This window comes from Rana temporaria, chromosome 4, assembly GCF_905171775.1.
Source record: "Rana temporaria chromosome 4, aRanTem1.1, whole genome shotgun sequence".
In the NCBI taxonomy this organism is placed as follows: domain Eukaryota; kingdom Metazoa; phylum Chordata; class Amphibia; order Anura; family Ranidae; genus Rana; species Rana temporaria.
In genome coordinates, this window is record NC_053492.1 from 138,623,909 (window position 1) to 138,768,087 (window position 144,179).

Genomic DNA, 144,179 nt, shown 5'->3' on the forward strand with positions numbered 1-144,179 from the left:
AAACTTACCTTCATATACTCCTCGTGCATAACTTTAATGATGGCAGCACACGTGTCCGGTATGATGACCCCAAGCGCCTGCGGAGAGATGCCTGTCGAGAACTTGAGGTCCTGCAGGCTCCTCCCAGTCGCCAGGTACCGCAACGTGGCAATAAGCCTCTGCTCGGCCGTGATGGCTTGGCGCATCACAGTGTCCTGCCTCATGATATAGGGGGACAGAAGATCCAGCAGACTGTTGAATACGGGGTCCGTCATGCGGAGAAAATTCCTATAATCATTAGGATTATTCTCCTGGATTTCCCTAAGCAGAGGCATATGTGAGAACTGGTCACGCTGGCGCAACCAATTCTTGGTCCAGAAACGCCTCCGCCCCCTGTTTCTGGCCAAAGTACTGGAATAATGAACATATCCAGCAGCCATCCCATAAACAGCACCAACTCGCGAAAATTGACGCTGCTGCTCCATCATGGCTTCAAACCGGCCGGCTGGTCAGTCAAGAACACACTCCAACAGAAAGCACAATCAAATCCAGCGGTACCTGCAAAGAACGCACGACACACAGATACGAACGCACAGTACGAATCTGCTAAGCAGAACGAACTGCACGCCTGTACCCGAATGCCAACTACGTACCCACAAGCACACGCACTGAACGAGAAAATACTACCTGCTAAAGCCTGGAGACCGAGAAGCGCGAATCAGCTCTAACCAAACCTTCACTAACACGAGCAAAGCCGTAACTAGCAAAAGCGGAACAGAGGGCGTCGCCATTGACTTTGGCCTTTCCCTTTATAGTGACGTCAAACGTGGATTACGTGCACGCGTTCAGGTCCGCAGGGAAATATCGTCCGCTGGTGTGTACAAGCCAGCGGGCCAAATGAAAAAACAGCCTTGTACGCCGGAAACAGCCCGTCGGACATTTCGAACGGACATGTTTGCTCGTGAGTACTCGGCCTAAGTCAAAAACAAAATACCACCAAATTTTTGGGGCCACAAAGGATTAAAGGTACAGGTTCCCATTTAAAAAAAAATAATAAAATAACAGACATGTTATACTGTGCAGCTCATTATACTGTGCAACTTACCTCCACTGTGCAGCTCATTTTGCACACAGTGGCCCCAATCCTGGTCTTCTGGGGTCCCTCGTGGCTGTTTCGGCTCCTTCCGCATCAGCTAACCCCTTTCAATTACTTCCTGTACAGATGTTATGCATTCCAAAACCTAAAAGTAAGGCCCCGTACACACGACCAGTTTCCTCGGCAGAATTCAGCTTCCGACCGAGTTTCTGGCTAAATTCTGCCGAGAAACCCGGCCGTGTGTGCAATTTCGCCGAGGAAGCCGACGAGGAGCTCGACGAGGAAATAGAGAACATGTTCTCTATTTCCTCGTTGTTCTATGGGAGCTCTCAGCCCGCCGAGCTCCTCGGCGGCTTCAGGGCTGAACTGGCCGAGGAACTCGATGTGTTTGGCACTTCGAGTTCCTCGGCCGTGTGTACGGGGCCTGATACTCATCTTGGATTCCAAAGAATGGAAGTGGCTCAAAGGCTCCTCAGATAATCAATCCTAGCTCCCTATAACAAAAATAGGGAGAACAAACGGGAAGGAACACAGTTAGGGCCTCAGACACACATGACATTTTACCATCTCTCCCAGATGCCTTTTCTCCTGGCAGCAGCGTTTTGGCAGAAAAAATTATTGATGCTTGTAAATGCTTGAGTTTAGGTGCATCAAGCAATTAGGCTTTAATTAATCTCATTGGCCAGAATAATAATTTATTCTGACCATTGAAATGAATTAACTCTGAAGTGCTTAACATGCCTAGCTTTATTACACATTTAGGTGTGTTGACACATGTTAAGTGTTTTTTTCTGCCAAAACGCTGAAGCTCCTGGATGCGCTGATAGTGTTTTTCTTTCCTTTTTTTTTTAATGCCTCTAAACACCCCTGCCTCTAAGCTCCTCTAAACACCTATGTGTGCATGAACACATGGGGGTTATTTACGAAAGGCAAATCCACTTTGCACTATAAGTGCAAACTACAAGTGCAAATTTCACTTGAAATTGCACTGAAAATGCACTTGGAAGTGCAGTCGCTGTAAATTGAGGGGTAGATCTGAAATGAGGGGAAGCTCTGCTGATTTTATTATCCAATAATGTGCAAGCTAAAATGCTGTTTTTTATTTTCCTCACATGTGCCCCTCGGATCTACAGCGACTGCACTTCCAAGTGCTCCGGCTCCATCCGTACGTCAATATTCAAATTTACGGAATAAATCGGTCTTTAACCCCCAGAATACTGATACCAAGCATCTCGAGGTCTTTAGCAATATGGTTGCAAGGGATCTTGAGTTACTGAAGGTTCGTAAGGTTAATGATCCGATTTATATTAAAAAAATGGCATTCAATCACTTTCCGAAAGGAAAGACCTGGTGATACGACCGGCGGATAAGGGGGGAGGATTGGTGGTACTTAGCAAAACTTACTATAAGAGCGAAATGGTCAATTTGCTTTGTGACACCTGTACTTATAGTACTCTGTCCAGGGATCCTATGCTTGAATTTAAGAGTGAATTACATTATTTGGTAGCGAGAGGTAAACATATAGGGGTTCTTGGCCCCAAGGAGGCATTATATCTAGACCCCCTGTTTTGCCGTACTCCGATTATTTATTTTCTCCCTAAAATTCATAAGGATAGCACCAACCCACCCGGCAGACCAATAGTAAACGGGATCGATTCGGTCTCTTCACGTTTAGGTCAATATATTGACTCTTTTTTACAGCCGCTGGTCGTTAATACTAAAGCGTTCCTTAAGGATACCAAACATATAATTCAAATATTAGAGACTCTGACGATTTCCTCTACTTGCCTATTGATTACTGCAGATGTCAGTTCATTATATACAATCATCAGTCATGAGGATGCTCTGACATCTGTAAAATGGGCATTTGAGTCCTCTGAACTATCAAAGAGACACCAGAACTTTTTGATTGATTGTTTGATTTTTTGTTTATCGAAAAATTATTTTTGGTATGATAAACAGTTCTATCTCCAAACCAGAGGAGTTGCAATGGGGGCACGTTTCGCGCCCAGCGTAGCCAATCTATTCATGGCACACTGGGAGGAACAGGCGATTTACAAACATAAACCCCCGCAACTTATCTGTTACCAGCGATATATAGATGATTTGATCATGATCTGGGATGGAGATAGAACTAGTTTTGATGAATTTGCATCTTCATTGAATGCTAATGACAAAAATATTATACTTACGTGGAACATCAGCCAGGATCATTTGGTCTTTTTGGATCTAGACCTTAGTAAGGATGGCAACCAGGTGATTCTGAAGACATATTTTAAGGCGACGGACCGTAATTCCTATATCTCTACAGAGAGCTGTCACCATAATAAATGGTTATTGAACATACCCAAGGGGCAATTTGTGCGCCTCAGACGCAATTGCACCCAAGAAAGTGACTTTGTCTCACAATCACAGGCTCTGTCTAAACGGTTCCTTGAGAAAGGTTATGATAGGGATTTGTTGGATAGAGAAATGGAAGCAGTCCGTAACCTTGACAGAAAAACCCTGGTTGCAGATAGACCAAAAAAGGACCTAAAGGATTCTTCAGGCATCCGTATGGTCTTAGACTTTAATATCCAATACCGTAAATTTGAAAATATTGTCAAAAAACACTGGCCAATTCTTAAACATGATAGGTTACTGGGCCCGTTATTGCCTGACCGCCCACAATTTGTTTACAAGAGAGCGCCTTCACTCAGGGACAAACTGGCCCCAGGAGTAATAGATCCACCTGTGTATACTGAAAATAGGATCTTCAATTTTCTTACTGGCTTCCATGCATGTGGCAGGTGCCGACCCTGCAGGAAGGCCAAGAAGAATATCAAGAAGCGTAAAGAGTTTACATCCTCAGTTACTGGAAAAAATTACAAAATTAAGGACCTCATCACTTGTGACACTATAGGGGTAGTCTATGCACTACAATGTGATTGTGGCCTCCAGTATGTGGGAAGAACTTCCAGACCTCTACATGTGAGGATTGGTGAACATGTAACTAATATTAAAAAGGGATTTGTCAACCACAGTGTGTCCAAACATTTTAGACTGCACCATAACCGCAATCCGGCTGGATTGCAGTTCTGGGCTATAGAAAAGGTGGCAAATCACTGGCGAGGTGGTAACTTCATCAGGCATCTCAGCCAGCGAGAGTCGTTTTGGGTTTATGAATTGAAAGTAGGTGTACCGTTGGGGTTAAATGTAGAATTTGACCTGAATTGTTTTATTTCAGATCGTTAGTCTTTTTATTCAGTTTTTTATTCTGTGCTTGCTTGTGTTGATTGTGAGCTAATATTTTTGTATTTGTATATTGCATTTTATTATGTTATGTGCCTGGTAGGTGGCTGTGCTGATGTCTCTTTTTTATTTTATTTCATTTTAAATTTGTTTTTTCATCTCGCATTATCTCCACCTATCATAGAGTGAAGCCCGTGTCTTTTTGGCTCCCTATGTTTGGAGATTAATTCTATACGGTATAAAACACTCATTGTACTTTTTATCCTTGGTTTTTATGTGATGTGTCCTTGTATTCACGCTGACCACGGTTATTTAGTTATGAATTTTTTGTATCTCTGTTCTTGTCTATGACAAGTGGTCAGTTCGGGGACAATTGTAATTTTGTCTTTTGCCCTCCCCCTCATTTTTGATATTCTGCATTATAGACATTTGCCTTGTTTAGGTTTTGTGAGCCTTTTTTCTGTACCATTTGGTTGGTTAAGGATATTTTATGGCATGGTTTTTTATCATTGCTGCATATGCTTGGCTTTGCTAGCCCGTTCTAATTAGCACTAGACTGCTGCTTATATGGGCGTCCTTTTAGTTATCTAGCCAGCCCCTATGAGCCTTGTGTCTGCTCGTCACCGCCCACGTTGTCCTGTCATGACGCTTGGGTACCGCCCATGTTGGGTGGCTGGTCTAGCCCTGTTCTCAGCCAATAGGCACTTCCTGCCTTTGGTGTGTCATGTGACTGGTTGCGGTCATGTGACCTATGGTGGACACTGTTTGTTTATGGACACATCCTTTGGTTTGTCTGTCTACCTGAGCCACACAATATGTCATCGCTATGCAAGTAGGTACTGGTCATCTGTGTATGTATGCCTATCTTAGCTGCACGGCGTGATCTTGTGATGCAAGTAGGTACTGGTTATCTATTTTATTTTATTTCATTTAAGTACTGCTTATGTATATTAGATCCGTGTTATCTGAGCCACACAATATGTCATCGCTATGCAAGTAGGTACTGGTCATCTGTGTATGTATGCCTATCTTAGCTGCACAGCGTGATCTTGTGATTCTAGTAGGTACTGGTTATTTATTTTATTTCATTTAAGTATTGCTTATGTACATTAGATCCGTGTTGTCTGTTTACAGCCATATGATGGGTTATGGTGGCTAATTTGTTTGCCTGCACATCCCGGTAGCATAAGTTTTTCTGCTTATCTGTTGTTCTTTATTTTGTCTGTTGTTGTCTTTTAAATGCATGTCCATGGGTGTTTCCTTACCTTGAGGGGCGGGGTTTTGTCCAATTGGCCAAATTAGGTCCTGGTGGTATATATTGAATCCTGACACCATAGCCCCTTATCCGCTGAAGAAGTCCTGTACCTTGGGACGATACGCGTGCGGGGGGCTTCCAATTTTGATGTCAGGACAGCCACCTACTTGGTATTTTATCGATATATGCTCATATTCTACGCACTAGGATATAGTGCCTCTTTTGTGAGTACTTTTATTTTAAATAAACTTATTGTATTTTGGTTACTATACGGAGAGCACTATGTGTCTACTTTATACTTTTTCATGCCATTCAACTACATGAGAGTATACCAGATGACCATCCGCCACTGAAAGTCGGTTTGGAGAAAAGGATCGACCGAGGAGGCACCGTTATCATCTTATAATACCCCCTTATTAAGAGGGACAGCGCATTCGACCTGCTGCTCACCCACAGGTCCATCTGCTAAGGTGAGCGGCTTGTACTTTTATCTAAGGATACTTGACTGTTTTATAAGGAGTCTTCATCCGATCACCTATTGAGGTTCCAGAAGTCACCCTTATCCTCTCTTCATTTTGATTAATTTTTTTTTTTTTTTTTTTTTTTTTTTTTTTTTTGGACTTTCATCATTTTGTTAGTAGCGCTGCACTGCTTTTTTTACATACTTCCAAGTGCACCTTCAGTGCAATTTCAAGTGCACTTTGCACTTGTAGTGCAAAGTGGTTTTGCCTTTAGTAAATAAGCCCCATAGGCTAATATGCAGGGGCATTTAGAGAAAGAAAAAAACTGTGGGCCTACCACATGACCAAGGTATGGGAATTCAGAACACAGTGTACTGATACCATGATGTAAGTGAACATTTTTAACTATACTGTGCTATACTGTATTAAAAAAAAAAAGAGAAAGTGGGATTGCCAAATAAACATATCATACATCACAGTTAATACTCATGCATGAGGGCTTTTGTTTGTTGTTTAACTATTTTATATATCTTACAAATTAAATGTTAATGCAGAAGTAGCACAAAGCAGCTCCAACACAACTAGTCCATGCAACTTAGAAACAAGCAGCTCAATGCAACTCAGGAACAGCTTGAAGCAACTCCTGGAGGAGTTAAATGGTAACTCCAAGCAACTCAAATTCAAATATCAAAGTATTTCAAAAGCACCTGCAAGCATGTTGCATTTCACTTACCTTTTAAGTTTGAAGCCCATCTACACAAGTAGTCCCAAAAATGAGAGGGTCTGCTAAGAGTGGATTCTGTTAAATCTATATTCCACATTCTTGTTTTGGAAACATTTATATCTTCCTGCTGTCCCAGGAGTAAGATATAATATGCAGGGATTGAGAAAAACCCTCAAAACAACTGTAATAAGTAGGTGCAGCTGTGATCTCAGGATCTCACTGCTGGAATCCTCAAGACATTTTGACAAACCATTGGGGGTTTCAATCTGCTAACATGCTCCCGGGCCTATATTTCAGTTTTGCAGGACTACCCCAAGTACAGACTTAAAATAGTGATGAGTATTTTAGCAGCTGAAAAAAAGCCAATGTGATAAAGGGGGAAGGTTAATCTGCAAGTGGACATAACATTTTCCTCGGCTTTGTATGGCAGCTGAAGGTTTCCTCTGTCATGGCTGTCAAATTAAAAACAAATTTGCAGGATCAATACATAATATAGGCAGGGACAATAGGAATTATTCCAGTCATTTGTGCCTTATGGTGGTGATTTGCTTGATGGGAAGAGAAGCAGAAGCTATTAAACTAAAAAGGAAAAATAAAACTCGCTCATAAAATATGACAGGTAATGTGAAAACCTGTGTTGTCCATGAGCTCTCTAATCTAGATTAGCACAATATTTCCGTTCATTTTCTCCTTCAAAATGAAAAAGTAAATCGGCGTGTTCCAACCCATTAAACCGCTCTGATAGGAAAAGTAAATGTTAGAAAATCATTTTGACAGGCAGTACTTCTGCAGGAATGAGCAAGCCAACCAACAGAAAAGTACACAGCGAGAAAATGCATTTTATCCACCGGGCAGTCCAACTTTATTGTATAATAAGAATATCCTCAATACAACAGATGGTATAGTATCTTCTCTGTGAAAATATTTACTTACCTGCAGTGATATGAGTATTTTGCATGTTGTGCACTGCTCATGAAAAATCATACACACAGAATAACAAGCACATTTCAAGGCACGCTTTTTTTTTATGAGTCTTTAACATCCAGAAGAATGTTTGTGTTTCATTGTCTTCTTGTATAATTTGTATTTAATAACATGGCCTTTATTAAACATTCTGCAAACTTTACAAAAAGTTTCAAGAGAAAATGCCAAATGGTGTCACAGACATGATGTGAGCAAAAAACTAGGCTGCTAAGTCAAAGCTTCATAGAATGGGAATGTCCAAATACAGTCTTGATTGCCTGTTAAACCCCAATCCAGCTTCTTATCTGCTTCCAATATCCTGCCCCCTTCAAAACTCAAAAAAGAAAATATGGACGGCCGGACACCAAAAAAACCTTTGAAAGGTAACCTTTAATGGTAAAACAGGAAAAAGCACTACAAAGCACAGCAAACAGTAGGGTATATAGCTGACACGTTTCACACTGGGGTTCAGTGCTTAGTCATGACTAAGCACTGAACCCCAGTGTGAAATGCGTCAGCTATATACCCCACTGGTGAAAAAAATAGGTACAGCGCAAAAACTGATAGTGATTTGATAGTGATACCTACACTCTGAACATAGGTATATATATATATATATATATATATATATATATATATATATATATATATATATATATATATATATATATATATATATATATATACTGTATATAAAAAAAACACAAACAATATATATATAGATTATATGTGATTATGCAAAGATTCCAAATATCCAGGAAATCAAAAGTTCATAATAGATGAAAAACAAGTGAAGTGAGTGAAGTCCAAACACATATAGTAGTAAATAATTAGAAAATCCAAAGGGTGAAAAATCCAATGTGAATCGCCGATACAATATTCAAGATCTGACATCAGAAATAATCCAAAAGATCTATCCACCAGAAAACACCCAAGTGGTACAGTGTTGTAGTCTGCTTACCGAAGCTAATGACCACTACAGCAGTCAGTATGGGCACAGGATATTTGTATTATATACCCCACTGCTTGCTGTGCTTTGTAGTGCTTTTTCCTGTTTTACCATTAAAGGCTACCTTTCAAAGTTGTTTTGGTGTGCGGCTGTCCATATTTTCTTTTTTTTTTTAGTTTTGCTTTGTGCATTGCCAGAACCCACGGCTTCTGAGTGGACATTGATTGCATAGTGCACTCACCTAGAGAGGCAGTTTCTCCTTTCTCATCCTGCCCCCTTCCCAGAGCCCCCATACACTTTTTATCTTTCAATACATTTTAATTATTGATAACAAGCATACAAACATCATATGACTATAGCATAATATAAGGCACCAGGGGAGCGGCCCCCAGAGAAACAAAGGATAATACAATACATTAGAGTATGCAAAAATGAAACTACTACCACAGGAATAAGAGGTGTGTGGGCTGTTTTAAAGTCCCACCGGAGCTTGGCCACATAGCAGCACTCCCTGGGCCAGTCCTCCGGAGCAGCAAGGTTCCCTCCACCCCTGGCACCCCTGAAGAGATCATGCTGTGCCTGAGGTGTGGTCCCCCCGCCACCCCCGAAGACCCGCCACAATCGTGACATGCTAGCAGGGATTAAAGGAAGAGTTATGTGAATCAGCTCAACTACCGAAAGGTAATCCTAGCCCATCTGAATACTTAAAAGAATCCTAATAAAAACCTGTGTGAACGAAGGAGGCATCGAAAGAAAATGTAGAAAGAGAAGGGGAGAATGAAAGAGTAGGAGAGGGTGGGGAAAGTGTGTGAGAAAGATGAGTACCTAATATCAGGCTTAGGAGTGGTGAGCAACTTTGGGGGAACCGGGAATAAGGGAGATTTGCATATACTGGGCCCATGGCTCCCATATCTTTTGGAATTTAGTGGAGGAGTCCGTCAATATGCTGAAGAGCTTTTCTTGTGTCATAATCCACGATTTTTTCCGTTTGACAGCTTGGATGGATGGTTTGGGTCATTTCCAAGCTTAAGCGATCGTCGTTTTCATTCCAAGCAAAATAAAGTAGATCATTGATTGTGTAGCTTTAGGAAGGTATGGGATACATGCATTAAGTATGGCTACCTCGGCAATCCTAGGGACCTGGCAACCTGTCACATTGTAGATCATGGTAAAGATCAATCTCCAAAATGTGCAAATCTTGGGGCATTCCCACTAGATGTGGGCCATAGAGCCTTGCAGTTGGCAGCCTCTGACGCATAAAGGGTCAGAGGAAGGGTAAATGGCCGCTAACCTGGTAGGGGTAGGGTACCACCTGGTTAGAATTTTTATGCTTGCCTCCATAAGGGAGACATTTTGGATCCCCTTGAAGGATTTTGTGAATGCCGTTTGCCAGGTCTCCAAATCAAAGCTGCGTTGGAAGTCTGCCTCCCACGCTATCATGTAAGAGGTCTTTTCCTTCAAATGAGTGAGTGCAGAGTAAACCACCGAGATACCACCCCTCTGCTCCATGGCTCGTCCACACCACATCTCATATGCTGTGGGGAGGTAGGGGTTTGTCCGTCCATATTTTGTGTAGGAAGTGGGGAATTTGTCTAAAGCGGAACTTTTCTGATTCTGGGAGTTTCAGATTGTTGACGCAGAAACTGAGGGAAATGGGACCGCTGGTGGTGAAGTAGTGACCTATCCGGTATAGCCCCTTATCCAACCACCACCTGAATTCTGTAATGTTTAAGCCTGGCAGGAAATCAGGGTTGTGAAAGAGGTGTGTGAGAGGGCGTCCTGCGGAGACCAAGGATGGATTGTTATTGAGGGTGTCCCACAGGGTGAATGAGTGAGATAAAACCGGAGAAAGTACAGGAGGTCGGGACTTTGGAGGGCACCAGAGGAGGTAGTCTAAAGTGAAGGTGGGAGTTGCCTGTCTTTCGATTGTCACCCAATCTGGTTTCTCAAACTTGGAGTAAAGTATGGAGAGTTGGGCCAATCTGGCTGCAATAAAATATTTGTATAGGTTAGGAAGGCCCAGTCCTCCCCTACGTCTATGTATAAAAAGGAATGCAACAAATATCGATCGCCAGGGTTTCTATCGCTATTGCGAATATTAATGGGGATAGTGGGCACCCTTGTCTAGTACCTCTAGCGACATCTATCGATTTGGAGTAGTGTTCCTGTAGTCTTATTAGAGTCTTCGGACAGGAATAAAGAGCCTGTAAAAGTCCCATAAAGCGGTCCCCGAAGCCCCATCACCCTAAAAGAGAAAATATGTAGGGCCAGGATATGGTGTCAAAGGCCTTCTGCAGGTCCAGTGACAGAATGAAGCCCTGTTGTCTAGACACCCTGCCCAATTTGTTTGTAAGATCGAGATCAGGTCTATAGCCCGTCGGACCTGGTCAGGGCCTTGTCTACTGGGTATGAAACCGACTTGGTCTTTATGTATGTATTGGCTGATGAAGGATGACAATCTATTCGCTAATATTTTGGTAAGAATTTTTAGATCATTGTTAATGAGGGATATCGGGCGATAATTAATGACCTCTTTCTGGATGTTTGTCCTAGACCTATTATAAAGGTCATCGGTGCGGGACATAGCCAGATCAAGTTATTCCTGTATAGTGTGTATGTGCTTGGCATTCTGGTTCATCACAGCTATTGTGTCCCCCATTTTGTTTTCGATCGCATCGATCCTATTGCACGGGTTGTGGAAATCTGCCTTTAAGTCTCTGGTTATTTTTGCGGTCGTCTGAGCCAGGTCTCTGTCTAGGAGTGCTGATTTTGTGGTATAGATCCTCCATTAGGAAAACAGGGTCCTGTGTTTGGAGGTTATGGCGATGATAGCCTGGCTGCAACACTGTATTAGGCCCCAGTGGAGAGAAGGAGAAATTTTCCATGGAGCGTTCGAGCAGGGATTCTGTGGAAGCTGGGGAAGGTGTAGTGGCTGGCAGGATCTCCAGCTGCTTCACTGGGGTAAGGTGAGGTGGGATGTGGGGTTGCTCTGACCTGTAGTCCGCGTGTCCCGCCACACTGAGTTCCTGCATCTGAGGCGATGCTGTAGCGGCCGTATTAGATGCTCCCTCCGCTCCTATCTTCTCCATCTGCGGCCGTAGATCCCATTTTACCGCAGATCGGCTCATACAGGGATGTGCCTGGGAGTGTGGGGGGTTAACCCGCTGTGATATGCAGTCTCCTGGGTAGCCGTGCTGGGTGCTGTGGGCGCCGCTGTCACAGGCTGTAGCGGAGTTCTTTGCTTAGACGGCCATCTCCAGAGCCCCAAGCATGCGCTCCCCACCCCCATACACTTTTTTTAATAAGTATACATGTGTAGCAAACCCCCGAAGGAGTTGCTTTTGTTTGTTCAGTCCGTTACCCCCCTGGCACACCTAGCAATGTTATTAATGCAATACACAACACAGTTGTGTTTGTAGTTTACTTAAAGAAAAGCAAAGTTCAGGTTAACATTTGTCAGCCAAGACCTGTATAAGTACCCAGGACTTGGCTGAAACAGTTTAAAGAAACAATCAGGAACACTATGCAACCAATGAAAGCAATAAGTAACAATATGCACAGATTAAACAGACTCCACAACAACTTGTGGTGTGTGTGGGATGCTGTGGCTAAAGGGGAGCCCCAGGCCGGCCTACGATACCTCTAGTACATACCCAGTGAAATAATCTCAATACCTATGGTGTGTCCCCTTTAAGAGCAACCGTGGCAATGTCCTGGAAGCAAAGCTTTGCATTTTATTATCTTCACCGGCAATGTAGGAGCTTTGTTGACAATATTTGGATGTGATATTCTATGAAAAGCATTAAAGGTTCCTGGGCAAAGCCCCCTCACCAAATCCTGTACACGGTCAGCAGTCCTCCCCTGAGCGATCAATTGATCTTAGATGCAGGTGTGTCGCAGTGGCATTCAATCCTTGAGATTTTGCAGGGTGTCCTTCTTTAGCATGGACAGTCTGTTCCTCTGGGCTGGAGTTACAGGCTGTGTGCCCCTTGGTAGGCCATGATTCCACACACACATAGAGTGCAGAAGATGCTCTCCTGATGGTGTGCAGGCACAAAGAGGCTCTGGCCTAGTTCCTCTGGCTTTTTATCTCCTCCCCCACAGTCCTTTGCTGCTGCCTGATGATTGGCTCAGTATCTTTTAATAGGGAGTTTACAGACAACTTCCAATAGGGCATTTACTAACAAGCAGTTCTGAGCATCTGTGTGAAGAGAGAAAGGAGGGTGGGGGTGAAAACCTCCACACTGCTGCAGCAGACAGCTGTCCCCTTATAGATTAGATTAGTCTGGAGAAGTACCTGCTATACATGCTTTTTTTTTCTTGAAATCTTCAGTCCAGGCGTATGATGGCATAGGTTAGCTCTGCACTTTGGTGGTGAGTGGGTCCTGAATGATGCAGAAAACATCATAATTTAATGAAGATCACTTCATTAAATTATGATGTTTTCTGCATCATTCAGGACCCACTCACCACCAAAGTGCAGAGCTAACCTATGCCATCATGTGCCTGGACTGCAGATTTCAAGGAAAAAAAAGCATGTATAGCAGGTACTTCTCCAGACTAATCTAATCTATGATGGACCCAGAGATGACCCAGAGACCTTGGACCCAGAGATGATTGACCCAGAGACCTTGGACCCAGAGATGATTGCTGCAGAGAGCATCAGCTCTCTGCAGCAATCATCTCTGGGTCCAAGGTGGCCTAATGGTGTACTCCCAGCAGATGGGTACATGATGTCCTGTGCTCAGAGGAAGTGTGTTGATTGACCTTTAGCAGTGTTGAAACAACAAAATACACTGGCGCTAAACAATGGTAGAATAATTAAGAAATAAGAACCATTAGAACTTCAGGCGGTAACCAATCTCTCCTTACAAGGTGTATATGGGAGAGTCCAGAGCTGCAAGAAAAATAGTACCCGGAAGTACTAATGAGACATAAAAAACACTAAAAATCAGCGCTCATGGCTCTCAGAACATTCACTATGTACCAAAAGTTTAAAATGAAGTCCATTTATTGATGGATCTAGTCCAAACATAAAATATATTGTATACATAGTCCATGTGTATACGTGAAGTACATATAAAGTAAAGGGGTAGTCACTTGCTGATTGTACATTGTATGTTACTTTATATGTACTTCACGTATACACATGGACTATATAAGCTATATATTTTATGTTTGGACTGGATCCATCAATAAATGGACTTAATTTTAAACTTTTGGTACAGAATGTTCTGAGAGCCATGTGCGCTGATTTTTAGTGTTCTTTAGCAGTGTTGGACACAGTACCAGGAGCTTTAAAGCCAAATTCAAGCCAATGTCAATATTTTTATAGAATAGGGAATTAAAAAATATATCTGTTTTTAATGGAGTCTCTGACCCAGTTGAGATTTCTCCTCACTTTCTGCTCTACTGTGTGTGGGAAATATCTCCAATGAAGATGGGTAGAGCAACAAAAACATATCTAGTTTGATTGAAAAATGTAGAGTCTGTATAAGGTTTTTATTGATGCCTGTCCTAATGATCCCTGGTGCCTCATTTCTTGTACTGGTGTTACAAGGCTGCCACTGGGACCCAAAATGTCGGTGATTATTCTCAATTGGAGTTGCCGACTCTATTCAAAATAAGAACATAGAGCCAGATTCACAAATTAGATATGACGGCGTTTCTCCTGATACGCCGTCGTATCTCTGTTTCTATCTATGCGACTGATTTATAGAATCAGTTACGCATAGATATCCCTAAGATCCGACAGGTGTAATAGTTTTACACTGTCGGATCTTAGGATGCAGTACCGCGGCCGCCGCTGGGGGGAGTTTGCGTCGTAAACCAGCGTCGGGTATGCAAATTAGGAGTTACGGCCGATCCACGACGGTTTTTCGCGTTCGCTACGTCGTCCATAGTCAAGTTTCCTGTCGCAAAGTTAGTCGTTTTTTTTGGTGCCCTAACTTTAGTCAGCAAGTGTGATGCCGTCTAAAGTATGGCTGTCGTTCCCACGTCGAAATTCAAAATTTAACGATGTTTGCGTAAGCCGTCTGGGAATACGGAAGTACGCTACGCGCATCGCCGTTCAAAAAAATGACGTCACGGCGCGCAAAGCATGGCGGGAGTTAGGAAACGGAGCATGCGCAGTAGTTCCGGCGCAGGAGCGCGCCTTATTTAAATGGCACACGCCCATTTGAATTGGCCCGCCTTGCGCAGGAGGCCGCGGGCGTAGTTTTCATCGCAAGTGCTTGGTGAATCAGGCACTTGCGATGAAAAATTGTGGCGGTGTAACTTATCTAGGATACGTTACGCCGCCGCGATTCTACGTGAATCTGGCCCATAGTTTTGGCTGGATCTGGACTTCAAAAGTCTGATCATTCATCTCTTCCTATTATCGTCTGGACTTTTCTTAATGCCTCTGTGCTTTTCAAATGTGTTTTCAGGGTTGATCTGTTTCCAGACTTGGTCTATGTGGACCACTTTATTCATCTATAACAGTGGTTCTCAACCTTTGTAGTGCCGTGACCCCTTGATAACATTTCCCAAGTTGTGAGGACCCCTAACAGTAAAATTATTTTTGTAGCATGGGTTGTCGGCATCCAAGGCAAGACAAGTATTTTGTGCCCCTAACCTATGGACATTTAGCACTCCCTGAGTCTCTTCCACTCGTACAGTATTAAAAAACCCTTTATGGTACATTTAAGGATGTACCACTCTTTCTCTTTGTTCTCCTTTCTTTCCATTTTATCTCTCTCTATGCTATTTTTTTATATTTTTTTCCCCAATCCCTCTCTCTACCCGTTCTTCTTGTTCTTTCTCTTCCCTTTTCTTTGTTCCTCCCCCTCTTTTCCTCTCCCTTCCATGTATTCTCTATTTCCCAGCTGGATAGGCGCGAAAAGGCTGAGAGAGCAGCGCAGGCTTTAGGAACAGTCCAGGATTTGGTGACCCCTGACAAATCGTCATTCGATCCCTGAGGGGGTCCTGACCCCCAAGTTGATAACCACTGATCTATAAGATATAGTGCCTCAGGTCCCCTGTAAGTGACAGAGATACATACAGATCACAGCAACATGCAGAGGTAAACCATCATGAGGCATCTCTAGTTATATTCTATGCAATGCACCTTCAGGTCATCAGGCAATTCTTTTTTCTGTACAGGATCAGTGCAAACAAAATGCAAGATTAATTTATTGTCCATCTAGACAGTATATGAAAAATAGGATTGTGGTTTATGTTGCACTGTGTTTACTTCTTGTTTATCTTGTAGTAACAAATTACATCTGTAGCATAGTGTTTAATGGTTAACACAATGCAATTCTGCTAGTCACACTTGCTGTCACCTTAAATTTTCCATACATTGTGGTTATAATTATTGAAAAAAATACTCACTATTGCTATGCACAGGCAAAGTATGCTCTTTTCTTTTTAGCTCTGCATCATCTAGTATTATTTCATGATGCAGAGCTGAGAGCTTACAGGATGCAGAACTAATGCAGTCATCATATTAACAGGCAGGTCTACCTGCTTAATCTAAACATGTGAGGCTAGGTGTTCGGCATGCCACAGATGGAGGAATGACATCAGGGGGCAGATCCACATACCTTTACACCTGCGCCGCGTATCAGAGATACGCTACGCCGCCGTAACTTTTCTGGCTTTGGTTCGAATCCTGAAAGCTTGCGCGACGAAAGTTACGGCGGCGTAGTGTATCTCTCGGCGCGTAATTCAAATCGGCGGGTAGAGGACGTGATTCATTTAAATGAATCGCATCCCCGCGCTGAATGAACTGCGCATGCGTCGTTTCAAAATTTCCCGCCGTGCTTTGCGCGAAATGACGTCGCAACGACATCATTTTTTTAACTTAGACGTGACTTACGTCCATCCCTATTCACGGACGACTTACGCAAAAAAAAAAATTCTAATTTTGGCGCGGGAACGACTGCCATACTTTAACATGGCAAGTCTAAATATACGCCGCAAAATAGCAGCTTTAACTATACGTCGGAAAAAGCCGACTAGAGATGACGTAAGAGAATGCGACGGACGCGCGTACGTTCGTGGATCGTCGGAAAAAGCTCATTTGCATACCCGACACGGAAAACGCAAACTCCACCCATCAGACGCAGAAGTATTGCATCTGCGATCCGAAGGCGTACGAAGCCGTACGCCTGTCGGATCGAACCCAGATGCTGTCGTATCTTGGTTTGAGGATTCAAACTAAAGATACGACGCGGGAAATTTGAAAGTATGCCGGCGTATCAGTAGATACGCCGGCGTACTTGCTCTGTGGATCTGCCCCCATATGCCTAAACATTGATAGTACAGGTACCAAAGAAAATGTATGTGGTACATTATCTTATTATTACTATTTTATAATTGTAATTATTATTTGATTATCTTGTCACTTTTGTAAAAGTATGATTGCATGTATACATACTGTATATGGATATTTGCTGCTGTAAAATGTTGGGCTAAGTGCATTTACAGCACTAGAGGTAATTTAAAAATATATATACATTACATTTGAAAGCTGTTCCCTTTTCCTAAGTTCTGCATGAATGACTGTGTAACACATAAAGCAGTGACATGCGCCTGTGCCACAGAGATTAAGGTATAGAAAGTAGACTAACTACAATGCATATGCTCATAAGTTTAGGCAAATGTCTTCATCATGTCTAACCAACCAGTGTAAACAAACAAAAAACAGTCAGGGCCCCTACCTATGACTGGTCTTCACAGCAAGGAGCACTGGAACTGGCAACTAAACCTCTGTTTTTAACGCACTGTTAGACAGGTGAATTTGGTTGGTTGTTGATTGGTTGCTAAGTTGAGCTTGGAAAATCTGTGTGTGCTTTAACCAACCAACTAATCACACAGGGGCAAATCCACAAAGCAGATGCGCCGACTTAACTCGAGATTTCTAATTTTACTCCGTGCGTATCTTTGCGCCCGATCCTCAAAACGAAAAATCCGGTTTTTACGTCCTACTTAAAATAATTACTCTGGCGCATCCTCTGACGCAAATTACGCTAGTCACGCCGCTTTATTTGATAGGCAAAGATGCAAATGAGGGAGATAGGGCGATCCTCAAAATTAAGTGTGTGCGCCGTAGATTACGCCGAGTGCGCCGTAGATAACGCCCTGTGCGCACCTGTTAGTTTTCTGGAGCAAAATTAGACTTTATAAAAGCAGCCCTAATTTTACACCAGCCCTGTAAAGGTCTGTTGAAGCAACACGATTTCTGAAGAGCTGCCAACACTTCATTGAGACTGCCAAAATGCCTGGGCCATCAATGATAATAACGGCACTCGCCACTTTACAGGCGCAGAGAAGGAGGAGGGCACAGAGGAGGAGGAGGAGGGCACAGGAGAGGATCTACCGGCCACGCCAAGATCTCTTTGGCATGACTGCGTCTGAGGTCATTGGCCACTTCAGATTAAACCAGGAAGCCATCCTGGACTTAACCAGGATCCTGCAGGATGATCTGAACACCCCAACCCAACGATCCCATGCCCTGCCAGCTCATATTAAAGTTATGGCCACCCTGCATTTTCTGGCCACTGGGTCTTTTCAGAGAACATGTGGAGGTCTGGCTGGGATGGTACAGTCCTCGATGAGCAGGTGTGTGCACCAGGTTGTCCCTGCAATACTGAGACGCATGGGCAGTCAATTTGAAAAGCCCACCCAGGAGGACCAGCGAATGAAGAGCATGGCTGATTTCTATCAGATTGCTGGATTCCCACGGACCATCGGGGCCATTGACTGTACCCATGTGGCACTACAGCCCCCCCATGAAACAGAGCACCTGTTCAGGAATCGAAAAAACTGGCATTCAATCAATGTCCAGGTAATCGTGGATGCCCATGGCCTCATCTGGCATGTCTGTGCCAAATTTCCAGGTTCGTGCCATGACAGCTACATCTTTAGGCAGACCAACATAGCACGTGAATTGGAGCAGAACGTGTATGGAGACAGCTGGCTGGTTGGTGAGTGACATGTGTGTCAGGTATGACTGTCCCCCCCCATGATGCAGACATCACATGGGGCACATGCATGACTAATATCCTCCTGTCTTTTGCCTTCCAGGTGACTCTGGATATGCCCTGGGCCCTCACATGATGACCCCATTCCGGAACCCCCAAACCCCAGGAGAGCAACGCTACAACGAGGCTCATATTCGCACCCGGGCAGTAGTGGAGCGTACTTTTGGCCAGCTGAAGTCCCGCTTCAGATGCCTGGACAAGACTGGGGGTACACTGCTGTATTCCCCAGACTTTGTGTGCCAAATAATAGGGGCTTGTTGCATTCTTCATAACTTTGCAACGAGAAGGGGACTGGAGATTAACTTACGTGCTGACCTGACCCCCCACCCAGGCAATCCCCCCCTAGCCCACTCTACCCGGTCTACTGAGGGCACAGTAGCCAGGAGACGCCTGGCAGAAGGCATATTTTCTCAGTAAATGGGCAGAAAAAATGTCACAATGTTTTTTTTTTTTCCGATGCAAACGCACATGAATTATGTGACAATGTTATTATTTGTTTTCACTGCAAACGCACATGAATTATGTGACAATGAGAATGTTGCTTTGCACAGTAAACGCACATGTTTAATGACACATTGAGAATGTTTTTGTCTCTGGAAACGCACATGATTTATGTCACAATGAGAATGCATGAATGCACACCACTGTGGTCCCTAGCACAAACACATCACATGCACATCGAATTGGATTAGATCCAAGTACCCCCCCCCCCCCCCCTTTGGTACTTGGGAGCAGTAACGCCCCGCCACGGCTCCAATTATGTCACTGTGCATTCATACACCATTCAGGAACCTAGGATGACTTTTCCCTGGTCCTGGGGATCCCTTCTCCACCAAAACTGAGGGGGACACCCTTATTTTGTCAGGAATGCCACCCCCCCACATTCACACATCATTCACACACATAAAGCAAATCATAAGTACAGTATAATAACCAAAAGTTTTAAATCAAAAAATCAAAAAAAAAAAGTACCCCTGGTATTTAAGTCCGGCGGCGAGTGCTCCGTCTAGGCTGCCCACGGGCAGGGGCACGGGCACGGGCACGGCCACGGGCACGGCCACCTGGAGGATCTTCACGGGGGGGGGGAGCAGGGGAGGGAGTATCTTCATTGGGGGGGGGAGCAGGGGAGGGAGTATCTTCATTGGGGGGGGGAGCAGGGGAGGGAGTATCTTCATTGGGGGGGGGAACAGGGGAGGGAGTATCTTCATTGGGGGGGGGGGACAGGGGAGGGAGGAGCCTCCCCTGGTGTCTGACCTCCGGCTGGCCTGCCCTCCAAGGCCACTGCTATCCTGGTCAGGCAGGCAGTGATGGCAGCCGTATTGGCCTGGCCAGCCCGGGTGTTCTTCTGCACAGCCCGGGTGTTGTCCTGCACAGCCCGGGTGAGGGCAGTCACCTCCTGGCCCACGCCTGTTGTGGCGGTATGCAGGGACCACAAACAGGTGATGACACCCAATGAATTGGTGGCCACATCACTGAGTGACTCCCTCATTACATCCAGGCTGTGCTCCATCTTGGCCATAGTTTTTTTGATGTCACCCAGACTGCGGGTCTGCTTGGCATTGTCCCTCAGCAGACTGGCCGGCATATGCTCAGACCCCACCCTGGTGTCCTGGGTCGCCATCCTGCCTGCCCCTGAGGCTTGTGGCCAGGTAGGAGGGGATAGAGTGACCCTTGTGGGTTGCGGCATGTTGTGGGAGGAGTGGGAGGGGCTACCCCTGATGGTGGCCTGACTGGTGCCAGCCTCTGGGGGATCCTCTGGGGTAGCCTCAAGGGGAGCCTCTGGGGTAGCCTCAAGGGGAGCCTCTGGGGTAGCCTCAAGGGGAGCCTCAAGGGGAGCCTCTGGGGTAGCCTCAAGGGGAGCCTCAAGGCTAGCCTCAAGGGTATCATCAAAGGTCATCAGATCAGTGGCAATAATGATTTCCCGGCCAATCTGGAGATCTTCTTCCTCCTCCCCCTCATCCTCCTCCCCCTCATCCTCCTCCCCCTCAGCCTCCTCATGAGGGGAGGTTTGGCCACTCCCCTCCCCTGGGGACTCCTCAGCAGCCTCCTGTCTTTGGGGTGGTGCAGCAGCCTGGCCTGATGGCCCAGCAATCTCCTGGTCATCTGTGGAAGACACCAAACAATCACAGGTTTGAGGATCCACACACTTGCCACATGTTCCCTTCCCCCACCCACACATGCTAATCACCAAAAAAACCAAAAAAAAACCTTACCTGGCCTCACAGGAACATCAGACTGATAACCAGGCAGGCCCACCACCTGCTCTGGCTCGAAACACCGGGCCACTGCCCATTCCTCCTCAGTCAGCCGGATGGGGCATGGTCCCCCTCCTCCAGTGCCCCTCCTATGCGCAGTGAGCTTGGCCACCTTATTGCGGACCACGCTCCTCAGATCATTGATCTTTTTCTTAATGCCAGCGGGGGTCCTCGTCTCCCCTCCCCCCGCCGCATTTATGTGATCTGTGATTTTGGCATATATCCTCTTCCTTTGGGCCGGGGAGGTGTTCCGGCTATCAGGCCCATGTAGATATCTTCCATATTGTATGACATACCTGGCTAGGATTTGCTTTTCAACATGTGAAAAATTCAGCTTCCTGCGTTTGGGGGCCATCACAGACACCACCCAGCAACAAGAAGCCAAACAGGACAAACACACAAAAATACACACACAAGCAGACAGCTACTACAAAGTCAAATACAAACACACAAAAACCAAACACAAAATCCAAGCAGAACAAAAAAAAAACACCTAAAACAATCAAACAAAAATTACACTTATCACAAACAAACAACAACTACTATCTACTACTCCTCCAACACTTCTCTATCAAACACAACTTACCAACAAACACTGACAAACTAAGAGCAGAAGCAAATTGCTCATGGAAGGGAACACAGGGAAATACTTTTGCAAATGAAGTGTGTTTGACTGGAGCTAGTTAAGCACAGTGCGATCCTCAAACTAAGTACACTTGGCCTTTTACCTATCTCACTGATTGCGCCAAGCAAAGTTCTGCACATGCGCAGTGAGCAGCAGATTCGTGCGCGCATGCGCAGTACGGCCGGACCTTCATTTGCATGGGGTCACGGCTCATTACAATGAAGCACGCCCACTTCCTTCCCACTTGCCATAACCCCGCCTTACGCCTCTGTATTTACGTTACGGCAGGCGCACTTTTGGGCGCAAATGCGCTGTGGATACGGCAATTACGACACCAACTTAGGGCGCCGTAACTTAAATGACATAAGTTAGTAAAAACTTATTTTGCGCCGCTGGCTGTGGATTTGGCCCACAGTGCCAGCCTTTTTTATTAATATTCCACTAGGGACATATGTCAAACATAAGGCCCGTGGGCAGAATCTGGTCCGCCAGGACTTGTAATGTAGACCTCACACCCAGTTTTGCAGCCGGTTCTCACCATCCTCTCTCGCTCCCCATTGTTACTTGTAAACACAGAAACCTTCTGTGTTTACAAGGGACAGCTTTGCTCTCAGTGGCTTTTTCCAGGACTAACAGATTCCTTCACGCACTCAGAGAAAGGACAGACCTCTAGAATCTGCAAGAGAGAGAGAAAGTGATCTCCCTGCAAGGCAAGGCAGGGCCGCCTACACAGGGAGGTACTAGAACCAATCCAGGTAGAAGAGAGAGATACGAGGAAGCTTTGGGTGGTTGAGGTTGGGGTTGCACACTTTGCATATCACACCCCTAAGCACTGCACTCTGTACACAGCACACCCCTAAACCTTACACTCTGTACATAGCACACCCCTGAAATCTGCACACTGTGCATAGGGCACCCCTGGAACGGCAATCTGTACATAATGTACTCCTGAACTCTGCACTCTGTACGTAATGTACTCCTAAACCTAGCACTCTGTATGCAGCGCACCCCAGATACAACCAGCCCTTTGAGGACAGCCATACTTCTTAAACAGCCCCTGATAAAATTGACTTTGACACCCATGCACTAACTAGGGGAATCAAGTCTATTATAACCATTTACAAATAGCAAAACCCCTGATGGAAGCAAAGGTACTGTATTTATTCTTAAAATGGGCCCAAGTCACAAACAGACATTTTGGGATGATCTGATTCTTAACTCTTCGATTGTTACAAATAGGTTGGCCTTACTGTTTAACAATGACTAATTTTGTTTTTTTACTTGTATTCCCTCCCTGTTAGAGCAGAATTGCCAGGCTGTACCTCCATGCTATTTTCCCTTTGAGCTCAATGCTGATGAACGCGGTGACGTAAAACACAACGACGTGCTGAAAAAAAACGAAGTTCAATGCTTCCAAGCATGAGTCGACTTGATTCTGAGCATGCATGGATTTTTAACCGATGGACGTGCCTACAAACAGTCGTTTTTTTTCTATCGGTTAGGTATCTATCGGTTAAATCTAAAACAAGATTGCTTTTTTTTAACCTATGGATAAATAACCGATGGGGCCCACACACGATCGGTTTGGTCGGATGAAAACGGTCCATCAGACCATTCTCATCGATTTGACCGATCGTGTGTACGTGGCATAAGAGGACATATTCATACTCAATTATAGCACCCAGAGTGGTGATTCAAATTATTCCAAATGCCCTTCCTAACTAGTTTTGTTTAAGGAAAATGTATGTAGCAGCAGCGAGAAGGCAACACCCGCATTATAACACAGATTTCCACATATTTTGAAAAATATACATTATATTAAAGTACGATAAACAGTGCAGGTTTATGATGTATTTAAACATTTTGGAAAAAGCTTAAGCATAACCTATGCAACCCTTTCCCAGTGAATTGACTTTCTGCATTATTCAGGCTATTTGCATTACCAAACTACTCATATAATCATTTGTGCACATGCAGAGCAGGCAACTAGCAGTGTAGATCTACAGAAATGAGCTGCATGAGTTCATGCCTCTTTCACATTTTATTTTACTTATTGTGCTGATTTCAAATTTAAATATTTAACTTTGTGCAGAGTTCAGGGATTCTCGAGTGCATCATTTTAAATAGTTACATTAGATATTAGCATTATATATTCTGAGGCATGGGGAATTGTCCTGAACCCATACTGCAAGACACAAAATAGCAGTCACCTAATAGCAGCCAATCTGAGTCAAGTGTGAACTGAATGACCATCGCAACAAAATGATGCTGCAAAATGTCATGCCATTCAACCATTATTACGATATTGTGGACATACAAGGTGAAGTTCTCTCAGTTGGAAATAGGAGATTTAAGGGCTATGGGTACCTGTGAATCCTCGTACACACGACCGAGGAACTCGACGGGTGAAACACATCGTTTTCCTCGTAGAGGTCCTTGTTAGGCTGTCGAGGAACTCGACAAGGCAAGTTTCTCCATTCCCGTTGAGGAAATAGAGAACTTGCTCTCTTTTTGGCTCGTCGAGTTTCTCGACAGTTTCCTCAACGAAAATGTACACACAGTGAAAAAATATGCAGCGCTAATAAAACACTTATAAAGGTATAAAAGTGAAAAACATGCGTCAATGTGATAAGATCACAGTAGCCTGTGAATGAGTGTCCATTTAAAATGAAAAACAAAACACAAAACAAAAAGTCCATCAATAGGGGGTGTATGGCCACATCCTCATCATAGGAAAGACTTTCTGCACGGTAAAAACAGGAGTAGATGGAATACTCTTACCGGATAGCGTGGATCTGCTTGTCAGCGACAACAGATCATAAACGCATGGAAGGACTCCACTTGAATCTGCTCGGCTGGACGATGGCCCGATAGTAGACTCACCACAGGATATCCCGATGGATGGCTGTAAGCCTGGACTGGAACCTCACCGTGGGTGTACTTGCTCCAACTCAGATTCGTAGACAGGAACAGAAGGTCAGCTTGTTTCAAGCGACAAACGATGATGTAAACAGTGGTGTCCACTGATGGAAGGTGCGCTCAAACATGGAGTATGAAAAACTTTGTATCCAAGCAGGTCATGCAGGAGAAAGAAAAAAACAATGCTCCGGATGGTGCAGATAAAAGAGGATAGGTTTTATTGTAATAAAACCAAATTACATAAAAGTGATCACTTCAGTATAAAAATGGATAAAAGCAATATGGGGTGCAGGTATAGCAAGCCCGACGCGTTTCGTCCAAGTGGACTTCAACTGGGGCATCTGTAAGTCCAAATGTGCGCCGTCGTATCTATACGCGTATTCAGGAACTGAGATACGCCTGAAATTTGCCAAGATATGACCGACATAAGTCTCCTACGCCGTCGTATCTTGGGTGCAGATTTAAGCTGGCCGCAAGGGGTGCTTCCGTAGATTTACGCGTCGAATATGCAAATGACCTAGATACGCCGATTCACGAACGTACTTGCACCCATCGGATTTAGCTACGCCATTTACGTAAGGCTTACGTCCGGCGTAAAGTTACCCCTGCTATTTGAGGCACAGCCAATGCTAAGGTATGGAGGACGGAACAGCCATCGGATTTTACGTTGTTTACGTAAGTGGTACGTGAATGGGGCTGGGTGTAGGTTACGTTCACGTCGTTGCCATTGAGCTGTCGTATCTTAGGGTGTAAATTCGACGTGATTCTGAGCAGGCGCGCGCATGCGCCGTTCGTACGGCGCTTCATTTACATGGGGTCACGATTCATTATAATACAACACGTCCACTACGTTACGCCGCCGTAACTTAGGGAGCAAGTGCTTTGTGAATACTGTACTTGCCTCTCTATGTTACGTCGGCGTAGCGCATATGAGATGCGCTACGCCCGCTCAAAGATACGTCAATGTATCTGAATCCCGGCCATAATGTTCTATTTCTAAACTTCGACAGAAAAAAGTCCGATGGGGCCCACGCACAGTAGGAAAATCCGATGAAAAAATTCCATCTGGCTTTTTTCATCGGAAATTCTGATCGTGTGTACAAGGTATTAGTACTGTCCTAGTAGACGTGTCCTCTATAAGTATAGATAACACCTCAAACATTGGTTAAAATTGACACTTACCACTTAGACTTATTTTAGATACGTAATTTGCCTGTACAGCAAGATGTTTTCACTAGTGCAAATTATTTTGCTACCATGACATACATAAGGGGCACGTGTAGAAACAGTTGTTTCTACCTTCAGTAGGTGGAATTAATTTAAACATCTTATTTTGAAGGCTGTACAAGTTAAGAATAGTGATATATGGTAAATATAGCTATGTGAGGTTCTCCTTTAAGTAGATATGGGATTTTGATTTAACTCACGGTCCAGAAATGTCTATTTTATGGTCTTTTTGTGTGGGAAATCTTTAATGAACAATGGCACTCTTGGAGGAAGAAACACGTCTTGTGATAGGAATCAAGACAATTCATTCTAGTTACCCACTGGGTAGGAGAATTAACTGTGAGTTTCTGGGAAATATTGTATAGTGGCAGCTATTACAGATAGATCAGTGCTGAGTGGAGCAGGTGGTGGTACAGCTAGTAACTCTAGTTGGACACTACAATAATTGTACTAGCATAATCACGTTGACAACTTTTTCCTTTTCAGAAGTAAACATTCTCCAGAAAAAAATAAAATAAAATCCAGGGATCATTCGGGAAATGTGACGTAAGTGATTAAAGTATGTATTTGGTGTTCATACTGAAAGAAAGACTGGTCTGTTTTCCATAATAGTAGTTATATTCAGCAAGGAGAGCCAATGAGAGTTGAAAAGGCTAATGGCTGATGGTCATTACAGAAAATAGCATATGTTTTATAGTTGAATGAATTGAACCATACTAAGAAGGCATTAAAGTATATTTATTCAAAGATGTACAAATATCTTGTGTTACGAGTGGAAGTAGTTGCCATAATACAAGCTGGATGGATTGTGTTGTTATATGTTGGCCGATTATATGTTGGCATCTCCCTGGAAAAACTGGGTTGCTGCTGGAATAACTATAATTATATTAATTAATAATCCTCATCCCACTACTATATCACTGCAGATGGAAGGAAAGATTTAGAAATAATTAGATAGACTGGCAGTCAAGGAAATCTCTGGCCATAGAAATCTGGTTTTAGACTTCAGAGGTTTCAGTATAGAACAAGAAGAATGTTTATGTAATTCCTATTCCTACCCCCATGAAACTCTTGTATTATGGATGAGTGAATAATTGAGTCCAGAAGATCATATACAAAACAGCATGTTTGCATCATTTAGTAAAATATCATTTTTCTGCACTCTAATTTATATTCCTGTGTATACAGGGTGTTGTGCCTTCTACACTATACTTCCAGGGAATATTCCCTTTAATTGACTCATGTTCTGTGAGCTGTAGTCACAATATACGTGAGTTTGCAACATGAGATGGGAAAGTCGTTCCCTACCTGTTCCTGTGGAACATAACACCAGGTAGGAAGCCTGTGAAGTTGCTATACCTGCTGAGATCTGCCTTCCTTAAAGCACAGAGAAGAAGCTATTTCTTTTAACCTAGCTGTCTTTGAAGAGGTGGCATAGACACTTCCATGGCCTCCCGAGGTAAGTCAATAAACGATGATTCTCAACTTTTAGCTGCTGTTTATTAGGCAGTCATACCGTAAATCTAGATGATGTAATAAACAACAGACAAAAGCGGCTTTGTTTTATGAACACCACAAAAACATACCCATTTTTTTTTGTTTTTTAATGTGTATCATTGTTATCAAAAAATAATGTGTTGGTTGTTGACCGCCTTTAAAACAGTAAATTAACTTTTATTTTGTAGTAGTTAAATAGAACTATCACAACAAATGTATTACCCGTATTTATCGGCGTATAACACGCACAGGCGTATAACATGCACCCTAACTTTAAAAGGAAAGTTTCAGAAAAAAACTTTCCACACCCCCCTGCGTATAACACACAGGCACAGTTTACCCTCTATTTTCAGGGTAAAAAAGTGATACAGTAATTAAAAATATATTATATATACAGTACAAGGTAAAACCAATGTACTAAGTGCATTAGCAACTGAAATAAGTAATCTTTCTATGTTTTATTGATATGAGATTTGTGATTAGTGTCATCATTCTCCTTCACATGTTGCTTAAAAAAACAAAAACAAAAAAAAAAACTTGCATTTCATTATTGTATACATATTTATGTGACAATGAATACACTGAAATAGTAAAAAAAATATGTGCACATGTATTGTATTGGATTTACTAAAACTGGGGCACACTGAATCTGGTGCAGCTGTGCATAGTAACCAATCAGCTTCTAGGTTTTTTGTTAAGGCTGGGTTCACACTTGTCCGACAAATGCTCCTACATTGGGAGCCCATGTCGCATGACGTGTGGAAATCAATGTTTCCCTATGAGAGCCGTCTTAACTGGTCCGACACAAGTCGGTCCGACTTTGAAAATGCTCCCTGTACTACTTTGGTCCGACATTGATCCTACTTCAGCCCATTGAATATCATTGAAGTCGTACCAAAGTAGGAGCCTTGTCCTTACCATCCGACTTTTGACATCCGACATGTGATTACAGCAGCAGTAAAAGGAATTTATCTCACTCTAGGATTGTTTTGATTGGTCAAAGAACAAGTCAGACTATCACAAAGTCGGATTAAAGTAGTATCCTGTTCATGAAAGTCGGATGGATGTAGGATCAATGTAGGACCGATGTCGCAGAGCAAAGTAGGATGAAAGTCGTGTAGTATAGTGTGAACCCAGCCTAAAGCTTTATTGAACAAGCTGAAGTTAGAATCGGATTGGTTACTATGTGCAGCTGCAGCAGACTATATGTGCTCCAGTTTTAGTAAATCTCTCCCAATGTGATCATCTTTAAAGTGTTTGAATGCTAAAATAGGTACAGGTAGCTTCCACCATTCAGCCATAACTATATGACCACTGACAGGTTAACAGAATAACATTTATTATCTAATTTCAATGGCACCTGAAAGTGGGTGGAATATATTAGGCAGCAAGTGAACATGTTGTACATGAAGTTGGTCTGTAGAAACCATGGGCAATCGTAAGAATTTGCACAAGTTTGACTAGGGCCAAATTGTAATGGCTAGACAACTGAGACAGAGCAACTTCAAAACTGCAGCTCTTATACGATGTTCCAGGTCTGCAGATGTCTGTACCTTCCAAAAGTGATCCAAAGAAGGACAAAACTGTTAAAGAAACACAGGGTCATGGGCAGCCAAGGCCCATTGATGCATAAGGGGAGGGTAGGCTGGACTGTGTAGTCTGATCCAATAGAAGAGATACTGTAATTCATATTGCTGAAAAAGTTAATGATGGTTCCAATAGAAATGTGTCAGAATACACAGTGCATTTTGGTTTGTTGTGTATGGGGCTGAGTAGCTGCAGAGAGGTCAGGGTACCCATGCTGACCCGTGTCCGCAGCCAAAAGTGCTTACAATGAGCACATGAGCATCAAAACTGGACCAGGGAGCAATGGAAGAAAATGGCCTGGTCTGCTTAATCTTTTTTTCTTTTACATCATGTGGATGGTCAAGGGATGGCACCAGGATACGCTATGGAAGAAAAGCAAGCTTGCAGAGTCAGTGATGTGCTACTGATGGCTTGGTGTTAGATACCACAGCATTCCATCAAAGATCTACCAGAGTTCATGTCTTGAGGGGTCAGATTTGATTTTGTGGCTAGAGGGATACTTACTCAATATTAGATGGGTGGTCATGTTGCGGGGTGTGGTGATAACGCTATGGCTGATCTATGTGTAGTAGTATGAGATAATATATACTCAAGCTCAGTTACAATGGCCACTGTTTGACCATTGGGCTGCATACTGATTTTGGGGCATGCAAACCATTTTCAAAGATCTGAGAAGAGTTTGGAACAAGGAACATAGAAAGCCCTTCCAGTGGAGGTTTTTGGCCTTGTTTTAGATAGGTGGATGGGATAAAACAATATATATTTTATTAAAGCGGTTGTAAGCCATTGAACGTTTTTTTTTATCTTACTTGCAGTTGCAAGGCAAAGGCATAATGTGCTGGTATGCATTGCATACCAGCACATTATGTGAAACGTACCTGAAAATTAAGTCTTGCGATGCAATGTCATTGCTGGAGACAGCTTCCATCTTCACCCGTCTTGCTTCTGGGTTTGTGAACTCCAGCTCTGTGTATCTGCAGGAGCTGCCGATCATGACACAGGGCTCTGAAGGAATGGCATGGGTGGTTGTTCCTTCAGAGTGCATGCACCAGTCACTGGCTGCATGTACAGTATATATCTCCTAAACGGTGCACGTTTAGGAGATATTTACACTACTTATAGGTAAACCTTATTATAGGCTTACACCACAGGTAAAGTTCAAAGATGGAAGTTTATTTCCTCTTTATAGTGAAACTGTAGGTTTAATGAGAATCAAAATTACTATCTAGCAAGTAAACTATATCAGTTCCAAATATTTTAGCACAATGTGTTATAAATTTATACCTCATTTCACTCTAAAGAAACCGATGTTAGACTGACCATGTCTTCTCTCAAACTGACAGGGGAATAAGAGAGTTCGACTTCATTATCAGTACCTGAGCAATCTTAGTGTTGTAATATAAAAAACGTAGGGCCAGATTCAGGTAGAATCGCGTAAATCCGCGGCGGCGTAACGTATCACATTTACGTTACACCGCCGCAAGTTTTACGGGCAAGTGCTTGATTCACAAAGCACTTGCCTGTAAACTTGCGGCGGCGTAACGTAAATCCGTCCGGCGCAACCCCGCCTAATTCAAATGGGGCGTGTATCATTTAAATTAGGCGCGTTCCCGCGCCGAACGTACTGCGCATGCTCCGTTTTGAAATTTCCCGCCATGCTTTGCGCGAAATGACATCTCACCGACGTAACTTTTTGAACAGTGACGTGCGTTACGTCCTTTCCTATTCACGGACGACTTACGCAAAAAAAAAAAATTGAAATTCGATGCGGGAACGACGGCCATACTTTAACATGGCTAGTCTAAATATAAGCCATTGAAATAGCATCCGTAACTTTGCGCCGGGAAAAGCCGACTAGCGACGACGTAAGAGAATGCGATGACCGCATGTACGTTCGTGGATCGCCGTAAACAGCTAATTAGCATACCAGACGCGGAAAACAACGCAAACTCCACCCAGCGGGCGCCGAAGTATTGCATCCTAAGATCCGAAAGTGTACGAAGCCGTACGCCTGTCGGATCTTACCCAAATGCCGTTGTATCTTGGTTTGAGGATTCAAACTAAAGATACGACGCAGGAAATTTGAAAATACGCCGGCGTATCAGTAGATACGCCGGCGTATTTCATCTGTGAATCTGGCCTGTAATCAGCACTGCTTTAGTCAGACTTGACTTTTAGTCCCATAGAAAAGCACTAACCCAATCACACAAGCGTGAAATAAGATATCCTAATATCACTAACTGTAGAGGATAACTCAGTTTGCATATTGCGACTTAAGACTTTTTTTGATAGTCTTAGCTGCAGAATAAAATGAAATGGTATTTTTTAATAATATTAAATGGCAGTATGGCATGAGTAGCAATTAATGTAAGCTACAGTATATCAAATTATGGTGAAAGTGGAGTTGGTCTTTGGAGGGACATTTTGTTATCAGTTTTAAACTGAAAAATGGAAAGTAACATAAATATCACAAAAGGACCTATCTGTAAACCCTGCTCAGCCTAAAATCTCACGCTATATACTTTGGCTTTCAGCGTGCTTCAGTTCTTGCTATGTGTCGCAAGTGTAAAAACACAACAAAAGCCCCAAAAAACAAGACAGCAGAATCTGATGGTATATTGGAATTGGAGAGGCCTTCCACCTATGCATATGAGCAATCAAAATGTGTATATCTCATTACAGTTATTAACGTGGGCTAAAGCGATGAAAAAACTGTACCTAAAAACAACAACAAACACTGTACAGGGTAAAAGGTTATTTAATATACTTACCTTTCCCCCCTGCTTCCCCTAGTGGCTCCTATGCAAGAGTGACATCACCATCCTTCTAGCGAGATGCTGAGGAATACCGTATAGCCCAAATCTCACTTGAAGATGATCCTGTACTGTGCTGGTGGAGCTTCATCTAGAGCGATTTGGGCTTCCTGGCCTTTCCCAGGATGTCCTTAGAAAATTAGTAATGTCACCCATGCAGCACGGAAATCATGGTAAAGGTGAGTAAGGGCCCTTTCAGACGTGCGAACCATATGTCCATTTTTCATCCATCCGTTTTCGGATGAAATACGGACATACATGTATCCCTATGGGATAGCGGATCAACATCCGCTGACATCCGATATCATCATTTCTGAAGATCCAGAAATGGTCCATTTCTGAAGACGGAGGAAAATCCTATTTTTTCATCCGTCTGCGGATCAGATGAACATGGACAGATGGTCCTTGTTCATCCGATCCTCCCCATAGAGGAGAGCGGACATCTGACAGAGTGGTCCCTGCACAGTGTGCAGGGACCGGCCTGTCATCTGCCGGGTCAGCAGGGATCAACAAAGCGATCCCCGCTGAGCAAGCAGATGGTTAAAATCGGAACTTCACGGGATCCGCATGTCTGAAAGGGCCCTAAGAAAATGTACTTTTTGTATCCCACAAGTTTACTTTTTCAGTTTGCTGCAACAATTCAGGGGGAAGGGTCCATCACTAAACAAGCGGTATGCTTTAACATGGCCCTTTAAATACCAACTGACAAGGTCAGTTTAGAAGGTCAGCACAGAAATTAATTTTTTTTTAAATAAATGCTTCTGTTTCCACTGTAATGGCTGTGCCTGTGATATCAGTCTACATATTAAAGTGCTCCAGTCAACTAATGCCAGTGATAAAAATGTAAGGTGCTGTGCTAATCATAACGCTCTAGTCAGCAGAACGTTGCATCAGAGCTGCATCAGGGAAAGCTATGAGGAGAAGCTCTGCTGACTTCCACCGTCTAATCATGCACAAGCAAAAATTCAGTATGAAAAAAAATTGGCATGTGATTGGGTGTTCTTTGCAAAGTGAAGCTTCACCTCATTTACTAAGCTCTGAAGCAGCTGCATTTGCAAATGCACAGTCCATTTGCCTTTAGTAAATCAACCTCTATGTGGCTATATGTTATTAAACAATAAAGGCATCAAATGTTATAAATTGTTATTATTCAACCTGTACAATGGAGCTTTGCTACATAGCTAGGTCAGCATGGGCAGCTTTGATAGGAGAATGAAGCAGGCACGTAGTAGTTAAAGTGGTTCTAAAAGTTTAAAGTCTTTTTTACCTTCATACATTCTATACATGAAGGTAAAAAGTATTCAGTATGCAGCTCCCTCCGCAACCCCCCCCCCAGTACTTACTGAAGCCTGATCACGATTCAGCCATGTGCATGAGAGCGCCTGCTCTCAAGGGTCTCTGCCTCCTTATTGGCTGAGAGACAGCAGTAGGAGCCTTTGGCTTCCACTGCTGTAAATTATAGCCAGTGAGGAGGGAGTAGGGGTGGGACCTAGCCCTATTATGTGTGTCTTATGGATGCACAAGGCTTGCTACAGGGGCACTCGGAAAAGAGGAGGAGCCAAGAGCGCCGGCAGGGGACTTGAGAAAAGGGGGATTGGGGTTGCTTTGTGAAAAAACATTGCAGAGCAGGTAAGTATATAATGTTTGTTTTTTTATTTAACCTGTAAAGTGGTAGTAAACTCTCTCTGGTTATTTGTGCCGACAGGTAAGCTTATATTAAAGCTTACCTGTAGGTAAAATTAATATCAGTATTACATTGTATATCCCTGTATGTTGTTCAGGTGCTTATCTAATAGTTTTTTTTTAAACTATTGATGCTTCCCATTGAAACCACCTCCTGTAGAAGGAAATTCCACTTCTGTGCCACTCTTAAGCCCCATACACACTGGGCCAGATTCAGATAGAATTGCCTATCTTTAGGCGGGCGTAGCGTATCTCAGATACACTACGCCGCCGTAACTCAGAGAGGCAAGTCCAGTATTCACAAAGCACTTGTGCCTAACTTTGCATCGGCCTAACTTAATTTCCTCGGCGTAAGTGAAAGTGGGTGTGACCTTATGCAAATGATGTTCTGAACATTGAGCAGTGATTTACGCCCGGCGTATCATGAACGGAGCATGCTCAGTACGTTCGTTCCCTTCTGAGCATGCTCACAACTATGCCGGCCCAACTTACAGAGATACGCCGGCCCAACTTACGCCCAGCCGATGCAAAATTACATCCAGTTTTATTCCCCCCCCAGGGAAGGTACTTTTGCTGTGAGATGGCTGCTCCCTTTCCCCACAGGCAGAGGAGGAAAAAAAACTTTAACACCCAGGAGATGTCAGCCCTCATAACAGCAATGGAGACTTATGACCAGGGCCGCCATCAGGGGGGTACAGGCAGTACACCTGTAAGGGGCCCGGGGGTCCCCAGGGGCCCGGATGGGAACCTCCCCTTTTTTTTTTTATAAAAAAAATATATTTTTTTAATATATTATTATTTATATTTTTTTGATGGACAAGAAGGCCTGGCTTGCAGTCTCTGCTCTAATTCATTTCAAAGTTGTTCTATCGAGTTGAGGTCAGGACTCTGTGCATGCCAGTCAAGTTCCTCCACCCCAAACTTGCTCATCCATGTCTTTATGGACCTTGCTTTGTGCACTGGTGAGCAGTCATGTTGGAACAGGAAGGGGCCCTCCCCAAACTGTTTCTACAAAGTTGGGAGCATGAAATTGTCCAAAATGTCTTGGTATGCTGACGCCTTAAGAGTTCCCTTCAATGGAACTAAGGGGCCAAGTCCAACCCCTGAAAACAACCCCACCCCTTTCATCAAATGATTTGGACCAGTCCACAAAGCAAGGACCATAAAGACATAAATGATTGAGTTTGGGGTGGAGGAACTGGACTGGCCTGCACAGAGTCCTGACTTCAACACCTTTGGGATGAATTATAGCGGAGATTGTGAGCCAGGCCTTCTTGTCCAACATCAGTGCCTGACCTCACAAATACACTTCTGGAAGAATGGTCAAACATTCCCATAGACACACTCCTAAACCTTGTGGACGGCCTTCCCAGAAGAGTTGAAGCTTTTATAGCTGCAAAGGGTGAGCCAACCCAATATTGAACCCTACAGGCTAAAGGATCGCACACACGATCGAATATTCCGATGGACGTGTTTTGTCGTATAATCAAACCGTCTGTACGCTCCATCGGACAAAAGAGCAGAAAAACTACGTAGTTTCGTGAATGTTGGCTGAAAAAGTTCTGCCGTCTGTATGCAGAACAAGTTCACGGTCAGTGCCTTTCGGACAAAAATATATATATAATTATTATTATCATTCTTATTATTATTATTATTATTATTAAAGGGCCCAGAGGTCCCGGATGGAAAGCCCCCTTTATTTGGTAATTTATTTTTATAAAAAAAGGGGGGTTGCCATCTGGGGCCCTGGTGGCCTCCGGACCCCTAAAAAAAAAAAAAAAATGTTTTTTTTTTTTTTAAGGGGCTTCCCATCCGGACCATCCGGGCCCTCTCCAGCTGACTTGAGCAAGTCTGGTGCAAAGTTACCCCTGCTTTATGAGGGGTAACTTTAGGCCGGCCAAACAGCTTAGGCACACCACGCCTAGCCTGTGCCGAACGGGTCTATGTTCGGGAATCGGCGTTTCTCCCTCATTTGCATATTTGCATAGGAAATCAATGGGTTCACCAGATGCATCCGGCATACATATGCACCTAAGATGTGCAGGCGTAGGCAAGTTACGCCGGTCGGGAATAGCCTATTTTGGTGCGTATCTAGTTCTGTGGGTACGGTGCATAGATATTCCGGCACAAATTTAGACTTAGGCGGCACATCTTGAGATAGACCAGCTTAAGTCCTACCTGAATCTGGCCCTCTATCAGTTTTCCTGCAGGTTTTTCTCTTCAGATTTACCAAAACCATGTAGTGGAAGGGCCTGCCTGATTGCATACAAATTGAAACTCTTGAGGTTTGACCTTATATTAGATGGTTTTGGTAAACCTGAAGAGAAAAACCTGCAGGAAAACCGATAGTGACAGAGAGGGTTCACAGTAAAGAACCCTCTAAGCAGTTTAATGTTAAACCTCTTTTCTTCTAACTTTAATGAGTGGCCCCGTGTCTTATTAAACTCCCTTCCGCGGAAAACTTTAATCCCTATTGTGGGGTCACCAGTATGGTATTTCTAAATTGAAATCATATCTCCTTTCAAGCGTCTCTTCTTCAGAGAGAATAAGTTCAGTGCTCGCAACCTTTCTTCATAACTAATATCCTCCATACTCTTTATTAGCTTTGTTGCCCATCTTTGTACTCACTCCATTTCCAGTACATCCTTCCTGAGGAATGGTGCCCAGAACTGGACAGCATACTCCAGGTGCAGCCGGACCATAGTTTTGTAGAGTGGGAGAAGTATTGCTTTATCTCTTGAGTTAATCCCCTTTTTAATGCATGCCAATATTCTGTATGCTTTGTTAGCAGCAGCTTGGATGCCATTGCTGAGCCCCCCCAGTGAGTAGATTGCATTTATATTTTTGCCACACAAATGCATTATTTTACATAGATTAATCTATACATGTTGCATAGTGTGGATAGAGGAATCAGGGTGATTACAAGATATCTTTAAGTGTACGGGCAGCTTAACTATTTTAGGAAATGTAAAAGAGGTCTGCAGTACAATAGTTTACAATACAGCTCAGCACAACAGGTTTAAAATACTCTTTTCCTGCTACATATGCAATAGCACACTGCAGAGACATGGACCTATTATAAAAACTTCCAAGAGTTTAAAGATCATAAATAAAGTTAAACTCCACATCTTATTTTAAAACACTCTGGAGCAGTTCATTTCATTTAATTTAATTAACTCTCATATATAGCACAAAGAATAGAGCCATGAGACAATGCTGACTGTAAAACGGACTGGAGATCAGTATATAAATTATTTACACCATACTTATACATATTTAAATAGATGCTCAAAGAGGTTCTGGAAACTTTTTCATGGTGGTCTGGCAGTAAACAATAGAAAGAAACAGTGGCAGCAGTGGCAGGAGGAAGTGATATGTAGCAGCTAGACTCCTAGTGATGTCAGACACTGAAGTGTTTGCTGTTCCATTATGTCTAATTAACACATAAGAGCCAATGTGCAGTAGAAAGCATTTACCGAACTCACTTATTTTTCAGAACAGCTAAGGCTGGAAAAAAAGAACTTCACAAAAGACATTTCATTCACTCACATTAAGCATGTCAGTACAGCAATTATCTATACTGATTAGTAGAAAGTAGCAGTTGTTGGCTAAGTAATGGAAGCAAATGATAACAGAATTGACACTCTACATCTAAAATAAGGAGGAAAAAACAACAACAGCATAATCTTATAGAAAATAATATTGTTGTCAGCTATATTTTTTTGTATGCACAAAGCATTTCAACATCAGCAAAGTTAGCAAAAAGCCGTGTTTGTTTTTATATATATATTAAAAAAACACCCATGCATTTGGTGAACCACAAGTAAGGTTCATGCATTTTGTGATTTGGTCAGTAGGACAAGGTTTGTGTTTCTTTGCATTTGTATTTCTCATTTGCATTGGGACATTTTTTTGTGGGGTGGGGTTTGAACCAACAATTTGAAATATTGCATTGGCACAGTATTTCTGCATATGGTAAATCTCTTAAAGTGGATGTAAACCCTCCATACACCCAGTGAAGTGAACAGCCTCAGATGATACACAGGGATGTAAAAAATCTCCCTACATAGGTTTTACATGTATATCTGCTGTCTTCACATTTATATACTGTTTAGAAAGTTCAGATTGTGTTAGGAAAGGTTCTCTTCCTGTTTAACACAGAGTGTGATGTCTGGGCATACAGCCAAGATAGCTAAAATTGCTGATTGGAGGAAAGCCACACACCCCCTCTCATCATAGGCAGAGCCTCTCAGAGGTGTTTTGTAACAGGGCCAGCTTCCTGCTAATCTATTTATAGCAACCTCCCTGGACAAAAATTTCAGGCTGCTTTTATCTGATGTGTCCGAGAATTTGTCAGGAGTTATCAAGCTGATAACAGAGGAACGGGTCAGAAGAAAGCTACAGGACTTAGCTCTTTGAAGAGAGATAACAAAATACTGCAGATATATGTGCCCAGCTCAAATTTCATTAATTGGGTTTACATCCACTTTAAGATTAAAAAAAAAAATAACCCGTTGCCCCTGCACACACCTCATAAAAATGCACTGCATAGGGCAACTATGTAACACCATTGTGCCACACACGAAAGGTATTTTTGAGAACTTCGGAATAAGAATAATTCTAGTCCCATAGTTCGCAGTTAACTAGAAAGTGTGACTCTTAAGGCGTCACATATGGAAAATTTTGAGTACCATCGTTTTTTGCAATTCTACAGGCTGAGTTTTGAGACTTAACATGTTTGGTATCTGGATTCTCCATGTAACCCCAATCTTTTCGATTTTACCCCCCAAAAAACGGTATAATATTGTGTTTGTTTTCACAAAAATATATTTTAGAGTATTTTTTTCTGAAAATATGCATTTGATAAATAACTGTGCAAATATCGTACAACATTAAAAATATCAACTACCACTACTTTCTTCTCCAGGGTTTCTGCCATCACAAAATATATACTTTGAGAGGTTTAGAGTAATTTCTAACATCTGTGCAAAAGATGACATAAAATACTCTGGTAGACATGTGATTACTAAATGTGTTTACTCAGTAAGAGACATTGGTGCCAAAAATATGTATGCCAGAATTTTTTCACCCAATCTGATGCTTTATATGACATTTAAGTGAGAATCAGGCCAATCATCTTGGGTGTGAAATAAGTTTGATGTTATGAAATCAAGAATGGGGAGATGTCTCCCTGCCCTTTGTCCTTGGGGAGACATCTGCCCCATCTATGACCAGTGTGCCAATAGTGAAGAACACGTAAGCGACCGACAAATTGTATTGATTGTAGCCAGCCTAAGCTGTTTACATTATTTACATCACCTGGGTTTCCCTAAGCCCAAGGGCATTGTTTGTTTATGCCTGCTACTGTTTCATCGTACTATTAGTGCTACTGTTCATTGCAAGAAGATACAATTTATTGGGTTACAAATTGGGAAAGGATTAAATGTTTGGGAAGGCCCTATAGAAATGTCCTTGCTATAATATGTAGTGGTGGAAGGTGTCTTGCCTCCCAAGTCTGCTGTCTGGGGAAGGTACAGTATATCTGCTGGGAGGTCCAGTTCATATCCAGAGGTTGTCTTTGGAAAATAGATGTATAAGTGCTGCCAGCATTGCTGCAGAGGTTGAGGGAGTGGAGGATCAGCCTGTCAGTGCTCAGACCATACGCTGCACACTGCATCAAATTGGTCTGCATGGCTGTCATCCCAGAAGGAAGCCTAATTCTAAAGATGATGCACAAGAAAGCCTGCAAACAGTGTGCTGAAGACATGGATTACTGGAACCATGTGTTGTGGTCTGATGAGACCAAGATAAACCTATTTGGTTGAGATGGTGTCAAGCGTGTGTGGTGGCAACCAGGTGAGGAGTACAAAGACAAGTGTGTCTTGCCTACAGTCAAGCATGGTGGTGGGAGTGTCATGGTCTGGGGCTGCATTAGGGCTTCCGGCACTGGGGAGCTACAGTTCATTGAGGGAATCATGAATGCCAACATGTACTGTGACATATTGAAGCAGAGTATGATCCCCTCACTTCGGAGACTGGGCTGCAAAGTGTATTATTCCAATATGATAATGACCCCATACACACATCCAAGACAACCACTGCCTAGATAAAGAAACTGAGGATAAAAGCGATGGACTGGCCAAACATGTCTCCAGACCTAAACCCTATTGAGCATCTGTGGGGCATCCACCAGCTCCATGATGTCGTCATGGAGGAGTGGAAGAGGACTCCAGTGACAACCTGTGAATATTGACACTTTGGGCCCAGTTTGGACATTTTCACTTAGGGGTGTACTCATTTTTGCTGCCAGTGGTTTAGACATTAATTACTGTGTGTTGTTATTTTGAGGGGACAGCACATTTACACTGTTTCATGTTATCACATGAAAAAAATATAATAAAATATTTACAACAATTTGAGGGGTGTACTCACTTTTGTGAGATATGATGAATTTTAGGGTTCTTGTCTCATTAGGAGGGAGCTCATTCAGAGTGAAAATAAAAAAAATAAAATAAAAGTAAAAACCTTCTGGCTCGCGAGCAGCGAACCAAGATCTCCAAGTGGTGATCTCGTTCCTCGCCGCCCGATGGGCCACCTTACACCAGCAAAGTGGGCATTCTTGGCTTCCTCCATGCCTCCTCGAGTCTCCAAAACTCTGCACACCACATGAAGAGGAGAACCATGGCTACACGAGCTTCCAGCGCTAAATCAGCGGAGCGGAACCTGCCAGCGCTCTCCCTGTCAGATGTCATCTTAGACATTCCAGGCTGCAATATTCCAGGTTGCACTTGGGAAACCGTGAAGGATCACAAGCGCTTTCAGCCACATGCTCTGTCTGCAATTGTAAAAGAAGAAAGGTAACAGCTCTCTCTGCAGGGACAACCCAATTCATACACCGGGTCAATTCACAGGTGCCGAGGCTACGACTAATGCCCTGTACACACGGTCGGTTCATCCGATGAAAACGGTCTAAAGGATTTTTTTATCAGATATCCAATGAAGCTGACTTTCATCAGTCTTGCCTACACACTATCAGTTAAAAAAACGATCATGCCAGAACGCGGTGACGTAAAACACAATGGCGTGCTGAGAAAAATGAAGTTCAATGCTTCCGAGCATGCGTCGACTTGATTCTGAGCATGCGTGGATTTTTAACTGATGGACGTGCCCACAGACGATTGTTTTTTTCTATTTTTTTCTTAACCATCAGATAATTTTAAAACAAGTTCCTAGTTTTTTCACCGATGGATAAAAAAACGATGGGGCCCACACACGATCGGTTTGTCTGATGAAAATGGTCCAACAGACCGTTTTCATCAGACGAACCGATCGTGTGGACGCGGCATGAGGCTATTGCCGAAACGTGCCAGCATTATTGTTTTATTGTCACTTTGATGTACCAATAAATGACACTTTAAGGACTGCAGTTTTTCCGGCTCTTCTACTACTCTGTCTGCAATTGACTCCCCATGCTCTGACCCTGGATGAGCTCTGACACTTTAAGTTGTGTCTCATCTTGTTTTACCTTGTCGAATTCTCTGGATTTACTAGCTCACCTTTTACTACCATCCACGGTAGGCGATGGTAGGGACTGCCTCTTTCCCCTTCCATGACTATGGCTGATGTTTGGCCTTTTTGCCCTTCTCTTCACTTACAATAGACTTTTTGTTGTTGTTTTGATGTTATTTTTGTTTATTACCAGCACTGCATACCACTTGTTGCATAGCCCACACCCAGGCAGCGTGCTATTATTCTGCACTAATCTGCAAGTCACTTAGTCATTGTTCACCATTCTACACTATATAGCCTGCTTCGATTACCATTGGCACTTGCGCTTTGATTTGAGCATGAATGCAGCTTCCTCCTGACAGCACAAGTGACATCACATACGCTAATCATATTTGGACCGTCAGCTCTAAAACTTTCACTTTGGATTTTCAGTTTATAATTTTATTGCCTCCTGTTTGAGTGCCCCCGGTGGATTAAGTGGCTTGTGGACTATGGTTTTTTTTTGTTTTTGCAATGTTTCATTAGGCCTCCCACACAATTTCCAGTACCCTTTTACATGCCCCCCACACTGTGGGTTAGCTCAGGAAGTTTTGACACATACAGGGGATTTGATAAATCCCCGCCCCCACTACATCCAGGTTTCTGAATTTCCCTTTCCCCCCTGGTTGTGGCGAGTGCTGGAAAATTGATCACATGGGAGCTTGCTCATATCTCCTGCATGGGATTATTACAGCTATATATCTTTTTCGTCTCTTTCAATAAAAAATTTATACTGAGCCTGATCCAGCAATGTACACAAGAGCAGGGGTTCTGTCCCTCCTCAAAATAAGGTTTTGTCACTTGCTGTACCTCCCCCAAACACTTATCTGAGCCCGATATCGATCCAGGGCTGTGCCTGTCTGCAGTTTTTCTGCAACCTCAACACAGTGCAGAACATGACCTTCACTGAGTAATGATGTCAAGATCAGTTGCAGGGAGCTTACAAGCGAGACTGGTGGCTCCAGTAGGGATGAGCCCAACACCCTCCCGTTCGGTTCGCACCAGAACCTTCGAACGGACCGAACGTTTGACGTCAATGGGACTCGAACATTCAAATTCAAAAGTGCTCATTTTAAAGCCCAATATGCAAGTTATTGTCCGAAAACGTCTTTGAGAACCCTGGTCTTGCCCCAGGGAACATGTATCAATGGAAAAAAAAGTTTTAAAAACAGTAATTTTTTTCTGGAGCAGCGATTTTAATGATGCTTAAAGTAAAAAAAAAAATGAAAAATTCCTTTAAATATCGTACCTGCTGGGTGTCTATAGTAGTGGCACGTGTTTAGAACTGTCCCTGCACAAAATGAGATTACTATAAGAAAAAAGTCATTTAAGACTGCTTGCGGCTTTAATGTAATGTCTGGTCTCTGCAATATGGATGAAAATCACTGAGAAAAATAGCATGGGTTTCTTTAGGTGCAAACTACAGAGCACAAGTGCAGTACACACCAAGTAACTTTAGGTGCAAACTACAGAGCACAAGTGCAGTACTGGTACACACAAAGTAACTTTAGGTGCAAACTACAGAGCACAAGTGCAGTACTGGTACACACAAAGTAACTTTAGGTGCAAACTACAGAGCACAAGTGCAGTACACACCAAGTAGCTTTAGGTGCAAATTACAGAGTACACGGGCAATACACCACGTGAGAATACTGCAGCTAGCACAATCAACTGATAGACAGTAAATTAGGATAGGAAGAACTGATCTAGCTAAACTATACAGTGTATAAATATATGTACAACACCTGGGATGTATATATATATATCCTCTACACACTGTAACTTTAACTAAACTGACTAGCCTGCCTGCCTGCCTGCTCTATCTATCTATCTAGAAAAAAAGACACTGGGGTAGATTCAGAAAGATGCACGTTACGCCGATGTAACTTTGGGCGCAAGTTCTGTATTCAGAAAGAACTTGAGCCCTTAGTTACGGTGGCGCAACGTATGTGTGGCGGCGTAAGCCCGCCTAATTCAAATGGGGATGTTGGGGGCGTGTTTTATTTAAATTTTACTTGACCCCGCATTTTTCACGTTTTTTTTTAACGGCGCATGCGCCGTCCGTAAAATATCCCAGTGTGCATTGCTCCAAATTACGCCGCAAGGACGCATTGGATTCGACGTGAACGTAAATGACGTACAGCCATATTCACGAATGACTTACGCAAACAACGTAAAAATTTCAAAACTCGGCGCGGGAACGACGGCCATACTTAACATTAGCTACGCCTCATATAGCAGGGGTAACTATACGCCAAAAAAAGCCTAACGTAAACGACGTAAAAAAATGCGCCGGCTGGACGTACGTTTCTGAATTGGCGTATCTAGCTCATTTGCATATTCCTTGCGTAAATCTATGGAAGCGCCACCTAGCGGCCAGCGTAAATATGCACTTACGCCGGTCGGATCTTAGGGAAATCTATGCGTAACTGATTCTATGAATCAGGCGCATAGAAACGACCGGCCGGACTCAGAGATACGACGGCGTATCTGGAGATACGCCGTCGTATCTTTTATCTGAATCTACCCCACTGTATCTCTCACTCTCTCTCTAGAGGACTGATCTATTCACTAACACCGCTGCAACGCACTACACGAGGCCGCCCTGCAGGCAGCGTTTTATAGTGTGGGGCGTGTACTAAAGCCCTGAGCCATAATTGGCCAAAGCCACCCTGGCTTTGGCCAATTATGGATCTCTGTTTTTTGCGCACTGTGATTGGCCAAGCATGCGGGTCATAGTGCATGCTTGGCCAATCATCAGCGCGCAATGCCGCAGTGAATTATGGGCCGTGACGCACCACTCAAATTTGGCGCAAACGGCCCATAACGTTCTTATTTCGACAAACGGTCGAACAGACGAAGTTCGGGTCGAACATACGTTTGAGTCGAACGCGGAGCTCATCCCTAGGCTCTAGTAGTCTTTTGCCTTCTGCTTGCCTTTTTCAGCACAACCTTCTCAGTTTATTTCCTTTTTAATCACCATCAAATTAGCTAAGATTAGCAGTCACATTCAACCGGACTTGATCTGAAATGGTAAAGATGTTTTTTTCTGCATGTCCAAGAAGCTTCTTTGTTTCAAAGAAGCTGCTTAGATAGGCAGTGAAAAACCTTCAACATTACACAACTCCAGTTGAATGTCACTAACCACTAGCTATACCATGATCTGGATAAATTAAAACCTTCACAGACCTTTAACCTAATATTTCAAGTATGTCGATATTTTAGTAAAGTAGTAGCACTTGATTTTTTTTTCAGATGTTTGGTCTCATCAAGATAAAGATCTTCCAAATTATCTGCCTGGCACACCTCATCATGTAGATCAAAATGAGCAACTGGACTCTCCACCACCATGGAAAGCAACACCTGATACAAATATTCCAGAACCTAGGTTCCTGGTACCACCTGGTTTAGAGCACCTAAGCAAGGTGAATTTTAGAATATTATCTTAGTTTCAGAGCTCCATGCAAATGAAAAAAAAATAATAACGTATTTTAGTTATTTATTCATTAAAAATCCAGGATTTTTTTTAAAATAGTGCTTATATTATTACCCAAAACTATTTTCATATCAGAAATTATGAGTCTGAAATTAGAGGATGGAAATGCCAGCATTGTGAACCAATTAGCTTCTACTGTATTGTTCAGTGCTGTTATCCTAAAAAAATTCAGGTACTATGTACTAGAAGGGTAGGTACTTAGGCAGTTTTCAAGAGGGGGAGACCCAGCAGGTTGGTGATGGCGGACGCTCTAGGTTATACATTGTGTAATGTTATAGTCAAAGGATATATTGTGGCAGTGATTTGTAAATTACAAGAGTTACTGGACATATTAGCAAACTATTTAGCAAGTAAAGTTCAAAAAATATCTTATGATTGTTTTTTTTTTTTTTTGCCCAGATATGTTGTCACAGAATAATGAGTTATTCAAAGAAAGAGAAGCATCTTTTAAGCTTTTTATATATGACTTACTGACTGCTGTATATATAGATAAGCCAAGTCTCTTATGATATATGTTGAACAATATGTACTATGTCAGATTACTATCAATTATGAGATCTAAAGTTTATATATTAATTGCTTTTCTAGGTACAACAGATCATTGTTCATCAACAAGTGGAGTTGCTGGGAGGTAAGTAGGTATCATTAGTGAGTATCATTACATTTCTCCTGACATACCAGGTCAGCAGATTTTGAAAGAAAAGTACAAACCAATCAGCTGCGGGCTTGTGATTAATAAATAGGACCCTTAAGCCTCGTACACACGCACGGTTTAATCTGCAAGAACCAGCAAGAAAACTGCTGGCAGAGCTTTCTTGCCGAGGAAACCGTGCGTGTGTAAGAGGCTTTCAGGTTTCTCGTCAAGAAAACTGCCCAAAATCTCGACGAGAAAAAAAAGAGAACCTACTCTTTATTTTCTCCTTGTGATTCTCGGCACTGTTTTCCTGCCGAGAAACCCGAGAGTGTGTATACTTACCTTATGAACATATTCACCAGCACACCACGGATCGTATAAAACATCCAAAAGTTTTAATGCAATGAAAACATCACAAGGATTGCAACGTTTCGAGGCCACGCAGGACCTCTTCCTCAGGCAAGTGATAAAAAAGTGGTTTATTGTTCCAGTTCCCAGCTGGTGATCGCTTCAGCACCCATTTTTGTATTTATGAGCCATTTTTCCAGGAAGGTGTGCAATTGGAATATTAACTAAAGCCTCGTACACGCGATCAGTCCATCCGATGAGAACGGTCTGATGGACCGTTTTCATTGGTTAACCGATGAAGCTGACTGATGGTCCGTCGCGCCTACACACCATTGGTTAAAAAAACAATCGTGTCAGAAAGCGGTGATGTAAAACACAACGACGTGCTGAAAAAAATGAAGTTCAATGCTTCCAAGCATGCGTCGACTTAAAATTTTGAGCATGCGTGGATTTTTAACCGATGGTTGTGCCTACTAACGATCGGTTTTGACCTGTCGGTTAGGAATCCATCGGTTAAATTTAAAGCAAGTTGGCTTTTTTTTAACCGATGTTTAAATAACCTAAGGGGCCCACACACGATCGGTTTTGACCAATGAAAACGGTCCATCAGACCATTGTCCATTGGTTAACCGATCGTGTGTACGAGGCCTAAGACTGTGTATACTTACCTATCGCTGTGGAAACCCACACATGCTCGAAATGACTTTGACACATGCGCGGTAGCTTCCTAGGCATAGGTAGGGTGCAGCAAGATGGTGGCGACGGCATGGAATGTGACGAGCGCATTCTCGTCGTACGCAATGACGTCACCGCATTCTTGCCATTCAAAAGAACGGCAGTTCTTTTGAATGGAGTGTCTGTACACTCAGGCAGCAAGAGATTCTTGACAAAAATCTTGTCAGGAAAAACAACGTTTTTTTTCCTGACGAGATTCTGGCCCGTGTGTACAGGGCTTTAAAGTCTAATTCCAGGCAAAACCTAACCTAAATTTGGACATACATAGGTCTTAGTACTTCTCACACAAAAAAAAAAATCTGTATATAGACCCCCAATAACGATAAAGCTGTTAGCACACAGGATGATCATTCACAATTTTATTGTACTTAAAATATAAAAAAATTAAGTGTGCCCCCCTCTGCTGTACCAGCTTGGCAAAACAGGGATGTAGACTGCTATTGCTACAGCAGGTGTTGTCAGAACCCGGGTCTGAATCTGCAACCTTCAGAGTCTGGTGGTGTCTCCTTTTGCTGATCCACCTGGAATGCTGGACAGCAGCCTGGACAATTCCTTGAACAATGTTGCCTTGAACGTTTCTCTTGAATCTTGAACACTTCGCTCCTCCTATGAATTTCCTATTTTAGCCATGTTTTTTCCCTTCCTGTTTGCCAAACTATTGTGTTTTCTCCATCCAATTTCTCACTCTTGTCAATTCTGCTGCCGTTCATATCTTTGCTACCACTCATTACCAACCTTTGGTTTGTTCTTCAGGTACACTTGTGCTTGAACCCAACCTGCAACCACATGTTATCTACCTTTTGGCTTGTTTACTGACTACGCTTCTGCTTGATCCCTACCTTCTATATCTACTACTAGACCCCAGCTTGCACACCTCCTGGTGGGGGTGATCCTGAGGACAAAGATCTGGTACTAACATACTGAAAAACCCATCTCCTTCATCAGAAGCTCTGGTGAACACCGGTTAGTGCTTAAACTCTGCTCCTCCAATGAGACCATGTCATCCGCCAGGGTGACCTGCTTCTTTCCAGCTGGTCAGTGGGAACCTCTCTACTGCTATAGATACTGGTCTCTGAGCTTGACCCCTGACCATGACAGGTGTGCAGAAAGCATTCAGCTCTCTTCCATGCTGATATCATCCCACATTCCCCTTAGCATTGGGGGTGCCTTGAAAAGGGTCCATTTCAACCCACAAAAGAAGGGTACTATCTAACAAAATGTATTGTGTTAAACATTCATCTTTTGTCAACAAATATGTAGCGAATCTAACACAACATGTACCGTATTTATCGCGGTATAACGCGCTCCCGCGTTTACCGCGCACCCCTAAAGTGACCCCGAATCCTGTGGAAAAAAAGTTTTTTTTGTACTTACAGTTTTGGTGTCTTGCGCGGCGTCCATCGGCGGCCTCGTCGGGTCTGGCGTCCTTCTGCGGCTTCGGGTGTCCTCTTCGGCGGGTCCGGCGTCCTTCTGCGGCTTCGGGTGTCCTTCTGCGGCGGGTCCGGTGTCCTCTTCGGCGGGTCCGGTGTCCTTCTGCGGCGTCCTCGTGGCGTCCTCGCTCGTTTCCCGCGCACAGTTTTGAATAATGCGCCGACTTATACCGAGCGCAGTACACTCGGGTATAGTCGGGCAGTCTCGGCAACTTCCGTGTTCACGTCCTGGACGTACAGGACGTCAGCGCGGGTAGCCGAGCATTGCCGACAATACACGAATGTACTGCGCTCTGACACTCGTGTATTGTCGGCAATGCTCGGCTACCCGCGCTGACGTCCTGTACGTCCAGGACGTGAGCGCGGAAATTGCCGAGACTGCCCGACTATACCCGAGTGTACTGCGCTCGGTATATGTCGGCGCAGTATTCAAAACTCGGCGCGGGAAATCGGGTATCGGCGTATACCGCGCACCCACGATTTTGCCCTGATTTTCAGGGCAAAAAAGTGCGCGGTATACGCCGATAAATACGGTATATGGATTTTTTTACAATCTGTATAAATCTTTTCCTAGGATCTTTCCCCTTATCTTTATATTAGTTTAAAAAAAAGTAATGTATAGAATTGTATATTCTTATATTTCAGCTTCAAATAATAAGACAACCATAATATGTCACAATAATATATTTCAGGAACAAAATAACACCTACATTTTGAAGCTAAATGTATGGATCAATGAAGAAATAACATTTACTTCTGAAATGCTTTCCACCCCCCACCTTCATTTCACACATGCTACTTCCTACTATTTAAAATATAGTCTATCTTTTTACCTCTCCATGAATCTCAAATTGGATTCAAATTAAAGCTTTTTGGATCACTGTACATCTTTCAGCATATAAAAGGAACTGTGACACTTAGTGATGCTTTTCATGATTTTCACTCCTGCCTCAGTACAAGTTGTATTTACAGGAAAACTGCCACCAATTAGCTACAAGAGGTCTAAAAAGAATTGGAAAAAGATCATGTATGTGAATGATGACAGTGAGATTTAACAAAAGGGCATTTTGTCTTGAATTCAATTAAGGCTTGAGTCTTAGTAGGAGACAAGTATTAAACAACATAGCTAAAGGACCCCACAGGAGAACAAGCCCAGCTTGTAACTGACTCCACGTGGATAATCTTGCCTATGGCTATACAAACTTCCATTCCTTTAGTGCTTTCTTTTTTTTTCTGCAATGACTGCAATATTTAATGGCTTGCACAGAAATTTAAAGCACAAAATCAGGTATCGAGTGGATTGGTTAGAGAAAAAACTAAATATGTTCAAGCTTGATCGATCACTGTAGGATACTTAAAATTATTTAAAATTATATTCACTGAGAAATGCCCTTTAGGCTTAATTTTAATGCTCCATTCATCACTCCCATTATTGTTTCAGTTCAGCTCCATACTGTATAAAGAATTTAAATATTGTTTGAGTAATTTACCCAATAGCTTGATCTTAAATTACACAGTGATTGGAGGAACAGCATGTACTAAACTGTAGGTTAAAGCAATTGCTATAAGTAAGGGGCACATGTAAAGTTATCAAGTGCAATTATAATGTATTTTTTAACAGTAAACTCACCTAGCAACTGTTGTATAGTTTTTAAAAAAATAACTAACTAACTAACTAACTAACTAACTAACTAACCAACCACCTAAATAACCACCTACCTAACTAACTGACTAACCTATTGACAGTTTCTTTATCAAAATCTAATTTAAAGCTGGCTCATAAAGAACAAACCATGTTGGTATATGTGACGGGAGTCACTTTGGGGCGGGGAACTTGTGGAGCCCAGCTTGCCTTGGAGAACACTGGAGGCTCCTGGTCCGGCTCCCCTGTCCCCTTCTATGTTAAATATCACCCTGTGTCCATTAGGGGCACAGGGTAACAGAGAACCCCAGTCTGATCTGTGCTAGTCAGACTCGCTGTACAGCCACACTGGAATATTGTATATATATATATATATATATATATATATATATATATATATTGTATGTTGTCTCATGCTGTTGTGGACACGTTGCTGGGATCGTTTGGGTGTGGCTGTGTCCCATTGTTCTGTTGTGACTGTCTGCCTTAGGAGAAGGGCATTATGGGATGGATGTTTGTATTTTTGTTCCTGGCATGTAAACCGGGGACAGGGCAGTGAAGGGAGGGGGGAATTCCTCCAACAGCCCTCCCAGCTGATAAGGTGGTCTATTGTTCAAATGTTTGAATACCTATGTGTTCCTTATTTCTGATTGGACGGTTTATCCCATCCTGAATTAAAGGGAGGGGCTTGTCACCTGAGTGTATCTTTATGTGCCTTTGTTCAACAAACAGTTGATGTTCCAGCTTTGTGATGGAGCTAGTCTCGTCTGGTTCTTGGTTACAATATTCGGCTGTAAAATCTGATATCTGAAGATCCAGACGGGTATAGTTCACGGTCAATATAAGAAAACATCCAAGGTCGCCTTTTCTATAATTTTATTGCAAACTCTGATGAAGCATAAGAGGCAAGAGCGCCTGGAATTGCATTCAAATATGCTCTACAAACACACATTAATGTACAACTATGGCCAGCCTATTTACATATTCTTAACACGCACTGCAAAAGCTGTAAAACAAGCTCTCAATGACATCTGAAATTTTACAGTAGAAGGAGTGTCAGGTTGAAATAATTTGTGGGTGATTTACTAAAACTGGAGAGTGCAAATTCTGGTGCAGCTCTGCATGGTAGTCAATCAGCTTCTAACTTCAGCTTGTTCAATTAAGCTTTGAAAACAAATGGAAGCTGATTGGTTTCTATGCACAGTTGCACCAGATTTTGCACTCTCCAGATTTAGTAAATTAACCCCTTTGGTTTCTACTCCCTTCCTGTGCACCTGCTCTGTGTTTACCTTAGAGATTAGGATGCCAACTCACTGACGGCGGAGGAGAGCTGAGAGAAGGTAATGCACAAAGAGGTAATACACAGAAAAAGTTAAAAGCGAGGAGTTTCTGCTATAATTTTTCAGGATGAACTACACTGCAGTGGCTATAGTTTCAGAAGTCCATAAAGGCTTGTTAAGTATATGTTAAGATTGGAATGCCCATAGCCCGGCAACAGTTCTGCTTCAAAGTGATTGCAAAATCAAACCTTCAGTACTTACGAAGGAACACACATGTAGGCCCGGATTCACGTAGCACTTACGCCGACGTATCTCGAGATACGCCGCGTAAGTGTAAATGTGCGCCATCGTATCTATGCGCCGTGCCCACAGAACTAGATACGCCTGAAAATAGGCTTTATCCAACCGACGTAACTTTCCTACGCCGGCGTATTGTGGGCGCATATTTATGCTGGCAGCCTCATTGCAAATATGCAAATGAGGGAGATACGTCGATTCACGAACATAGTTGCGCTCGGCGCATAATATACGCGGTTTGTGTAAGGCTTACGTCCGGCGTATAGTTATCCCCCATCTATGAGGCGCAACTCATGCAAAGGTATGGACCAGGGAACAACCGTATATTTTACATTGTTTACATAGTAGTACGTGAATAGGGCTGGGCTTAGGTTACGTTCACGTCGTAGGCAGTGATTCGACGTATCTTAGGGAGTAGTTTCGACGTGATTCTGAGCATGCGCACTGGCATACGTCCATGGGACGGCGCATGCGCCGTACGTTATTCGTATCTTGATGGCACTCTGCCCATCATTAACATGGGGTCACGCCTCATTAGCATGGCTCACGCCCACTTCCACCAACGCTGGCTTACGCCGAGGAAGCGCAGCGTATATTTAACAACGAGGGGGAGCAAGTGCTTTGTGAATATTGTGCTCGCCGCTCTGCGCTACGTTGGCGTAACGTATATTCGATACGCTACGCCGGCATAATTATGCGCCAAGGTATGTGAATCCGGCCAGTACTGTATATTAACAAAACATTTAGCATGAATCGTGTGTATGCATACGTATTCCTTTACATTTTTTCTTGTTTTAGATAGAGTGGGGAAGGATTAGAACCTCTGTCCCTTTTTTAATTCTGTCTGGGTACATGTTGGGGGGATTTACCTTCTCTGTCTGTCCAGGTGACCATTCTCACCAAGACAGAAGCTGAGGAAATCCAACGTTAACCGGTATAAAGTTTGTTCTAGAACAGGAGGCATTGAGTAATTTCTTAATGGGTACACCTGTTACCAGGTTACCTTTAACCTTAAAACAGAAAGTGAGGTCCCAATGAGAACACAACACAAATAAGCACTAGAAGACTAGTAGCAGGAAAGAGTTTCTAACCCTTCATTACTAGAACTGGAAAACTGTGTGTGTCTCTGTGCGTGAATGTCTGTGCGTGTGTGTGTGTCTGTCTGTCTCTGTGCGTGTGTGTGTCTGTCTGTGTATGCATGTGTCTGTATCTGTGTGTGTGATTCTGATTGTGTGTGTGTGTGTGTCTGTGTGAGTCTGTGCAGACATGGTACATGTTGGGGAGATTTACCTTCTCTGTCTGTCCAGGTGACAATTGTCACCAAGACAGAAGCTGAGGAAATCTAACGTTAACAGGTCTAAAGTTTGTTCTAGGAGGCATTAAGTAACTTCCTAATGGGAACACCTGTTACCAGGTTACCTTTAACCTTAAAACAGGAAGTGAGGTCCCAATGAGAACACAACACAAAAAAGCACTAGAAGACTAGTAGCAGGAAAGAGTTTCTAACCCTTCATTACTAGAACCAGAAAACTGTGTGTGCATGTGTGTGCCTGTGTCTGTGTGTCTGTATGTGCGTGTTTCTGTGTGCATATCTGTCTGCGTATCTGTGTGTGCATGTGTCTGTGTGCATTATCTGTGTGTGTGCCTATGTGTGTCTGTGTCTCTCTGTGTGTGTGTCTGTGTGCCTGTGTGTGTGTGCTCGTCTATGTGTCTACATGTCTGCCTGTGTGTGTGTGTGTGTGTGTGTGTGTGTTTGTGCATACAGTATATGTGTCTGTCTGTTTGTCTATGTGCATGTGTCTGTGCGTGTGTGCCTGTCTGTCTGTGTGTGTGTGTGTGTGTGTGCCTGTGTCTGTGTGTGTCTGTGCATGTCTGTGTGTTTCTGTGCATGTGTGTGTGTCTGTCTGTGTGTGTGTGCCTGTGTCTGTGTGTGTCTGTGCATGTCTGTGTGTTTCTGTGCATGTGTGTGTGTCTGTCTGTCTGTGTGTGTGCCTGTATGTGTGTGTGTCTGTGCATGTGTGTGCCTGTATGTAATTCCGGCTGCAAATAGTCCTCAATCTCTACTACAAATGTAATTAATCTAGGATCCTAGATTAGATTCAGTGGATACTATTCAATTCTGTGGTTTTGCTCTACATTTGGGCTGTTGGGAGAGCTCATATGTTTGCTAGTTTACTATTTACTTCCTAGGAAAATAAGGAATGTATGATAGGACCCTTTAGGCAAAAGAGTATAATAATTCATCACTACTGTTAAGGAGGTCTTTGTGTAATAAAAATTGCTTCAAGGAACCCTTTATCACAATAAAAAAAAAAAAAAATGTATTCATAGGAGGGGAATTTATGAAGAGCATTGCTTTACTAAAATCACTCTTTCTTGAAGTAGTGGAGCAATGTAGAGGCTAGAAGAGGGAATGACCATATTATTTTGCATTCACTTAAAAAGGGCCCTCGTCTGGAGAAAACGTATGTGCGTGCTGCCACAGCAGCTTGTTTTATATTATTATCATTAGGCCTTTGGTATGCTCCCCTGTCCCCTCTCTTATTTTTCCTCTAATTAGTTCATTCCTCAGTTAGATACTCCCAGTCTCTGTATGTTTCTAGTTACTTTAGTGTTTACCTGTGTCGAGTTCTTTTTAAAGAGTGAGGCCTCGTACACACGACAGAGATTCTCGGCAGAATTCGCCGAGAAACTCGGTCAAAACCCGGATTCTGCCGAGAATCTCTGTCGTCTGTACAGTTTTGGCTCGATGGAGCCGCCGAGGAACTCGACGAGAAAATAGAGAACATGTTCTCTATTTTCTCGTTGTCCTCGCTCTTCTATGGGAGAAGCCGGCCCGCCGAGCTCCTCGGCGGCTTCATCCCAAAACTCGACGAGGAACTCGACGTGCCAAGCACGTCAAGTTCCTCTGTCGTGTGTACGGGGCCTCAGAAGACTTCAGTCCCAAATGCTTTTCACCTGCAAGACATGCTTAGAAAACATCTTTGTAACTTGCCAGTTTAAAAAAATAAAAATATCATTGGAATTCATTAGACTGCTTAAAGCGCTGCAGCTTATTATGAAGCCCCCCACCCTCTACTTCAAACTAAAAAGTATTTAAATATGCTTCACCTTCAAAAATGTTTTATTTTACTGCCATTAATATGTATGATGTTACATTGCTGTGCTAATATAACATTATTTTTGTTTATTTAGTATTCCTCGGCACCGAAAAGAGCAACAAGTATGAAATAAAGGACATCTTTGGACAAAGAATTTACTTTGCAAGAGAAGAAAACATCTACCTTAACAAAAACTTATGTAGCCCAGTGCGGCCTTTCAAAATGCACATTTCTAATAATGCTGGCCGGGAAGTAATCACAGTTATTAGACCCCTGAGATGCATTACTTGCTGCTTTCCCTGCTATTTGCAAGAGGTCAGTGAAGTTGTGGTGATCGCACTTATTATTATAGCGTTTTTTTTTGATGAGCAGCGCATGTTCTTTGCTAAAACGTTTTCCTTTTCCCAATGGGGATAAAAATGGCATTGACATAAGTTTTAGAGGAGAAGGGTGAAAATACATAATGGTTTTTAAAATGTCATATTGACTTTTAGAATGCAAAAAAAAAGACAGTAATGACCAGAGTATGCTTTATTATTGAAGACATTTGCAAAATGTGAAATATAGAGGTAATTATATAAAATGCACTACAGGACAGCTAGTATCTAAAAAATGAAGAGCACCTGTTTTGATCTGTTTAGGTCATAGCCCTTAATTGTAAAGGTGGTAGTACTATACAATTGGCATGCTGCCATGCAGGTATTAGCACTCATTAAAGTGACTGTCATTTTTTAATAACTGAAGTGAGCAATTCCCTGCAAAGTAAACACTAATTCATTACCTGTCCCACTTTTTAAGCCACCAAAATCCACGGAGTTGAAGATATAATCTTGCTAAAATATCCTTTACTGCATTTGCTGGCGTAGAAGACTACCTTTTACACTTAAAAAAAATGGCCAACAAGCAGGGGTCATCTTACACGCCGGGCCAGCTGCTCGGATGCCTGCTGGATGTGTGGTAATACTGTATGCAGCTTCAGCTACATACAGTATATACAACGTGACTTTTTCAAGGGTCCCTTGAAAAAGTCACGTGACATGTGATGCAACGTGACGGGAGGAGCCTTAGTGATGACATCTGTGTAATCCTACACCAGATACTGGAGCGAGGAGGACGTTTGCTTTGAATCTGAGGCCTCGTACACATGACCGAACATGTCTGCTGAAACTGGTGCGCAGACCAGTTTCAGCGGACATGTTCGGTCGTCTGTACGTCCGACCGGACAATTTTCCGGCGGATCAGACAGGTTTCTAGCGGACAAATGTTTCTTAGCATGCTAAGAAACATGTCCGCTGGAAGCCTGTCCGTCGGACATGTTCGGTCGTCTGTACGACTTACCGGACGCCCTCGCATGCGTATATATATATATATATGCGAATGTCTAGAGTCTGGAATCACCCCTAATCCTTTCCCCACTCCCTTTTACCCACTGCCTCCATATATTTTCTGGGACATCTACCCATCTATGACCTCTCTAATAATCTCTTCAGGTACATAAGCAGTGAGGTACCTTTATGGACTGTACAATCATAGGTTTGATGAAGTCATTGGTTTGTTCTTTATCATTGCGCACAAGTTTATTCAGGGAGCTTTGCAGCTTGACAATGTAATTTATGCCTGCAGTCTAATTTGGGAGCTATATAATAAGGCACATATTTTCTTTGTTGTTCTTTTAATGCCAAGAGCTTTGCTGTGTTGGACCCTGTAGTGCAGTACTGAATGTATCGGAGATACATTCAAATGTCATATCCCCATTATAATAGTTAGCTTTGCAAAATATTTTAGACCACAGAAGCTGAATTCTGCCCTTTTGCAAAGGCCAAGTCAATGCAATGACTGTACTTTGTGTCTAAAATAAATTGTACAATAGTTTTTCCTTCACTGTCTATAGAAATATAGCTAGAGACATTGGTAGGAAAAAGATTACTTTGTAATGCAGTGTTTGATCTTGGTTTCTGCTTTAAGGGTACATAAGCTCTAAGTAGCATTTTCTATTTAAAGTAGAACTCCAGTGGATAAAGCTGGCTATAGATGGACGGTGGGCAGAATAAAAAAAAAAAAAAAACGAACAGATTTTACCATCCTCACAGATGAGGTGGATGGAGGAATCCCCCCTGTTAAATTGTATTTTGACAGTATCAGAATACACTGATAAGGGGCTGCAATACATTTTTCCAGTAGGGAAGGCTAAACACTGATCAAGATTGAACCAAACAAATTTTGATCAGTCTATGGCCAGCTTCAGAGTTAGAACAAGGTTTGATTGTAGTCTGTGCCCTATTATGGAGGATTTTCCTCCTAAGTAAGATATGCTGTCCAATAAGTACATTTTTCAGAGAACATCTGGGTATACTCAAAAATAGAAAGGTTCATGCAGCATTGCAGAAAAAAAGTATGTTGAGCAACACAGCATATAGTCATTTTTTAGAGCCTGTATGAACAGTGTCTAATTTCTGTGGGCATTTATACTTTAAATTTGATGTCAATTTTATAATACAGAAAAAACAACAGCTGCGCTATAATAAAAAATATAGTATAGAGAAGCCTCTATATAAAAATGAAGTGAATGAATAGATAATAAAATATGAATCAAAACTGACTAAACATAAATAAATCTATCCCCAAGTGAATAAAATAGAAACCAGTGACAGGTATAATCATAAGAGTCCAATTGATGAACAGTCCGTAAGTAGTAATCAACAATTCATGAAGTTGTGATCCCCAAACAGTGGCATTAAAATCACGGGAAAAAAGGGTGTGTGAAACGATGGTTTTCCAGTGCACAAACTGTCAGCATTCAGAAATTGTGAAGAAAAGAAAAACCTCCACCATAGGTAATAGCAGCCTCTTACCGACTAATATTGATCTCTAGTTAGGAGATCACATACGCTTTAGAGGTTGATAATCCATACAGCTTTCCACCAGGGGAATCCTCCATGCAGATAGTCACATCCAGTACATATATCGATATGTCATGAAAAGAGAACTCACATAGTGTAAAATCCAAGGTGTGTTTAATGAAGTATAAAAAAACGCACTTACAATGCAGATGAAAGTATTAAGCATGTAATAATCGAGCCGGCCGGCTCCTCGATATGCGCACCGGCGCCGAATAGAGCCGAGCCGACCCGAGCTTCTTTCGGGAAGTCGTGATGCGCTGTGTGCGCCGTCGTTTAGCATGCCAATTGATTGGCATGTCAATAGGAACGCCCACTCCCGCGGGATTCCCTACCCGGAAGCCGCGGTGAATTCCACGGCTAAACGATATGTACGGGTAAAAAAAAATAAAGGTCAGTGACATTTTATATGCAGCACGGTGCTGGATGCAGTGTTAAAACATTTTTATAGGGTGAACCTCCACTTTAAGTTGCTCAAAGGTGAGTAGTTTGTCCCTCCCCACTACATGTTTGAGTAACATTGGTGCATTGACAAACGCCATATCAATCCTGAAAGAAGACCTATGAGTTTTTGACAAATGTGAGAAGCTCCTAGTAGTGGGGTTCTTCCATCACTGCAGTTCCATCAAGGAGGCTGTATACGCACAGGCAGAAAGGTCAGCAGATGCCATCCTAGACACATTAGAGGAATACAATACGGTTGATAATATTGCATTGAAGTCCCCTGCTATGATAAGGGGTAGATGCACATACGGTGCCAGTTTACTGAGCAGGTCATACAGCACCTGTACCTGGAAAGGAGGTATATATACATTCACCAGAACCATTTTACATGTATTGATATCAGCTTTGACAATTAAGTAACGGCCATCAGGATCAGAGATGATATGATGTATGGTGCAGGGTACCGCCTTGCTAATCAGGATTGATACACCTCTAGCATAGGTGGAGTAGGTGGCATGCAGCGCCCTCTGTATCCATGCCCTCCGCAAAGCCAGCACCCTACTTCCATCCAAATGTGTCTCCTGCAAGAACACCACATGCGGCATGCTAGTCTTTAAATATTGGAACATCAGAGCTCGACAGAATTTGTCATTCAAGCCTCTGACGTTCCAAGAGACTAGGGATGAGCCGAACACCCCCCAGTTCGGTACGCACCAGAACCTTTCGAACGGACCGAACGTTCGCGCAAACATTTAGAACCCCATTGAAGTCTATGGGACTCGAATGTTTGAATTCGAAAGTGCTCATTTTAAAGCCTAATATGCAAGTTATTGTCGTAAAATGGGTTTGAGAACCCGGGTCTTGCCCCAGGGAACATGTATCAATGTAAAAAAAGTTTTAAAAACTGTATTTTTTTCTGGAGCAGAGATTTTAATGATGCTTAAAGCGAAAAACAAATTTGAAAAATTCCTTTAAATTTTCTACCCGCTGGGTGTCTATAGTATGCTTGTGAAGTGGCACATATTTAGAACTGTCCCTGCACAAAATGAGATTACTATAAGAAAAAAAGTAATTTAAAACTGCTTGCGGCTTTAATGTAATGTCTGGTCCCTGCAATATGGATGAAAATCATTGAGAAAAATAGCATAGGTTTCCCCGCTCCCCTCCCCCCAGGTCATTACCAGCCCCTTTGACCCTATATACTTTGAACAGGAGTATAGAGGCGGTGCAAACAAGACAGGGACTGTAGGTTTGTTGTTAAGTAGAATCTGTTTGTAATTTTGAACTGGTACTTCTTTAAAGTGTAGCTCCAGCCATAAAATCTATTTTTAAGCTTTTCTGAAAACATAGAGAAGGGCTATCACCCCTGTAACATTTGTTTTTCTGTCTGTGTGCATCTGTTCAGAAGATTGCACCTCACTTTCTGTCCCAACAGAAACAGACAGTACACACACCACGTAGCTTTAGGTGCACACTGCAGAGGACACAGACAGTACACACATCACGTAGCTTTAGGTCCACACTGCAGAGGACACAGACAGTACACACACCACTTACTGTACCCGTTGCCGAGAATGTGTTTCCAGCACGACAGCATTGCGCTGATTCTCTGCGACAGGTTGCCGACATCTCGCACTCGCTGGAATAGATAAAGCACATTTCAGCGAGCGTGTCATAGAAGCGACGGGGATCCGACTTGGATTCCCGACAATTCTAGCTGCAGCGTTTGGTATGAATCCTGAGAGGGAACTCCACGCCAAATTTTAAATAAAAGAAACGGCATGGGTTCCCCCCCAGGGGCATACCAGGCCCTTAGGTCTGGTATGGGTTGTAAGGAGACCCCCCTACCCCGAAAAAACGGCATGGGGGTCCCCCCATAATCCATACCAGACTCGTATCCAAAGCACGCTGCCCAGCCAGTCAGGAAAGAAGTGGGGACGAGCGAGCGCCCCCCCCCCTCCTGAGCCGTACCAGGCTGCATGCCCTCAACATGGGGGGGTTGAGTGCTCTGGGGTAGGGGGGCTCCCTGTGGCCCTCCCCACCCCATAGCACCCTGTCCCCATGTTGATAAGGACAGGGCCTCTTCCCGACAACCCTGGCCGTTGGTTGTTGGGGTCTGCGGGCGGGGGGCTTATCGGAATCTGGGAGCCCCCTTTAATAAGATACTGGCCCCACACCCTAGATGAATGAATATGGGGTACATTGTACCCCTACCCATTCACCTTGATGCAAAGTGTAAAAGAAAATAAACACACGACACAGGGTTTTTAAAGTCATTTATTAGTCAGCTCCGGGGGCCCCCCCTCTCTTCTTTAGCTCTTTTACCAGGGTGGGCCTTCTTCTTCGGCAGGGGGGGGGGGTCAGTCTTCACCACCGTCTGGTTCTCTTCCGCTCTCCGGGAGTCTTCTCCGCTCTCCGGGGGTCTTCTCCGCTCTCCGGGAGTCTTCTTCCATCTTCTCCGCTCTCCGGGAGTCTTCTTCCATCTTCTCCGCTGTTGTCTCGGCGCTCCCCGGTTCTTCTCCCGCTCGCTCTCCAGTGCCTTCTCTTTCAGGGCTGGCCGCCGCTATCTTCGTGTTAGCTCAATTACTAGCGGCGGCCAGCCCGCTCTTCTGTGACGTCTTCTGCCTTCTTCTCTTCTTCTCTTCTTCCGATGTTGACACAACGCTTCTTCCCGCTGTAATGACGGGTGGGCGGTTCGCACCGATTTATATAGGCCCCTTATGATGTCACAGTCCCATCATGCTCCGTTACCTACCCACGTGGTACCTACCTATGTTGGCCATAGGGCAGTGAAATTCTAGTGACCAAAAAAAAAAGTACTGCAGACAAAATCTCTGTTATAGAGTTCTGCTTTAAGTGTACAAAACTTTTTTTCCCACTCTAAGTAAATCTTGGGAGATCAACCCACTGGCCTCCATCCAAAAAACAAATGTAATTTTAGGTGGCCCATTCTTCAAGTGAGTAAATGAAACTCTGCAAATTCAAATACTGCATAACTGTTCAAATTGAGTTTAAATAATAGAGCCGATACATATAAATCTGTAGTATAGAAAATGATCGCTTTAAACAGAAATTTGTATGTGCGACTTATGTGCCTGCCACTTTCCTTCAAATGTGCTGAGCTTTCTGTGATGAAATTTTCCTGCACAATTAAACACTTTTCTACATTTGTGATGATTTTTGACACATCCAGAATAAATTATAGCTTTCTTTGTTTTCTAATGGACATATCTCAGGGGATGGCTATTGTGGAATGATTTGTTTTGACAACCAAATCAACATGACGATATTTCTTGGTGCAATGCTAATTTGAAGGGTATTGAAAGTTGCTGTTTCAGATGCACTTTTCATTTAGGCATCCTTGATTTAATATTTGTTGAAACTACAAGGCATTTTTATTTCAGCTGGAAGTACAAGCTCCCCCAGGTACAACTGTTGGATTCATTGTCCAGAAATGGGATCCGCTCCTGCCAAAGTTCACAATTCAGAATGAAAGCAAAGAAGATGTGCTGATGATTATTGGTCCATATTTAACATTCAGCTGCTTAGGCGATGTGGATTTTGAGGTATGACTCATTATACTTTAATTCTTGTTTGTGCATAAAGAGAAAAGGGAAGATGAAAAGGGAACACCTAGGGACTGCTTTTTGTTCAAACTGAAAGCCTGCACATATTGTTGGCATCCTGTGGCTCTCCATCTGTTGTGGAACTACAAACTCTTCCAGCTGATAAGACATGCTGGAACTTAGAGTTCCTAAATGCCTGAAAAGGCAAATATAGTGTAAATCCCAGAAATTGATTGGACCTCATTGGTTGCAAAACGAAAGATGAAAGGAAAGTGTCAGTCCTACCCAAAGATATACTATATACAGTAGATATATATATATATATATATATATATATATATATATATATATATATATATATATATATACACAGGCCTGTCGGAACAGGACAGGCAAGGCAAGCAACTGCTTGGGGCCCTGAGCTGGCCAGGGGCCCCCAACAGCCGCTTGCTATAAGTGCTGCAGCCTGTAGCGTGGCCCGGGAGTATCCCAGAATCAAATATGGACTGCCTGCCAGCCTGCCAGCCTGCCGCTGTAATTAAAGAATTCTTAACTCACTGGTTGCTAGGGCCGCCCCTCTTGGCGTGTAGCAACCAGTGACGTCACATTTTGCCTGCACAGTGCCATGCTCTCTCTGAGACTCCGACTCCACCCACCCACCTCCTCCTCCGCCATATTTATCCTTAATCTCGGGGGAGCGGGGCTGGTCTGGCATATTCTGCTAGCTATGGACACTCGCTGTCTCTTCCTCCTCCTCCTCTCTGAGTCCGGAATGGATCCGTCATCATGTCCCCATCGGGGGCGGCCGGCCAGTGTGACAGGCGGCAGCGCAGAGGCAGAGCAGGAAGAAAAAAAGGTGAGAAATTCCCTCGTAAGTTTTGCTGCTGACCCGGGGGGAGTAGGTATTTGTCTGGGAAGAGGGAGCAGCCAGAAAGTCGTTGTACTGTAACGTGTAGTGCATTGTGTATTGGTCAGTGTGGCAGGCGGCGGTGCAGAGGCAGAGCAGGAAGAAAAAAAGGTGAGAAATTCCTTCGTAAGTTTTGCTTCTGACCCAGGGTAAGTAGGTATTTGTCTGGGAAGAGGGAGCAGCCAGAAAGTCGTTGTACTGTAACATGTAGTGCATTGTGTATTGGTCAGTGTGGGCATTGTGTATTGGTCAGTGTGGGCATTGTGTATTGGTCAGTGTGTGTGTATTGGTCAGTGTGTGTGTGTATTGGTCAGTGTGTGTGTATTGGTCAGTGTGTGTGTGCATTGCGTATTGGTCAGTGTGTGTGTGTGCATTGCGTATTGGTCAGTGTGTGTGTGTGTGCATTGCGTATTGGTCAGTGTGTGTGTGTGCATTGCATATTGGTCAGTGTCTGTGTGCATTGCGTATTTTGAGGCGGTACGTGAACACGCACAGCACCTTCCGGTCCAGCTGGTTTCTCATCATTGAGAGGTGGAGCGCACGCTGTAAGTCTCCCCAGCACGGACGCATCTCTACTCGACCCATTCGACCAATCTATTCGACCTATAAGCCTATAGCCTCAGTGCCGGGACGAGGGCACCATCCAAGTAAGGGGCCACTGAGGCATAGTGGCATAGGGCCCTCGGGCAGTGCCCGAGTGCCCGAAAGGTCAGTCCTCCCCTGCCCCCACATTCACAGCTCTCACCCCTCTTCACCCAGATTACACCCCCCATCCACAGCTCTCACCCCTCTGCACCTAGAATACCCCCCACCTATAACTCTTACCCCTCTGCACCTAGAATCCCCCCATCCACATCTATTTTCCCTCTGCTGCCAGAATACCCACCATGCACAGCTCTCACCCCTGTGCACCTAGAATACCCCCCTCATCAACTGCTCACCACTCTGCACCTAGAATACCCTCCATCCACAGCTCTCTCCCCTCTGCACCCAGCACTCTCCTTGCTTCCTATCCATAGGATTCCCTCCTGTGTCCAGCACTCCACATTCACTTCTCTTACCATGGGTGCTGCACATTCAAAAACCTCTCTCAGGGTTCTTTTATGCAGCGGCAGTGTGCAATTGACCATGGCCAGCAAGTGGTGTTGGTACCTGAGACTCAAGCCAGGAGGGGGGTACACACACTGGGGCAATCAGATGTCAGCAGAACATGGAGAGGGGATAATGCTGTGGGGCAGTTACAGAATGATGCCTTGTGTTTGTGTCTCTCCCTGCAGCAGCTGAAAGCTGGAGAGTAACCATCTTTTAGCTGCCCCTGCTGTCTGGGCCCCCTGTGTGCCTGGGCCCCCTACAGAAGGACTGGTGGTACCCCCTATTGGCAGCCCTGCAGTCAGCCTACCTATTACTTTCAGTTCGATCAACCATTTTATTTTTTTTATTACCTTGGGTTTTCAAAGTGAACACAACTTAGTCTTATTCGGTAAGCTAAGTAAGGCTAACCATTCATGCTTAGATTTCTCTTTTTGTGTATTGCCAAGTAAGTTATCTTACATTGTTAATGTTACCATTGTCTTCTACTCCTAAATTGTCCACCAAACATAAAGTCCATACATTTTTTGACTGTTGCTAAAGTGCTAATAATTTGACAGGGAGACATTCACGTCTGACTTAAAAATACAATGGAAAGAACATGTCCTATTTAATCAACACTACAGTCCAAAAAAAACTTTCTGTGACTAGGCCCCACTTAAAAATACACTGTCAAGGTAACAAAAAAATCAACCACCGCATCCAGTGTGACATCTCTTCTCCATTGAAAGTCCAGCTGGGTGTGATAAAAGCAGAAATCTCCTTCTGTGGAATCTTGTTTGAGATATAACGCTATGATGAAGCAGGCAGAATATGACTTTTCAGCTACCCAATAGCTGCATTACGATCATTCCAGACTCACTTACTTAGTGATAAATGTCCAAGGTACATTCCTCCCAGGGTGACATTCTTGTCCTCAGATTAGGTTAGAATGATGAGCGCATCTATCTCTTGAACTTCACTGCCAACTAGCTTAACCACTTTGGGCCAGATCCTCAAAAGGGATACGCCGGCGTAACTGCTGTTAAGCCGTCGTATCCCTGTTTCTAACTATGGAACTGATCCACAGAATCAGTTTTCCATAGTTAGGCAGAAGATCCGGCATGTGTAAGGGACTTATACTGCCGGATCTTAGGATGCAGTACCGCATCCGCCGCTGGGGGCATTTTGTGTCGAAATGCCGCCTCGGGTATGCAAATTAGCACTTACGGCAATCCACGAAGCTTTTCAGCTTCGTTTTTTCTCTGTAAGTTTTAGTTTGCAAACGCAAAATTAGGGCTGCTTTTACAAAGTGTAAACTGTTTACACCATGTAAAAGCAGACCCTTCTGTCCAGCGACGCGTTTTTTTTTTTTGTTTTGAATTTTTTTTTTTCGCCGTATCTTTTTTTTTTCCCGACGCAACTTTATTGACCCGTCGCAATCCACAAAGCTCGGCATAACGTAATTTCGCGCTATGCACGTCGGGAAAATGACGTCACGATCATGCGCAGTACGGCCGGCGCGGGAGCGCGCCAAATTTAAATGGGAATCGCCCCCATGAAAAGAGGAACGCCTTGCGTCGGCGGAATTTAAGTTACACAGCCAAAAATTTCTAGGTAAGTGCTTTGTGGATCGGGCACTTAGGTAGAAATTTTAAGGCAGTGTAACTTAAATGGGAAAATTTAAGTTACACCGGATCTTTGTGGATTACCCCCTTTGAGTCCAGGTCAGTTTTGACATTATCTCATATATGTATAAATCTGCATTGTTTTCTTTTGCTAGAAAATAACTTAGAACCCGCAAACATTATATTTTTTTAAAGCAAAGACCCTGGAGAATAAAATGGCTGCTTTTTATGTTGCATGAGATTTGATTAGGAGTTTATCAAATGCAAATTTTCAGGAAAAAATAAACGTTATTGAGTGTTAGTGAACACAAATACCCATGTTTTGTGGTAAAACATAACATGATGTTACGCCAAGCAACGCTGTATCCTGGCCTAGGGCAGCACTTTGCAGGGGGGCAACACGGAAAGAGTCCTCGCCGGCTTGCTATATGTTTTCTGCTGCACCATTGGCATGGTTATAGTTACATAGTTACATAATTAGTCAGGTTGAAAAAAGACACAAGTCCATCCAGTTCAACCATAAAAAAATATATATGATATCATACAATCCCATATACCCAGTTTTATACCCACAGTTGATCCAGGCTCCAGAATATCTTCTTAGTCCTCTCCACAAAATTATCTTAAATTTGTGCTTAAAGTAGAACTATAGGCAACATTTTGTATAGGGTAAGGGAGGGTTATAGCCCCTGGCAGTTTATTTTTTACCATCCCTGTCCCATTGCAGAGATTTCCCTCCACTTCCTGCCCCATAGCCAAACAGGAAGTGAGAGGAAATCTATGAAAATTAAGGGAATCCTTCCCCCCCCCCCCCAAGGCCCTCAGAACTAGCAGGTCAACAACAGAAATGGATATGGCCTTCACAGGAAGGGGTGGGTCATATTTAAATTAGGGGGTGCACGAGTTTAGTCAGGCCTAGGGCAGCACAAAACCTAAATACACTGCTGATGCCAAGTAAACAGATACCCAACATCGTACTCTGCAAAATTGCATACACTAGTGTAATGGAGCCATACTAATATACCTAAAAACTTCATAGAGGACGCTTTAAAAACCTTTATATGATACCAGTTTAGAGTTACACAGGGGGTCTGGTGCTAGAATTATTGCTCTTGCACTGATGTTTGTGGTGATATGTAAGGGGCGATTACCATTTACATAATCATGTGGGACCTACATGCTTGTTCATTTTTGTGGGTAAGCATGAGGTAAAATTGGATATGTTAAAGTTTTTCTTTGTTTTTTCTTTTGTTTTTTTACACTGTTGCTTTTCATTTTTAGAAACGTTATTTCTATTACAAGGGATAAACAACAGGTTCTCTTTGTGAAGAGATTTGGCATATATTAGACCCCAGATCTCTCCTGTGCCCTCCAAAGCATCTGATCAAAACAAAATTGGTTTGATCAGATACTTTCACAAGCATTTAACTGCTTATTTACATCAAACCAAAACTGGAAGTAAAGAAATCCTTGTAACTTCCAGTTTGACCCCACACAGTGAGAGGAACAACATTAGTCACATCCTTATCATCCTTATTTCCATTCAAAGGGGTAGCCACTTTGGTAGTTACAGGCTGGAACCAGGTATGATCTGCAGTAAGCAAGATCATTAAAAATTGGTACTCAATTCTAGGAGAGATGGTTTAGGGGTGCAGGATATCCAAAAAGTGTATGCAAATTGTCCAGCTTCTCTGTGACACCCTTTATTAAGATGACCCTTTACAGATGCTGCCTTTGAGGCAGCCATCTTCATGCCCAGTTCTCTCTGGCCAACACCCTCTAGCAGAGCAGCTAAAGTCCTGACCCTCCAACACATGCCCAGGCTGAGGCAAGGTCCAAGTTGAGAGACACTCTAAATCAGGGGTCTTCAAACTACGGCCCTCCAATTGTTCAGGAACTACAATTCCCATCATGCCTAGTCATGTCTGTGAATGTCAGGGTTTTTTGCCTCATGGGATTTGTAGTTTCACAACATAGTTTGAAGATCCCTGCTCTAAATAGACATCTTCTTAGGGCAGCCCAGAAGAGAAAGTACAATCTGTAAGGGTGGCCCAAATTGGGTCAAATACATATTGATAACTCAGTGATTGTCCTTCACACTCTAATTACTGGTACTTCCTTCACAATAACAGACAAAAGCTATCATCTCCCTGAGGTTAGGAAAGACCTGCAGAGCTAAGAAAATAGGGGGAAAAAAAACGCTCAGGCCAGATACAGCCTAGCAGCAAAACACACTGGGCCAGATTCGCAGAAGAAATACGCCGGAGTTTCTACTGATACTCCGGTGTATTTTCAAATTTGCCGCGTCATATCTTAATTTGTGATTCACAAACAAGATACGACGGCATTTGGCTAAGATCCGACAGGCTTACAGCTTCCTACGCCTTCAGATCTTAGGCTGCAATACTTCGGCTGGGTGGAGTTCGCGTCGTTTTCAAAGCGTCGGGTATGCAAATTAGCTTTTACGGCGATCCACAAAGGTGCTCGTGTGCGTTACGTCGTCGCAAGTCGTTTTTTTCCCGTCGCAAAGTTAAGGCTACTTTTTCATGCCTTAACTTTAGACCAGCCATGTTAAAGTATGGCCGTCGTTCCCAGGTCGAATTGAATTTTTTTTTTTTTTCGGCGTAAGTACGTTACGCACGTCGCCATTCACAAACACGTCGGGGCGCCGTAATTTCGCGCAAAGCACGGCGGGAAATTTCCAAACGGAGCATGCGCAGAACGTTCGGCACGGGAGCGCACCTAATTTAAATGGTACACGCCCCATTTGAATTAGGCGGGCTTGCGCCGGACGTCTTTACGATACACCACCGTAAGTTTACACGCAAGTGCTTGGTGAATCAGGCACTTGCGCTGAAAACTTGCGGCAGTGTAACGTAAAGACGATACGTTACGCCGCCGCGATTCTTTCTGAATCTGGCCCACTAAATTACATTTTGGTCACAGCAGTATAGGCCAGGGTCCCTATGCTAGTTATGTAAGCCATGGTAGTTATACACAAACTGGACGAATCCGGGAAATATCACAGCTCACAAAATGTACGTTCTTGTTTTGTTTTCAAAGCACATGGAAACAGACACCAGACACCATATGATGTTAGAAATCAGAGGCAGACGGTAAACCAAAGTGACTGAAATAACCTTTCTTAGAGTTATACCCCTTTAACATTTTTTTTGATAAAGGTGATTGAAATGTCAGAGGAATAATTGTAGCTGTAAATGCTCTCTGGCAGTACCAGTTAACCTTTCTATCATATTCCTGTTAATACCCACTTCTAAGGCAATCACATGTTTTATTATCAACAGTAAAGTTCAATGATCAGACTTGAATATGCCTGTACCATAGTGGGAACATTAGTGTTATTCTAACCATTACCTTGTATCCCTTCATTTGAGTCCAGTAATATGAACACGTTTATAGCTCAATGTTCTATGGTGTCTCAAGAAAATAATGTGGATGTAAAATATAAATCAAAATACAGGACAGGTCCTCACATTTGCTTCTATAATGATATTTTACTGGCCTGAATGCCAAATGATTGTAGCCTGGGGCTAATCATTTACCTCCCTCTGATCTGCCTACTCAGAGAATAGTATAAAAAAAATGTCACCTGAACAATTCCTTTATGTATATGTAATACAGTCATGTGATTGAAGTAAATTACAATGTTATTCAAATGTGCAGTTCCCCTGTGTACCCGACGCAGCCTCTCTGGGCTGCAAAGTATCACTTAAGGCTTATGCGTCAGTTCTGTATGTTCCACCTGCCCAGTGGGGAATAGAGATGAGAAAGCCAAAATGCTCTTTCCGGATTTGCCAAGAGCAAGCAATCTAACAGGTTACCATTAAATGAGGATTTTACTATTTCCTTTACACACCTGGGCTAAATCACCTGATCTACACCCAATGGCGTATCTAGGGTATGGCAGCCATGGCAAGTGCCATGGGCGCCATATGAAGGGGGCACTGTTGAGTGGCTGTGCAGAAAGGCACTTACCATGGTCTGAGGGTCTCTTCTTCCCTCCTCTCAAGCATAAGCAGGATCTCCTTTTCAGCACCTTTGCTTATGGACAATGGCAGTGCAATCCCTGCTGCGTTCAGCCACAGCCCTCCCCTCTTCTCCCAGTCTCTCCCATTCCATCTGGTCAGATTGGCAGCGCACAAAGAAGAAGGAGGAACGTCAGTTTCTCCCTCTCCTCTGTGAAAACTGAGGCATTAAGTGATGAAGATTTCATCATTTCCAGTATTGGTTCTGCATTTTCCTGGCCTTGGAGGGCAGAGGAGGGATCAGGGGTCTAATAAACCCCAGATTTCTCCATAAAGAGGATATGTCACTAGCACAAGGGATGATAAATATCACTAGTTTTGTTAGCTGTTTTTTTTGTTAAGGTTATCTGAAATATGAGTTTCAATTGTTTCGACAGGGGCGCAGTTTCAGTGCTTGCCATAGGCGCTATTTTCACTAGCTACGCCTCTGTCTACACCAGATCGCCCTGCACCGTGTTGCTATGTAACTCTTCTACTCAAACTATTTAAAAACAGTGGGTTCCAAAGTTGACAGATCTCAGAGCTGATGTTTAAAAGAAGCAGCTGATCAACTGGAGTCATGTGCTTGGATCACCACTGGCCCTACTCTAGAAAAAAGTGAAGGGTTGTTTAAGTGGTAGGGCCTTTAAGCATTAGGATCTGCAGGAAGTCTATGCTAACCTGAAAAATGTAGCACTGTGGGTACAACAATAAGCAGTATTAGGCTTATTGTTGTCCACTCAACTCCAACTTAAGTCCCTCCACTCAAATCTGCTCAGTGGGACACTAATTTAAGAATTTCTAGTCTATCATTAAAAAAAGAAAGGAGTCACTGGCCTCTAGTCTAAGGTACAGTATACACACACACACACACAGATAAATTGGCTTTCCAAAGTTAAAGGAAACCAGTAATAAGAAAAGTTTACTGTCCGACATTACTGACCTTTTTCTAGAGATGCCTAGTTGAATTTGGCTTCAATGCAATTTTGAATGCCTGCCACAAGCAAGTAACAAGTACAATCAGTGCAAAGTCAGAACACGTGATCTTCCTACCTATTCTGGGTCAGTAAAAATATTAAAGCCACTAGGTTAACATGACAGCCATGCAGTTAGCCCTATTTAAAGGAAAGGTCAGTTAGGCAACCCACACATTTTCTTCACTACAGGTTTGCATTAACCACTTGCTTACTGGGCACATAAACCCCCTTCGTGCCCAGGCGAAATTTCAGCTTCCGGCACTGCGTCGCTTTAACTGACATTTGCGCGGTCGTGCGACGTGGCTCCCAAACAAAATTGCCGTCCTTTTTCCCCCACAAATAGAGCTTTATTTTGGTGGTATTTGATCACCTCTGCGGTTTTTATTTTTTGTGCTATAAACAAAAAAAGAGCGACAATTTAAAAAATATATATTTTTTTTTTACTTGTTGCTATAATAAATATCCATTTTTTTTTAAAAAAAAACTATTTTTTTTCTCAGTTAAGGCCGATACGTATTTTTCTACATATTTTTTAAAAAAAAAAAAAATCGCAATAAGCGACTGGTTTGCGCAAAAGTTATAGCGCCTACAAAATAGGGGACAGAATTATGATTTTTTTTAGTATTTTTTTTTTAGCAGTAATGGCGGTGATCTGCGATTTTTATTGGGACTGCGATATTGCGGCAGACATATCGGAAACTTTTGACACAAATTTGGGACCATTCACATTTATACAGCGATCAGTGCTATAAAAACGCACTAATTACTGTATAAATGTGACTGGCAGGGAAGGGGTTAACACTATGGGGGTGATGAAGGGGTTAAATGTATTCCCTGGGTGTGTTCTAACTGTGTGGGGGGAGGGGGGTGACTGGGGGAGGTAACCAATGCTGTGTCCCTATGTACAAGGGACATAGATCGGTCTCCTCTCCTCTGACAGCACGTGGAGCTCTGTGTTTACACACAGAGCTCCACGTCCCTGCTGTCACCTGCTGTGTCACCGCCGATCGCGTGTACCCGGCAGACGGATCTGGATCTTTCCACTTTCTTGTAATCGACAATCTAGCTGCTAAGAGTAGATGGGTTATCATTCTACGAAGATTAAATGAAAACCTGTCCATACCTAATGATAAAATAGCCAATGCTGGATCAGGTGCCACTCGTGTTTGAGTCAGGTCAGATATTATATTGAAGATTCCTGCCCAATAGACTGTGAGCTTTGGACAACTCCATAATATATGGAATATGTCTCCTCTGGCTGAAGTCGGGCAACGTCTCCAGCAAGCTGCAGGGGTTTGGGGGTCAAATTTGGACACTATTACCGGAGTAAGGTACTAACGTAAAGTGATTTTGATTGATAATTCCCACAAGGAGGTGCAACGAGTGGCAGATTGATTGGCCGGATGTGATGTATTTTATTCGCTGCTTTGCTGGGAAACAAAATCCAGCACATCCCTGCTGCCAGGACAGAGCTATGCCTTATTTACATAGGCAGAGTTCCATCCTCCTCACAGATCAGCTGGTGCCGGTGGTCATCCATTGGCCGGCACCTGCTGATCGGTTTCTGATGTGACTAATCACAGCAGAAGCAGTGTGCCGGCGGTGTACTCGCATGCCCCCTACCCCAAAGAGCAGAATTGAGTGTATATATATATATATATATATATATATATATATATACACACCTACATGATTCTGTGCAGAGCGGGTGCCTGTAGCAGTAAAGCTTCAATGGGCTGGTTGCCAAGTGGTTAAATATATACTTTTTTTAATTTTTTTCTTTTTTTTAATGAACACAGTACAATATTTTAATTGCAATTACCTCAACAAAAATACACCTTTAAATAATTTGCACACGCTTCTATTTTTACATGAGTTCCCAGTAAAACAGCTGTATATTTGTCATTGCCAGGACTGTAATGTTATCTCTAATCCTTCCTCAATTTGCTAGCTAGTGGTGTTGCATCTAATTATCCTCACTTTGGTCTTTGTCTCTTAGATTCTTTTTGGTGCCACAAAACCAGCATGCTTGCAGGTGCAGTGCAGTAAATGTGAGACTAAAAACAGCCTACGAGGCAAAGACGTTGACTATGAGCTTTGAAGATTTTACAAAAAACACATTAAAAATTCCCTTTCTCTCATATTATGATATGATGAACTCATTGCTGCCAGAAATATGTTACCTTTGTGAAGGTTCAGGGAAAAAAAAGGAGCGAGAGCTTTATTGTGCTGTCGTGAGACAGGGAGCCGGTGTGACGAGGCTACTGCACATTTCAGTAGTGTTTATGTCTGAGCAGAAACTGGAAGCACGAGGAACATTTCTGACCTCAGTTGCTTTGATAAAAACAAAAAGTCACACACATTAATGTACTCTTTATGGGTTACGATCTACTTGCTGGAGCAAGTGAATGCCAAGAATATATTTACTAAGTGCACTGTAAACAGACCATGTTATGGAAAATAGCTCTGTTTTTTTAGACAGTCTACTTCAATACAGCATTACTGTTAAAGTCTAATTTCCAATGCCCCCTCGTTCCTGTCTAGGGGACAGTACAAGCAGTTTTACTTATCTGATCCTCTGCTCTCCTGATAGACAGTGCTTCCCTACAAGTGAAAGTGCTTCCCTACACTCCGGCAGTGCACTCTCCCTATGGTGTTCTTACGTCAAATGCACACCTATGGTCTCTGCACCAGTGGTCATTTTGACATCAAATTTTGATTTAGTTTTAGTCATAGTCTTTTTTTTATAATAATAAAAATAATAATAATAATAATAATAATAATAATAATATTTTTTTATTGCAATTTTTTAAATAACAATACAGAGTGCCATTCACGTTTAGTAATTTGTAACCAACATATTTACATTGGTTCATAAAGATTTTTGCACATGAGTATAATACTTGTTAACCTGTACCAGTCTGGTTGGCACCGGCCCAATTAGGGCTAGGTGCCACGGACTAGGTGAGATGCAGGGACAGCTAGGAGAGGGTTAATTTAGCATCACCCCCTTTCCCCCTCTCTCTTGGTGATGGAGGCTTCCCATAGGTCTGCGTGGGACCAATAGTTGCAGGAGCAGGGGAGGGGGGAGTACTCGGAGATGAACAGAGGCGTTATAGGTGGGATGCTCCCCCCTCCCCACTTCCTCTCACCGTAGCAGCGCCAGCAGAGCAGCTCCCCGCCCTCCCGCCCCCCACTGTCTGGAGTTAATGAGCTAAATTTTCTTAAAGTTTTGTTCCCCAAAAAAATAAATAAATAAATAAATAAATAAAATAAAGGAAATAATAAGAGAAGTGGACGGACACTTTGGACTGTTTTGCTGTATTTCTATGCTTTACGGGGATATGTCGTTGGCCTGGCGGGCCATGTTTTATTTTGCATTTATGTGCGAGTGGTTATATTGGCTAATTTAAGTCACAGCTGGCGGTACAGGAGAATAATTGTGAAAAGGAGGGGTGGAAGGCTATTACGCCCGTCGGCTTAGGCCGGCGGCTGGCTGGTTGCTTCCCCCTGGTAATCAACCATGAGATGGTTAATAAAGGTTAACAAGTTACGTTATGTTTTTAACAAAATAAAGCTGTGGCCGACCCCTACGTCCATTCAAGGCTAAGAAGTTGTCAGTGTCGTTATTTAAGGTTACGAGGGGGTGAGACGAACAAAGGGTTACGGGTAGGGGTGTTCATCTAGTCTACCCCTAATGGGTTTAAAGAAACACTAAAGGTTCATTTTTTATTAGATCAATTTATTGCTGTAAGCTAGAGCATTTAAATATCACTTACCTCGTTTTTCCTTTTGACCTCCAAAATACAGTAATCCAGGTTTGTCAGTGGCATTGTGAGTGCTCCCCCTTCCCTTTCTTACTATTCATAGTTTTTCAAATTTTTATTCTATAGGTGAAAACATTAAGTGAAAAGTCAGTGATTGGCAAAATTTCCAAGTATTGGTCAGGATTTGTGAATGACGTTTTTACCAATGCTGATAACTTTGGGATAGAATTTCCTGTTGATCTGGATGTAAAGCTGAAAGCTGCTTTGGTTGGTGCCTGCTTCCTAATAGTAAGTACACTTAAAATAGTTGTCACACAATATATCCCTGTGTTCTTTATTTTGCCTCTTCCATGGTCCATCAAGATCCCTCAATGGCACCAGCAAATTTTCTCTAGCTTCTTCCGTGTCCATCTTCACCCCTACTGATTCCCTGACATGGGATGACCTACCCCCTGCACTCGTGTAGGAGTTCAGTAATCCCGTCATTCAGGCACTGTTGCAGAAATTTGTGCATGCACACCTCAGTGAATATTCTACATAATATTGTGATCAGGCAGGTTATTTTTTTTTAATGCAGAAGACACAAGTCTTTTCAGTCTAAATAGCCTGCCTGCTCGTAAGCCTTTCATGTTTGATTTTGGTTATGATTTTATAGTTTTGATGAAAAAAGAGAGCTGCATCTGCCCCTTGCAGCCATATTTCCAGTACCCTGAAAATGGGGTTTTCAGAATTAACAGAATTAATGCTAATTTTTCTAAACGCCTGTATATTTCTATTTCACAAGGTTTTTCAATCTGACAAGGAACATTGTGGGGGTTATTTACGAAAGGCAAATCCACTTTGCTCTACAAGTGCAAACTACAAGTGCAAAGTGCACTTGAAAGTGCACTTGGAAGTGCAGTCGCTGTAGATCCGAGGGGGTCATGCAAGGAAAATAAAAAAACAGCATTTTAGCTTGCACATGATTGGATGGTAATATCAGCAGAGCTTCCCCTCATTTCAGATCTACCCCTCAGATTTACAGCGACTGCATTTCCAAGTGCACTTTCAGTGCAATTTCAAGTGCACTTTTCACTTGTATTTTGCGCTTGTAGTGCAAAGTGGATTTGCCTTTTGGAAATAACCCCCAATGTTGCTTAGAATGAAATTACAAATTGCATTCGATTTTTTATTAGCCTGCTAAACCTAGTAATATTGGCCTTTTTGGTGACTAACTGACTGGCATTACTGAAACCATGTTTGATAATTGCACTCTAGCATCCAGAATACCAATTTAGGTAATTACACGTTGGTTAGATTAATCAGGAGTTTAGCCAAGGTACTCTAGTTGCACATACATTTCCTATAGTAGTTTGCTGCCCCCAATAATGACATAATAACATAACCTGCTTCTTGTATTTAGGAATAGGCCAGGCCACGGTGGCCTCAGCCTTTCCTGGCTCAGGTCTCAGGATGCTTCATCCTACCTGGTGTCCCAAGTACTAGACTTTCATGTCTATTTTACACATATTGGGGATAATTGTCAGATTATCGGCTGCCAGTTTTGTCCAAGACTTGTAACAGATGTGCGAGATGTTGTTCTTAGGTAGGGGTGAACACTGCAATATCATACAGGTAAGCAAGTGCAAATAATTCCAACCCTCCCAGCAGGTCATTCACAACCCTTTGTAAGGTTTTTGAAATAACCTTATTCACAAATGGCATTACCGTAAATTCATAAGTACATTTTTCCCAAGCCTCAGGGCCAAGGGATTTTGTGCACTAGACCTGGAAGATACGGGCTGCTGAATCGAAGAGCTGGCCGGCTTGATTGTCTTTTACATGCTGATTTTATACCTCATAATTGTAAGTGTACATCTGTTATGTCACTAAATACATTTATAAGGGTTTTATGATATGTTAGTTTACTTTGTCCTTATGTGGTGATACCCTGAACTCAATACGGTGTATGAGACATAAATCAACGGAAGCTGAGGCGCTTACTGCATAATACAGAGACCCCAGGCTGGGTTATTAGCCATATGCATATACTGATCTCCTGTAATCAAGAGAGCACATCTATTTGGTAAGCGGCACTGTGTACCAAGGTGGAGGCACGTTCCTGTCATCACTCTTTTCCGGATGCTGTGGTTTTATTTCTGCACCATGAATGTTTAATTTATATGGACATTTTCTCAATATCATTGATATTGACTGTTATTGCCAACACTGAGGACTGTTTGTCACTTTTTTTATTTTTATTTTTCACATGGATTGAGATCTCATCAATATAGTATATATTTTTTTACTTAGATTTTTGTTTACCTTTATTTGGTTCTGGAGTTTGTTATTATAGGAATTTTGGTTTTTAGTCACAAGGATTGAGGTCAGATAGACCATTCTGATTAATAGTTATTTGTTCACGCATTTATTGTACATTTTTTTACTTTCACATGCTTTGTGAGTACACTTAGTATCTATATGGTTGCTAGTGTCACATATATTCATCTATAGCGCAGCTTTTTTCTCTTTATTATTGTTATTTGGTGTTGTATAACATTTTCAGTTGCCGCTTATTTATTTTTATTTTGAATTAGCGCAGTATAGTTTTTTACGATTTTGTTAAGTACCTTCTGCTCAGGTCCAAGATTGTTAAATAGTAGGCAGCTGCCACATTATCCAACAACTTATTGACCCAAGGCATGGGGTAGACGTCAGCAGTAGTGATGGCATTCAGCTTTGTGTAGTCCATGCAGAACCTGGTAGTCTGATCCTTTTTTGGGGACCAGGACTACCGGTGAAGGCATTATGGGGCTTCTGAATGACCACTCACTGCAGAATCTTTACTCAAGTTGATCGATCGATCAACTTGGGTACAACCAGCCTTTTGAATTTTTTTTTATTAACAATAAGGTTGGTCTTTATTGAAAAAACATATCATCTCACAAGGCAGACATTAAAGCACTCATACACAAATCAGGGAAAATTGAATAGACAGATACAAAATATATTCAGGTGTAGCATAATGAATATACAAAGATAATATCAAATACAATGGCACACAGCCATTGTAAACATACGGGGTCCCGTCCCAACAGAAGGAATCCCGTCAAGACGGGGAAAGGGAGAACAACCATCCCCTTTCGACATGGATCCCGGGTTCCGATCCCCAGGTCTACTGCCACAATAAAAATAAAAATAAATAAAAAAAAACTACAGTTGCTCAATCCAAGGCAGACATAGGCGGTCAAATTTCTGGGGACAGCCCCTGTTAATATATGTCAACTTATAAAGGGGCAACACAGCATTAATAGAGGAGTCCCAGGATTTGACTGTGGGGGGAGAGGGGGATGTCCTTCTTAGCATAAAATAGGACATAGGAAATAAGCATCTTAGTGTATCTAGGTCGCTGATCATCGTCCTGAATGCCCAACAGGGCCAATCCAGGCGATATTGGAAGGGATAACTGCAGGCGGACGTTGATTCACTCAAAAACTGCAGAGGGACAGGTCCAAAACATATGTAGGTATGTGCTATCTTGAGATTAGCACCCGGGGCATTCCTGGGATCTCTGTGGGTAGATCTTGTGCAGCCTGCGCGGCGTGTAGTAGACTCGGTGTATACATTTTGTGTGTATTAACTTGTCCCTAGAAGAAATCATCAGTCTAGAACCAGTCTCAAAGCATTCTTCCCAGGTCTCCCTATCCAAACTAGGGATGTCAGTCTGCCACCTCTCCCACAGGGCCTCAATCCTTGGTGAGTCTACCCCAAGAAGGGGAAAAGTACAACGTAGAAAGGGTCTTTTTGAGAGTCTCCTGCGCTAGAAGTGTTTCGATAGCATCCGCTTTCAATCTTATGGGGAGAGGAAACTGCGCTCTTGCAGAGTGCCTCAGTTGATAATATCCAAATAGCATCCCACCCGGTAGTCCAAATCTAGCTGAGAGATCTGCAAAGGATAGGAGCGCCCCCTGGGGCATAATGTCCTGAAGTACTTTGATCCCAAAACAGGCCCACAGATGCGGGTCCGGTAACATCCGTAATTGTGGAAGTGCAGGGTTTCCCCATAACGGACAAATGGGAGAGTAGTGACGATCGTGGAGGAACCGTTTCCTAGCCACCCCCCACACCCTTAGGGTCACTCTGGTAGGGGCCGGGAGCAAGGGGTACGCCGCAACACCCCTATGCACCACATTTTCTAACCACTAATGCAGAGGCATTTTTCTTCCCACTGACCATTAGCACCAGGCATTTTTTCTTGTATTGGACAATAATGCCATTGATGACCACCAACAGCAAGGCATTCTTTTTTTCTCTTACTGACCAATGAGGCTGGGAATTTTTCTTCCCACTGACCATTGTTGCTGGACATTTTTTCCACTAATGACAAATGCTGAGGCCTTTTTTAGCAGGACACTGGCAAGGTAAGTATAACTGGGCTGAAGACCCCTTTGCAGAGACACTGTCAAATTGCCACCAATTTCAAGGTGTCAGTGACTCTTTAACCGGTCCTTACAGAGTCATTGCAAAATGACATCGGCAGGAACCTTCCCTCCCTCCGGGTGGATGTCATATGATGTCCTGGGTTTCCTGGCCGTCTAGGGGGCGCGGGCGCGCCTGCCACATCACTTGGGACCCGGTGCGCGTGCCCGGCGGGCGCGAAGTCCGCCGGGCACCTGCGATTGCCCGCGATCACAGCAGGACAGTGGATCTGTGTGTGTAAACACACAGATTCCTGTCCTGTCAGAGGAGAGGAGACCGATGTGTGTTCCCAGTACAGAGGAACACAGATCGGTCTCCTCCCCTTGTGAGTCCCCTCCCCCTACAGTTAGAATCACTCCCTAGGGAACATAATTACCCCTTGATCGCCCCCTAGTTTTAACCCCTTCGCTGCCAGTCACATTTACACAGTAATCAATGCAGTTTTAAAGCACTAATCGCTGTATAAATTTGAATAGTCCCAAAAACGTGTCAAAAGTGTCCGATATGTCCGTCGCAATGTCACAGTCACAATAAAAATCGCAGATCGCCACCATTACTAGTAAAAAAAAAAAAATGCCATAAATCTATCCCCTATTTTGTAGATGCTATAACTTTTGCGCAAACCAATCAATATACACTTATTGCAATTTTTTTCTTACCAAAAATATGTAGAAGAATACATATCGGCCTAAACTTTATTTTTTTTTTTTTCTAAATTGTCGCTCTTTTCTTTATAGTACAAAAAATAAAAACCACAGAGGTGATCTAATAGCACCAAACAAAATCACTAATTGTATGAAAAAAGACATTAAGATTTAATTTGGGTACAGTGTTGCATGACCGCGCAATTGTCGTTCAAAGTGCGACAGCGCTGAAAACTAAAAATTGGTCTGGGCAGGAAGGGGGTGAAAATGCCCTGTATTGAAGTGGTTAAACTATTGATGACGTCACTTTAAACACATTTGTACATTTAAATAAAGTACACATTTCCTTTTTGTTTCTCTAGGTCAGTGATGGTGAACCTTGGTGCCACAGATGTTTTGGAACTACATTTCCCATGATGCTCATGCACTCTGCATTGTAGTTGAGCACCATGGGGAATGTATTTCCAAAACATCTGGGGTGCCAAGGTTCGCCATCACTGCTCTAGGTCAGTGGTTGAAAGGGACCTACTCTCTCTCTCTCTCTCTCCACACATCTGTACCTACCTCATATATCATCACCACGTCTTCTTCAGTCCTTTATAAATTGTCATGGTATTTAGAGGGTTATGCAATTGTGTGGTTTTTTTTTCCTACTGGGGGGGCATTAACATTTTTGCTATGGGGCCATCTGATTTCTAGTTGTGTCCCTATAAATAGTGTTCTTTTTAACATCTGAAACAGTATTGCACAGCGTGATTTTAGTTAGACCAGCTCAGAACGCAATGTGGTTAGCAGCAAAGTGCTTATAATCAGTTGTCCCTCAGCTACCTTTGAAGTGGTTTCCAGCAACTTCTTGGGTGATGCTTATTACCTGTCAGCATGAACACTTGCTGCTCATGCAGAATTACATTTTCTAGAAGCCTGAAGCACATTATTAGTTTCCTAATTTATTTCATTCATTAAAATATCCCACATTATTAATAACTAAAGTGTTTTACATGATGCACGTTTACACTTTTGATTGCAAACAACCACTTGTCATATTTTTTGCTTTTATGTGACTCAGAAATGGACAAAAGATAAGGGCCCCCATTATAATGATGGTGACAACAACAACAATGCCCTTTGGGCAAAGAACAAGGAGGAAGAGACCTACTGGGACAAAAAAAGCGTAAAAAAAATCTCTTATACTTAACAATAACACTGCATAAACCATTTGTTACCACTAGATGGCGAGCTTAGTATAGAAGTTCAGAAAATACTGTATTGGTGCAATATACATTTTTGAGAACATCTCAATGTAACCCACATTGCTACCAATATATGTGCATATACATTAGCAAAAAACACATGAATCATTCGATTAATAACATCATTCATATAGATTATTATTATTATTATATTTCCATAAAAATAAAAAAAATAAAACAATCCAAGAGTTATGCATGGAAGTATCTGTGCTCTAATGAGACATGTTAACAATCTAAAGCAGCCAGCATTACTTTGTTGATTACAAAATAAAAATAACATGCAAGTCCATATGCAGTGCTAATTATTAGATTTCCGCATTGTGGATTAGATAACTAAAGTTTAAAAAATAAATAAAAAATAAATTAAATTAAAAATAAACAGGAAATCATAAAGTGACATATAAATTCTAAAATATTGTATATTATTTGAGCTTTCCATGAGTTATTTCCTAAAATTGTGCATTCTATTGTCTATTGGCATTAAAAATTGGCACTAAATATTTAAAATTGTATTTATGCTACAATGGATTCTGATGCCTAGGACAACATCCTACAATTTGTATGTGCTTATGATACTTGACGTGATTGTAGCCGTATTAGTGCAATTGTGATAGAGAAAATTGAGTACTGTCCGTGATATATTCTTTATTTGCATTAACATACAATTTTTCAGGACAAGCTTTCGGGGTGTTACCCCTTCTTCAAGGTTCAGTACTGCTTGGACCTTGAAGAAGGGGTAACACCCCGAAAGCTTGTCCTGAAAAATTGTATGTTAGTGCAAATAAAAAAAGTATCACGGACAGTACTCTATGGGCCAGATTCAGATACATTTACGTTGCTCCAAGGCAGCGTAACGTATCCCATTTACGTTACACCGCCGCAGGTTTACAGCGTAAGTGCCTGATTCACAAAGCTCTTACCTGTAAACTTGCGGCGGTGTAACGTAAATTTGCTCGGCGCAAGCCCGCCTAATTCAAATGGGGCAGACACCATTTAAATTAGGCGCGTTCCCGCGCCGAACGTACTGCGCATGCTCCGTCGGGAAAATTACCCGACGTGCATTGCGCTAAATGACATTGCACGGACGTCATTTGTTTAGACGTTAACATAAAAGACGTCCAGCGCCATTCACGGACGACTTACGCAAACAACGTGATTTTTTAAATTTCGACGCGGGAACGACGGCCATACTTAACATTGCTTAGAACACCTAGGGCTCAGCCCTAATTTTACGACGCGTATCTAGACGGAAACTACGTAAAGTTAGAGCGACGGGTAACGCGGACGTTCGTGGATCGCCGTAACTAGTCATTTGCATATTCTACGCCGACCGCAATGGCCTCGCCACCTAGCGGCCGGCATAGAATTGCATCCTAAGATCCGACAGTGTAAGTCAATTACACCTGTCGGATCTTAGGGCTATCTATGCGTAACCTGATTCTATGAATCAGCCGCATAGTTAGGACGGGCGGATCACAGAGATACGACGGCGTATCAGGAGATACGCTGTCATATCTCTTTTGTGAATCTGGCCCTGTGTGCTTATGAGAAACATTCATTGCATAATTTAGAAATAACTTAGTTCAAAACAGAGTATAAGGCCAGACACAAATGCTACAATCTGATTGTACTTTCTCTGTACAATCCCTTTGGATATATCACCAATTATGTATTGTGAGGGCCTACCCAGTCAATCTGATCAGTCTATAATTTCACTATGAATGTCATAAATTAATATAATTTTATAATCATTTCAAAGCTCACCACACGTGTTACAAATTATTACAAGGCTGTATGACCTCCTTCAGATCTACCAAGAACTATGTAGTTCCAGGGCCTGTCTGGTCATATATAAATTGAATGGATAGTTTAGTTAGGTTCTCATTGTGACAATAGTGAGGTCTGATGATGAACCCCAAACTGGTGGGGAGGGGGGTCCTACTAAATACAGTGTCACCATCATTTAATCCAAAATGTGGGATAGGTGATAACATTCTAGAATACCACTAGAAAACAGCTCCACTTAAAGCCTAACCCAAAAATATCCCTTGCAGTGGGGCTAGCTTGTCTGGAGGATAGGGTGAACAACTCAATCTCTGTATTTGCAGATGATACTAAGCTAAGCAGGGCAATAACTTTTCCGCAGGATGTGAAAACCTTGCAAAAAGATCTGAACAAAATAATGGGGTAGACAACTACATGGCAAATGGGGTTTAATGTAAAAAAATGTAAAATAATACTAGGAGGTGAACCTCTGGGGGTATCAAGGATGGAAAAGTACTTGGAGGTCCTAGTAAATGATAGGCTCAGCAATGCCAAGCTGCTGCTAACAAAGCAAACAGAATATCGGCATGCATTAAAAAGGGTATTAACTCCAGGGATAAATCGATAATTCTCCCGCTCTACAAGACTCTGGTCCGGCTGCACCTTGAGTATGCTGTCCAGTTCTGGGCACCAGTCCTCAGGAAGGATGTACTGGAAATGGAGCGAGTACAGAGAAGGGCCTCAAAACTAATAAAGGGTCTGGAGGATAGTAATTATGAAGAAAGGTTAGGAGCACTGAACTTATTCTCTCAGGAGAAGAGATGCTTGAGAGGGGATATGATTTCAATTTAGAAATACCATACTGGTGACCCCACACTAGGGATAAAAAAGTTCTCTGAATGGAGTTTAATAAGACACGTGGCCACTCACTAAAATTAGAAGAAAAGAGGTTTAACCCTAAACTGCGTAGAGGGTTCTTTACTGTAAGAGCGGCAAGGTGGATGTGGTTACAGGCAGAGGTGGCTATCTGTCCTCCTACATCTAGATCACAAACAAGACTGAAACAGATCTAGAAGTAGGAGGAGAGATAGCCACCTCTGCCTGTAAGCACATCCAGGAAGAAAGTAGCCCTTCACAGATAAATGATTATCATTAAATGTGTGTGGCCACCAGTAGGGATGAGCTTCGAGTTCGAGTCGAACTCATGTTCGACTCGAACATTGCCTGTTCGGCGATCAACGAACAATTAGGGGTGTTCGCGGCAAATTCGAAAAGCCGCGGAACACCCTGTTAAAGTCCATGGGAGAAATCTAAAGTGTTAATTTTAAAGGCTAATATACAATTTATTGTCCTAAAAAGTGTTTGGGGACCTGGGTCCTGTCCCAGGAAACATGTATCAATGCAAAAAAAAAGTTTTAAAAATGGCAGTTTTTTCAGGAGCAGTGAATTTAATAATGCTAAAAGTGAAACAATAAAAGTGTAATATTACTTAAAATTTCGTACCTAGGGGGGGGTGTAAAGTCAGCATGTGAAAAAGCGCATGTTTCCCGTACATAGAACTGTCCCTGCACAAAGTGTAATTTCTGAAAGAAAAAAAGGCATTTAAAACTGGCTTTGCGGCTCTAATGAATTGTCGGCTCTGGCAATTCAGAGATGATTCATTCATAAAAAATAAAAATAAAAAAGCTGGGGGTCCCCCCAAATTCCATTAACAGGCCCTTCAGGTCTGATATGGATATTAAGGGAAACCCCGCCGTCAATTTTAAAAAATAAATGACGTGGGGTTCCCCCCAAATATCCACTGGGAAGCCAGGTCTTTCCCAGTGACGTACGAGGGTGCGTCAGAGGGGGCGGGGTCACGTGATGGGTGGCTGCTTCCCCTATATAAGAAATGTCACAGCTCCAGCGCGTCATTCCGCTGGGCTGTGTCCAGAGGAGAGAGGAGCTGCCTGCTGCGCTCTGGACGGATAGATCTTCTCATCGCTGGACCGGACCGCTGATCACCCGTCGCTGGAGAGATCATCCGTCGCTGGATAGAAGACAACGTTGGAGCGGGGGGGCGGGCCGAGAGTGGATTCACATCGCTGGATTTTTTTTTTTTATTAATAAAGGATTTTTTTCTACGGTGTCTGTGTGTTTTTTTTTAACTATTTACACTTCCTTCGTGAAATGGTAGAGGTACAGTGTACCAATTCACATAGGGGGGGGCAGGATCTGGGGGTCCCCTTTGTTAAAGGGGTCTTCCAGATTCTGATAAGCCCCCCGCAGATCCCCACAACCACCGGGCAAGGATTGTGGGGATGAGGCCCTTGTCCCCATCAACATGGGGACATCCTCCCCATGTTGAGGGCATGTGGCCTGGTGCGGTTCAGGAGAGGGGGGGGCCACACTCTGTCCCCCCCTCTTTTCTGCGGCCGGCCAGGTTAACGTTCTCGGATAAGGGTCTGATGTGGATTTTTGGGGGAACTCCACGCCATTTTTAAAAAAAAATTGGGGTGGAGTTCCCCTTAAAATCCACACCAGACCTGAAGGGTCTGGTATGGATATTTGGGGGGAACCCCACGTCATTTTTTTTTAAATTGACGGCGGGGTTCCCCTTAATATCCATATCAGACCTGAAGGGCCTGTTAATGGAATTTGGGGGAACCCCCAGCTTTTTTATTTTTATTTTTTATGAATGAATCATCTCTGTAATTGCCAGAGCCGACAATTCATTAGAGCCGCAAAGCCGGTTTTAAATGCCTTTTTTTCTTTCAGAAATTACACTTTGTGCAGGGACAGTTCTATGTACGGGAAACATGCGCTTTTTCACATGCTGACTTTACACCCCCCCCCCCTAGGTATGAAATTTTAAGTAATATTACACTTTTATTGTTTCACTTTTAGCATTATTAAATTCACTGCTTTTTTTTGCATTGATACATGTTTCCTGGGACAGGACCCAGGTCCCCAAACACTTTTTAGGACAATAACTTGCATATTAGCCTTTAAAATTAACACTTTAGATTTCAAATGTTCGAGTCCCATAGACTTTAGCAGGGTTCTAATGTCCACACGAACATTTGGTGTGTTCGCAAGTTCTGATGCAAACCGAACAGGGGGGTGTTCGGCTCATCCTTAGCCACCAGCAAGGAGAGAGACAGTCCTGCATCAAGGAGGGAGCCGTCCTGTGTCAGCGCACTCCTGTGTCCTTTACTACTATATACAACGAACACCCAATGCCCAGCGGGCTGGTTGGGTGAAAGCTCTATATATATATACAGCCTAATTAGTGGCAGTCGGGTTGGTTTTTGGCCTGACTTTCAACTGGTCTGTTTTTTTATCAGACTTTTATGCTCCTGATGAAGCGTATAGTGCGCGAAACATGTTGAGTAAAAGCAAGATCTACTACTTCACATATTGAACCCAGTTTCAAGAATATCTAATTTATATGTACTCTTTGATGTCTAGGTGTCCTCATACCATGAGTATACTTGTATCATTATTAGATTTTTTTTAAATATTATCTTAATATTTACTGGTGAAATATGTTGATACTATACTGTTTTATAAGTCTGTGTATATAGACTGTTCTACAGTATATGTAAACAAATTTTTATGAATAAATATTTATAGATTTTTACAGTGATTACCTGTACAGTCAAAAGTCCATTTCATTAGCTCAGATTAATCTCCATTTCCAGAGTTCAGAGGTCAGTGTCAAGTGTGGCAGAGTTCAGAGGTCAGAGCTAAGTGTGGCAGAGTTCAGAGGTCAGAGCTAAGTGAGGCAGATTTCAGAGGTCAGTGCTAGGTGGTGGAGTTCAGAGGTCAGAGCTAAGTGTGGCAGAGTTCAGAGGTCAGTTCTAAATTAGTTCAGAGGTCAGGCATTTGGCAACATAGCTAAGCGCTGCTGAAGATGATCCTGATGCCTGCTGAATGCCTCTTTTTTTTTTTTTTTACCAAACAGCAATTTACAATTGGGGTTTTTTCACCACAAACATGAGCAAAGTGTTTTGCTTGCAGTGGAGGTGCACCCCAATGATATGAATGGCTGAGTTAACTTTGCCAGTAAAAAAAGTTGGGAAAACCCATTATTGTTCTGTGCAGGGGGACAAACCACAATCTCTACTCAAATATCTTTATTAACAATCAATATAAGAAAATCTTGTGCATCAACAATTAAAACGGACAACTTTGTCATTAATACACCCCTGGGGTCTTATCCACACCCACACTCAGACCAATGAGTTAAAAGACAAGCTGAATTAACATGTAATGATTAACCGGTTCCCGACCGCCTCATGCACATTTACTGCGCGAAACCCCGTATGGGTATGGGGGTTACCTTTAAGAGCTGTCAGAGGGCGGGCACGCCCGCTGCACGGCGGGGGACCCAATGCACGTGGCCGGCCATCGCGATCGCATGTACAAGAGCCAGCACAGGGATTTGTGTGTGTAAATACACAAATCGCTGTTCTGCCAGGGGAGAGGAGACATATTGTTTGTTCCTACTAAGTAGGAACAACGATATGTCTCCCCTAGTCAGTCCCATCCCCTCACATTTAGAACAAACACTAGGGAAAACATTTAACCCCTTGATCGCCTCTAGTGTTAACCCCTTCCTTGACAGTGACATTTATACAGTAATCAGTGCATATTTATAGCACTGATCGCTGTATAAATGTCAATGGTCCCAAAAAAGTGTCAAAAGCTTCCGATCTGTTCGTCACAATGTTGCAGTACCGCTAAAAATCGCAGATCACCACCATTACTAGTAAAAAAAATAAAAAAAAATAATACAAATGCCATAAATCTTTCCCATAGTTTGTAGATGCTATAACTTGTGCGCAAACCAATCAATATACGCGTATTGCATATTATTTTTCCAAAAATAAGTAGAATAATACATATCCATTTTAAAAGAAAAATTGGGGGATATTTATTGTAGCAAAAAGTAGAAAATATTGTGTTTCTTTTTTCAAAAGTGTCGCTCTTTTTTTGTTTATAGCGCAAAAAATTTAAAAACCGCAGAGGAGATCAAATACCACCAAAAGAAAGATCTATTTGTGAGGGGGGGTGGGGAAAGGATGCAAATTTTGTTTGGGTACAACATCGTATGACCACACAATTGTCAGTTAAAGCGACGCAGTGCCAAATTGTAAAAAGTGCTCTGGTCAGGAAGGGGGTAAAATCTTCCGGGGTGAAGTGGTTAATGCAAAGGGTCAGTAGTGAGATCCTGGAAAAATACCTTGTAATTGCATTAGCCCGAGCATGGCCGCACAAATCAGTGAGTAACATCCAAGTTACCTTCATGCGTTCTATGCATGAAGGTAAAAAAAACTTCTGTGTCACAGGCTCGCCCCCTCACCCCCTTTTACTTACCTGAACCCTATCGCTATCGTACTCTGCACCTCTTCTGGCTTTATCCCCACCTCCTGCACGAGTGCCCCCATGGGAAACAATTTACTATTAGGGGCATCAGCAAGAGAGGAGGAGCCAGGAGCACCGGGGGATCCAAGAAGAGGAGGATTTGGGCCTGTGCAATTCTATTGCTTAGAGCAGGTATAGATTTTTTTTAAATGTTCTTTATAACCTTTTTTTTTAGGACAGGCAGTGTTCAAATCTAGTTTACCACAGATAATAAGATTTGCCAGCAGAGGCAAGACATGGTTACTTAAAGTAAAAAATTAACTCCCCATCTCCATCATAAACATTACACAAAAGGGGAACATTTCAGTTTGGGAGTTTTCAGTAAAACAAATATGTTATACATACCTGCTTCTTGTAATGGATTTGCACATTTCAGATCCTCCTCTTCTTGGCCCCTTCCCTCTGCTGAGTGCCCACCATAGCAAGGCACTATGGGGGGCACTGTGGGCTTGCTCTTAAGCCACTTGTGTGTTCATGGCCCATGCCCCCTGCTCCCTCCTCACTGGGTTTAATAGACAGCTGTGGGAGCCAATGGCTCAATTAGAAGTTTTTTTTACCTTAATGCAGAGAATGGATTAAGTTAAAAAACCTTAAGGGTCAGTTCACATATGAGCCGCATCCGTCACATAGCAGGGGTCCGGTCCATCACTGTTCCATGTTTCAGGTCCGATTTCAGCCTGAATTGGGGCAGAATTTTGACCTGAAACGGATCAAAAAACACAAGTTTTTCATGCAAAACGCACCAGAGATATGTGAATCGGGTCCATAGAGAGGCAGTCACATTCTCCTGCTATGCAAATTGGATGCGAGGAACCACGCATCCAATTCACATAGGTGTGAACCCAGCCTTAGCCTTTAAAACTACTTTAACTGCTTGTGGACCGCCTACCATGGTTTAATGTGGCAGAGCATCTCCACTCGCTGCACTGGATCATGTACATGTACAGGTAGGTGATCCAGCACCTACGAGTAAGGGGGCACATGCATGCACATGCATGCACACCCACTGCCCCAGTTGTGGTGGCATTCAATAAAGTACAAGCCAATTAGCATGTCCCAGCCAATGATTTATGCCCGGGACCCGCAATCAGCTGAGTCATGGCATTAGAGAGCCCTGTGTAGAAAAATAATACAGGGCTCTCTATTGTCATCATCGATGTGCCGATTTTTTTCTCTCTTTGAAGCAGGGAGTATAAACGGCACATTGCTTAGTAAAACACACACAGTAAACATTGGTAGGCATACATTTAACCCTTTGATTACCCTAGATGTTAACCCGTTTCCAGTCAGTGTCAGTACAGTGACAGTGCATATTACTATCACTGATCACTTGTATTAGTATCAGTCCCCTCCAGCATCAGTTAGTGTCAGGTTTCCTGCCGCACTATCGCAGTCTCCTTATAGTTAGTAGTATAAAAAAATCAATATATTTTGTAATAAAAAAAAATCAATAGATATACCTTTTGTTTGTAGATGCTATGACTTTCGCACAAACCAATCAATATACATTTACTGGGAAGGTAGCAGAATACATTCTGGACAATTTTTTTAAAGAATTTATATATATATATAATATATATATATATATATATATATATATATATATATATATATATATATATATATATATATATAATATATATATATTATTTTAAATATTGTTTATAGTAGAAAGTAAAAGATATTGTTAAAATTTGTGGTCTTTTTTCGATTAAATCGCAAAAAAAAAAACAGTGATGATCAAATACCACCAAAAAAAGCTATATCTGTGTGAAATAAATTATATAAATTTTGTTTGGACACAGCATTGCATGACCACACAATTACCAGTTTGACCCTTTTCAAACGGAGACGCTTTTCAGGCGTTCTGGCACTAAAATAGCACCTGTAACGTGCCTGAAAACTGCCTCTCATGCCTCCCCAGTGTAAAAGCCTTTCACACTGGGAAGCACGCGAAAAAAAGTCCTGCTAGCAGCATCTTTGGGGCGATTTGGGAGCTGTGTACACACTGCTCCCAAAATGCCCTGCCCATTGAAATGAATGGGCAGCGCTGCCGAAGCGCCTACAAAGCAATTCGGCAGCACCCCAACACAGGCGCTTTTAACCCTTCTTTTGGCCGGTAGCGGGTGTTAAAATCATCTCGCTAGCGGCCAAAAAATTCCACTAAAACGACTATAAAGCACCGCTATAACTAGCAGCGATTTACCGCTAACAAACCTCTGCCCCAGTGTGAAAGTAGCACAGTGCTTAATAGCAAATGGCCTGGTTGTAAAGGGGGTAAAGTCTTCTGGAGCAGAAGTAGTTAAAGGTGTTGTAAAGGTACCATTTTTTTTCCCCTAAATAGCTTCCTTTACCTTAGTGCAGTCCTCCTTCACTTACCTCATCCTTCAATTTTGCTTTTATATGTCCTTATTTCTTCTGAGAAATCCTCACTTCCTGTTCTTCTGTCTGTAACTACACACAGTAATGCAAGGCTTTCTCCCTGGTGCAGAGTGTCATGCTCGCCCCCCTCCCTTGGACTACCGGAGAGTCTAGAGGAGAGTCAGGACGCCCACTAACACACAGCTTCTTTCTCTATCTGCAACTAGAGAGTGTCCTGACTCTCCTGTATTCCAAGGGAGGGGGCGAGCACCACACTCCACACCAGGGAGAAAGCCTTGCATTACTGTGTGAAGTTACAGACAGAAGAACAGGAAGTGAGGATTTCTCAGAAGAAATAAGTACATTTAAAAGCAAATTTGAAGGATGAAGTAAGTGAGGGAGGACTGCACTAAGGTAAAGGAAGCTATTTAGGGGGGGAAAAAAATGAACTTTACAACCCCTTTAATATTACATTATGCTATATGAAAGTGGACATGTACTAAATATAAGGTAGGTATTATCGCAATTGGGCTGCAAAGGTGCAAATATACAGTCCTTTAAGCGTTAGTAAGTGAAGCACAGGGCTTTGACTATGAATTTACAGTATTTTGGTTCTATGTCATATTCAAAACATATTTTTTCTATTTATTGTAGGATTTGATGTACTTTGAGCGATCTTCTGATGCAATCTAAGGACAATAAGAAAATGACCAAAAAAGCCAAACATGGAATAATATCTGGACATTTTGCATTCATTGGATGAATTTCCACAGGTTATCTGACATGATGTTTCCTCAAATTACAGTTTATTAATTGTTGGAAAACGATACACCAGACATCTCTTCTTACACAACAATCCAATCAGTGAATTGACGTCTCAGTAATCATCTGTATAAATCCACCCAAACATGCGTTCTAGCTGCTCAATAGCACAAAAGGAACATCTAAGCCCTAGACGCTGACACGTTGATCATTTTCTATAAACTTTTCGACAAACCAAAGACTCAATGTGAACATTCCAGTCGTCCTGGAAAGCTGACGGAAAAGAAAGTCATGTTATTTAGTATAGGGTGCAAAGTCTAAGCTAGGAGTCATGAAAATAGCAGCTTGGTGCGCAGGAGGTAACTGGTCTTCTATCGTCTATTCTCATAATAGTTATATCATATGTATCAGCTTTACAGTTTATTCTGGTCACAATAATAAAAGCCCAACTGTTGTGGGTTTCTTTGTTTTTAGTATATCCTCATTGGTTGAAGTAGTAATCATTGCCTTGTAAGTTTGATCTTTTAATATAAAGGGTTGTGTATATGAGACTGTCATACAATACATATCCAGAAGATGGCAGTCAAACCTCATTTACTATGATTAGGTAACCTATAGAATGCTTGTTTTTAGATAAGTAAGGACGCTGCTCTTGCTGAGCTCACCTTCTAAAAATGCTAGTTGCCTGACTGTTGTGTTGGCAAACTAAACTGATCTGTTTAGGTATCCAGGACAAATAGATGAATCTTCTGAGTGAGAACACAGACCATAATACAAAAAAACATAAAACATAACCAAACAAAAGGTGTGCCAGACCAAATGGTGACACCCTAAAGGCCCGTACACACGATTGGATTTTCCGACAACAATTGTGTGATGGCAGGGTTTTTGTCGGATAATCCGACCGTTTGGACGCTCCCATCGGACAATTGTTGTCGGAATTCCGACAACAATGTGGGATAGCAGGCTCTCAAATTTTCTGACAACAAATGTGTGCCATCGGATTAAAATCCACAGTACAGCTTTTATTTGGGCTCCGAACCAATGCTAACCATAAGACAACATTAGCAGAAGTTGCCCAAAGGGTGGTGCTAAAGAGCAGAAAAAACATGTAGTTTTGTTTATGTTGGCTGAAAAAGTTCTGCCGTCTGTAGGCAGAACAAGTTCACATACCAACACTCTTCACACAAAATTCCACGTATTTGTCTGATGAAATCCGATCGTGTGCACAAGGCTTTTTAGTGCACACATAAACAGCCAATGCATTTTGGGGGCAAACTACTCCTCCTTCATCCGATTTAAAATCAAGTTAGAAATTGGTAAATGGACTCTGGAGATCCTAATTGTGTGTATATTCAACCTGTACAGATCAGTATAACAAGAGAGGTTCACTGAAAAGTCAGATTTGATAATAAGCCCTGGTGAAGGGGGAATTGTTTTGGCTCCAAAATGCATTGGCAGTTTTATATGCTTTGGAAGTCTACCACTAGTCTGGTGCTGCTTTTGTGTACCCATTGGAGCAGTGGCGGTGCGTCCATAGGACGCAGAGCGCCGCCCCCTCTGGCTCGCTCACAGCCAGTAAAATATACAGATTCATACACTGTATGAAATCTGTATATTTTCGCCGCTGCCGCCCACTATTCAGCTGGCCGGATGTTGAGTGCCGGTCAGCTGAATAGCGGCAGCTGACTGGCTGTCTGAAGTGCCTATCAGGGCCAGCGGCCCTGATAGGCTGTCCGAGGTACAGCCCTGAGGCTGTAGGTCGGCTTTCCTGAAGCTCATCCTTGGGCGTACCGGCCGTACGTCCAAGGATAAGACTGACAGGCGTCTCAGCCAATCAGGTAACCTGATTGGCTGAAGCGTCATCGAGGGTGGGACGAGGGACGAGGGACATCGAGGGACGTAGAAGCCATAAAGGTAAGTGCCAGTGGGGGGATACTGGGCACAGTGGCTACAAGTGGGGGCACAGTGGCTACAATTGGGGGCACAGTGGCTACAATTGGGGGCACAGTGGCGACAATTGGGGGCACAGTGGTGACAATTGGGGGCACAGTGGTGACAATTGGGGGCACAGTGGCTACAATTGGGGGCACAGTGGTGAAAATTGGGGGCACAGTGGCAACAATTGGGGGCACAGTGGCAACAATTGGGGGCTGTGTTTGATGGCACAGTAGCTGCGTTTGATGGTATGGCACAGTGGCTGTGTTTTGATGGCATGGCACGGTGGCTGCGTTTTGATGGCATGGCACGGTGGCTGCGTTTTGATGGCACGGTGGCTGCGTTTTGATGGCATGGCACAGTGGCTGCATTTGATGGCATGGCACAGTGGTTACGTTTTGATGGCATGGCACAGTGGCTGCGTTTTGATGGCATGGCACAGTAGCTGCAGTTTGATGGCACGGTGGCTGCGTTTTGATGGCATGGTACAGTGGCTGCGTTTTGATGGCACAGTGGTTGCGTTTTGATGGCACAGTGACTGCATTTGATGGCATGGCATAGTGGTGACAATTGATAGGTACAGTGAGGCCGCAATTGTTTTTTTTTTTTTTTCGTTTGCGCCCCCCCAAAAATTTTGAGCACCAGCCGCCACTGCATTGGAGGGTAGTCCAGTTTCATCATCAGTGCCAGGGAGCTCTTCAAATGATTATGTTCCCTTCACTGCTTTGTATAATGAAGTTTTGAAGTCCCGGCGCCTCTTGGATGTGTCCCTTTGTCAAAAAAATGTGAGGTTCTACACTTCCTTTTCTATCCAAGACTACAAAAATGGTTGCCTCTACATAGATTTTAAAGAGGCGCTGTGGTCCTTGACCATGCCGGGCAAAGTGAAAGTGTTCTGTGTAATGGGCCCTTGAGGAAGCACTGGCAAGTTGAATATCAGGGGGTTGTTGACATTTGGCAAGGTGACTATGGGGTTGATTTATTAAGGCAATATAGAACTCGGCACTTTGCAAGTTGAGTTGTACTCATTTTCCCAGAGCTTAGTGAATGTGGTGAAGCTTCACTTTGCAAAGAATATCAAATCAAGTGCCAGCAAAAAACAAAAAACAAAAAAAATGTATTTTTGCTTGCACATGATTGGATGATGAAATCAGCAGAGCTTCACCACATGAACGCAACCACACTTGTACAGTCTATTTGTCTTTAGTAAATCAACCCCAGTGTTTCTTTAAAGTTAGTGGCAGAGAATTTCAGCCAGGTAAGCTAGTTTTTTCAGAAGAAGGTCGTTCTCAGATGACAGGGTTACTTCCATGTTAGTTATTTGCTAAACTAAACTGCTCCTCTACAATTGTTGTTTTGGTTGCAAACAGTGGCGGTGCGTCCATAAGGGGAGCATGGGCGCCGCCCCCTCTCTCCTGGCACAGTTCTATTACCATAGATGGATTCATACATTGCATATACTTATGGTCACTGCTGACACCCCCTATTCAGGTGCCTGGCCCCTTTTTGGGTGCCGGGCACCTGAATTACAGCAGCAGGGGTGTTTTGTGGAAGCACCTGATTAGAGCCATAGGCTCTAATAGGCGCCCAAAAAGGTAAACAGCGGGCGCTATGCTGGGTGTTTGCTGTTCACTCAGCTGTGTGTTAGCAAAGCGAAGGAATTCACTTTGCTAACACTGAACCGCCTCTCAGCCAATCATGTTGCCGGGTCTGTTACCTGATTGGCTAAAACGTCAGGCACTGTGATTGGACGCCTGAGAGGGAACGGAGGAAGTGATGGAAGACACAGTCGCTGACCCGCTCTGAGACAGGTAAGTGCTGGGCAGCATTTGATGGGGCACAGTAGCGGCAATTGATGGGCACACTGGCAACATTTGATGGGGCACAGTAGCAGCAATTGATGGGCACACTGGCAGCATTTAATGGGGCACAATAGCAGCATTTAATGGGGCACAATAGCAGCAATCGATGGCACACTGGCAGCAATTGATGGGCACAGTGTCAGAGATTGTTGGGCACATTGGCAGAAATTGATGGGTACAATAGCGGCAATTGATGGATACGGTAGCTGCGTTTGATGGCACAGTGGCAGCAATTTATGGGTACAATGACTGCGTTTGATGGCACAGTGACCGCATTTGATGGGCACAGTGGCTGCGTTTGATGGACACAATGGCTGCGTTTGATGGCATAGTGGCTGCGCTTGATGGGCACAGTGGCTGTGTTTGATGGGCACAGTGGCTGCGCTTGATGGGCACAGTGGCAGCAATTGATGGGTACAGTGGTGGCAATTGATGGGCACAGTGGCTGCGTTTGATGGGCACAGTGGCTGCATTTGATGGCATAGTGGCTGCGCTTGATGGGCACAGTGGCTGTGTTTGATGGGCACAGTGGCTGCGCTTGATGGGCACAGTGGCAGCAATTGATGGGTACAGTGGTGGCAATTGATGGGCACAGTAGCTGCATTTGATGGGCATAGGGGCTGCAATTAATGTTTTTTTTTTTTTTGTTCAGTTTGTCTTGCTCCCCCCCCCCCCCAAAAAAAAAACACAGAACAGCATTTTTGTCCAACTCATACCAATGCACAGCAGCTTGGTGCATTGTGCTGCTGTGCTGTGCTGTGCTGTGCGATGACATGCATGTATGCTGCATTATGTCTTCTACTAGTAACTAGTAACTATTTGTCCAGAAAAAAAAATGCAGGTCAAAGCAGATAGTGTGAATGAGCCCTTACAAGTATAAGTTATTTAATTCATTCATCATTTGGTATATTGCTTTTGAATACAACGGAGATATTATATGCTGGCCCATCAGTATAGACTCTCTACGTAACAATATTTTCCTACACTGGTAAAGTAAGTAACATGCAAACCCAATGCCTGACACCGCTACTGAATATGCATTTGGGTCACTGAGCTCAATCACAAGGCATACATCCTCAGGCAATAGGAAGTCTCCCTTGGATTCATTTGGTATGCATGGAATGCATACACAGCATCAATTCTTGGCTTGGTTGGATCTCTAGCATGCTTTGCTGTGATCCTGCTGTACCACGGAAAATAACTCTGGAAAATGTTTTTTTGAGGACAGTATAGTATATAGTTTTGGTATATATATTTTGTTTGTTATGTTAAAGACAGAACAAGAACATTATTTTTTTTTATCGCTCTCAGTCATGTTTTATTCACATTAAATAATGCATATGGACATTTCACAGCAGCCAGCACATATAAAACTCTAGGCAAGGGCACCAACGTTCTGGGGGATTCGTTACAGCTGCATTGTGAAATAGATCTGAAAAGCAGGAGAGATCAGATTGTACACACTACACCTGTACTATTAGGTTCCTCCAAAGCTAGAGGTAATCCAACTAACCCAACTGCTTACTTCCATTAAATCGAATGAGAGAGTGGGTAACCGCTCAAAGAGAACCAGGTAATCTGATTCCTGTGGTCCGAGCCAGGGTGCAGGCAGGCAATCAAAATGCAGGTTAGGATGAAGGAAAAAGCTGGGACAGCCGCACTCCAAAAAAACTCCTCCTTTAATTAAAAATCACAAAATACATGCCACAGCAAAAAACGTCAGCTTTTCTTTTGTTGTGCTGTTTTTTGCTGTGGCATGTATTTTGTGATTTTTAATTAAAGGAGGAGTTTTTTTGGAGTGCGGCTGTCCCAGCTTTTTTCCTTCATCCTGACTTCCATTAAATCGAGCTGACTGTATTTATTAACAGGTTGGAAAATACTGGTGTTATCTTGTCAACCATGCTTGGGATGTAAAAAGTAACATAATTAATAGGCATGTGCAAAAGGGAAAAATTGTTTCGTTTAGTTTTAATTCGTTATTTAATTAATTCGTTAAGTTAGATTTGTTACATGTGTTAAATTCGTTTTCGTAATTTGTTTGTTTTGAAATTCGAAAATATTTCGACCGGATTCGATATTATTTCAATCGGATTTGAGCTCTTTTGTGTACTTTATTGTTCATTTTTTTCTTTTTTCTTATTATTTCGAGCAATTGTCCTGTATATCCATGTTTTGTATTGTCTAAATTAAAATATTTATATTCTTAAATTTCGGTTGCCTACAAAGTCCAATCTCTCTCAGTTTTAGACTTATTGTCTTTTTTCTACATACCTATATAATTTAGGATGTGGCACCTTTATACTAAGGGGTGTTTGATTACCACCCTAGGGCAATCGTAATTCTAAATACAATTATTATTTCAATCGGATTCAAAAACAAATTCTATTCGAATCGAATTCGAAAACAATTCGATTCGAAAACAAATTCGAATGAAAATTGAAAGCAAATTTGAATCAAAATCTAAAAAATATAAATCGATTTCTAAAAAAGAATACAATAAAATAGAATATAAAATAATAAAACAATAGAATGAAAATCAAAGAATAGTAAAGAACAGAATGGAATTTAATAGAATGTAATCAAATACAATAGAATATGACCTGGCTTCTTCTATCTATCTATCTATCTAGCTTACATTTTCTGAAATTCAAAATTCATATAGAATGAACTCAAATTCGAATAGAAAAATATTAGAAGAGTAGAATAATAAAATATATATATATATATATATATATATATATATATATATATATAATTACATTTATATATATATAACCATCTTCTGAAATTCGAAATTCATATAGAATGAACTCAAATTCGAATAGAAAAATATTAGAATAGAGCATAATAAAATATATATATATATATATATATATATATATATATATATATATATATATATATATATATATATATATTTTATTCTGCTCTATTCTAATATTTTTCTATTCGAATTTGAGTTCATTCTATATGAATTTCGAATTTCAGAAGATGGTTATATATATATAAATGTAATTATATATATATATATATATATATATATATATATATATATATATATATATATATATATATATATATATATATATATATATATTTTTTTTTATATATATAATATATATATTTATATATATATATATATATATATATATATATATAATTACATTTATATATATATAACCATTTTCTGATATTCGAAATTCGAAATTTTTAGAAATCGATTTATATTTTTTAGATTTTGATTCAAATTTGCTTTCAATTTTCATTCGAATTTGTTTTCGAATCGAATTGTTTTTCGAATTCGATTCGAATAGAATTTGTTTTCGAATTCGAGTCGAATAGAATTTGTTTTCGAATTTCGAGTCGAATTTCGTCCGCGGGTTTTCGATTCGAAAACGTTCGTTCGGATTCGGTAAATTCGTTAATATTACAATTCGGGAATTCGTATGCAACCGAATGTCCGAATAATAAAAAATTTGTCCGAATTTCGATTCGGAACGAAATGAAATGCACATGCCTAATAGTTAATAAGGAAAACTATTGCACCACTTAGACATGTCTTTAAGGTTAGGTTGACACTGCTTGCAATCCGATATTGATCCGATTCTCAGTGTGATTATGTAGTGCAACTTGGATGCAACTTAGATATTATTTGCTTATTCTGTGAGTGATTATGTAGTGCAACTTGGATGCAACTTTGAAGTGCTTTGCATAATCTATAGGACGATTATAGAGTGCAACTTGGATGCAACTTTCAAGTGGTTTGCATATTCTATGGGGCCAAAATTGCACTGGAATCCCACCAAAGTAGTACAGGAACCTTTCCAAAAATCTCTCCATGCTAAGTTGCATCGATGTGAACGGGCACCATTGAAAACAGTGTGATTTCCGGTCTCTTGTAATTTTGTGAAACTGATATAATATCTGAAATCGCACAAGTGTGAATGTCGCCTAAATGTTATATTTTAACTTATTGACACATTTACTGCACTGTGCTTTAAATACTGTGAAACAAGGGCAATGACTACATTCAAGAAGAGATTACTTTATGATGCCCATATTCCATTACACTCACTAAGTGATTATTGCACAACTGTATGGAAGGGTAATGACCTTCTCAGAAATCTTCCAAAGACAGACATCTGATTACTTATCAAGATCGGATTGTAAACCTTATTTTCATAAATAACAAACATGTTATACTTACCTGCTATGTATTAGGCCTCATTCTACAGTCATTAAACTTTCCATCATGTTATCCTATGTGTTCATGCACACATAGGGGCAGATTCACAAAGGAGATACGACGGCGTATATCCAGATACGCCGTCGTATCTCTGAGTCTGGCTGGTCGTATCTATGCGCCTGATTCATAGAATCAGTTATGCATAGATTTATATTAGATCCGACCGGCGTAAGTCTCTTACGCCGTCGGATCTTAACTGCATATTTACGCTGGCCGCTAGGGGCGTGTACGCTGAGTTACGCCTAGAATATGTCGATTAGCTAGATACGCGAATTCACGAACTTACGCCCCGGCCGACGCAGTACAGTTATGCCGTATACTTTAGGCTTTTCCCGGCGTGAAGTTACCCTGCTATATGAGGCATACCCAATGTTAAGTATGGCCGTCGTTCCCGTGACGAAATTTGAAAAATTTACGTCGTTTGCATAAGTCGTCCGTGAATGGGGCTGGACGTCATTTACGTTCACGTCGAAACCAATACGTCCTTGCGGCGTACTTTGGAGCAATGCACACTGGGAAATTCCACTGACAGCGCATGCGGGCTCACGCCGGGCCTATTTACGCTACGCGGCCGCAACTTTCTTTTGAGAATACGGCACTTGCCTGTAAAAGTTGCAGAGGCGTAACGTAAATAGGATACGTTACACCCGTACAAAGCGAGTGGGTTTTGAGAGACGTTTTTCAGCTGTAAAAATGCTCTAACGCTGATAAACGCTCAAAAACTTACCTCACCAGTGTTTTTTAACGTTTTTGATCCATTGGGAAAAAAAATTCTTAAAAAATTCTTAAAAAAATACAAAAAACCCTAACACGGAAAACCGTTAATAAACGCCTAAAAAACGCTATTGCAAAAACTTTGAAAAAAAAGGTGAAAAAAAGTTGAAAAATTCACTGTAAAGCTACTGGTGTTTTTATAATGTTATTTTAATGTCCAGTGTGCATGAGCCCCATGATTTTGCACAGAGCAGCCCTGATCCTCCTCTTCCAGGGTCCCCTGCTCTCTTGTCTAGGGATGAGCCGAACATACCCGGGTTCGGTTCGCATCAGAACGTTCGAACAGACCGCGGGTTCGCACGAACATTTAGAACCCCATTGAAGTCTATGGGACTCGAACGTTCGAATTCAAAAACGATCATTTTAAAGACCAATATTCAATTTAATGTTGGTAAACGTCTTTCAGAACCCGGGTCTTGCCCCAGGGAACATGTATCAATCGAAAAAAAATATTTTAAAACGGACGTTTTGCGGAGCAGCGATTTTAATGATGTTTAAAGTGAAAAAAAAAAAAATGAAAAATTCCTTCAAATATCACACCTGCTGTGTGTCTCTAGTAGTGGGCACATGTTTAGAAATGTCCCTGCACAACATTAAATTATTATAAGAACAAAGTAATTTAATACTGGTTGCGCACGTGCTGTGTGGGAACAATATCTCGATTATTTTAGGGGTGGTGGGGGGTGGCATTATCTTTTTGGGAAAGCAAAATTGTAGAAAAAAGGGCACCCCTCAAACATACTGTAATTGTAGCGCAACAAAGAGCCACGTGCAAAGTATTGCATCAAAAATTGTTATTAGGCGCCCTTGTTACACAGGGGCATAAAAATGTGTCCGTATGCGCAACATAACACTGCAACCCCTCCCAATATCTGTAATTGGAGCGCAACAAGGAGCCACGTGCAAAGTATTGCATCAAAAATTGTTATTAGGCGCCCCTGTTACACAGGGGCATAAAAATGTGTCCGTAGGCGCAACATAACACTGCAACCCCTCCCAATATCTGTAATTGGAGCGCAACAAGGAGCCACGTGCAAAGTATTGCATCATCAAAAATTGTTATTAGGGCGCCCTTGTTACACAGGGGCATAAAAATGTGTCCGTATGCGCAACATAACACTGCAACCCCTCCCAATATCTGTAATTGGAGCGCAACAAGGAGCCACGTGCAAAGTATTGCATCAAAAATTGTTATTAGGCGCCCCTGTTACACAGGGGCATAAAAATGTGTCCATAGGCGCAACATAACACTGCAACCCCTCCCAATATCTGTAATTGGAGCGCAACAAGGAGCCACGTGCAAAGTATTGCATCACAAATTGTTATTAGGTGCCCCTGTTACACAGGGGCATAAAAATGTGTCCGTAGGCGCAACATAACACTGCAACCCCTCCCAATATCTGTAATTGGAGCGCAACAAGGAGCCACGTGCAAAGTATTGCATCAAAAATTGTTATTAGGCGCCCTTGTTACACAGGGGCATAAAAATGTGTCCATAGGCGCAACATAACACTGCAACCCCTCCCAATATCTGTAATTGGAGCGCAACAAGGAGCCACGTGCAAAGTATTGCATCAAAAATTGTTATTAGGTGCCCCTGTTACACAGGGGCATAAAAATGTGTCCGTAGGCGCAACATAACACTGCAACCCCTCCCAATATCTGTAATTGGAGCGCAACAAGGAGCCACGTGCAAAGTATTGCATCAAAAATTGTTATTAGGTGCCCCTGTTACACAGGGGCATAAAAATGTGTCCGTAGGCGCAACATAACACTGCAACCCCTCCCAATATCTGTAATTGGAGCGCAACAAGGAGCCACGTGCAAAGTATTGCATCAGAAATTGTTATTAGACGCCCCTGTTACACAGGGGCACAAAAATTGTGCCTTAGGCCACATGCAAAGTATTGCATCAAAAATTGTTATTAGACGCCCCTGTTACACAGGGGCACAAAAATTAGGCCTTAGGCCACGTGCAAAGTATTGCATCAAAAATTGTTATTAGGCGCCCCTGTTAAACAGGGGCAGAAAAATTAGGCCTTAGGCACTGGTGGCGGAGCACAGAAAAACAAAATTTCTTACTAGCTAACAGCATGAAAAGTGAGGAGGAGAAGGATATTCCATCAGCAGCACAACAGGACAGTCACTCAGCATCAGCAGTCTCAAAGGGATCTGATATTTCAACACAAAATTCTTATTCAGTAACATCAGCATCAGGTGCTTGGTAGCCGGTGTTGATCCAAGCCTGATTCATTTTGATGAAGGTCAGTCGATCAACAGAGTCGGTGGAGAGGCGTACCCTGTGATCGGTCACAAAGCCTCCAGCAGCACTGAATGTGCGTTCTGAAAGAACACTGGATGCAGGGCAAGCCAGTAGCTCAATTGCGTACTGTGCAAGCTCTGGCCAGTGATCCATCCTCAAGACCCAGTAAGCCAGAGGATTTTTCGTGGGGAAGGTGTCCAAGTCGGATCTTGCCGCTAGGTATTCCCGGACCATGTAAACCAGACGCTGGCGATGGTTGCTGGAACCGGTCAGACCTTGGGGCTGCGGACTAAAAAATTGTCTGAACGCATCGGTCAGACGGCCACCTTCTCCACCGCTCCTTCTCTGACTCACCGAAGCCTCAGCAAGACGTTGTCCAGGGCCAGGTTTTGGTAATCCCCCCGGTTCTGGGAACGCATTGCACAGACCCTTCTGCAAGGCCTCCGCAGTAGTTTCATCTTCTGCTCCCTCTGCGATGGCAACATAAGATCCGTTACCTTACTTTTGTAACGTGGATCAAGGAGAGTTGCCAGCCAGTAATGATCCCTCTCCTTGATAGCACGTACACGAGGATCCTTACGCAGGCTTTGCAGGATCAGGGAGGCCATGCAGCGTAGGTTTGCAGAGGCATTCGGGGCACAGTCCTCTGGGTCACTGAGGACGACAGGATCCTCAGCCACCTCATCCCAGCCACGTAAAAGTCCACGTGTTCCTTGGGACTGTAAATGATCCCTTGAAGACTGCTGCTGTTGATGCTGAGTGCTAGGCTCCACCTCCATGCTGCTGATACAATCCTCCTCCTCCTCCTCTTCCTCATCCTCCTCCTCCTCTTCCTGTGTTCCAGGTGGCAAGCAGGAACAGTGTCTGGATAAAGGGGGCCTTGAGAGGTAAGGAAGTCCTCCTCTTCCTCCCTCTGTTCTGCCTCAAGGGCCCTGTCCATTATTCCACGTAGGGTGTGCTCCAACATGTGAATAAGCGGGACAGTCTCACTGATGCATGCACTGTCACTGCTCACCATCCTCGTGGCCTCCTCAAATGGTGACAGGACAGTGCATGCATCCCTGATCAAGGCCCACTGGCGTGGTGAAAAAAACCCAAGCTCCCCTGAGCCAGTTCTGCTGCCATATTGGCACAGGTACTCATTGATGGCCCTCTGCTGCGTGTGCAGCCGCTGCAGCATGGCCAACGTAGAGTTCCATCTGGTGGGCATGTCACAGATTAGGCGGTTCTTGGGCAGGTTGTATTCCCTCTGGAGGTCTGTCAGCCGAGCAGTGGCATTATATGACCTCCGGAAATGCACACAGACTTTCCTGGCCTGCCTCAGGACATCCTGTAAACCAGGGTACCTGCCCAAGAACCGCTGCACCACCAAATTGAGAACATGCGCAAAACAGGGCACATGGGTGAGTTTTCCACGTCGCAGGGCAGAGAGGAGGTTGGTGCCATTATCGCTGACCACCATTCCAGGCTTCAGCTGGCGTGGCGTCAACCACCTCTGAGCCTGCCCCTGCAGAGCTGAAAGAACCTCTTCCCCAGTGTGGCTCCTGTCTCCCAAGCACACCAGCTCTAGGACCGCATGGCATCTCTTGGCCTGCATTCCTGCGTAGCCCGTCGTACGCCTACGGAGCACGGCTGGTTCTGAGCCAACATCACCACAGGAAGAGGCCACAGAGGAAGAAGAAGAGGAGGGGGTGGAGGAGAGAGGTGTGTCACAAGCAGTTGTAGTGTTTTGGAGGCGTGGTGGTGGAACAACCTCCAAAACTACTGTACCTTGACCTGCGTCCTTCCCAGCTGCCAGCAGAGTCACCCAATGGGCCGTAAAAGACAGGTAACGTCCCTGTCCATGCCTGCTGGACCATGAGTCAGCGGTAAGATGCACCTTACCACTGACCGCCCTGTCCAGCGAGGTATGGACATTGCCTTCCACATGCCGGTAGAGAGCCGGAATCGCCTTCCGTGAAAAAAAGTGGCGTTTGGGTACTTGCCACTGAGGTACTGCACATTCCACAAACTCACGGAAGGGGGCAGAATCTACCAACTGAAAAGGTAGCAGTTGAAGTGCTAGCAATTTTGCTAAGCTAGCATTCAACCGCTGGGCATGTGGATGGCTGGGAGCATACTTCTTTCGGCGCTGCAGCAGCTGGGGCAGGGAAATTTGTCTGGTAATATCAGTAGATTGGCCGGATGTACTACCACTACTACGTTGTGACACACCTATTTCTACACCTTCGGTGCAGGCTGCTGTCACGTACCTGGGTGAAGTCTGAAGTGACGAGGTCAGCCTCTCTTGAATCTCCGGCCCCGGTCCCACTGAGAGTGGAGACAGGGGAAACCAAGGGCCAGGGGAGACACGAGTGCCTGCAGATGTAATTCCAGAAGGCCTCAGCAGGTGATGCGAATCTTGAGAAGCAGACAGTCGCAGCCGGTCGCAGAGACCAAGTCGCAGGTACCCGGGAAGTACAGCGGAACAAGACAGGAGACAGGTGCGTAGTCACATGGAAAGCCGGGTTCAGCAACGAGCGGGCAGCAAGGCACAAAGTCATCAGGCAGGAAGCAGGGTCACGAGGGAAGCCGAGATCAGAAACCAGGAATCAGAGAATAAGCAAATCCAAAGCAGGGTCAGGGAAGCCGAGGTTCAGTAACAGGAAGTCAGGAACGCAGGAACAGGCACAGAAAACAGGAACCGGAATAGCTGAGATCCGTCAGCACTGGGCTGGAGTCAGTGCATCCTTTAAATAGGGCGTTTGGCGCCAAATACGCGCGGGTACGCTCCCGCGCCCGTGCGCGTGCATGTGCGCGCGCATGTGCGCGTGCACACGCGCGCACACTGCCGCGAACTCGCTCGCAAACGCGCGCATGCGCGCGCGCGTTGCCGCGAGTTCACAGGGACAACTCTGGTTGTTCTCTTACATTGCCCCCTCCCTACGGGCAGCCTCCGGATGCCCCTCAGGGGTTTCTTTTCCGGATGGCGCTGAAAAAAGGCACAAATCCTTTGTGGGGCATGCACATTGGAAGCTGGTTCCCAAGAGTTCTCTTCCGGACCAAAACCCTTCCATTTAATTAAGAATTGGGTTTGACCCCTCTTAGTCTTGCAATCCAGAACAGCTTCGACTTCATACTCCTCGTTGCCTTCGACAAGAAGTGGAGGAGGGCTTTCCGGATCCCGATTGGAAAATGGGTTAGGCACCGTTGGTTTTAGTAGGGAGATGTGAAATACCGGATGAATTTTCAGGTTCCTAGGTAGAATTAGCTCAAAAGCCACAGGGTTAATTCTCCTTTTAACTGGGAAAGGTCCTAAAAACTTTGGTCCAAGTTTCCTGGAGGGACATCTCAGCTTTAAATTTGCAGTAGACAACCAGACCTTGTCTCCTGGTTCCAGATTTAAATTACCTCTCCTCTTTTTGTCAAAGAACCTTTTGTTACTAGTTTGAGCTTTAGAGATGGTATCCTGGAGTAATTTATTGTTAGTGTTAAAAAAGTTCAGTTTGTCTTGTACAGCAGGTACGGAGGACTCAACAGGCAGTTCAGGCAAAAAGGAGGGATGGTAGCCATAATTGGCGAAAAAGGGTGATTGCTTGGTAGCAGAGTGGATAGAGTTGTTATATGCGAACTCCGCCAATGGGAGAAGGGAAGACCAGTCATCCTGAGAGAAGGAGGAAAAGCACCGCAGGTACTGCTCCAGGGTTTGATTAGTTCTCTCCGTCTGTCCATTAGTCTGGGGATGGTAAGCCGTGGACAGACGGAGCTCAATGTTTAATGCTTTACACAGGGACCTCCAAAATCTGGAGGTGAACTGCACCCCACGGTCAGAGACAATGTTGTCAGGGATCCCATGCAATCTCACTATTTCTTTGATGAATGTGGAGGCCGTCTCGGCGGCAGAAGGGGTGCCCTGTAAAGGGACAAAGTGCGCCATCTTGGTCAGACGGTCTACCACAACAAAAATAGAGGTGAAGTTCTCAGACGGGGGAAGTTCAACAATAAAATCCATAGAGATCATGCTCCAGGGTTTCTCAGGTACAGGAAGGCTTTCCAGTAGACCCCACGTTTTGGCACGGCTGGTCTTGCAGCGCAGGCAAGTCACACAGGATCCTACATATTTGTTACAGTCCTGTATCAGGTTGGGCCACCAAAAAGAACGGGAAATTAAGTCTATAGTCTTGTGGATACCAAAATGGCCTGCCAGGGGATGATCGTGACACCGTTTGAGAACAGAGACTCTGAGCTGTTCCGGGACAAAGATTTGTTCCCTGTGATAGTAGAGCCCATCTTTAAACTGGAGAGATAAATCTGGAGATGGGGAATGCTCTGCCACATCCGACTTTATTTGGGACATCAGGTCTGACTGAAGAAGAAGGAAGTTCTTGGCTGGCAGAATGGTGTCTGGCTCTGAAAGTTGAATTGAATCATGGAACATGCGCGAAAGCGCATCTGGTTTGCCATTTTTTGAACCAGGACGGAAGGTAATGTGGAATATGAAACGGGAGAAAAATAATGCCCATCTTGCCTGCCGGGGTCTTAGTCTCTTGGCTGTCCTCAAATATTCCAAGTTCTTATGGTCAGTGAATATGAGAATAGGGTGGGCGGCTCCTTCCAACAAATAACGCCACTCCTCAAGTGCAGCTTTAATGGCTAATAGTTCCCGATCCCCAACATCGTAGTTCCTTTCAGAAGGATTCAACTTTTTGGAGAAAAAGGCTACGGGATGTAATAAGGATTTAGGACCTTGTCGCTGCGACAGAATAGCCCCAACGGCACTTTCGGAAGCGTCCACTTCCAAAACATAGGCCAGGGACGGGTCAGGATGCTTCAGGATGGGAGCCGAAGTGAACAGGGTCTTTAATTGTTCAAATGACACTTGTGCTTCAGGAGTCCATCGGAAAGGAACATGCTGTTTAGTTAGTTGGGTAATAGGCGAGATTATGCCAGAAAAATTCTTAATAAATTTTCTATAAAAATTTGCAAAACCCACAAACCTCTGCACTGCCTTCCTGTCAGTAGGAGCCGGCCATTCTAGAACTGCAGCGACCTTCTGGGGATCCATGGAAATGCCATCAGCAGAGATGACGAGTCCAAGGAACTGTATGGTCCGTTTTTCGAAGTCGCACTTCTCAGCTTTGGCATAGAGATGATGTTCACGGAGTCTATTCAAGACCTTCTTCACATGGGAACGGTGCAGCTCAATTGTTTCAGAGAATATGAGAATGTCATCGAGATAGACTATGATAAACAGATCAAGAAAGTCCCGAAATACGTCATTTACCAAGTGCTGGAAGGTGGCCGGGGCATTGCAGAGCCCGAAGGGCATAACTAAATACTCAAAATGCCCGAAGCGTGTTCTGAAGGCTGTTTTCCATTCATGTCCTTCTTTGATCCGGACTAAATTGTAAGCACCCCTAAGGTCAAGTTTGGAAAATATCTGTGCTCCCCGCAACCTCTGGAATAATTCAGGAATCAGCGGAAGTGGGTACCGGTTCTTGACCGTGATTTTATTAAGGTCCCGATAATCAATACAGGGTCTTAGAGAGTGGTCTTTCTTTTCGACAAAGAAAATACCAGCTCCTGCAGGTGAGGAAGAATGTCGAATAAACCCCTTTTCCAGACTTTCGTCTATATATATGCGCAGGGCTTCTAGTTCAGGTTCTGAAAGCGGGTAGATTCGACCGAAAGGAATCTCGGATCCGGGTAAAAGTTCAATAGGACAGTCATAAGTCCTGTGTGGGGGCAAGGCATCTGCACTTTTCTTATTGAACACATCCAAGAATTCATGGTAGGCAACAGGCACTAATTTCACAGTTTCAGGGTCCGGACAAATACTGAGAAGGGGAGTAGAATTACAGATCCTTTCTGGAAAACATTGTGCTTGACAATAATCAGATGTGAAGGAGACTTGTCCAGAGGCCCAGTCTATATGAGGGTTGTGGGCTTTTAGCCAGGGTAGCCCCAAGATTATAGGGAACATTGGAGAAGCAATCACATCTAAACGAAGGAGTTCCAGATGACCAGAGAGAGCACGGCAAGGAATAGGTATAGTCTCTTGAGTTACTGGCCCGGACTTTAGACCAGAACCATCTGCTAAATGGACGATAAACTCCTGTCTCTTGGAGCATAGGGGTAATTGGTGTAGAGTAGCGAATGCAACATCTACAAAGCAGCTGCAAGCCCCTGAGTCTATAATAGCAGATACAAGAATAGTCTTTTCTGGTAACTGTAGCTGAAGTGGTAAGGAAAGATGACTCGGGCCCCTTCCAGGGAGATGCATCATGTAGGGCGACCGGGAGGCAGGCTTGGGAGGTTTCACAGGACAAGTCTGAATAAGATGACCAGTTCCCCCACAGTACAGGCATAGTCTATTTTGTAGTCGCCGGAGGCGTTCAGACGAAGACAGAGCTGGTCTCGGGTAACTTTCATGTGAGGGTTCATGGAGCTCCTTATTCTTGATGAAAAGTGAAGAATCCGGGCTGGGAAATGCAGATGATTTGGTATTGGTCCTCTCTGATTGCCTTTCTCGTAACCGACGGTCAATCTGAATGACAAGATTAATTAAATCTTCCAGAGAGGTGGGGGTTCCCACGCGTGCTAATTCATCTTTTAATGGATCAGAAAGTCCACGACGAAATTGATGGTGGAGAGCAGTTCTATTCCACCGAGTGTCCATACTCAGAACACGAAAGTCAGACACATAATCTTCTACAGCCCTTGGGCCTTGCTGGAGTCTACCGAGTGCGGATTCCGCCGATTGCTGGAGGAACGGGTCGGCATACAGCTGGGACATGGCAGAGAAGAAAGAGTCCGTGGTTGCCAGGGCCGGGTCTTGTTGCTCCCGAAGGTGATGGGCCCAGGAAAGAGGCTCTCCAAGTAGCAAGGTGATGATGAACCCCACTTTGGTGTCTTCGGAAGAGAAGGTTTGAGGTAGCAAGGAAAAATATAGTTCACAGGCATTTCGGAAGGTACGAAACTGTTTGCGATTTCCAGAAAAACGCACAGGCAATGGCACTCTGGGCTCAGGAAGCGTGGCGGTCACACAACACAGGCTAAAGTCCGTTTGAACTGAAGAGTTCGCAACAACAGGGGAGAAAACAGGCTGATCCCGAAGCTGACCTTCTATCCGATTCAGATCTATCTGAAGATTCTGTACTGTGTGGGCAAGTGCCGAGAAGGATTGGCAAATGTCTTTGAAAGGAGAGGCCTCCCTTTCAGACTCCATTGATGGCTGACGGATACTGTCACGTACCTGGGTGAAGTCTGAAGTGACGAGGTCAGCCTCTCTTGAATCTCCGGCCCCGGTCCCACTGAGAGTGGAGACAGGGGAAACCAAGGGCCAGGGGAGACACGAGTGCCTGCAGATGTAATTCCAGAAGGCCTCAGCAGGTGATGCGAATCTTGAGAAGCAGACAGTCGCAGCCGGTCGCAGAGACCAAGTCGCAGGTACCCGGGAAGTACAGCGGAACAAGACAGGAGACAGGTGCGTAGTCACATGGAAAGCCGGGTTCAGCAACGAGCGGGCAGCAAGGCACAAAGTCATCAGGCAGGAAGCAGGGTCACGAGGGAAGCCGAGATCAGAAACCAGGAATCAGAGAATAAGCAAATCCAAAGCAGGGTCAGGGAAGCCGAGGTTCAGTAACAGGAAGTCAGGAACGCAGGAACAGGCACAGAAAACAGGAACCGGAATAGCTGAGATCCGTCAGCACTGGGCTGGAGTCAGTGCATCCTTTAAATAGGGCGTTTGGCGCCAAATACGCGCGGGTACGCTCCCGCGCCCGTGCGCGTGCATGTGCGCGCGCATGTGCGCGTGCACACGCGCGCACACTGCCGCGAACTCGCTCGCAAACGCGCGCATGCGCGCGCGCGTTGCCGCGAGTTCACAGGGACAACTCTGGTTGTTCTCTTACAGCTGCAGAGAGGACTGGGGGTCTAGTGGGGTTTGAGGTCACAGAAGGGCAAGGGGAGGACCGCTTTGGTCTTTGGTGTGGGTCTTTCTGGTATGCCTGCCAACGAGCTGCATGGCAGGTCGACATATGTCTGGACAAACATGTGGTGCCCAAGCGGGTGATGTTTTGGCCACGCGAGATACGCTTGAGACATATGTTGCAAACAGCAAAGGTAGGATCTGATGAACAGGTTTCAAAAAAGGCCCACACCAAAGAACTTTTGCTGTACCGTTGAGACACAGCAGCGCCACGTAATGCAGTTGGTGTACTGCCCTTAAGCTGACCCCTGGAGGGCTTCCTGCCTCTTTGAAGATGTGCCTGTGCCTCGTCCTCTTCCTCCTCCTCCTCTCTCCTACCAGGCACCCAGGTAGAGTCAATGACCTCATCATCCCCTCCCTCCTCATCATCACTGGCGACAACCTGGCAGTATGCTCCAGCTGGGGGAACATCACTCCCAGATTGTTGTCCCTCTCGGCCACCCCCTCTCCCTGGGCTCACATCAATGCCTTCCTCTATCAGTGTTCCGTCATCGGAGTCTTCAAAACGCTGCGCATCTTCAGCTAGCATGTACCCAACACTGTGTTGAAACAGTTCGGGGGACTCCTCAGGAGGACACGGTGGGACTAGGGAAGGATTGTGTGATCCCATTGTGCAGAGGGTAGAGGACGCCTTGGCAGCTGCTTTGCCAGACAAACTATAATCAGTCTGTGTGAGAGAGGATGAGGAGGATGAGGACGGCTTGGTCATCCACTCAACTAATTTCTCAGCATGTTGAGGCTCAACACGGCCAGCTCCCGAAAAGAAGGACGAGCGGCCACGGCCACGTGCTGAAGAGGATGCACCACATCCATCACCAGCGTTACCTCTAGATGCAGAGCCTGCTTGCCCTCGTGACTCTCTGCCTCTCTTTGTCCTTCCAGCCATAGTTATGCGTTCAGGTGTTATGTAACAAAATAGTCGCTGTCACACCAACTGCTTTCAAATGGTATTAAACAGCAACCACACAGTAAGAGCGACTTGGCTCAAGTGTAAAGTAACAAAATAGTCGATGTCACACCGACTGCGTTCAGATGGTATTAAACAGCAATCACACAGTAAGAGCGACTTGGTTCAAGTGTAAAGTAACAAAATAGTCGCTGTCACACCAACTGCGTTCAGATGGTATTAAACAGCAACCACACAGTAAGAGCGACTTGGCTCAAGTGTAAAGTAACAAAATAGTCGCTGTCACACCAACTGCGTTCAGATGGTATTAAACAGCAACCACACAGTAAGAGCGACTTGGCTCAAGTGTAAAGTAACAAAATAGTCGCTGTCACACCAACTGCGTTCAGATGGTATTAAACAGCAACCACACAGTAAGAGCGACTTGGCTCAAGTGTAAAGTAACAAAATAGTCGCTGTAACACCGACTGCGTTCAGATGGTATTAAACAGCAACCACACAGTAAGAGCGACTTGGTTCAAGTGTAAAGTAACAAAATAGTCGCTGTCACACCAACTGCTTTCAGATGGTATTAAACAGCAACCACACAGTAAGAGCGACTTGGTTCAAGTGTAAAGTAACAAAATAGTCGCTGTCACACCAACTGCGTTCAGATGGTATTAAACAGCAATCACACAGTAAGAGCGACTTGGTTCAAGTGTAAAGTAACAAAATAGTCGCTGTCACACCAACTGCTTTCAGATGGTATTAAACAGCAACCACACAGTAAGAGCGACTTGGTTCAAGTGTAAAGTAACAAAATAGTCGCTGTCACACCAACTGCGTTCAGATGGTATTAAACAGCAACCACACAGTAAGAGCGACTTGGCTCAAGTGTAAAGTAACAAAATAGTCGCTGTCACACCGACTGCGTTCAGATGGTATTAAACAGCAATCACACAGTAAGAGCGACTTGGTTCAAGTGTAAAGTAACAAAATAGTCGCTGTCACACCAACTGCTTTCAGATGGTATTAAACAGCAACCACACAGTAAGAGCGACTTGGCTCAAGTGTAAAGTAACAAAATAGTCGCTGTCACACCAACTGCGTTCAGATGGTATTAAACAGCAACCACACAGTAAGAGCGACTTGGCTCAAGTGTAAAGTAACAAAATAGTCGCTGTCACACCAACTGCGTTCAGATGGTATTAAACAGCAACCACACAGTAAGAGCGACTTGGCTCAAGTGTAAAGTAACAAAATAGTCGCTGTCACACCAACTGCGTTCAGATGGTATTAAACAGCAACCACACAGTAAGAGCGACTTGGCTCAAGTGTAAAGTAACAAAATAGTCGCTGTCACACCAACTGCGTTCAGATGGTATTAAACAGCAACCACACAGTAAGAGCGACTTGGCTCAAGTGTAAAGTAACAAAATAGTCGCTGTCACACCGACTGCGTTCAGATGGTATTAAACAGCAACCACACAGTAAGAGCGACTTGGTTCAAGTGTAAAGTAACAAAATAGTCGCTGTCACACCAACTGCGTTCAGATGGTATTAAACAGCAATCACACAGTAAGAGCGACTTGGTTCAAGTGTAAAGTAACAAAATAGTCGCTGTCACACCAACTGCTTTCAGATGGTATTAAACAGCAACCACACAGTAAGAGCGACTTGGCTCAAGTGTGAAGTAACAAAATAGTCGCTGTCACACCAACTGCGTTCAGATGGTATTAAACAGCAACCACACAGTAAGAGCGACTTGGCTCAAGTGTAAAGTAACAAAATAGTCGCTGTCACACCAACTGCTTTCAGATGGTATTAAACAGCAACCACACAGTAAGAGCGACTTGGCTCAAGTGTAAAGTAACAAAATAGCCGCAGTGACACCAACTGCCTTTAGTTGCTATTAAACAGCACGCACGCAGTAATAGCGACTGCGGTCAAATGCGATTTAACAGCACGCACGCAGTGACACCAACTGCCTTTAGTTGCTATTAAACAGCACGCACGCAGTAATAGCGACTGCGGTCAAATGCGATTTAACAGCACGCACGCAGTGACACCAACTGCCTTTAGTTGCTATTAAACAGCACGCACGCAGTAATAGCGACTGCGGTCAAATGCGATTTGACCGCACGCACGCAGTGACACCAACTGCCTTTAGTTGCTATTAAACAGCACGCACGCAGTAATAGCGACTGCGGTCAAATGCGATTTAACAGCACGCACGCAGTGACACCAACTGCCTTTAGTTGCTATTAAACAGCACGCACGCAGTAATAGCGACTGCGGTCAAATGCGATTTAACAGCACGCACGCAGTGACACCAACTGCCTTTAGTTGCTATTAAACAGCACGCACGCAGTAATAGCGACTGCGGTCAAATGCGATTTAACAGCACGCAGTGACACCAACTGCCTTTAGTTGCTATTAAACAGCACGCACGCAGTAATAGCGACTGCAGTCAAATGCGATTTAACAGCACGCACGCAGTGACACCAACTGCCTTTAGTTGCTATTAAACAGCATGCACGCAGTAATAGCGACTGCGGTCAAATGCGATTTAACAGCACGCACGCAGTGACACCAACTGCCTTTAGTTGCTATTAAACAGCACGCACGCAGTAATAGCGACTGCGTTTCTGTGCAATTCAATAGCCCAGTTGCATTAACAGCGACTGCGCTTCTGTGCAAATAAATTGCACACGTGCAGTAACAGGTAATGCGTCTGTGTGTGCAATTAACTAGCACACGTTAAATAACACAGAATAATTATATTTAAAGTAAATCCCTAATGCAGGCAATACAACACGTTAGAGCGCTGCATGTAGAACAATCTCCTGCCTGATAGATAAACTAGCTGAGCTGTACAGTTTATAAATATATTGACAACGCCTAAGGATGTGAATATATTCTCTACAAACTGTACTTTTAACTATACTGACTACACTTCCTACTCTATCTATCTTTCTATCTATCTATCTATCTATCTATCTATCTATCTAGTTAAGACACTGTGTCTCTATCTCTCTATCTCTCTCTGTCTGACTGACTGATCTTCTCTAGAACCGCCAACACACTACACTAGGCAGCCGTGCAGGCTGCCTTTTATAGTGGGGGGCGTGTACTAATCCCCCTGAGCCATAATTGGCCAAAGCCACCCTGGCTTTGGCCAATTATGGCTCTTCGTTTTTTGAGCGCTGTGATTGGGCAAGCATGCGGGACATACAGCATGCTTGGCCAATCATCAGCGCTCAACGCCCCAGTGAATTATGGGACGTTTAGTGTCATTCGAATTTGGCGCGAACGACCCGTTTTGTTCGATTTTCGACGAACGATCGAACGACCGATGTTCGATTCGAACATACGTTCGAATCGAACGCGGAGCTCATCCCTACTCTTGTCACAGAATTTAATTGACAGCAATGGGCTCCTGCTGCTGCCTCTCTGTCCTGTGAGAGGAGAGAAAATGGGGAGAGACGCTGCTCTCATGCACAGAACAGTGTTGCCAACGTACCAGATTGAAATTTACTGTCACAGTTTTTACTGGCATTTCCAAAAGTTTCACAATTATTTTTAAGTGCAAATTTCAGTTTTTAGGCTACAAACAAGTACAATATGCAATTCGCAATGTGATTTAAGGTGGATATTAAGTCAAAAAAATTGTTTCTTATTTTATTTTCGATATAGTAAGCAAGTAGCTCAGGGACAGGACAAGAAATTAGAATGAGCAGGCACTCTCTCGAAATTGACTCTCACAGTGACACTGACAGCAGTTTGCAGCAGCACAGGTGATGATAACATCTCACCGACACGACACGTCCTCTCCTGAGTCAAAATAATATTTTCTCTCTACTTCCAGTTGTCCATTCAGTCCACCCCAGTCCAAGCAGCACTGACAGTCCCGCTACCAGCATGATTGGCTCTCATTCCCACAGACATGCACACGAGGATCAAGCCTCGTACACACGGGCCAGAATCTCGTAAGGAAAAAAAAAAAACACCATTGTTTTTCCTGACGAGATTCTTGGCAAGAATCTCTTGTCGCCCAAGTGTACAGACTCTCCTTTCAAAAGAACCACGGTTCTCTTGAAAGGCAAGAATGTGGTGACATCATTGCATACGACGAGCATGCGCTCGTCACATTCCATGCCGTCGCCGCCATCTTGCTGCACCCTACCTATGCCTAGGAAGCTACCGCGTATGCGTCAAACTCATTTTGAGCATGTGCGGGCTTCCACGGCGACCAGGTAAGTATACACACTCTTGGGTTTCTCGGCAGGAAAACTGCAGATAATCTCACAACGAGAAAATAGAGAACATGTTCTCTACTTTTCTCGTCTAGATTCTGGGCAGTTTTCTTGTCGAGAATCCTTAAAGCCTCATACACACGCTCAGTTTACTCGTTAAAAAAGCTCTGCCAGCAGTGTTCTTGCTGGTTCTTGCCGAGTAAACCGAGCGTGGGTATGAGGCTTCAGTCTGCTCCGCTTGGCTCCTTTGCACCAAGACATAACATGACACACTAAGGCACTGCCTCTGCCAGACCTACCCCCCACAGGCGCTGCCGGAACACGCTGTAGCAGGCAGTAGTAGTAGTTCTGAGCCAAGCGCCACAGCTATATTTTTTACTGGCACGAGAAAAGTGATAGTTTTTTACTGGCTGTCAGCCCTGGCAGGGAGCTGGATTGGAATGGGCTCAGGTAAGTATAAGGGGGGCTCAGGATATCCTGGACACGGAAGGTTTTTTACCTTAATGCAGAAAATACATTAACCACTTGGTTACTGGCCCATAGTCAAAAGACGTCCTGTTTTTAAAGATGGATATCTCGGGAATGGCAGCAGCTGCTGCCACAACCGTGGTATCCATCTTTAGTGCCAACGGTCCTGTAAACGATAACGGCGGTCTCCGTGGCGGATTCGCCGCGAGATCGCCGTTATCGGTGGCGGGAGAGGGGGCCCCCCTCCCGCCGCTCTCCCGCGCCCTCCGCCGCTTACCGTAGCCGTCGGGACCGTTCGGCTGTTGACTGGGGTTGCGAGTGAGGGAAAAATCTCCTTCACCCGTCCCCATAGCTCTGCTGGGCGGAAGTGACGTCAAAACGTCAGTCCCACCCAGCGTCTTAAAGCAACATTTTTTTTTTTTTTGTCATTTGAAAAAATGACAGTTTCAAATTTTTTTTTCTTGCATTTTAGTCTAAATATGAGATCTGAGGTCTCTTTGACCCCAGATCTCATATTTAAGAGGACCTGTCATGCTTTTTTCTATTACAAGGGATGTTTACATTCCTTGTAATAGGAATAAAAGTGATAATTTTTTTTTAATTTATTTCAGTGTAAACAAATTATAAACTAAATAAAAATAAATAAGAAAACAAAAAAAAAATGTTTAAAACGCCCCGTCCCGACGAGCTCGCGCACAGAAGCGAACGCATACGCGAGTAGCGCCCGCATATGAAAACGGTGTTCAAACCACACAAGTGAGGTATCGCCGCGATCGTTAGAGCGAGAGCAATAATTTTAGCCTTAGGCCTACTCTGTCACTCAAAAAATGCAACCTGTAGAATTTTTTAAACGTCGCCTATCAAGATTTTTAAGGGTAAAAGTTTGACGCCATGCCTCGAGCGGGCGCAATTTTTAAGCATGACATGTTGGGTATCATTTTACTCGGCGTAACATTATCTTTCACAATATATAAAAAAATTGGGCAAAATTTATTGTTAAGTGTTTTTTTTCCAAAAAAAGTGCGCTTGTAAGACCGTTGCGCAAATACGGTGTGACAAAAAGTATTGCAATGACTGCCATTTTATTCTCTAGGGTGTTAGAAAAAAATATATTATATAATGTTTGGGGGTTTTAAGTAATTTTCTAGCAAAAAAACTGTTTTAGTCTCGTAAACACCGAATCTGAAAAACAGGCTCGGTAATCAAGTGGTTAAAGTAAAACAACTAAAGCCTTTTAGAACCACTTTAAGTATGGGATAGGCTAAATATACTGTATAACAAATATTACCATAATCATGATCCGGTTGTTATTTCTTTCCCTCTTTCTTTAGTTTTTTTCCAGCAGGGGCAATTCATCTGTCATGTAGGTCCCAGTAACGGTCTATTTGCTGTGTAAATGTTTAAAGGGAGCGGTTACAATTTCAGCAATCCACCCTCTCTTTCTGTGCCTTTTCCACTGGGAGTTGTGGCTACACCTACTTGAACAGACACACTCCTGAACAGGAAACAGGCACTGCACTATTCCTTTGTATTGTGGAAAAACATAGGTGGCATGGGCATGGTTGGATCAAGGGGATGTGTTGAGGAGGGCTATGCCCCCCCCCCCCCATTTTTCATGGATGCTGTACACATTGAGCTCTTTCTCACATCCCTGTACTGCACACAGTCTGGGCACAAGCAGCACAGCTACTCTCCCCCTCCTCCTCCTCTCACACAGCACACAGCTCAGATTGATTCTCTTACAGAGAGCCTCTATCTGTGAGGTTTCTAGATAAAAACAGCTGTGCAGCAGAGAATCCAGCTACACAGTGTGTAGATAGAGGGTGTCAGTAATACATATGATCGGAATTTCCAAAATGTCCAATGTGAGCTTTTGGTCGGAAATTCCAACTGTGTGTCGGAGATTTTCTGTCAGAATTTCTGACAGCAAAAATTGGAGAGCAGGTTTTCAAATTTTCTGACGGCAAAAGTTCTTGTGGGAAATTCAGATCGCCTGTATGCAATTCCGACGCACAAAAATCCTATGCATGCTCGGAATCATTGAACTTCATTTTTCTCAGCGCATCATAGTGTTGTACGTGACCGCGTTCTTGACGTTCGGAATTTCCGACAACATTTGTGTGACTGTGTGTATGAAACACAAGTTTGAGGAAAAATCCGGTCTGAAAAAAATCCACGGTTTTGTTGTTGGAAATTCCGATCGTGTGTAGGTGGCATCAGAGAATTGATCTGAGCTGTGTGAGAGGAGGAGGGGGATAGGAGCTATGCTGTGTCAAGTTGTGGTTGAAATCTTTCTTGATCTACCTGACCTTGATTTGGTATCAAGAGAGCCACAAATTTTCCACTTCTTATTAAATGATTGAACAATACTGACTGGCATATTCAAGGCTTTGGATATTTTTTTATATTCTTTTCCATCTTTGAAAAAGTTTCATTACCTTGTTACGCAGGTATTTTGACTGTTATTTTCTGCTCCCCATGGCTTAGTATCTAGCCTGCTTAGGGCAACCAAGTGGGAGCTAAAAAACTCATTGACTATTTATACAGACACTAATTGTTATTTAAAATGCCATAAATGTTAGAAATTACCTTTTATTTTTACCTGTGTGTGTCACCTTCTGTGTCTGTACCAAGGCCAAACATTCCAGGGTATATAAACTTTTTATCAGGGCCATTTGGGTGATTTCTGTTATCATTATGATTTAAAAATGATCCAAAAAACAATATGATAATAAATGGCTTTATGTGATCACTATCCTAAACAAAAGATTTTTTTTTTGGCATGATCAGTCATATTTTCAATATTAATGCCAAAATTTCACAATTTCTGTCAGGGTGTGCAAACTTTTGAGTTCAACTGTAGATGTGAGGATTCTGCGGTGATGGAGGAACCTCTGACACAAAGTTATTTTCATGGTGCTTGTGTGCATCATCCGAAGCTTGTGTTTCCCATTAATAAGGGACATATTTTAGACTGAGTTGCCTCGAGATTATGCATACTTTTAAAGGGTGATACAGCTGGAAACTGGGTTTAGAAACTTCTGATTGATTTCTGTACAACCTTCCTGCCCATACATGGATTGAAATCTAGCCAGTCCCTACTAAATTGCCTGAATTTCAATCCGTGTATGGCTTAAGAGTTTTATGCAGTACTGTGATATTTTGTTTTCTCACTGAGAGAGAATAAAAAGGAAAGAAAAAAATAAAAGGAAAACTAAACAGACAATATGCAAAAACAAAAACCCCATTGCAATTAAAGAACAGATGGTTTTCATGTGAAATAACAAAAAGCTACATAACAGAGAAGGATTAGTTCACACCATCAGAGGTAGGGCTACGTGACGTCATCATGCCCGGAAGTCCGAGGTTGGCCATCTAACAGGTGTCTTCCACTGATGTCTATTCTTAGGGGGGAAATGTGTCTATAATTTTAAAAAGGCGATATATCTTATGCTCTGGGTTTCAGCGCACATTACTTGTGAGTAGGGTTGGCACCTGTCCAGGATTCCCCCTGGACAGTATGGGTTTGGTATCATGCGTCCGGGTTTCAGACTGTCTGAAACCTGGACACATTATTTCACGGTTGCTGGCTGCAGTTGTCTAAGCTGAGAGTGTCTGTTACACTCTTCCACATTGCCCAAAGCCGACACTAACAAACCCCGCCAACCCAAACACCTCTACCCCTCTTTGTCTGCCCACACTTCAATCCCTGGCGCTGTGCTTCAGAAAAGGAAAATTGGGGCTGGATGAGAAGAAGTGCTGACTGCCAAGGGGTGAGTGAGCTCATTTTTAATCACATTTACACATTTATATGGGATTTCTACACCATGAGGAGTTTTTCATTTCTAGCTCTTGAGCCTTCAGGTGGATTGCTGCAATTTATAGATCCCAGTCTCACTGGGAATGCACATGGTGACCTTACCTGAGCGTAGATCATACCTTTGAGGTAAGAAGCAGCTGAGACACAGTGGTGGTGATAGGACACAACGGTAGAGCACATTTTCATTTGAAGCGCTGTGATGGACAGATATGATCACTAATTTTTTGCACAAAATATTTAAAGGAGAAACATCTGTTGTTTAAAGACTGGTGTTGTTATATTTTTTAAGTATGTTTTGAACCATTATGAACTGTATATATTTATATGAATTTAACATACATTTATATAATTTTATGTTTTTTTATTTTATTTATTTTGTATTTTTTATCATTTATCATTTGTTGTTCTGCACTTTTTGCATTGAATTGTGCTTTGTGGTGTGGGAACAAATGACAGTGGTTGGCTGCAACAACTTTTGATTAGTCTTTTTTGGGTTTGTTATTAGTAGATGAGTGTGGAGTTTATATATATATATATATATATATATATATATATATATATATATATGTAGCGCCTGTGTACTTTCAGTCCAGGTGCTATCTTAAATTTAGAGGGGGATGAGAGAGTTAGTTTACTCTCATCCAGCTAATTTATGTAAATTAGGCCTCTACTCTACCTGGGCTGTACTGCCAGCTCATTCTGTGTTCCAGAGGTACCTTTCCATCTCTGGGTGACATGTGGCAGCAGTGGAGTTTAGTCTGAAGCGCCTCTTGCAAGTAGGCAATTAGAGGAGTTTCTCCCTCGCGGGGCATGCTGGGGGAGGGTACTTCTAGAGCGGATGCCATTTTGTGGGTTCGTCTTCTGCTGGTTCTGGGTGCGGCACCCACCTTCAGGGTGTGCGCACATCACGGGCCCCGGCGATATAGCCTACCAGGCTGGGGCGCACGTGCAACAGGGTATCCTTGGTTTCTGGACTATGATGGCCTTGAGCAACTGAAGCTGTGGCGGGGCCCCAGTCATCTACTAGGTCCCCGAATTTCTGAAGAAGATCCCAAGCGAGTTGTGCTGTTCGGTGTTCAGTCTGAGGTGAGCCTGAGGTGAGCTCGGAGGCAGGCTATCCAACAGGGCATAGACAATCCATCGGGGATCAAGGTGATCGGACATTGATAGTTTATTTGTATGGCAACCTGTCAGTCGGTGACCATTTGAGAGACTACCTGAGGGAGATTCAGGCAAATTACATTACTGAGAAGGATTCACTTATTATCTACGTTCTAGAGAAAAGGGCCTATGGCAGAGGTTCCACTTATGTCCTTATTTCAGCCAAGTCTGTGGCAGAGACTTGTACCTTCTCAAGGTTCCGAGTGATACCCTGGCTGCCAGGTCGGTGTGAGAGGCCTGTCCAGGTACTCTATACCCCCTCGGCTGAGGGGTGACGAAAGTGTGAGTGCTATTTGGAGCAGGACTGCTTCTGTTCTATCCAAGCCTGAATCTGCAACTTCTCCTCTTCACCCATCTTTCTCTTTCTACCTCAAGTTCATTGTTTGCCGTGTTTGGCAAGAATAAAAGCACAGAAAACGACACCCTGCTGTTTGGACATTCTATTATTGCTCTCATCATCATCATCATACCCCTGAACGCTCACTAAGGTAACACGCCGTCCCAAATCTATCCAGCGGCTCCTGCGGGGGTAGCGCCACACACACACACACACATATATATATATATATATATATATATATATATATATATATATTACAAAGAGTATTGAGAGACAGGAAAAAGGGATTTACTCAGTGATGGCACCATTATTTTACAACTGAATATGATTTCTACATTGCTTGCAGTTATCCCTTCTAAACTGTGATCTTGCTTCATATGTGACAGGTTTAACCACTTGCTGACGGCCGTACGACTTTGTACGGCCTCAGCGCGGCTCCCAATCTCTAACAGGCCGTCTTTTTACGGCCGCCCCTTTGCACGTTCCCCGCGCGCGCTCCCGAGCGTGCAGCGGGGAACTGCTGTGCTGGCCGTGTCCCTTGGACACAGCCAGTCACAGATCGCCGTGAACGGCCAATCGGAGCGGCCGTTTCCTAGGCGATCTGTGCGGCCAATGAGAGATGATCTCATATGTTTACATATGAGATCATCTCTCATTCCCGGCTCTCGCAGACAGCGGTGCTGTCAGGGGAGAGAGGAGACGGATCTGTGTCTCTTGTACATAGAGACACAGATCGGTCACCTCCCCCAGTCACCCCCCTTCCCCCACAGTTAGAACACTAATTAGGGTACACATTTAACCCCTTCCTCACCCCCTAGTGTTAACCCCTTCCCTGCCAGTCACATTTATACAGTAATTAGTGCATATTTATAGCACTGATTGCAGTATAAATGTGAATGGCGCCAAAAATGTGTCAAAAGTGTCCGATGTGTCCGCCATAACGTCGCATTCCCAATAAAAATCGCAGATCGCCGCCATTACTAGTAAAAAAAAAAAATAATAATAATTCTGTCCCTTATTTTGTAGGCGCTATAACTTTTGCGCAAACCAGTCGCTTATTGCGATTTTTTTTTTACTAAAAATATGTAGAATACGTATCGGCCTAGACTGAGGATAAAAAAAAAATGTAAAAAAAAAATGTTTTTTTTTTTCAAAATTGTCGCTCTATTTTTGTTTATAGCGCAAAAAATAAAAACCGCAGAGGTGATCAAATACCACCAAAAGTAAGCTCTATTTGTGGGGAAAAAAGGACGTTAATTTTGTTTGGGAGCCACGTCGTATGGCCACGCAATTGTCAGTTAAAGCGACGCAGTGCCGAATCGCAAAAAGTCCTCTGGTCAGGAAGGGGTTTAAGTGCCCAGTAAGGAAGTGGTTAAATAATAACGCCAATAACACTAGCAAACTGAAGGGCATGCTATCATACGTGTAATGTGATATGTAACTAGGGTGACCACGTGTCCTGGGTTGCCCGGAACAGTCCCGCATTTTGCAGGTCTGTCCTGGAAAACCTTTATTCCAGGACAACACAGTGTCCCAGGATGAAACTGACACATTCCACCCCCCCCCCCTTTCCACCCCCCCATCTCTTGTCTCTGATGTCTAATCACTGTGCTGTGATTCATTACAGAACAAGCTGATTTTTAGGAAGAGGAGGGGGGTGTCCCTGAATTGTAGTTTGGAAATGTGGTCACCCTATATGTAACCAGTCTGCCACATTTTGTTCAGCATTTACTGTACATGTGAAACAATCAGACCCCCTTATTAAAGAATACATTGTCAATGACAGCAGTGTATTTCCCTTTATCTGTTTCATACTGGGGATGTGTGAGAAGCTAGCACACTGTAACTACATATGTTGAAAAATGAAATCCATCAAGGGAATGAGCCTTGTTATTCTGTTCCTGGAAAGCTATTCCTCTGTGACTCATAGGTATATCAGCAGTGAGTACTGTATAAACAAGTAGAAGAATTAGACCTAGGGCAGTAATGAGATATGCAGCAAACAAGACATCCACAAACTGTTATTTACACAAGCATAATTGGTCAATGCACTCAATATGTTCACTTTAGACATGACACATGTTAAAGGTGAACTCTAGGCAGACGGAAAAAAAAAAACAGTCATGCATTTATTATAAATTGCAGATAAAAACACAGAAACATCAAAGGATTTTAAATGATTACTTGCAATGTTTTTATTTATTTTTTAAACATTTTTTATTGACTGTACCTTGAACTTGCAAAATAATTTGACTGCTTCAGGGAGAGTCAATTCCCAAGCACATTCCCCTTCCTCCTTGCATGCCAAAGCCCTCTCCTCTTCTGAGAGTGTCTAATTATACTTTGTGCTGGCCCAGCTACTCTGCCCCTCCCCTCACCTCTTTACATAATAGACATGTGCGTTCCCGTTCGTAACAAATGGATTTTCGTACAAATTTGTTAGTATTCTTACATTCGGATCAATTCGAACATCCGAAAAGCTGAAAGGACCAAAATACGAAAATTACGGAATTACGAATAAGCAAAATAACGAACAAGCCAAAATACGAACGTATGATTGGACAATCTTACTAAAATACGAAACACCGAATAAGCAAAATAACAAAAATGACATCTATAACAAACGATTTGCATTCCGTATTTTAAATCCTTTGACTGTTGGTATTTTCATTCGTATGTTCGTATTTTCATTTGTGTGTTTTGTAAATCCGTTTCTTTGTCTGTTCGTAAATTTGTGTACTTGTATCGTTCTTTCGAATGGGCACTGGGCAGTGTAGTTAGTGGGTGATGTATCTTACTTAATATCTTAGCCAATCAGCTTATCTCTTTTGTGCCGAGTCACATTGTACAGTGTAAAGCCTCGTACACACGATCGGACTTCAAACAAACTTTTCCGTGGATTTTTGTCTGAAGGGAGTTGTCCAGACTTTTGAAACCGAAAAAGTTTGTCCGATAGAGCGTACACGCGGTCAGATTTTTTGGAAAACGCTAATTTTGAAGTTTGTTGGCAAAAATGTCTGACGGGGCTTAAGAGAAAGTATATCTTAATATGGATTAGCCACGTGTTGCTATGTATTTACGAGAGTACAAAATTACGAATCCATTAAACGAAAATTCTTATCTAACAAAATTACGAATTTCGAATCAACGAAAATAAATTAGACAGAATTACGAATCATTCAGTATAAACGAAAATAAAACTGTTACGAAAATACGAACGGGTCCGAATAGGAAAACTTGCGTCTTACGAAATACGAACGGTTTCGAATAGGAACTTGAGTCTTACGAAATTACGAATCTTTACGAATCTACGGAACGAGACGAAACGGAACAAAAAAATACGGAAATTTTTGTTGTGCACATGACTACTACATAACCTTTAACCACTTGCCTATGGGGCACGTATATACCCTTCCTGCCCAAGCCAATTTTCAGCTTACAGTGCTGTCGCATTTTGAATGACAATGGCGCGGTCATGCAACACTGTACATAAACAACATTTTTATAATTTCTTTGAGACAGATAGAGCTTTATTTTGGTGGTATTTAATCACCACTGGGTTTTTTTACTTTTTGCTAAATAAACGTAAGAAGACCGAAAATGTTGAAAAAAAAAGTTTTACTATAAAATTTTGTAAATAAGTAATTGTTCTACCTTCACTGATGTGTGCTGATAAGGCTGCACTGATGGGCACTGATGAGAACTAATTATACGGCACTGATTAAGAAGCACTGATTAGGCGGTACTGATTGGCACTGATGAGGTGGCACTGACTGGCAGCACTGATGGGCACTGCTGGGCAATACTGGTGGGCACTGGTTGGCAGCCCTGGTGGGCACTGGTTGCCACATTTATCAGTGTAGATGTCCCCTGTTGGATTTGCAAGGTTATTAGCTCTCTTTTCCTCACGCGTTGTCAGTGTGAGGAAAGAAATGCCGATAACCGGCAAATACTGTTTATACTGTGATCAGCTTTGATTGAACACAGCTGATCACCTGGTAAAGAGCCACTGTGATTGGCTCTTTACCACAATCTGTGATCAGCTGTATCCCAAGGCAGGAGGCAAGCGAGAAGCACAATCACGAGAGGACATCATATGCCCTCCTAGCAATGTGCAAGCATGTTGTAGCAGTCATTCAGCTATAGGGCGGTCGTGAAGAGGTTAACGTAGCTGTACAGGAAAGAAGGAAGGGGAATACAGTAGAGTGTCACTTGAATGACCACTGTGAGTCTGCTGTGTCTGCTGACATTACATCCAAGATTGTGGCACCCAACAGTAGTCACAGGGCTTTTGGATGTCTGCACAAAGGACGTTTTTACAGGTAAATAACATGCATAATATGTGCATACTTACCAAGTGTCCCTGGATTTAGACCCTTTTCCCGATCAGTTATTTCCAGATTTTTTGCTGCTGCAAGAGGTCCGCAGCCGGCAGAGAAAATGTCTCTGCCGGCCACCATTTTAAAGAAGACCAGAAGAAGTAGAACACAGCCGGGTGGCTACAATAGAAATTGAGCTGCTGCGGCACCGCCCACCTCCATAATTTTGCGCAGCACTTTAAAATACTGTATAATGGAGAGACTGTACAGTTACAATTCATTTCAATACAAGAGGGTTAGGAGGGGCCCATTTGTGAGCATTTATAATCTAGTAGGGAAAAAGGTAATGACTGTGAGAAAGATGAGTTGATCGAGAAGGTTTAGATTTAGGTGGATTTTATCTTAATCCTATGACATTATTAATATATTCATATATTTCAGCTTACGGGCCCTTTCACACAGGGCAGATCAGTAATGATCCGCCCCGTGAACCTCTGCTTGCTCAGCGGGGATCGCTCCGTTGATCCCCGCTGAGCCGGCGGATGACAGGGCGGTCCCTGCACACTGTGCAGGGACCGCCCTGTCTTTTCTCCGCTCTCCTCTATGGGGGAATCAGATGAACACGGACCATCTGTCCATGTTCATCCGATCCGATCCACAGACGGATGGAAAAATAAGGGTTTTCCTCCGTCTGCAGAATCGGAGGAATGCGGAACCGGGTGAGATCGGGTGTCAGCGGATGTTCAACCGCTGACACCCGCGATCTCATAGGGACCAATGTATGTCCCTTTTTCATCCGTACACGGATGGATAAAAAAGCGGACATACGGTCCGTCCGTGTGAAAGGGCCCTACCAGTCCTTAGATGTAATGGTTGCATTATTTTTTTTTAAGCTAAGTATATTTTTTAAAAGTACAAAAAGCATTTTTTAAAGTTATATCCTTGTAACTTTAGGGGAGTTTCTCCTTAGTTCAGTGAGTGAGCTTTGGCATCTTAGAACAGTAATAGTTGTAGGTGGGTGTTGGGCTGCAGTTTGTTACGTCTGTAAGTGGGGCTCTGTAATTAGCTGGATGAGATCTCTGTAATCCCCTCCTCTATAGGTACACCTCTCCCGGGACCCCCTAGGAGAATAGCCTCACTCAGGAAACTCCTGGCCTGAAAAAAAATCGTTTGCAACCCGCCCTAGCCCTCACACCCACGAGAGTAAAAAGGTCTACAGTCGGCTCTCCTGGGTTCAGGTCTTCTCCCCTGCCTCCAGCCCTGTTCAGGGCCTCTACATGCCAGCTACTGGTATAGGGTGATTGGCTCACATGCCCCAACTGCAATAGGGTTCCTCCCAACCTGGCTTTTATCTGGCTTATCCTGACTTGTCCAAGACATCACTACAATAGCGACTGGCCATGGTGCATCATCCTAGCAGGGTACCAGGAGGTCACACAGAGCCTCCTCTACTGGGGTTTCCTCAAAGAGGAAGGCTCGGCATTCCCCAGAATGTGCCTAGAGGGTGGGAGCTGATGCCAGGGCATACAGAGAAGGTTTCTATGATCCCCAATCAGCACACCCCCAGGCCTCTCCTAGGCATGAGGCAAAATCCTATGTCCAGGGAGACATCCCCGATAGCAGGTGTTGTAAAGCAGGACCTCGGCATTCGAGCCACAACATAACTATGAGGCTACATCCTGCTGCTCGCTACTGATGAACACACTTACGCAATTTGCAGGCGTCTGTCTCCAGTCTCTAGTCTCTTTGCCCAAACTCCTCCTTTAAAAACTTTGGGCCAATTCTAGGTCCCAACATAGCAAAGGGAGTGTGTTCTATCCTGCTGACTATTGTCAAGTGTACGAGGGGCACTGTGATTAGCTAGAAGTTGGCACCAAAAGCGCAAGTCCTGGCCCTGCTTCTGTCCTTTCTAGAATACTAAACTCAAAATTTCAAGTCCTGAGCTACTAGCCAGGCCTCAAGGGTTACTCGCCACCAGTTGCCCCACCCCTTATCCCTCCCTAAACATGCCCCCATAAATTATCTCATCAAATGACACTTAAATGTTTTATGCAGAATTAAGTTATAAAAATAAATATTAACAACTTTATCTGTGCCCACCAATGCAGACTGCTTGTGCCCACCAATGCAGCCTGCCTGTGTCCACCATGCAGCCTGTGCCCCCCATGCAGCCTGTGCCCCCCAATGCAGCCTGTGCCCACCAATGCAGCCTACCTGTGCAGGGGAGGAGAGGAACAGGAGAGCCATCTGGATGATCAGAGCACAGGGAACACAGCGATAACAGCTTTCATTTCAATTGCAGTGTTCTCACCACTCAACGTCACATACAGCCCCACCCCCTGGTTTGGGAACTTTGATGGACAGATCGCCCATCCCGGGATTGGACGGTGATCTGTCTATTAAAGTCCAGGGACCAGGAGGAGGGGCTGTATGTGATAGCGAGCAGCGGGGAACACAGTAATGTGAAATGAAAGCTGTTATCGCAGTGTTCCCATGCGCTCTGATCATCTCTCCTTTTCCTTCCCCTCCACAATCCAGGCTGTGATCAATGCTAAAAATATACTGTCACTGTACTGACACTGGATGGGAAGGGGTTAAACATCTAGGGCGATCAAAGGGTTAAATGTGTGCTTAACCAGTGTTTGTATACAATGTGGTGCTTTCACTAAAGGATGTGCTTGTATGCTGATCCAGCACATCCCCGCTGACAGGACAGAGCTTTGTATTGTTTACATAGGCAGAGCTCTGTTCTGTCTTCCTGCGCGCCAATCAGCAGGTGCTGGCCAATGGCCACCCATCAAAGCACAAGCCACGCGCCGATGGCAAGCGTGTTCTCCTCCTACCCGGAAGAGCAAACTCTGTGCAGCCAGCTTGCACTGTCACAATAGATGTACAATGTGTGGTCGGCAAGTAGTTAATCCTAGCATCTGATAATGTTTAAAATTTTGGGACAATTATTGACTGAACTTGTTGGACATCTTGACTGAAAAGATAAATAATGCCAAAGCTTTTTTGCCACACTTCTCTTGCAGGAGTGCACTTACTTTTCCTCTCCTCTGACCAAGAGTCATTATATAGCAGGCTGTCAGGAACGTGCTGGCGATAGCGCAGCTGAAGTTCCCGAGGCATATGCACAGGCGCAGGCGCAGCCTTGTGGTTGCCTGTCTTGCTGGCTGTGCAGAGGCGCACGCATATACTATGTGCATGTGCACGCTCATTCACCATTGACACTGGCACTAAGTGGCATATATACTGTAAGTGCAGTAGCTGCACTAGTTCAGTGCTGTCTGATCTTCAGCTGTAACCATGTTCCTGTATCTGATTCTGCTAACTTCTGTGTTTAACACAGCTTACTCCTTACTTTGCTTGAACGCTACCTGCCCCAACCTTGGGTTTGAACTTTGCTCTGCCTTTTGCTCATCTGTCTTATCATGTGTTGCCGACCTCTGCCTGTATCCTGACGATTCTCTGTTTGCCATCTATGCCTGCATCTGACAGTCTGTTGCTGACCTGGCTTGTTTGACCTTGTATCCTGTTCATCTGTCCTGCTTGCACCTTGCCTAGCTTCCGCTGATGTTCTTTCAGCTGTGGGCCACCAATCCTCCTGCGCCTAAAATCAGCCGCTGTCAACTGCTGCCTGCTGTCTACCAAACCAGGGGCTGCTGTTCCTGCTGCCATCTGCTGTTCAAGCAATTCTGCCAACTCTAGTGACGCATCTGCTTTGCATCACTGCTACCAGCGGAAGACTACACAGGCATTCCAATCTCACTGCGCTCTTGTGGCCACTGCCGCAACATCTGAGGTCCCTGAGCTGGGGCTGTACGAGAGGCAACCCTCTGCACAACAGACTCAGCCGTAAGGTATGTGACACATGCTATTGGCAGCTGTCAGCTGGTGTGGCAGAGCTGCTCTAGGCTCTGGTTTAAACGTGACAATACTGACAGGTCTCAGGGCTCAGCTGAGAGCCGGAACCAGCTGCACCTACCCCCTCTCCAGCCCAGAACTGACAATTATTGCTCTCTGCTTTGAACAGACTGAGAACTGAACAATCAGCCATCATGGGGCATCTGCAGCCATAAACCCCATATATCTCCTTGAATAAAATATATTTTAACAGCAGGTAAGTATGTGTGTGGGTTTTATTTTAAATAAATAACTTTTTGTTGTATGTGTGTTCATTTACTTAGAACAATTGTGAAAAAGGGAACGGGTTATTCATGTATGGAAAGAGGTCCTTGTCCCTCGACATTGCCAACACTGGAACAAGTTTCCTTGGAACACCCCCCCCCCCCTCAATGCTACTCCACCTTGCATGTTACCCCCCAATGCTGAACACATGTACAACTTTAAGGCATCTCTCAAGCACGCTATTTACAGGATTTGAGTATTTCCAATGTTGCCTTGAAAACCGCTGTACGATATGTTTTTGTTTTCTGCATTGGTACATGTCACTCATGGCAGTGCCCAGCTTACTATGCCTTTTTTTTTTAATTGCCTGTTAACGCTAAAATGGGTAGAACTTACTAACAAGATTGAACTTTCTTTCAAATAGGTAGTTTATATTGTTATAGGGATATATACAAAATGTACAGCCATGTCAAAGCAATACTGACATTTACAAGGACAAGAAATGTCCTAACACCGCATAGAAGCACCAATTCACTAACCTTGTTCTGCTCAAATAACAGTAAGTAAACTATATCCAAGTTTATTGGTTTGAGACAGTAAAAGTTTGATCCCATATTGTCTATTTATTGAGTGTTGAGTGCAAGAAACTTCTCATAGGTGAAATTAGTGTTAGCTCTATGAATGACCTCTGACACGTTAAGAGCTTTAGTTAACCTTGTTATTTGTTTTGGTTAAACAAAACGCTATTAATATGTGAATGATTACTGTCCGAAATTGGGATTGAACTTTCATAGACTTCAGTGAAATTCACCATTTTACAGGATTTACTAAACCTCCGAGGACTGAACTCGGGCTGATTACTGGTTAACAGTTTATGAAATTTGAGTTAATAATTAGTTTATCTACAAAAAAAAATCATGTGATTTTCTTAACCAAAGTGGTCTAAGTAGACAGAAAATAGACAACATAAAAGTCAGCAACATTTTTTTTTTTTTTCCCCCTCCAAATTCGTCTTTTCACGGGTCTATTTTCCATTTCTAGATAATTGTACACATAATATCAAAGCAAATTTTCTGAGTCTCTGCATCATTTTGTCAGTGCAGGGTACCATTGTCACTGGTGGGTCCATGATGCTCTGCAGACACAGTATCCCCTCTGTCCTCAGGTTTAGGGTTGAATTATGGATTTATTACTTGGAAGGCTGAGGATATCTTGTGGTGGAGAAGAGCTATGCCACATACACACGATCGGTTCATCCGATGAAAACGGACCGTTGGATTTTTTCATCAGATATCCGATGAAGCTGACTTTCATCAGTCTTGCCTACACACCATCAGTTAAAAATCTGATCGTGTCCAACGCGGTGACGTAAAACACAACGACGTGCAGAGAAAAATGAAGTTCAATGCTTCCGAGCATGTGTCGACTTTATTCTGAGCATGCATGGATTTTTGACCGATGGATTTCCCCACAGACGATCGTTTTTTTTCCTATCGGTTTTTTAACCATCAGAAAATTTTGTAAAACAGGTTCTATTTGTAAAAACGATCGTGTGTACAGGGCATTACTGTGGCCGACAGCGCTGGAGAGAAATATTCAAGCTAGAAATCCATTTTCTGTACAGACTGAAAGCCCAATATGAGAAAAAAAAATTGACATGGGATTTAAGGTGCAGTGAGATGCACAAACCAGACTTGCTGAGGGCAGCTGACAGACATGCACATAAAACAATAATTAAGTTCTCTGAGTGATAAAGATGCTAATAGAAACCACTGAGGTTTTTAGTTTATATTTTTTATATTTGATGCTAATAGGAAGCAAAATTGGTGCATTGCATCCAATTCCAAGGTCTTTTGTGCTCAAAGATCTTTGGAGTCCACCTCCATCTGTACTGGGATTTAGTGCCAATATCTGTTTGTAGTATTGTATTTTTGTGTGCTTTTCTAAAGATAATAATCTAAAATAATCATAAATAGATAAAATGTATTTTATTGGGATTTTATGTGATAGACCAACACCATGTGGTACATAATTGTGAAGTGTAAGGAAAATGTATAAATGGTTTTAAATATTTTTTTTACAAATAAATATGTGAAGAGTATGACGTGCATTTGTATCCAGTCAATACTTTGTAGAACCACCTTTCACTACAATTACAACTGCAAGTCTTTTTGGAGATGTCTCGACCAGCTTTGCACATACAGGGCCAGATCCACGTACAGCGGGCGCAACTTAATTTTTGGGATTTAAGTTACACCGCCGCAAAATTTCTACCTAAGTGCCCGATCCACAAAGCACTTACCTAGAATTTTCAGCGGTGTAACTTAAATCCGTCCGGCGCAAGGCGTGCCCAATCTAATGGGGCGAGTCCCATTTAAATTAGGCGCACTCCCGCGCCGGACGTACTGTGCATGCTCCCTACGCGATTTTCCCGACGTGCTTTGCGCAAAGTTACGTTGCGCCGAGTTTTGTGGATCGCGCCGGGTAAAAAAAGTTGCGTCGGGGGAAAAAAAGAGATGCGGTGGGAAAAAAAAAAATTAAAAAAAAATTTGACAGCGTCGCGGGAAAGAAGGGTCTACTTTTACATGGTGTACTAACTTTACACTTTGTAAAAGTAGCCCTAATTTTGCGTTTGCAAACTAACAACTTACGGAGACTTCACGAAGGGAAACCGCTTCGTGGATCTCCGTAAGTGCTAATTTGCATACCCGACGCGAAATTTCGACGAGAAATGCCCCCAGCGGCGGCCGAGGTACTGCATCCTAAGATCCGACAGTGTAAAACTATTACACCTGCCGGATCTTAGGAATATCTATGCGTAACTGATTCTGTGAATCAGTCGCATAGATAGAAACAGGGATACGACGGCGTATCAGTAGATACGCCTGCGTATCCGTTTTGTGGATCTGGCCCATAGAGAGTAAAATTTTTGCCCATTCTTCTTTGCAAGCTCTGTCAGATTGGACAGAGGGTGTCTGTAAACAGCTATTTTAAGTCTTGCCACAGATTCTCAATTGAATTTAGGTCTGGACTTTGGGCCATTTTAACACATAAATATGCTTTGATCGAAAACATTCCATTGTGGCTGTATGTTTAGGGTCGTTGTCCTGCTGGAAGGTGAACCTCTACCCCAGTCTCAAATCTTTTGCAGACTCTAATGCCCCGTACATACGCTCTGGATTTCCGACGGGAAAAAGTCAGTCGGGAATACCGACGGGAAAAAAAGAGAGCTGGTTTGGCAGTTTTCCCAAGGGTCAGCGGTCCCAATTTCCAGATAGCAGCATGCAACCAATACAGAACTACAAGGGCCAGCGGTCCCAGTTTCCAGATAGCAGCCTGCAACCAATACAGGACTACAAGGGTCAGCGGTCCCAGTTTCCAGATAGCAGCATGCAACCAATACAGAACTACAAGGGTCAGCTGTCCCAGTTTCCAGATAGCAGCATGCAACCAATACAGAACTACAAGGGTCAGCTGTCCCAGTGTCCAGATAGCAGCCTGCAACCAATACAGAACTACAAGGGCCAGCGGTCCCAGTGTCCAGATAGCTGCATGCAGCCAATTAGGAACTACTACTACAGGAATATTATTGATTAGTCATACGACCCAGCTGAATGATCTACTCACTGCCATTAATATTACTGTTATACAGTATGTCACAGCTTGTTTCCTGACTGTCACATTTAACCTCTTGCTTTGTGTTCCTTACCTGAAACAAGCATACAAATGGTAGACACTATTCTCAAATGTTACTGATCCTAGTAGTTGGTCAGTGTTCTACCCAGGCAATTAGTATCTTCAGAGTGGCTCACAACACGTAAGCATATCTGCATTACTCTCACTCTGACACCAGGTCAGTAATGTAAAGTTAAATAAACCTAATGGAGACACAGACAGCAAAAAAAACCTGACAGATATTTTGACCCTTCTCTTCTCTCAGCAAAGCTCTCCACTCAAAGTAAAGGTTTTAACTAGAAATGGCCTTAAAGCTCATATAACCTAATAAGGCATTTTCCCTCAGAACATTAGAATGCATGAGAAGAAAATGTCAGCCATCCCACGGGGACATTTCTGTAAATTAAAATGTGTAATCTTTGTACGATGGCTGCAGATCATGTTTTTTTTTTCTTGTGTTTGTACATCTAGGGCCAGATTCAGATACAATGGTGTATCTTTAGTTGGGCGTAGCGTATCCTATTTACGCTACGCCGCCGCAACTTAGACAGGCATGTGCAGTATTCACAAAGCACTTGCTCCGTAAGTTGCGGTGGCGTAGCGTAAATGGGCCAGCGTAAGCCCGCGTAATTCAAAGTAGGCTGGTAGGGGGCGTGTTGTATGGAAATGAATCGTGACCCCACGTAAATGACGCGCCTAACGAACGGCGCATGTGTGCGCATGCTCAGTATCACATCGAATTTTCTCCGTAAATTACGCCGGCTCAATGCTTAGTCGACGTGAACGGAACCTACGCCCATCCCCATTCACGTACGACTTACGCAAACGATGTAAAATACGACGCTGTTCCGACGTTTACGACGTCCATACCTTAACATGACTTACCCCTGCTTTATGAGGGGTAAAGTTAAGCCGGTCGTACGCCTTACGTAAACAGCGTATTTTAATACGCCGGGCGCAAGTACGTTTGTGAATCTGCGTATCTAGCTCATTTGCATATTCAACAAGGAAATATATGGAAGCGCCCCTAGCGACCAGCGTAAACATGCACCCCAAGATACGACGGCGTAGGAGACTTACGCAGCTCGTATCTTGGCAACAGTGAGGCGTATCTGATTCTATGAATTAGTCGCAAAGATACGACGGCGCACTTTCGAACTTACGACGGCGTACATGGAGATACGCCGTCGTAAGTCCTTTGTGAATCTGGCCCCTAGGTTCTACTTTTATGTAACAATTATGCTTCAAAAACAGTTGGGGTATTTGACAAAAAAAATCTAACATTCATGAAAATGCTTTGTCTTTGTAATACAGGGAGTGCAGAATTATTAGTTATTATTACTTATTATTATAAGTTGTATTTTTGAGGATTAATTTTATTATTGAACAACAACCATGTTCTCAATGAACCCAAAAAACTCATTAATATCAAAGCTGAATATTTTTGGAAGTAGTTTTTAGTTTGTTTTTAGTTTTAGCTATTTTAGGGGGATATCTGTGTGTGCAGGTGACTATTACTGTGCATAATTATTAGGCAACTTAACAAAAAAAAAATATACCCATTTCAATTGTTTATTTTTACCAGTGAAACCAATATAACATCTCAACATCCACAAATATATATTTCTGACATTCAAAAACAAAACAAAAACAAATCAGTGACCAATATAGCCACCTTTCTTTGCAAGGACACTCAAAAGCCTGCCATCCATGGATTCTGTCAGTGTTTTGATCTGTTCACCATCAACATTGCGTGCAGCAGCAACCACAGCCTCCCAGACACTGTTCAGAGAGGTGTACTGTTTTCCCTCCTTGTAAATCTCACATTTGATGATGGACCACAGGTTCTCAATGGGGTTCAGATCAGGTGAACAAGGAGGCCATGTCATTCGTTTTTCTTCTTTTATACCCTTTCTTGCCAGCCACGCTGTGGAGTACTTGGACGCGTGTGCTGGAGCATTGTCCTGCATGAAAATCATGTTTTCATTGAAGGATGCAGACTTCTTCCTGTACCACTGCTTGAAGAAGGTGTCTTCCAGAAACTGGCAGTAGGACTGGGAGTTGAGCTTGACTCCATCCTCAACCCGAAAAGGCCCCACAAGCTCATCTTTGATGATACCAGCCCAAACCAGTACTCCACCTCCACCTTGCTGGCGTCTGAGTCGGACTGGAGCTCTCTGCCCTTTACCAATCCAGCCACGGGCCCATCCATCTGGCCCATCAAGACTCACTCTCATTTCATCAGTCCATAAAACGTTAGAAAAATCAGTCTTGAGATATTTCTTGGCCCAGTCTTGACGTTTCAGCTTGTGTGTCTTGTTCAGTGGTGGTCGTCTTTCAGCCTTTCTTACCTTGGCCATGTCTCTGAGTATTGCACACCTTGTGCTTTTGGGCACTCCAGTGATGTTGCAGCTCTGAAATATGGCCAAACTGGTGGCAAGTGGCATCTTGGCAGCTGCACGATTGACTTTTCTCAGTTCATGGGCAGTTATTTTGCGCCTTGGTTTTTCCACACGCTTCTTGCGACCCTGTTGACTATTTTGAATGAAACGCTTGATTGTTCGATGATCACGCTTCAGAAGCTTTGCAATTTTAAGAGTGCTGCATCCCTCTGCAAGATATCTCACTATTTTTGACTTTTCTGAGCCTGTCAAGTCCTTCTTTTGACCCATTTTGCCAAAGGAAAGGAAGTTGACTAATAATTATGCACACCTGATATAGGGTGTTGATGTCATTAGACCACACACCTTCTCATTACAGAGATGCACATCACCTAATATGCCTAATTGGTAGTAGGCTTTCGAGCCTATACAGCTTGGAGTAAGACAACATGCATAAAGAGGATGATGTGGTCAAAATACTCATTTGCCTAATAATTCTGCACTCCCTGTATATTGATGGTTACTCTTCCTGCTTACCTGTCTGCAGTCATATTCCATCATTATTACTATCAAATGTATTTGCATTTTATAAACACTTCACTGCGCATTTTGGCAATACTGAAAGATCATTTGCATCTTTCAAAACCTTTTTTTTTACACTGAGCAGACAACTTAATTTAACTATAACAACATGGCTCACTAAATTGTATATACAGTATTCCTGTGTCAGTGTCAATGCAAATTTCACACTCTCCAACACTGGTGATGGTTTAGAATGGTTATTATTGCTCCAGAGAAGACTGACACACAACAATATTTGTTATGGAACAGGTTATTTATTCCTCACATAATCCACAGGTTTCATGGGACTTCAAATCTCCCCATTCCTCAGTGCTTTAATAGATGACTAAGGAAAAACAGCATAGTTGGATTTTATTTATATATCTTTATATTTTCAGACAATATTCTGTTGAGAAGAGCTATTTGTTATACCCGGTTTTAGCAGTTGATCTACGGTAGCAGCAAAATCTTGCCTTTTGCCCCGAGCTGGTTGGCTTACACCTCCTTGTAGACATTTTATGTACAGTGGGGACCGAAAGTTTGGGCACCCCAGGTAAAAAATTGTATTAATGTGCATAACAAAGCCAAGGAAAGATGGAAAAATCTCCAAAAGGCATCAAATTACAGATTAGACATTCTTATAATATGTCAAAAAAAGTTAGATTTTATTTCCATCATTTACACTTTCAAAATGACAGAAAACAAAAAAATGGCGTCTGCAAAAGTTTGGGCACCCTGCAGAATTTATAGCATGCACTGCCCCCTTTGCAAAGCTGAGACCTGCCAGTGTCATGGATTGTTCTCAATCATCGTCTGGGAAGACCAGGTGATGTCAATCTCAAAGATTTTAAATGCCCAGACTCATCTGACCTTGCCCCAACAATCAGCACCATGAGTTCTTCTAAGCAGTTGTCTAGAAAACTGAAACTGAAAATAGTTGACGCTCACAAAGCTGAAGAAGGCTATAAGAAGATAGCAAAGCGTTTTCAGATGTCAATATCCTCTGTTCGGAATGTAATTAAGAAATTGCAGTCATCAGGAACAGTGGAAGTTAAAGCAAGATCTGGAAGACCAAGAAAAATATCAGACAGAACAGCTCGCAGGATTGTGAGAAAAGCAATTCAAAACCCATGTTTGACTGCACGATCCCTCCAGAAAGATCTGGCAGACACTGGAGTTGTGGTACACTATTCCACTATAAAAAGATACTTGTACAAATATGGTCTTCATGGAAGAGTCATCAGAAGAAAACCCCTTGTACGTCCTCACCACAAAAATCAGCGTTTGAACTTTGCAAATGAACATATAGACAAGCCTGATGCATTTTGGAAACAAGTTCTGTGGACCGATGAGTTTAAAATATAACTTTTTGGCCGGAATGAGCAAAGGTACGTTTAGAGAAGAAAGGGCACAGAATTTAATGAAAAGAACCTCTGTCCAACTGTTAAGCATGGGGGTGGATCAATCATGCTTTGGGGTTGTATTGCAGCCAGTGGCACAGGGAACATTTCACGAGTAGAAAGAAAAATGGATTTAATAAAATGTCAGCAAATTTTGGATGGTAACTTGATGCCATCTGTGAAAAAGCTGAAGTTAAAGAGAGGATGGCTTCTACAAATGGATAATGATCCTAAACGCACCTCAAAATCCACGGGGGATTACATCAAGAGACGTAAACTGAAGGTTTTGCCATGGCCTTCACAATCTCCTGACCTCAACATAATTGAAAATCTATGGATAGACCTTAAAAGAGCAGTGCGTGACAGACAGCCCAGAAATCTCAAAGAACTGGGAGACTTTTGTAAGGAAGAATGGGCAAAGATACCTCAAACAAGAATTGAAAGACTCTTGGCTGGCTACAAAAAGCGTTTTACAAGCTGTGATACTTGCCAAAGGGGGAAGTACAAGATATTAACTCTGCAGGGTGCCCACATTTTTGCAAACACCATTTTTTTGTTTTCTGTAATTTTGAAAGTGTAAATGATGGAAATAAAATCTATCTTTTTTATTTTGGACATATTATAAGAATGTCTAATCTGTAATTTGATGCCTTTTGGGGATTTTTCCATCTTTCCTTGGCTTCGTTATGCACATTAATACAAATTTTTACCCGGGGTGCCCAAACTTTCGATCCCCACTGTATATGGAGCTGCCTTGGCCAAATATTTTGTTTCTATTTATTAGAGAGGAACCCAATACAGCAGCCTTATTCGACCTTTTAACCCCAAAGGAATCCTTAGAATTATTTTTATGTATCAGGGAACCCCTGCTGAAAATCAGTTCATCAGGGAACAGTGGAAAATTGCCTTGTACTTTGGTGGTCAGTGCAAAGAATGTCTCTCATAGTGGTGGTCACAATAACACCCTTACAGACAGCTAAAAAAAGATCATTGATATCATAATGCTGGCTCTGCCAAGTGGCTTTGGACACAGAACTATCCAAGCACCATCAGATAAAAAATGAATCAGTCACAGCTGAAGGGACTCTTAGCGACCTCTGGAGAAACCCTAGGGTTCCATAGAAACCTGGCTGAGAGTGGTTGCAATACAGTGGCCCAGATTCAGGTACATTTGCGCGATATTTGCGGGGGAGCAGGGCAACGATTTTGCCCTGCGCCCCCGCAAATATTTTGCGCTGCCCTCGATTCACGGAGCAGTAGCTCCGTAAATTGCGAGGGGGCGCCGGCAAAATTGCCTGGCGTAAGTGCGCGCAATGTAAATGATCCCGCCGGGGGCGGGAATCATTTAAATTAGGCGCGCTCCCGCGCCGAGCGTACAGCGCATGCTCCGTCGGGAAACTTTCCCGACGTGCATTGCGGCAAATGACGTCGCAAGGACGTCATTTGCTTCAAAGTGAACGTGAATGGCGTCCAGCGCCATTCACGAATCACTTACGCAAACGACGTGAAATTCAAATTTCACATCGCGGGAGCGGCGGCTATACTTTAGCATTGGCTGCCCCTACTATTAGAAGGGGCAGCCTTGCGCTAAAGTTGCCGTACGGAAACTCCGTACCTGGCTTGCGCAGGGCCCGCGCAAGTTTGTGAATCAGTGGCAGTATGCAATTTGCATACTACACGCTGATCACAATGGGAGCGCCCCCTAGCGGCCCACGCAAGAATGCAGCCTAAAATCTGCGTGGCATAAGAGCCTTATGCCACGCAGATTTTAGGCTGCAGTCGGTGTAACGAGGTTCCTGAATCAGGAGCACTCGTTACACCAGAGCAAGTAAGCAATTGCGCCGTGTAACCTATGGTTACACGGGCGCAATTGCTTCTTGAATCTGGGCCAGTGTTTAGATTCAGTACCTCCCATCTACAGGTTCACTTTTTTTTTCATTGTTGTCTGCATCCCCACTTAGGAGATCTACCCTCTCTATTTGCCCTTGTATATTTTGTCCCTGGGACTAATGCCGCGTACACACAATCATTTTTCGGCATGAAAAAAAAACGACGTTTTTAAAAACGTAATTTAAAATGATCGTGTGTGGGCTTCATATCGTTTTTCGGCTTCTAAAAAACGACAAAAAAAATATTCGAACATGCTGCATTTTTTCACGTCGTTTTTTTTAAATGTCGTTTTTCGTGTTGTTAAAAATAATTGTGTGTGGGCAAAAACAACGTTTTAAACCCGCGCATGCCCAGAAGCAAGTTATGAGACGGGAGCGCTCGTTCAGGTAAAACTACCATTCATAATGGAGTAAGCACATTCATCACGCTGTAACAGACAAAAAAGCGCAAATCGTCTTTTACCAACAAGGAATCGGCTAAAAGCAGCCCCAAGGCGAATAGAACTTCCCCTTAAGAGTGCCGTTAAACGTGGTGTACGTCACCGCGCTTTGTTCATCATTTTTCAAAAACGATGGTGTGTGGGCAACATCGTTTTTAATGATGAAGTTGGAAAAACATTGTTTTTTGGACATGCTGAAAAACATTGTTTTTTTTCATGCCGAAAAATGATCGTGTGTATGCGGCATAAGAGTAATTCTGCGGACACACGGTCGGAATTTCCAACAAGAAATGTTCAATGTGAGCTTTTGGTCGGAAATTCCGACCATGTGTAGGCCCCATCTGACTTTTTCTATCGGAATTTGCGACAGCAAAAATGTGATATCTGGTTCTCAAATTTTCAGACAGAAAAAGTTCTTGTCAGAAACTCCAATTGTCTGTATGCAATTCCGACGCGCAGTTTGGATGTGTCTTGCCGACACACTTCTCCCCAAGGCTCTCCACACAATGGAAGGAAGGAAAACGGCACTACAGTAGAGGAGCTCCACCCCCAAACTCCAGCTCCCATACTTCCTGGCTCAAAGCGGCTCTCAGTAAGGCAGTCTAATGGGGGTCTTTCGTGGGGAAGGGGACACTGATGGGTGGGTTCCCTGATCTAATCAAGGGGGGACCGATATAAGGGAAGGGGAGTCTGTGGGGAGGGCGGTTGACGGTGTCAGTAGGGCAGTGGACGGTACCAGTAGTTACCATCCATGCTAAGCGCAACGCATTATTGCTCTCCTCAAGGTCTTTAAAATCCTATAGTGTATACCACAAAAAGATTTGTCATTCACCGCTAAAGTGTTCGGGTTTGGCTTGAGGAAAAGGTGGCAACCCTAGCCGTGCGGCCATCACAGCTCGCAGAATTTGAGTCGCAGTGGCGTAGCGTGACTGGGGCCTAGGCCCCGGGCGTAACATTTGGGGGGCGCAATCCTGCACCAGTATGTGTCACTGGCGCTACATTATCATAATTTTAAGTTCCATGACCCCGCGATCCAGCCGCCATGTTTAGTGTCAGGCTGGCCCTTGGCGCCCTGTGATTGGGTCAAGTGGTCATGTGCGGCAGGCGGGGCTAGCTTATACTCAATTGCGGGGAGCGGGGCTGGCCTTCGCTGCGAGCTGTGTTCTCAGCCTTCTCCTCCTCAGGCTCTCCGGCGGAATGGATCCATGAACATGTCCCCGTCGGGGCGGCCCGGGCATGCAGTGTGACAGGCGTCGGCAGTAGGAAGAAAAAAAAATGTGAGCGACTCGTCTCCCTCGTGAGTTTTTGCTGCTGGCCCGGGGGAGTAGGTATTGGTCTGGGGAGAGGGAGGGAGCAGCCAGAAAGTCAGAGTGTAACGTGTTATGCCTTCATAGCAAAATGCTGGGCCTTTTAGTCCCACCAATGCCTCCTATAGTAAAATGCTGGGGCTTTTACTATAGGAGGCATTGGTGGACTGCAAGGCCCAGCATTTTACCATATGAGGCTTTGGTGGACTACAAGGCCCAGCATTTTACTATAGGAGGCATTGGTGGACTACAAGGCCCATCATTTTACTAAAGGAGGCATTGGTGGACTACAACGCCCAGCATTTTACTATAGGAGGCATTGGTGGGACTAAAATGCTGGGCCTTGTAGTCCACCAATGCCTCCTATAGTAAACTGCTGGTCCTTGTAGGCCACCAATGCCCCCTATAGTAAACTGCTGGGCCTTGTAGGCCACCAATGCCCCCTATAGTAAAATGCTGGGCCTTGTAGGCCACCAATGCCCCCTATAGTAAAATGCTGGGCCTTGTAGTCCACCAATGCCCATATAGTAAAATGCTGGGCCTTGTAGTCCACCAATGCCTCTATAGTAAAATGCACCAATGCTGTAGTGTCAGTGTGTATTGTGTAGTGGTCTGTGTGTGGTGGCCAGTGTGTATTGTGTAGTGGTCTGTGGGTAGTGTATTGTGTAGCAGTCAGTGTGTATTGTGTAGCGGTCATTGTGTATTGTGTAGCGGTCAGTGTGTAGTGGTCTGTGGGTAGTATATTGTGTAGCGGTCAGTGTGTAGCGGTCTGGGGGGTGCCACAGGATTAGCTCGCACAGGGCGCCTGAACACCTAGGGCCGGCCCTGCTCCTGCATGTATCCTTACCTTTCAAATGTTTCCCCTCTGTCTGTTATAAGAACTGAAAAAATAATGCCTGTCTCCAGGCTAGTGCATGAGATATGTAAAAAAATTGTCACTCACAGCAAGGGGGCGTAACGGACTAAGGTTTTTCTCTGTAAGTCCGTTTTATTTCACTGAACAATAAAAGAGGATTGCTCAGAGCTAGATTAACTCTGTGTGGCAAAACTGGGCACAGATGATAGGAAATCTTATACTGTACATTGTGACATCAAAAAAATAAATAAAACATTTCGGGTTTACATCCACTTTAAGGTGGCTGTTAATGCCAGGAGGAAGAAGCAGCAACCTGATGACATAATCACTGAGCAGTCACATTGTTGGGAGTCCATCAGCTGGTTCTCAATCACAAAAACAAATTGTCGACAAAAGCTGCTCAGCTCCCTTTAAAGGGCTGCTGACCTTTTTAGTGTTTTGTCGTCATTTAGGTCTGGTTACCAGGTAAGATGTGGACCTAGGAATGGTGACTTTTTTCCCCCACCCAAAGACCTAAAAATCCTCAAGCCTACATGACCCAAAACTGGATATATTAGGATTCCGAGAAAGCGACAAGTTTTAATTTTCCATATCAATCATCAACCTATCCTGGAGCACTTCACTATATGTAAGTGAGAAACCTAGGTGACACATATACACCATTCACAACCCTGCAGCAGGTTTTAAAGCTCGGTCAGCGTGAGTCATGCAGAAACGGTTTGTATAGTATAAAGCCTGCTCTATGTAAAAAATGTCAGGACAAGATGAGATTATATGTACTTTCATCACATTTCTTGACCCGATGATTTCTTTAATAGAAGATAGAGGGCCATATTCTCAAACAAGTTACGCCGGTGTATCTACTGATACACCGGCGTAAATCGAATTTCCCGCCGGCGTATCATTGTTTTGTATTCACAAAACAAGATACGCCAGATTTAGGCTAGGATCCGACTAGTGTAAGTCACTTACACTGTCGGATCCTAAATGTAATTCGCCGCCGGCCGCTAGATGGCGTTTACGTTCAGGTCTCATTTGTTTATGCAAATGAGCCTGATACGCCGATTCCCGAACGAAATTGCGTCGCGTAACGGTCGCTTACGTCATTTGCGTAAGCGTAAGGTTACCCCTGCTATATGAGGGGTAACCTTACGCCAGTCCCACGTATGCCATGTTAAGTATGGCGTCGGGTCCGCGTCGTCTTTTCCCGTCGGGTACGTCGTTTTACTAAGTCGTTCTTGAATACGACTTTACATCAATGACGCACACATCGGCGTCATTGACGTTTTCCGTCGAGAACTGGAGCATGCGCACTGGGCTATTTTAAGCCCGGCGCATGCGAGGTTCGAACGGCACGGGGGCGCGCTTAATTTAAATACAAGCCGCCCCCTTGGAATTACGCGGGGATACGCCGGGCCAATTACACTACGCCGCCCCAAACTACAGAGCAAGTGTTTGGGGAATACAGCACTTGATATCGGAGAACTGGAGAAAGTGCAGAGAAGAGCAACCAAACTGATAAGAGGCATGGAGGAGCTCAGCTATGAGGAAAGATTAGAGGAACTGAATTTATTCACTCTTGAGAAGAGGAGAATAAGGGGGGATATGATCAACATGTACAAATATATAAGAGGTCCATACAGTGAACTTGGTGTTGAGTTATTCACTTTACGGTCAACACTGAGGACAAGGGGGCACTCTTTACGTCTAGAGGAAAAGAGATTTCACCTCCAAATACGGAAAGGTTTTTTCACAGTAAGAGCTGTGAAAATGTGGAACAGACTCCCTCCAGAGGTGGTTCTGGCCAGCTCAGTAGATTGCTTTAAGAAAGGCCTGGATTCTTTCCTAAATGTACAGAATATAACTGAGTACTAAGATTTGTAGGTAAAGTTGATCCAGGGTAAATCCGATTGCCTCTCGGGGGATCAGGAAGGAATTTTTTCCCCTGCTGTAGCAAATTGGATCATGCTCCGCTGGGGTTTTTTGCCTTCCTCTGGATCAACTGTGGGTATGGAGTTGGGTGTATAGGATTTTACTGTGTTTTTTATTTTGTTTTTTTATTTTTTGTGGTTGAACTGGATGGACTTGTGTCTTTTTTCAACCTGACTAACTATGTAACTATGTAACTTGCTCCTGTAAGTTGGGGCGGCGTAGTGTAAATGGCTTACGCGACGCCGCTGCAGAAACTACAAGAATCTGGCCCAGAATTACTAGCAATAACAGTTTCATTTAAGGATTGATAGACTGATAATAAACTGTTTTATTCATTATTATAATAGACATGGCCATTAGATATCATATAATGAATATGTTTTTCGTTAATTATTTAAGCATCACAATCTTTTACTGTTGCAAAGTGGAAAAAGGGCCATTACAGTCAGGTATAGCGATCTCCTTAAAGTACAATAAATCACTTTAAAAGGCATGCACGGTTAAATGGAATAAAGATCAATAACATTGCGTTTATTTTGTTAAAGAAAACTGCAAAGGTCGGCCCCACCTTCCTTGATCCCATTATGCTCATGTCATACTTGCTAGCATTCCCTCACTGCTTCTTCCTCCATGGAAACTGACACTAGAGTAAAGGTGAAGGGTGGGGCATGACATCACTAATGGGATCCTGGCAGAAAATCTATTTCAAGAATTGTCAGTTGTTATAAAAAATAAAATAAAAAAATTGGAAATAAATACTTAAAGCGGAGGTTCACCCTAAAACAATTATATACCATTACATCCAGCATAATTCCGACATCTACAGTATGCTGTTTTTTTTTTTTTTTTTGCCGTACATATCGTTTTATTGTTATTTTCCCCCGGGTTCTGATTCCCGTGGGACTGGGTGTTCCTATTCAGAGGTTAGATGATTGACGTCTGGTGAAAAACTTCCCCTGACGCATAAGGCGCGTCACCAGTTTTCCGTAACTAGTCGAACTGCGAGTCGGCTCTATGCGTCGCCTGCGCCCGCCGTGTAGAGCTGACTGCGCAGGCGCCATATAGAGCCGACTCGCAGGTTGGCTAGTTACGGAAAACTGGTGACGCGCCAGGGGAAGTTTTTCACCAGACGTCAATCATCTAACCTCTGAATAGGAACGCCCAGTCCCGCGGGAATCAGAACCCGGAAGCCGGGGGAAAATAACAATAAAACGGTATGTACCGCAAAAAAAAACAGCATACTGGAGATGTCGGAAGTATGCTGGATGTAATGGTATATAATTGTTTTAGGGTGAACCTCCGCTTTAAGAATAATTGGTGGATGAGTTGACAGTTGTCCAAAAACGGTCCTCTCGCACAAGATGTTACCTATAAAGAGAGAAGATGTGTCATTAAATAGGCAGATGACGAGAAGATACGGAAAACAGCAAATTACACCCTCCTACCCTATAGTGGTCCTTTTTATGAGGTTTGACCCTTTCTTTGAAAGGGAGTGTTAAGTTGTAGCTTGCGCTTCAATAGCTGAGCTATATACACTCACCGGCCACTTTATTAGGTACACCTTGCTAGTACCGGGGT

The 144,179-nt window shown here is 43.4% G+C and overlaps 1 protein-coding gene across 1 annotated transcript; it reads left to right on the plus strand.

Moving 5' to 3' along the window:
• Positions 1–26,878: 26,878 nt before the first annotated feature.
• PLSCR5 (phospholipid scramblase family member 5) lies at positions 26,879–89,918 on the plus strand. Its single transcript, XM_040349102.1, has 7 exons — positions 26,879–27,171; positions 44,096–44,265; positions 44,925–44,967; positions 53,898–54,118; positions 60,549–60,710; positions 73,209–73,370; positions 89,623–89,918. Exons 1-7 carry the CDS (start codon positions 27,159–27,161, stop codon positions 89,659–89,661), a joined length of 810 nt encoding a protein of 269 aa, XP_040205036.1. The 5' UTR covers positions 26,879–27,158; the 3' UTR covers positions 89,662–89,918.
• Positions 89,919–144,179: the final 54,261 nt, after the last annotated feature.

What these genes read in the sequence shown, in the direction of transcription:
- PLSCR5 (XM_040349102.1), top strand. An exon ending in ACAAGTGGAGTTGCTGGGAG is followed by an intron (nt 44,968 to 53,897) that starts GTAAGTAGGTAT and finishes TTGTTTATTTAG; the next exon opens with TATTCCTCGGCACCGAAAAG. An exon ending in TTGGTGCCTGCTTCCTAATA is followed by an intron (nt 73,371 to 89,622) that starts GTAAGTACACTT and finishes TATTTATTGTAG; the next exon opens with GATTTGATGTACTTTGAGCG.